This window comes from Phyllobates terribilis, unplaced genomic scaffold, assembly GCF_046119375.1.
Source record: "Phyllobates terribilis strain yellow unplaced genomic scaffold, ASM4611937v1 Scaffold_11__3_contigs__length_659146591, whole genome shotgun sequence".
Lineage (NCBI taxonomy): Eukaryota > Metazoa > Chordata > Amphibia > Anura > Dendrobatidae > Phyllobates > Phyllobates terribilis.
The window spans coordinates 460,447,173-460,591,351 of NW_027362771.1; positions in this window are offsets into that span (position 1 = coordinate 460,447,173).

Consider the following 144,179-nt stretch of genomic DNA (forward strand, 5'->3'; position numbering starts at 1 on the left):
CCTCGGTACTCGGTCCCCAGCTGACACTATTTTGCCCGGTGTGCCATCCCCGCACTACACAAGCACGTGTCCCAAAGCATCTGCCGTGCCCTCAACAGCGCAGTTACTGGGAGAGTCCACCTGACAACGGACACGTGGACAAGTGCTTGTGGCCAGGGACGGTACATCTCTCTGATGGCACACTGGGTAAACTTAGTGGAAGCCGGGACCCAGTCGGACCTTGGGACGGAGCACATCCTCCCCACACCGAGTATTGCGGGCCCTATGTCAGTTAGAGTTGCCCCCACAGTGTACAGCTCCTGCACATCCTCCTCCTCCTCCTCATGTTCAGCCTCCATCTCAGATATCAACACATCAGTTACAAGCTGGAAGCATTGCAGTACTGCCTCCGCCAAGCGGCAACAGACTGTGCTGAAACTCATAAGCTTAGGTGATAAACCTCACACTGCTTGTGAGTTGTGGACAGCTGTGAAAGAGCAGGCAGATCTGTGGCTGAGACCGCTGAACCTACATCCCGGCATGGTCGTGTGTGACAATGGCCGTAACCTGGTGGCGGCTCTGAGGCGAGGTGAGATCACACACGTACCATGCCTGGCTCATGTGCTTAACCTCGTGGTTCAGCGGTTTCTTAAATCGTACCCCGAGTTGCCAGATCTGCTCGTGAAAGTCAGCTAATTTTCGCAAGTCGGCTACAGCTTCCGCCGCCCTTGCTGTGTTGCAGCAGCGTTTGCAGCTTCCGGCACACCGACTGGTGTGTGATGTCCCCACACATTGGAACTCTACCCTCCACATGTTGCAAAGGATTTGTGAGCAGAAGAGAGCAGTTGTGGAGTACCAACTGCAACAAGGCCGTCGATATTCAGGTCAGACTCCACACATAAGACCTCAGGAGTGGACTTGGATCTCTGACATATGTACCATCCTGACAAACTTTGAGGAGGCCACCAAGATGGTGAGTGGCGATGACGCCATCATTAGTGTCAGCATCCCACTTGTCTGACTTTTGCAACGCTCTCTGCAGAGAGTTAAAGAGTAGTGTTGAGCCACCCCCGTAGTGTTCGAGTTCGGTTCGTCGAACACCCGTGTGTTCGCCGAACTGTTCGTCGAACTGTTCGTCGAACACCTTCGAACACCGTTAAAACCAATGGCGGGCAAACAAAAACACATAGAAACACATAGAAAACACCTTCAAAGGTGTCCAAAAGCTGACAAACTGCTCAGAAGACATAACTAACACATGGAAAAGTGACAAGTACATATAGTCATGCGAAAATAAAAGAGGTGGAGGAGTAAAAGGAGGGGGAGACACAGATATAGGCATGTCATGCCCTTCTATAATCCAAAAAGTGAGAAGCCGACACGGCCAGTCCGCTCCTGCCCGTGCCACCTCCGTGTCGCCGGGTTTGTGCCAGAGCCGCGGTGAACCCTGATGGCCAGCCCCCCTCTCCCAATACTGGTGCCTGTCCGCTGGTGGGTCGAGCAAGCCCCCCTGTGGTGGAGGCAGCTCTAAGCTTTTTAATTTAAATTGTCTCTCTAATTTGAATGAATACACTTTAAATCCATTTACAAGGATCTATTGGAGGGCAAGTCTCATGCCAGCAGCCGCGTAATTCCAGCTCCAGTAGCGTCCACTAAAGCTGCTGCAGTTAAAAAGCTTTTATAAGGATCGAGCTCGGCTGTCCACCGCAAGGCATCCTACTGCCAGTCCCAGCCCCTATGCCTTGGGGTGCCTCCTGATGCTCTTCACTGAGTATCCCGTGGTCCCGAAGCATTTCCGTTGAAAAAATGAAGTGTCCAAACTACAGGTGGTGTAGCTTGCTTAACAGCCGGGATAATCCGCTGACTAGCAGACCCTGCTACTAGGCACAAAGTATTTCCTGGGCTAGATGCAGTTAAAAATTTGTAATTAGATACTCTCGTTGGATGCTGAGAAAGCATTCCATAGAGTCTCCTGGCACGCCATATATGATTCTCTTAAAGAGCTTGGGGTAGGGGTCTAGGGGACCCTTTTATAGCCAAAATCACGGCCCTGTATCGCAATACGTCACCTAGGCTGAAGATAAATGGAACTGTAGCACCCTGAGGGCTCGGTTGCTACAGAGGTATTGCACCTCACCCAGAGGTGTGATATCTCACTCTCAGGTAAGGATGTAGTGTGGATCAGGACCCGACACCTGCATGCATTACACCACATTGCCGTGGGGCAGGGCGACCAATATGCCCCTGAGATGGGCACGACAGTCCCTGTCCCTGGCTGGAGTGGGGGGAGGGAACACTGAGGAAGGGGAACCCTGTAGTGCAGGAGCAGGGAAGAAGCAGTTCCTGGGTGCATTGAGAAGGGAGTATAAAAGGTGGGCACCATCTTAGTTCAGTGCAGAGAAGTCTGAGCAGAAGTGGCAGGGAGCAGGGGCTCTGCATGAGCTCTGCTCCGGAGGCGGGCCTAGTAACACAGGCCCAGGCCTGGAAGAGGGAGAAGGAAGGAAGAGGAGCGGAGAAGGCTCCAGGAACGAGGAACGAAGGGATCTCAGGGGTGCGGACGGGCGAGTCGCCACCGCACGCCAGAATCCACCTGCGTGGAGGGGTCAGGCCAAAGGGGGAGACCGGTCCCCGAAACTAGTGGAGGCAGGAAACGACCCTCAGCTAGAAACAGGAGGCTGTGACATTTTATGTGGCGCAGCCCCTCGCTACACCCGCTAGGAAGGCACCACATAGGGTCAGGGAAACTGGCGCCAAGTTTACCAAGAGGAGGCCCGAGGCAGCCGGACAGAAGGGTTGGTAAGAAAGGCCAGACAAAGGACACACAAAGGGGGTCCTGTGAAGCGCTCCAAAGTTATCTGGGAGTTGTCTGAGCCCCTCACCTGGTGAGCACAGTACGACGTGGGCAGCCGTTACCTGCAGACGTGGTCTGGATAATAAGAACTGTGAGTAAAGGCCCTGGACTGCATCACTGACTCCGTGTCATTACTGCTGCTGCCCTGCACCATCACCCCCATCCTCCACATACACTGCCCTGAGGCTATACTCCTCCCGTGGGGAGTTATACTACGCTCTGCTGCACCCACAACACCAGCCTCAGCGGTCTGCCCTGGAGCGGCGGTTCACTCTGACCGCAATCCACGGGTGGCGTAGTCGGACATTTAAACATCAAAACCACATAAATAGTTCCGCCACTGGTTTGACCGCCCTGAGCCACGGAACCGTGTTGCCGCCACGGAGACTACAACCACCAGCATCCACCAAAAAGGGTCCGGCTCCGGGTGTCCCAAGGCCCAGGGGGCGCGTCAGAACATTTTCATCACCTTTCACAATCACCAATGGGACAAGGCAGGGATGTTCTCTGTCCCCTCTCTTATACATCCTAGTGACGGAGCACCTGCTCTCATCAATTCGCCATAACCCCAATATTAGGTGGATTGAGGTGGGAGGCACCGAGTACAAGTGCTCTCTATTTGCTGATGATGTCCTAGTATATATCACTCAATCACATATATCCATCCATGCTGTTATGGCTGAAATAGATCACTTTGTTACATGGTCAAATTTTAAAATCAATGCAGCGAAGTCTGAGGCCCTCGATGTTTCCCTCCCCAAATCCATATAGGATTCCATCCAGTCCAACTTTCCCTTTGCCTGGCCCTCACAGGGTATCAAATACTTAGGAATTCCTATTCATAGAGACCTCTCCCATCTATGTTATCTTAATTTTGGGCCCTTTATTGAACAACTCATTACAGACCACGGTTGGCAAGTTAGAACTGTAAGATTCACTACGTGAACCACTGGTGTTTTGTGGAAAAGCACATGTACACTGTGTTCCAAATTATTATGCAAAAAGTGTTTAGGAGTGATAAGGGAAGAATTTGTTTGTTTGTCTGTTAAACTCATTGATGGTGATGTGTGTCAGGGCTCTTTATATCACTGTAAGCAATTGCAGACACCAGTGCTAATTAGTTTGTCAGGTGTGTCCAATGAAAGGCAAAACTACTTAAGAAGGCTCTCTCACATTATTCAGCAGCCTACATTTTCTGCCAAAATGGGAAAGAAAAAGGATGTGTCGGCTGCTGAGAAGCAACAAATTGTGGAGTGTTTAGGTCAAGGCATGACTACAATCAACATTGTGCGATGATCAGGATGAAGTGTCTTGGCAATCAAGAAATATGTAGCTGATTCACAGTACACACGTGTGCGTGCTGATAAGGGCAAATTGAGGACTCTTTCCTACAGGCAATTACGTCAGGTTGAAAGAGCAGCGGCAAAAAAGCCTTGTCATAGCAGCAGACAAGTTTTTGAAGCTGCTTGTGCCTCCAACGTCCCCCGAACAACAAGATGCAGGGTCCTTCAGAGGTTTGCAGCTGTGCATACGCCATCCTGTCGACCTCCTCTATCCACTTCACACAAGCAGAAACGGCTCCAGTGGGCCAAACATTACATGAAGACTGATTTCAAAACTGTTTTGTTCACGGATGAGTGCCGTGCAGCGCTCGATGGTCCAGATGGATGGAGTGGAGGATGGCTGGTTGATGGACACCCCACGCAAACACGGCTACAGCGCCAACAAGGAGGAGGTGGAGTAATGTTTTGGGCTGGAATCATGGGGAGAGAGATTGTCGGCCCCTTTAGGATCCCTGAAGGCGCTAAAGATGAACTCCATAATGTATGTGGATTTTCTCAAACAGCACTTCCTGCCATGGTTCAAGAAGAAGAACCGTGTATTTCACAGCAAGATCATTTTTCTGCATGATAATGCACCATCTCATGCTGCACATAAAACATCTGCATCTCTGGCTGATATGGGCATAAAAGGGGACAAACTTATGGTGTGACCCCCATGCTCCCCTGACCTCTACCCCATTCAGAACCTTTGGAGCATCATTAAAAGGAGTGTCTATGATGGCGGGAGGCAGTTCACATCTAAGCAACAGCTCTGGGAGGGTATTCTGTCCTCATGCAAAACAATTGAAGCAGAAACCATCCAAAACCTGACAAATTCAATGGACGAGAGAGTTCAGAAGCTCTTTTCGAACAAGGGGTCCTATGTGAAAATGTAACATCACCTAGAATAAAGTTTTGAGTTGAAAACTGTTTGATTTCAGTTTCTAACAACCTGCTAATGCTTATAATTTCAAAAATGACCATTTTTTTGGTCTTTATTAAAATGAAAAGGTTGATCGAAAAGTTTGGGGGATCTAAGAGTGTGGCAACCCAGTAGTCATGATTACTTCGAATTCTGACAATATGAGGGTCATGCTGCAGGTAGTGCAGCAAGAAGGCACTTATGTGTCTTGCGAATCTCGGAGCCCCAAAATTATTTTCCGGGCTAGAGGCAGCTAAAAATTATTTTTAATTTTAAATCTGGTGGAGCTTATTATAGATGGCCTAATAGGATCAGTGCTGCACACTGCTACAAAGCCCAAATTATTTTCCAGTCAAGATACAGATAAACATGATTAGTAATTTGAAAGCTTAAAACGGTTGGTAGGGTGATTTTAAACAATCATCAAGCTTTTACTCTCCCCAGGATGACACAGGGGTAGAAAAGTCGTTTCGGATCCATGATTTGTTCATCTTTATGAACGTGAGTCTGTCTACAATATCAGTGGAGAGCCGCGTGCGCTTATCTGTCAGCACACCACCAGCAGCGCTGAACACACGTTCAGACAGAACGCTGGCTGCGGGGCATGACAAGATCTCCAAGGCGTAAGTGGCTAGCTCCGGCCATTTATCCAGATTGGAAGCCCAAAAAGAGCAAGGGTCCAGTGACACAGTCGTGGCTTCAATGTTTACTTGGAGATACTCCTGTACCATCGTCTCTAGGCGTTGACTATGTGTCAGACTTCTTGTCTCCTGTGGCCTTGCAAAGGATGAGCTAAAAAAGTGGTGAAATGATTCCGCAAAATTGATGTTACCACCAGATACTGTGGTTCTGTTACGGTTTGAGTGCTGAACACTTGACGGTCCCACGGTTGGCAAGTTGGAACTGTGAGATTCACTACGTGCACCACTGGTATTTTGTGGAAAAGCACATGTAAGATTCTGCAACAGTCTCTGCTGATACTCCTGCATGCGTGCATCCCTTTCTATGGCAGGAATAATTTCTGCAAATTTACTTTTGTACCGGGGATCTAACAGTGTGGCAACCCAGTAGTCAGGATTATTTCTAATTCTCACAATTCGAGGGTCATGTTGCAGGTAGTGCAGCAAGAAGGCACTCATGTGTGTTGCGCATCCAGGAGCACCAAGTCCCTGTTGTGTTGGTGGCGAGGTAACAATCATGCTTCCTTCCTCTGTCCTCTCCCCCCAACCTCGCACAACAGAAATGTGATCAAGGTCTCCCTCATCTGATGAGTCTTCCATCAGTTCGTCCTCCACTTCTTCCTGGGCTCCTGCACCTTCCTCACTAGTTTGGCTGCTACCATGCGCCCTGGTAAAACCATCTCCCCCACCCTCACATGCCTGCCGCCTTGGTGCTGCCGACCGTCTGGACCTTGCAGATGTTAGCCCTTCCGCATACAACTCCTCCTCCTCTACTTCCTCCACCTCCTCTTGTGCCACCACCTGACTCCGAATTCTGTTTAACATGTGCTCCAGCATGTAAATCACCGGAATAGTCATGCTGATAATGGCATCGTCAGCACTAAACATCTTCGTCGCCATTTCAAAACTGTGCAGAAGGATGCATAGGTCCCTGATCTGAGACCACTCCTCCAGCGTGATTTGCCCCACCTCTGAATCTCGTTGGCCCAGGCTATACATCAGAACGTATTGCACCAGGGCTTGTCGGTGCTGCCACAGTCGCTGCAACATGTGCAGAGTTGAATTCCACCGGGTAGGCACATCGCATTTTAGCCGGTGAAGTGGCAGGCCCAACGACTTCTGTAGAGATGTAAGTCGCTGAGCTGCGGGATGCGAACGGCGGAAGTGAGCACACAGCGACCGAGCCCTCTGCAGAAGGCCATCTAGTCTGGGATAGTGGGCTAAAAATTGCTGGACAACCAGGTTCAACACGTGAGCCATACAAGGCACGTGTGTGACATTACCCCGGCGAGGGGCCGCACCCAGGTTTGCAGCATTGTCGCACACGGCCTTCCCTGGTTTCAGGTCCAGTGGAGACAACCATTCATGAAATTGGTTCTCCAGAGCTGACCACAACTCCTCAGCTGTGTGACTCACATTTCCCAGACATTTCAATGTAAAAACCGCCTGATGACGTTGAGCCCTACTGCCAGCATAGTAAGGAGGTGTGCAGGATCCCTTCTGCGCAGTTAGAAAGCTTGTGGCATGACCAGACAGGCTTTGGGTGCAGGTGGAAGACCGAGAGGAGGTTGAGGAGGCAGAAGCAGTGGAGGAACTTTGACATAAAGAGGATTGACGCACAACTCGTGGGGACGGCAAGACTTGGACAGCAGCCCCTTGTCCTGCTGTCACCATAGTTACCCAGTGCCCAGTCAGCGACATGTAACGCCCCTGTCCATGCCTACTCGTCCAAGTGTCTGTGGTGAAATGCACCCTGTCACGCACAGAGTTTCTCAAAGAAGCGGTGATGTTGTGTGCGACATGCTGGTGGAGCGCAGGCACACCTTTCTTTGAGAAGTAGTGCCGACTGGGCATCTGGTACTGGGGCACTGCGACGGACATAAGGTCTCGAAAATCCTCTGTGTCCACCAGGCGGAAAGGCAGCATTTCTGTAGCCAAGAGCTTGCAGATGGTGAAATTCAACCTCTTAGCTTTCTCATGGCTAGGAGGAAATGGTCTTTTACTTGTCCACATCTGAGGGACCGAGGGCTGGCTATTGTGCTTAGACGGGGTTGATAAGGGTGTCCCCGGCAAACTGCCGGTCTGTGAGGAAGATGCAGGCGGACATGTTAGGTTGCCTTGATCCAAAGGTGGTGCTATCGATGTCGGACAGCGCTCAACACCAGCTGCTGTTACCACCTCCAAAGAAAATGATGACCTGCCAATCACGCTGGCTGTTGCGGGTAAAGAGGTGGCAGGTCTGCGCCCCAAAACAGGTGTGACTGCTGTCCCCCCAGTCACAGAGGATGAAGAGGCCGCGGATGCACAAGATATGGCAGACGGTGGTTGGCCCGGCCGGCTAGGCCGCATTGTAGCACACTGAGCTTCCCACTGCAACTTATGCTTCATGTCCATGTGCCGGTTCATGCATGAAGTACTCAAACTATGTATTTTTTGGCCTCTACTTAGCTTTTGCTGACAAATGTTACAGATAACACGAGTTGGGTCATCTTTATCGATCTGAAAAAATGCCCAGGCTATGCAAGGCTTAGCACCCATGCGACCTGAAGAGCCACCACGACTTGTGGTGAGAGGCAGAGTTGTGTTTGAGGATGCAGTTGTTGACGTGCTTCCAGTACTACGTCTCTGTCCAGAAAGGCGCAACCTGACCTCGTCGTCACTAGCATCTTCCTCCACCTCCTCTGCTGACCTCATCTCTTGGCTGACTGTGGGTTGACAGTAAGTGGGATCTCCAACCTCATCATCATCACCCTGTGTGTTATCACACCCGTCGTCCTCAGAGCCAACCTGTTCCTGCCCTGACAAAAAACTAAAGTTGTCGCTCCAATCAGGTATTTGAGTCTTATCATCGTCTTCCTCATTGTCTCCACCAACAGGAGTTACTGTTTGGGAATGAGGGTCTACATTATGGTCAGAACCTTCTGCGTCTGGTCCTGGATCCGACTCATAAAGATTCTGGACATCAGTGCAGATCATTTCCTCGTCTGGATTCACAGAAGCGCTGGAGTCGACCTCTGATTCCCAGGCTATAGTATGAGTAAACAGCTCTGCAGACTCAACCATCTGTTCTACCTCATACTCACACGGGCAGCTGGAGATTTGGGAGCTGTGAGGAAGCAAGTGCGATTTGGGTGACACCTTTGAGGACTGGAGTATTTGTGATATTGAAGTTGATGTGGAGGAGAGCCCACTTAAAGGAGCACTTGATATCCGTTAAAGCACCTGCTGTTTTTGTGCCTCATCTGGAATTTGTAGCGATTGGCGTGGCCGTAAGAAAGGGATCTTATCACATTGTCCGCTAAAAGAAGTAGACATTTTAGTTTAGCTGGAAGATGGTCTTTCTTCTGCAGATGTTACTGTTGCTTTAACACCTACCCCACGGACACAACCTTTTTTCCCCTTCCCAACACGCCTATTCCCCTTTCCAACAGCAGCAGGCCTTTTTCCACTCATTTTGGTGGTTAACTAATTCACAACTCTGGAGTTGTTTGCACAAAAAAACAATGGATGGTAACCGAGCAGAGCTGAGTGGCCAAACTGTGGTATTAGGCCAAAACTATTGGCTGGGTTAGATGCAGAAAAAAATATATTCAGTTTGCAACCTGATGGAGGTCAGTATAGATGGACTAATACAACAAGTCCCACACACAGCTAGAAGCCCAAATATTTTTTTAGAGGTACTGTAGATGCAGATACAAATTATTTTTAATTTGCAACCTGATGGAGGTCATTATAGATGGACTAATACAACAAGTCCCACACACAGCTAGAAGCCCAAATATTTTTTCAGAGGTACTGTAGATGCAGATAAAAATTATTTTTAATTTGCAACCTGATGGAGGTCAGTATAGATGGACTAATAGAGAAAGTCCGACACACTGCTAGAAGGCCAAATATTTTTTCAGAGCTAGATGCAGAAAAAAATTATATTCAGTTTGCAACCTGATGGAGGTCAGTATAGATGGATTAATAGAACAAGACCCACACACAGCTAGAAGCCCAAATATTTTTTCAGAGGTAGATGCAGAAAAAAATATATTCAGTTTGCAACCTGATGGAGGTCAGTATAGATGGACTAATACAACAAGTCCCACACACAGCTAGAAGCCCAAATATTTTTTCAGAGGTACTGTAGATGCAGATAAAAATTAGTTTTAATTTTCAACCTGATGGAGGTCAGTATAGATGGACTAATAGAATGATGCTATGCCCAAAAGATTTTACTTCACTAGGTGCAGTAAAAAAATTGGTATTCTATACACAGGTGGTATATCTTGCAGCACAGATAGGCTACTCCACTGACTAACACACTCTGCAATAGGCCAAAAAGGATTAGCTTTGCTAGATTCAGCCAAATGCTGTGAAAAAAACTTGCACAGCACTGGCACAGACCTGCCTGGCAAAAACTGATAGGAACTGATGTAACCTAGTCCTGAAAAGGACTCCAATTACAATTAGTCTTTACTCCCACAACCTATCTATTTAAGAGCACAGACCTCCCTGATAAAAGTCGTAGGAAATGCTGTAACCTAGTCCTTAAAAGGACTGCAATCACAACTATTCCCTACTCCCAAGCTATCTGTATATTTGTGCGAAAATTGGCTTGAAATTAACAAGGTATAGCGCACACAGCAACAGCGGTGCCGTCTAACACGCAGCTGCAGCAGTGAGAAAATGGTGGCAACGGGGAAAATGGCTTGGTCTTATAGGGCAAGGACATGTGACATACACTGCCAATGACACATGCCCTTGCTTGTGTGAAAAAAAGCACTTCGCTCCGTGTGTGCGCTGCTGATAGGCTGACAGATTGCACCTCCCCACTGCAAATGCGGGAAAGAGAAAAAAAAATGGAGATCTTCATTGTTCCTGCAGAGATCCATCCCCTGCCCCTCCCCCCACCCCACTGTACACTGAAACTGCGTATTAACATTAATTTTCATCATTACTGAGAAAAAATCCAGTTATGATTTTGGTGCACGAACAGTTATCGAACATAACCTCAAACAGCCGAATTTTTATCAAATTGTTCACGTTCGCCGAACGGCTCGAACACCGCCCAAAACAGCTCGAATTTGAGATTGGCGAACAGTTCGAGTAGAACAACGCTCATCTCTATTAAAGAGGAGGCATTGCAGCCAGAGTATGATGAGCTGGATCAAGAAGCCGTAGAGGGCGATTACACACAGCCCAGCCTCATCTCATCCCAACGTGCATTGGGGGACAATGAGGGAGAGGAGGAGGAGGAGGAGGAGGAAGAACAGGAGCTGCTATCATGTGTTGTAGACGGTAGTACCTGTACAAGTGTCATACCGTCAGTTCAGCGTGGGTGGCCTGAGGACAGGGGGGAGGAGGAAGAGGAGGAGGAGGAGAGCATGGTCAGTCGTCATCTTGGTGAGGACACGGAAATCTTGCCCATCACCAGTCTTGTACGCATGGCTGACTTTATGTTACGCGGCCTTAACCGTGACCCTCGCATTGTCAAAATGTTGGGTGACAGTCATTACTGGTTGGTAACACTTGTAGACCCGCTACAAGGAGAACTTTCACTCTCTTATTCCTGAGGTGGAGAGGTCTACAAAAATGGGGCAGTACCAGAAGGCCCTTGCTGCAGTACTCTTAAAAAAATTCCCATCTGAACATGCTAGCGGCAGAGGTCACAGTTCGATGCCCAACCAAGGCGCACAGGCGAGAGAGATGCAACTTCAATCCAGCAGAGGCAGGGGAACACTGTCAACATTCTGGGACAGTTTTCTGACACCCGCCCAGCTTACAGGCCCAGAGGCGTGGGGTACTCTCACAAGGAGTGGAAAGTTTCAAAAGATGGTGAGGGAGTACCTTGCCGACCGCACCAGCGTCCTCCGTGATTCCTCTGTGCCTTTTAATTATTGGGTATCCAAGCTGGACACTTGGAATGAACTCGCTCTGTACGCCTTGGAGGTCCTGGCCTGCAATGCCGCTAGCGTGTTATCGGAGCGTGTTTTTAGTGCCGCTGGGGGAATTATAACTGATAAGCGCACTCGCTTGTCAACTGACAATGCTGACAAGCTGACCCTTATCAAAATGAACAAGGGCTGGATTGGTCCAGACTTCTCATCACCACCAAATGACAGCAGAGTAACATAAAGTCAAATCCACTGTGTTATTTCGGGAGGTGTATTCACATGCACCGCTTCACACCCACACATGGGTATACGCTTACTCGTTTCAACTGTTTTATCTTCTTCTCCTTATCCTCAGCCTCCACCACCACTATACCACCAGGGTGCCAGCATTGCAAGTTCCTCCGTCCTTATTTTTGGCAGCTTTTGCTTGCAAGGCATAAGAAAATACTATGGGACACCCACTCCCCAATAATGGGACTTATGTTTGTAATATGCTGTACTGCATGGCTCTTGTAAGGGGCATTGCAAGTTGCTCCGTCCTAATTTTTGGCAGTTTTTGCTTGCAAGGCATAAGCAAATACTATGGGACACCCACTCCCCAATAATGGGACTTATGTTTGTAATATGCTGTACTGCATGGCTCTTGTAAGGGGCATTGCAAGTTGCTCTGTCCTAATTTTTTGCAGCTATTGCTTGGAAAGCATAAGCAAATACTATGGGACACCCACTCCCCAATAATGGGACTTATGTTTGTAATATGCTGTACTGCATGGCTCTTGTAAGGGGCATTGCAAGTTGCTCCGCCCTAATTTTTGGCAGCTTTTGCTTGGAAATCATAAGCAAATACCATGGGACACCCACTCCCCAATAATGGGACTTTTGTTTGTAATATGCTGTACTGCATGGCTCTTGTAAGGGGCATTGCAAGTTGATCCGTCCTAATTTTTGGCAGCTTTTGCTTGGAAAGCATAAACAAATGCTATGGGAGACCCACTCCCCAATAATGGGACTTATGTTTGTAATATGCTGTACTGCATGGCTCTTGTAAGGGGCATTGCAAGTTGCTCCGTCCTAATTTTTGGCAGCTTTTGCTTGCAAGGCATAAGCAAATACTATGGGACACCCACTCCCCAATAATGGGACTTATGTTTGTAATATGCTGTACTGCATGGCTCTTGTAAGGGGCATTGCAAGTTGCTCCGTCCTAATTTTTGGCAGGTTTTGCTTGCAAGGTATAAGCAAATACTATGGGACACCCACTCCCCAATAATGGGACTTATGCTTGTAATATGCTGTACTGCATGGCTCTTGTAAGGGGCATTGCAAGTTGCTCCGTCCTAATTTTTGGCAGCTTTTGCTTAGAAAGCATAAGCAAATACTATGGGAGACCCACTCCCCAATAATGGGCTTTATGTTTGTAATATGCTGTACTGCATGGCTCTTGTAAGGGGCATTGCAAGTTGCTCCGTCCTAATTTTTGGCAGCTTTTGCTTGGAAAGGATAAGCAAATACTATGGGACACCCACTCCCCAATAATGGGACTTATGTTTGTAATATGCTGTACTGCATGGCTCTTGTAAGGGGCATTGCAAGTTGCTCCGTCCTTATTTTTGGCAGCTTTTGCTTGGAAAGCATAAGCAAATACTATGGGAGACCCACACCCCAATAATGGGACTTATGTTTGTAATATGCTGTACTGCATGGCTCTTGTAAGGGGCATTGCAAGTTGCTCCGTCCTAATTTTTGGCAGCTTTTTCTTGGAAAGCATAAGCAAATACTATAGGACACCCACTCCCCAATAATGGGACTTATGTTTGTAATATGCTGTACTGCATGGCTCTTGTAAGGGGCATTGCAAGTTGCTCCATCCTAATTTTTGGCAGCTTTTGCTTGCAAGGCATAAGCAAATACTATGGGACACCCACTCCCCAATAATGGGACTTATGTTTGTAATATGCTGTACTGCATGGCTCTTGTAAGGGGCATTGCAAGTTGCTCCGTTCTAATTTTTGGCAGCTTTTGCTTGCAAGGCATAAGCAAATACTATGGGACACCCACTCCCAAATAATGGTACTTATGTTTGTAATATGCTGTACTGCATGTGACGCGCCCCCTGGGCCGTGTGTACACGTGTGTGGGATACCCGGTGCCGGGTCTCTGGGGTCTGTAGTCTCCGTGGCGGTGACCCGGTCCCGTGGCTCAGGCTGGTTAAACCAGTGGCAGTCTTTCCTAGGTTTTGAGGTTAATTGTCCGACTGCGCCACCCGTGGATTGCGGTCAGGGAGTACCACCGCTGCGAGGCAGACCGCTGAGGCTGGTGTTGTGTGCGCAGCAGAGAATGGGATAACTCCCCACGGGAGGAGTATAGCCTCAGGGCAGTGAGTGTGGATGATGGGGGTGATGGTGCACGAGCGCAGCAGGAACGACTCAGAGTCTTTGCAGTGCAGTTCAGGGTCTTTACTGATGATTATAAGGTAGACCCTCCCGGGAGTACTGGCTAGCATAAGAGGCCTGGTCAGTCTGTGAGCAAGCAGGAGTTCCCCTGGCCAGGTGGAGTTGTAGGCCTCCCCGTCTGTCTGCACTCTTCCTGGCTACCTTGCTGTAAGCGGGTAGAAGTAGCCCACGTCCCTGAGTGTACCGTGTAGTGCTCACCCGTATGGCTGGTGACTTGGGGCCTTCTGTTAGCCTCCGCTCCACGACTGCGGTGCTGGTCCCTTGCTTGTGACTGAGCCTCCGGGCTTCTATGGCCAGAGGACCTGAAATCCCCTGCCGGCTGGTTTCTGCTGCTGGATATATAAGTCCTCACAGCCTCGGACTCCTGTGTCCGGTTCCTATTGTCTTCTGCCAGGGCGGGTTCTGCTCAGCTTCCAGCCCCTGGTCTTTAGCTCCTAGCTCCTACAGAGCTCCTTGCTGTTACTTTCCCTTGCTCTCACTCTGACTCTGACTGTTCTCTGTTCTCTGACTCACTCAACCCCGCCCCAGATCCAATTTATAAGGGCAGAATTCTCCCCTCCCAGGACTGGGGCAGGAGGATGTTGCATGTTTAAGGGATCCTGACCAGGAAACCTCCCACTTGCTCTCCGACGTAACATCTCTATTACTGTGGTGACTAGACCCCTGGGGTGCCACACATGGCTCTTGTCAGGGGCATTGCAGTTCCTCATAATTTTTGGAAAGCCTTCCATTCACTGCTTAGGCCAACAGTGCACAGGAGACCCAGTTGCTATAAATGGAAAAAAAGGTTTAGTCAACGCCCTCTGACCTCCATGTCATTTCCAAGGGGCATTAGAGTGCCTCGAAATTTTTGGTAGGCATTGCACTCACTGTATGCCCTATAACTGTGTAGCCGAACCGCTCCTTTTGTTACAGAAACATATCCTACAAGACATATCTGGTTGACTGGCCTGATATTGATGTGAATGGTCCCTGTTCCTCCTGCTCTTTCTCCTTTGCCACTACCTCATCCATCATTTATCACCTGAAGCTTTGTTTTAACGGGAGTCATAGAACTTGGATAGTAGCAGGAAAACATCCAGCAATCCTCGGAGGAGGTAGGATATGCGCCAAAACGTTGACCACCTCAGGCCTAGCCGCTACTACATACATGCGCTTGCATTACAACAAAACAAAGCAGATGCTAACTTCTATCATCCTCATCATGCTCCTCACCTTGGCACTCTCAACTCCCCTGATGGAGAAGCCAGGGCCCACCGGAGGAGTCTGATAGTCCGGTGGGCTCGGCCAATGCTGCCCTAATGCAGGCCAGGCTAAGAAAAGTGTGGGAAAGGTTACCGGGACAAATAGGGGTGGCTGGGGACCGAGTAAGGACACCCGGCCACCCCCTGGAGGCTGGGGAGCAAACGGGGACACCCGGCCACCAGGCGGCTGGGGACTGAGTATGGATACCAGGCCGCCGACACAGCCATGGCGTGGTGGCCAGATTCCGCCTCCACATGCCTAAAAGGCCCAATTTAAAGTGCAAGCAAGCAGTATTGTATTGCAGGGGTGGGTGGGTGGCAGGATGCATACTTGCACTTGCATTGCAAGGAATGGGAGAGGTACGATTGAACACTGCCCTGGGACAAGGACTTGAAAGGGGATAGTTGCAAGTCTGCAACGACAGGTGCAAGGTGGGAGGCATCTTCGCATGTACCATGAACAGGGGTTTGGCATGCACACACTACAGCAGAATAGGCTCTCCTTCCCACTAAATGCAGTGGGGAGGGCACAGGTAATGTTTTGGTATACGCGATTAATCTTATGTATAAGGCACACCAGGACAAATAGGGGCGGCTGGGGACTGAGTATGGATACCTTGCTGCTGAAGCAGCCATGAGGTAGTGGCCAGCTTCGGCCTCCTCCAAACTAAAAGGCCCCATTTCAAGTGCAAGCTAGCAGTATGGAATTGCAGTCTGGGGGTGGGTGGGTGGCAGGCTGCACACTTACACTTGCATTAAAAGAAAACATAGCAGATGCTAACTTCTGTCATCATCATCATGCTCCTCACCTTGGCACTCTCAACTCCACCGATGGAGAAGTCAGGGCCCACCGGAGGAGTCTGGTTCTCTGGTGGGCTCGTCCAATGCTGCCTAAAGCAGGCCGGGCTAAGAAAAGTGTGTGGGGGGATGTTCCAAGGAGAAATAGGGGCGGCTGGGGACTGTTTATGGACACCCGGCTGCCCCCAGGCGGCTGGGGACCGAGTGTGGACACCCGGCCGCTGGGCGGCTGGGGACTGAGTATGGACACCCGGCCGCCGGGCAGCTGGGGACTGAGTATGGATTCCAGGCCGCCAACACAGCCATGACGTGGTGGCCAGATTCCGCCTCCACATGCCTAAAAGGCCCAATTTCAAGTTCAAGCAAGCAGCATGGTATTGCAGCCTGGGGGCGGGTGGGTGGCAGGCTGCATACTTGCGCTTGCATTGCAAGGAATGGGAGAGGTACAATTGAACACTGCCCTGGGACTAGAACTTGCATGGGGATAGTTGCAAGTCTGCATCTTCTGATGCGGCAAGGATCACTTATGATGGGCACACTTTTAGACAGTGACCTGGGAGTCAGAGATGCTTCCAGGGGTCTTCCTCATGCTGTTCCCATGTCTTTTCAGCACTTTATGCATGTGTCACACAGCACATGGCCAGATAAGGTTGTAAAATGTTAAAATGACATTTCCCGGTGAATGCATTGGTCATAGTTGAAAGCAATACAAAAGTGCAAAAAAGCATAAAAAATGCTACTTGTGAACATAGCCGAAGGTGTGGAGGAGTATTTTTGTTCTTGGTCATTTATTTTAACTTATACACAAGTCTTTTCCCTGGAAAGGATGTTCCTTAACATATTTCACAGGAAAAAAGTTTCACTTTCGTTTTTGAACGTTTTATTGTGAGCCCGTAAAAGTGGCATAATACCTCTGAGCACGTTGTTGACAGCAGTGACCTGGGGGTCAGAAATGCTTCCTGGGGCGATCCCCATGCTGTCCCCATGTCATTTGAGCACTGTCACTATTGTTTTGGGCACTTGTTAGGCTTTTAAAAGACTGCTGGGGGTGCCACCGCAAAAATGCTCGAGTCTCCCATAGACTAACATTGGGCTCGTTGCACGGGTCGAGCACCCGAGTATCATGGCGAGCTCGGCCCGAGCTTCGAGCACCCGAGCATTTTGGTGCTCGCTCAACACTAGTAAGGATGATGTTGGTTTATTATTTTACTTTTATTGCAGAAGACATTGGCTTCAGCTGGAATGGGCGTGATGGTAAGTATGGTTTAATTTAGAACATTAAAAAATTGTGTGTTTATTTCAATTAAAGGACTTTATTCTGGGTGTTGTGTTTTTTTAAATACTTTACTAGAAATTCATGGCGGTCATGTCTAATATTGGCGTGACCCCATGAATTTCGGGCTTTGGGCCAGCTGATAATGCCAAGCTGGCCTTAACCCCTTTATTACCCAGTGAGCCACCGCACCAAGGCCCTGGATGAGTTGGGTACAGCGCTAGAAGATGGCGCTTCTATGAGCGCGCCATTTTCTGGGGTGGCTACGGACTGCAATTTGCAGCGGGGGGGGCCCAGAAAGCTTGGGCCTCCCTACGCTGCGGATTCCAGCCCCCAGCTGCCTAGTTGTACCTGGCTGGACACAAAAATAGGGCGAAACCCACGTATTCTATTATTTAAATTATTTCAATAATTAAAAAAAAAGGGCTTCCCTATATTGTTGTGTCCGGCCAGGTACAAATAGACATCTGGGGGTTGGGGGCAGCCCGTTCCTGCCTGCTGTACCTGGCTGGACACAAAAATATGGCGAAGGCCACATCAAATTTTTGGTGAAAAATTCAATACATTTTTTTAAAAAAATACACATTTAGGGACTGCATCTTTATTAACCCCTCCACGTAAGGGGTTAATAAAGATGCAGTCCTTAAATTATTATTTTTTTTTATTATTTTTTAATTAATTTTTCCCAAAAATTTTGACGTGGACTTCGCCATATTTTTGTATGCCAGCCAGGTACAGCATCCAGGAGCGGGCTGCCCCCAACCACCAGATGCCTATTTGTACCTGGCCGGACACAACAATATAGGGAAGCCCTTTTTTTTTTAATTATTTCATGAATTTCATGAAATAATTAAAAAAAAAATACGTGGGGCTTCGCCCGATTTTTGTGTCCAGCCAGGTACAGCAGGCAGGAACGGGCTTCCCCCAACCACCAGCTGCCTATTTGTTCCTGGCCGGACACAACAATATAGGGAAGCCCTTTTTTTTTTAATTATTTCATGAATTTCATGAAATAATTAAAAAAAAAATACGTGGGGCTTCGCCCTATTTTTGTGTCCAGCCAGGTACAGCAGGCAGGAACGGGCTGCCCCCAACCACCATCTGCCTATTTGTACCTGGCCGGACACAACAATGTAGGGAAGCCCTTTTTTTTTTTAATTATTTCATGAATTTCATGAAATAATTAAAAAAAAAAATACGTGGGTCTTCGCCCTATTTTTGTGTCCAGCAAAATCCACAGCGCAGGGAGGCCCAAGCTTTCTGCCCCCCCTCCCTGCTGCAAATTGCAGTCCGCAGCCACCCCAGAAAATGGTGCGTTCATAGAAACGCCATCTTCTGGTGCTGTAACCAACTCATCCAGGGCCCTGGTGCGATGGCTCACTGGGTAATAAAGGGGTTAGGGCCAGCTTGGTATTATCAGCTGGCCCTAAGCCCGAAATTCATGGGGTCACGCCAATATTAGCCATGACCACCATGAATTTCTAGTAAAGTATTTTAAAAAAAACACATCACCCGGAATAAAGTCCTTTAATTGAAATAAACACACAATTTTTTAATGTTCTAATTTAAACCATACTTACCATCACGCCCATTCCAGCAGAAGTCATTGTCTTCTGCAATAAAAGTAAAATAATAAACCAACATCATCCTTACCTTTCCATGGTTCCCAGGACTGCTCCAGCTCTGCTACATTCACATGACAGGCTGGATGGCAGCCGAAAGCTGCCATCCAGCTTGCCATGCCGCTGACACTGAGAAGCGCAGGCATGCTTGCGCTCCTCAGTGTCTGGCTGTGACGGCATCCAGATGAGCCGAGGTCATGTCCAATGAACTCGGCTCACCTCATTCACGTCACTGACAGTGTGGGAAAATTCTCCTGCGCTTGCAGTGAGCTTGAGAGAATTCTCCTGCGCTCACGGCAAGCACAGGAGAATTTTCCCACGCTGTCAGTGACGTGCATGAGGTGAGCCGAGTTCATTGGACATGACCTCGGCTCATCTTTATGCCATCACAGCCAGACACTGAGGAGCGCAAGCATGCCTGCGCTTCTCAGTGTCTGCGGCATGGCAAGCTGGATGGCAGCTTTCGGCTGCGATCCAGCCTGTAATGTGAATGTAGCAGAGCTGGAGCCATCCTGGGAACCATGGAAAGGTAAGGATGATGTTGGTTTATTATTTTACTTTTATTGCAGGAGATCGTTGGCTTCAGCGGGAATGGGCATGATGGTAAGTATGGTTTAATTTAGAACATTAAAAAATTGTGTGTTTATTTCAATTAAAGGACTTTATTCTGGGTGTTTGTGTTTTTTTTTAACTTTGACTATGGGGTTAGTAATGGGGGTGTCTTATAGATGCCTCTCCATTACTAACCTGGGCTTCATGTCAGCTGGCATTATAAGCTGACATCAACCCCAGCCGTATTACCCCACTGCCACCGCTACAGGGCAGTGGGAAGAGCGAGGCTAAGCGCCAGAATTGGCGCATCCTATGGATGCGCCATTTCTGGGGCGGCTGACGGCTGGTGTTTCTAGCCTGGGAGGGGACCAATATTCATGGCACCCTTCCTGGGCTATTAATATCAGCCCCCAGCTGTCTGCCTAGCCTTTGCTAGCTATTAATATAGGGGGGACCCCACTTCATTTTTTGGGGGGTCCCCCATTTTAATAGCTAGCAAAGGCTAGGTATTCAGCTGGGGGCTGATATTAGTAGCCTGGGAATCTCCGTGGGTATTACCCCCTTCCCAGGCTTCAAACATCTGCCCCAGCCGTCTGCATAACCTCCGCTAGAGACTAAAATTACGGGGAACACCACGCCAATTTTTTTTTTAATAAATCTTTTATTTTAACACTAAATGACAAGTACAGTAATCAACACTATCACTGTACTTCTTATATATGTGACTGACATGTTTCTATGTATCTAATCTATGTGTGATGCTCTATTCTTTCAATTCTAAATTGTCGGGTACCGACGCTGAATTGCCGGCTGGCTTTTTTAAAGAGACTGTGCATGAAAACACTATTATTTTTTTTAATAAATCCTTTAACACTAAATGACAAGTACAGTAAGCAACACTGTCACTGTACTTCTTATATATGTGACGGACATGTTTCTATCTATCTAATCTATGTGTGATGCTCTATTCTTTCTGTTCTAAATTGTCGGGTACCGGTGTATGCCGCTGCTGAATTGCCGGCTTTTCATGTAATACATTCTACATTATTCTTAGTTGTTTTCCTTCATGTAGAATTAACCTACAAGGAAAGAAAGGGTTTATTTTCATTCCGATATTTGTGTCCCATTGACTTGCATTGGTTTCCGGTATCGGAATCGGCGATATCCGATATTTTTTGGGTATCGATCCGATCCAATCCGATCCGATATTTCCCGATATCGGAATGTATCGCTCAACACTAGTTACTATACAGTTATATGAAAAAGTTTGGGCACCCCTATTAATCTTAAGCTTAATGTTTTTTAAAAATTGGTGTTTTTGCAACAGCTATTTCAGTTTGATATATGTAATAACTGTTGGACACAGTAATGTTTCTGCCTTGAAATGAGGTTTATTGTACTAACAGAAAATGTGCAATCTGCATTCAAACAAAATTTGACAGGTGCATAAGTATGGGCACCTCACCAGAAAAGTGACATTAATATTTAGTAGATCCTCCTTTTGCGAAAATAACAGCCTCTAGTCACTTCCTGTAGCTTTTAATGATTTCCTGGATCCTGGATGAAGGTATTTTTGACCATTCCTCTTTACAAAACAATTGCAGTTCAGTTAAGTTTGATGGTCGCCGAGCATGGACAGCCCTCTTCAAATGATCTCACAGATGTTCAATGATATTCAGGTCTGGGGACTGGGATGGCCATTCCAGAACATTGTAATTGTTCCTCTGCATGAATGCCTGAGTAGATTTGGATTGGTGTTTTGGATCATTGTCTTGCTGAAAGATCCATCCCCTGCGTAACTTCAACTTTGTCACTGATTCTTGAACATTATTGTCAAGAATCTGCTGATACTGAGTGGAATCCATGCGTCCCTCAACTTTAACAAGATTCCTGGTGCCGGCATTGGCCACACAGCCCCAAAGCATGATGGAACCTCCACCAAATTTTACTGTGGGTAGCAAGTGTTTTTCTTGGAATGCTGTGTTTTTTTGCCGCCATGCATAACGCCTTTTTGTATGACCAAACAACTCAATCTTGGTTTCATCAGTGCACAGGACCTTCTTCCAAAAGGAAATTGGCTTCTCCAAATGTGCTTTTGCATACCTCAGCCGACTCTGTTTGTGGCGTGCTTGCAGAAACGGCTTCTTTCGCATCACTCTCCCATACAGCTTCTCCTTGTGCAAAGTGCGTTGTATAGTTGACCGATGCACAGTGACACCATCTGCAGCAAGTTGATGCTGCAGCTCTCTGGAGGTGGTCTGAGGATTGTCCTTGACTGATCTCACCATTCTTCTTCTCTGCCTTTCTGATGTTTTTCTTGGCCTGCCTCTTCTGGCCTTAACAAGAACTGTCCCTGTGTTCTTCCATTTCCTTACTATGTTCCTCACAGTGGAAACTGACAGGTTAAATCTCTGAGACAGCTTTTTGTATCCTTCCCCTGAACAACTATGTTGAATAATCCTTGTTTTCAGATCATTTGACAGTTGTTTTAAGGAGCCCATGATGCCACTCTTCAGAGGAGATTCAAACAGGAGAACAACTTGCAAGTGGCTACTTTAAGTAGCTTTTCTCATGATTGCATACACCTGGCTATGAAGTTCAAAGCTCAATGAGGTTACAAAACCAAAAAAAGGGCTTTAGTAAGTCAGTAAAAAGTAAGTAGGAGTATTTAAAACAAGAAAATGATAAGGGTGCCCATACTTATGCACCTGTCAAATTTTGTTTGAATGCAGATTGCACATTTTCTGTTAGTACAATAAACCTCATTTCAAGGCAGAAACATTACTGTGTCCAACAGTTATTACATATATCAAACTGAAATAGCTGTTGCAAACACACCAATTTTTATAAAACATTAAGCTTAAGATTAATAGGGGTGCACAAACTTTTTCATATAACTGTAACTTGCCGATCCCTTGGTCTTGAGATGCCATGACAACCATCAGCATCTTGCAGTCGGGTTGTGGTGGTGCCTATAGGGTAAAAGTGTCAGTCCCCTCTGTTAACCATATACTGTAAATACCGCTATCAGTATTGATACTGGCCACTATTGATCATAGCCAATGCACCAGCAGTGCTATATACAGTCATGGCCAAAAGTGTTGACACTCTTGAAATTGTTCCAGAAAATTAAGTATTTCTCCCAGAAAATTATTGCAATTATACATGTTTTGTTATACACATGTTTATTTCTTTTGTATGTATTGTAACAACACAAACAACAGAGAAAAAATGGCAATTTGGACATAATATCACACAACACCCCAAAAATAGGTCAGACAAAATTGTTGCCACCCTCAACGTAATGTTTGGTTGCCACTGTTTGGAATAAATAACTGCAATCAATCACTTCCTATAACAATCAACAAGCTTCTTAAAGCTCCCAACTGGAATTTTGAACCACTCTTGCAACATCTCTCATATTTGAAGGTGCCTTCTCCCAACAGCAATTTTAAGATCTCTCCACAGGTGTTCAATGGGATTTAGATCTGGACTCATCGCTGGCCACTTCACAACTCTCCTTTATTTCCATCCATTTTCGGGTGCTTCTTGAAGTATGTTTGGGGTCAGTGCCCTGCTGGAAGACCCATGACCTAGGATGCAAACTCAGTTTTCACCTCCACAACCAAAATTGACTAGTTAAATACATTTTAAATTGTGTTTCTGTAACATACCTGGCGGCGTGCTTGCATAGTGCACCATCTCCCACTATGCAAGATCGCATCTTAACCTTCAGTCCAGTTTGTAAGCCGTGCTCCTGTTCATACTGTGTGCATGCTCTGGTCTGACTGCTTAGGGTGGCGGTCAGGTTACTTGCTGTTTCTTATAGCTGCTGTGGGCACACTCCTAATGCGTCCCCAGCCTATTGCTGTGAGTCACTGGATATTTAAACCCACTCCACCCTGTAGGAGATGCCTGAGCAACTCTAACATTCAGTGTGCTCCTTGACTCTGAATGTGCCAGGTCCCATTCTGTTTCTTGCCTGTCCGCCAACCTGGGAGCTGTATTCCCAGGCCTGTTTGAACAATCTCTTAGCCTGTTTGTCCGCCTCTCTGGGGGCCGTATACCCAGACTCGCTCCTGTATCTTGTTGCAGTGTCAGTTCCTGCCTGAACACTCTCCTAGCCTGTTTGTCCGCCTCTCTGGGGGCCATATACCCAGACTCGCTCCTGCATCTTGTTGCAGTGTCAGTTCCTGTCTGAACACTCTCCTAGCCTGTTTGTCTCTGTGTCCGTACCTTCCCTTTTCCTGCAGTCTCAGAACCTGCACCTAACTCCTACTCGTTGTCTCTGTACTTCTGTTGTGAGTTTAGAGTCCACTCGCTACTTCATTGCAAGTACCTTGTGTGTATCTGGTTCTGCTTGTCCCTTCCAGTCTGTTCAGTGTGATCCGAGCCCTGTCCTCTCTGCTCTGCCTTGTTCACTGCTCCGGCGGTTTCACTCTGCTCTGCCTTTCTCACCGCTCCGGCGGTTCCTCTCTGCTCTGCCTTGCTCAGCGCTCTGGCGGTTCCTCTCTGCTATGCCTTGCTCACCGCTCCAGCGGTTCATCTCTGCTCTGCCTTGCTCACCACTCTGGCGGTTCATCTCTTCTCTGCCTTTCTCACCGCTCCGGCGGTTCCTTCCTGCTCTGCCTTGCTCACCACTCCGGCGGTTCCTCTCTGCTCTGCCTTGCTCACCACTCCGGCGGTTCCTCTCTGCTCTGCCTTGTTCACCGCTCCGGCGGTTTCGCTCTGCTCTGCCTTGCTCACAGCTCTGGCGGTTCCTTCCTGCTCTGCCTTGCTCACCACTCTGGCGGTTCCTCTCTGTTCTGCCTTGCTCACTTCTCCGGCAGTTTCGCTCTGCTCTGCCTTGCTCACCGCTCTGGCGATTCCTCTCTGCTCTGCCTTGCTCACCGCTCTAGCGGTTCCTCTCTGCTCTGCCTTGTCCATCGCTCCGGCGGTTTCGCCCTGCTCTGCCTTGCTCACCACTCCGGCGGTTCCTCTTGCTCTGCCTTGCCCACCGCTCCAGCGGTTCCTCTCTGCTCTGCTTGTCTACTGCATCTGCGGTTCTGTTCCTGAATCCCAGTCTGTACTGGACCCTATCCAGCCTGCGCTCCAACCTGCTAGTGCCTCCCTGTCTGCACTCCAGCCGTGCTTGCCAGTACCCCCCCTGTCTGCATACCAGCCGTGCTTGCCAGTATCCTCCTGTCTGCAATCCAGCTGAGCCTGCCAATACCCACCTGTCTGTGTGCCAGCCTAACCTGCCTGTTCCTGTATTCCCCAGTGTGGGTCAACAGCCGTGTCCGGGATCTGACCTGGAGTCACACCTGGTCCCTCTGCTCGGTTCCTCCTTGGTCCACGGAGTCGACTAAGCCGCCGTGCGACCTTGGTCGGATCGGGTTGATACTTAGTTACGCCCCTCCAGGCACTCCTCGGTTCATGGTACAGTGGGATCACTAATCACGCACACGCCCGCCAGTTCGGGCGTGTGCATAACAGTTTCCCTTTCTGTAGCAATAATTTTTAGGTATTAGACAAGTTATTTCTTTTTTTTTTTTGGCAGTCAGAGCTAAAAACCACATTTTGGACTGGCAGCGGCATTCTTTTCTTACTTTTATTTTTTCAGATTTTTATTTATTTACTTTTCATATATTTCACACATTGCACCCCTCATATGGTCATGAAAGACCTTTGCAGGTGCATTTCAACATCTAACTATAATATTATTATTGCTGATTTTCCCTGTAACTGGGGATGGCACCTTAGTTCCAGTTATGTTCAGCCTCCTAATTGCACAACTGTGTTGATCTGGGCCTGTTAGAACCACTGTTAGCACCTTGTTAACAGGCGTATACAGCAATGAGGAAGACAGAGATGGTAATAAATAATTTCAGCCTTTTCTATGGGCAATCCGTGTGGCTCCCTGCTCCTGCAGATGCATGATCTCTATGCAGCTGACGTTCTAAAATGTCATTGTGGAATTACAGTGTATGCAGACCAACCTGATGTTTTAATTTGTTGAATGATCCACAAGCAATTAATAATAAGTACATTTCAAAGTTGCTTGTTTTTAAAATCAGTTTTCACTTTTACTCTTCGACAGGGAATGTGTCTGCAAGATCAACTCACATAATCCATCTATGTAGGCACAGAGGTCAGTGAAAGATAAAAGCATTGATACCTTTATATTTGGTATGGTTTTCCTAAATTCAGAGAAAATCCACAATTTTCACAGTATGCTAATGAGGTGTTAAGTGCTTTGTCACGTCCAGAGCACTTTAATGAATCACTGCCTCCTGATGTTATTTGCATCTTTAGCACCTCCCTCTCTATGAGTGATAAAATCAATGTGTCTGCAAAATCAGAAAACCTAGTGCCTGCATAGACCACCACTTTCCTATCTTTTGCATGATATGGTGCTCTGCTAAGGGCACTGGCTTCAGCATTCTAGTGCCCATGTGCCGCCCAGCCACATTTTACACTCGGACAAGCTAAGCATCGTCATTGCTCTCCCGGCTGATTTGCACATGTTCAGTGGAATGCTGAGGTTAGTGCTCTTAGTAGGGGTATTAAGGTACTAAAGCATTTATTTTTCACTTACCTACATGCCATCTTGCTGACCGATTCCCTTTAAATTGCTACACTATAATTTATCTACAGTGTGTAGCTCTTGTGACCACGCCTTAATGAGAAATTACTACTAACTATCTATAATATGTTTATGGGGTAATGCCGATAACAGCTATTCTAGTTATTCTGTTCTATAAAAAAAATATAACAAAGTTCTGCCATTGATTTTTGAGTTGTGATATAAATATGTCAATTATTTTGGGAGTGAGGGGCACATTATAATTATGGCAGAACAAAATTTATAGAATTTAATTCACGTTTATGCATTTCAACATCTAAATGATTTTATTTTCAGCTGAAGGAGTTGCTTGAGGGTTTATATTAGTAAGACAATGGAACAATGAACAACATTAAGTATTTATTGGTACCATTTAGGAGTATTGAAGACTTTTTGATCATATCACTTTTTATTCCAGCTTTCAGATGGCAGGATAGATGAAAAAGATATTCTTTTCGGTCATTCACCATGCTGTATAAATAGCACATTAAATTTATAGTATAGGTTTATAAAGATGTGACAATATTTGTTATGTGTATTTGTATTTATTTATTTTTATAGTAAAGTACTATGTAGTGCTTACATGTCAAACTCTGGCCCGTGGGCTAAATCTGTCCTGCAGGGTGGTTCTATTTGGCCTGCAACACCAGAACAGCAAGCCCTATGTGCCATTATTCTGTATGGAGGACTATGTGGGGCTCATTATTCTGTATTTGAGGAATATGTGGGGCTCATTATTCTGTATGGAGGACTATGTGGGGCGCATTATACTGTATGGAGGACTATGTGGGGCCATTATTCTGTATGGAGGACTATGTGGGTGTAGCGCCGGCGTCCCTGCCCTCTGCTAGGCAGGGACGCTGTTCCCCCCACCCCTCTGCTCCGAGCCCGGCGTCCTCCTCCCGCTCTGCTGGCAGCGCGCGCTCCTTCCCGGCCACTGTGCTTAGGGCGCGCGCGCGCTCCCTCCCTCTTAAAGGGGCCGCGCGCGCCGTCCTAAGGAGTCCCCGGCCAATGGCCGGAGGACTTCACCATATATAAGGCACCTCCTCCAAAATGGAGGTGCCCGAGCAATGTTGTTGCACTGTTCACTACTCTGCTTCAGCCCTCAGGTCCCGTTGCCAATTACCTGCCAGATTCCTGCCAGTTTGCTGTCTGATTCCTGCCTGATATTCTGCTTACCTGCCTGCTAGCCTGAGGTCCGACGGTCTGCCTACCGACTCCTGTCAGTCTGTCTAAGGACCAGCTTGCCCGCTCACCTGGGAGCGCTCCTCTGCTACCTGCCTGCTAGCCTGAGGTCCGACGGTCTGCCCTCCAACTCCTGTCAGTCTGTCTATGGACCAGCTTGCCCGCTCACCTGGGAGCGCACATCCGCTACCTGCCTGCTAGCCTACCTGGAGGCTCCGCCGTCACGTGCTGTGACCACCTGCCATTCCAGAGACTCCAGCCCGCTCACCTGGGAGCGCACACCTGCTACCTGCCTGCTAGCCTACCTGGAGGCTCCGCCGTCACGTGCTGTGACCACCTGCCATTCCAGAGACTCTCGCTTGCTCACCTGGGAGCACACATCTACCATCTGCCTGCTAGCCTACCTGGAGGCTCTGCCATCACAGGTCGTACCTACCCTTTACCCAGAGACTGCCCCGGTCACTTGCCGTGACCTCCTGCCCGTTCATCCAGAGACTGCCCCGGTCACTTGCCGTGACCTCCTGCCCGTTCATCCAGAGACTGCCCCGGTCACTTGCCGTGACCTCCTGCCCGTTCATCCAGAGACTGCCCCGGTCACTTGCCGTGACCTCCAGCCCGTTCACTCAGAGACTGTCCCGGTCACCTGCTGTGACTGCCTGCCCGTCTTCCCTGGTCGCCACCCGCTCCCTTACAAGGACCGCCCCCTTGTATAGTAGCTCAGAGGTTCCGCCTCCTAGACCCGTTACAGTGGGGCTCATTATTCTGTATGGAGAACTATGTGGGGCCATTATTCTGTATGGAGGACTATGTGGGGCTGATTATTCTGTATGGAGAACTATGTGGGGCCATTATTCTGTATGGAGGACTATGTGGGCCATTATTCTGTATGGAGGACTATGTGGGGCCATTATTCTGTATGGAGGACTATGTGGGGCCCATTATTCTCTATGGAAGACTATGTGGGGCCCATTATACTGTATACTGGTTGGTCAGCGACTTTGACCAAGATTTTCATTTTGGTCCTCTGTGTGTTTCAGTTTGACATTCCTGATGTAGTGAATAAAGTGTTATGTATTTTTTATTTATTTATTTTTATAGTAAAGTACTATGTAGTGGATAAAGTGTTTTCTTTTCCGTTTTTTTTATATTTTTTCACAATTTTTTTAGTTCCACTGTGATTATTTCAATGATACATTGCAATACTTAGGTGTTGTGGGGTTTTGTAGGGATTAATTAATGCTCATGTTGGAACTGGAAGCACTGGCTGCCATGACAACCCATCCGGGCCATGTAGTCACTTTAAATATATGGCAAAATGGAACTAATATCTCTAAAAATGTACTAAATATTCAGGTTATTACTATATCTTTAAGGGGAACCTGTCATTTGACTAATGCTCCCAAAATTGCAAGCAGCATGTATAAGAGCCTGGCAGTACAATTGCAACCAGATATATTCTTCTCTGAAATGGTCTGGGGTTTCTGATATAACATAGTTAGAAGATCCCAGCGCTGTTCCAGGTGATTGACAGGTCTCTCCCTCACGTGTACATAGCAGGGGACCTGTCAATCCTCTACAGTAATGTTGGGATGAGCCTGTTGCACCTTCTAACTATGGTTAGCCCTTCTGGCTATGGCCACCAGCTTGGCTTTCTAACTATATTTTTTTCTGAAATGCTGGAGCATTTCAGATAGACGATATATTCTTACGCGGCCGGGCTCTACTTCATCCTGCCTGTGGTTTGGACAACATGAATCAGTTGACAGGTTAATTTTGACAAAAAACAAGTTAAAATTTTTGCCACGCAGCCATACATTCATAATGGCTGCAACAATAGGATAATTATTTGAATAGTTTGCTCTGTAGCCACTTTAACCACTTCGCGCCAGAGCCTGTTTTTGCCTTCGTGACCGGGCCAATTTTTTCAATTCTGACCACTGTCACTTTATGAGGTAATTACTCTGGAACGCTTCAACGGATCCCCCTGATTCTGAGATCGTTTTTTTGTGACATATTGTACTTCATGATAGTGGTAAAATTTCTTTGATATTACTTGCGTTTGATTGTGAAAAAATTGGAAATTTGGCGAAAATTTTAAAAATTTTGCAATTTTCAAACTTTGAATTTTCATGCCCTTAAATTAGAGAGATATATCACACAAAATAGTTAATAAATAACATTGCCCACATGTCTACTTCACATCAGCACAATTTTGGAACCAAAATTTTTTTTTGTTAGGAAGCTATAAGGGTTAAAAGTTGACCAGCGATTTCTCATTTTTACAACAAAATTTACAAAAACATTTTTTTTAGGGACCACATCTTATTTGAAGTGACTTTGAGGAGCCTTTATGACAGAAAATACCCAAAAGTGATACCATTCTAAAAACTGCACCCCTCAAGGTGCTCAAAACCACATTCAAGAAGTTTATTAACCCTTCAGGTGCTTCACAGGAATTTTTGGAATGTGGAAGAAAACAATGAACATTTAACTTTTTTTCACAAAACTGCTACTTTAACCTCAAATTTTTAAATTTCACAAGGGCAGCCAGAAAAAATGGACCCCAAAATGTATTGTGTAATTTCTCCTGAGCACGCTGATACCCCATATGTGGTGCAAAGCCACTGTTTGGGTGCACGGCATGGCTTGGAAGGTAAGGAGCGCCATTTGACTTTTGGAATGGAAATTTGACTGGAATGGATAGCGGATGCCATGTTGCATTTGGAGAGCCCCAGAGGTGTCTAAACAGAGGAAACCCCCAACAAGTGACCCCATTTTGGAAACTAGACCCCTCAAGGAACTTATCTAGATGTGTGGTGAGCACCTTGAACCCCCAGGGGCTTCACAGAATTTTATAATGTTGAAGTGTGAAAATAAAAAAACACATTTTTAACACAAAACTGCTACTTTAGCCTCAAATTTTTAATTTTCACAAGGGCAGCCAGAAAAAATGGACCCCAAAATGTGTTGTGCAATTTCTCCTGAGCACGCTGATACCCCATATGTGGTGCAAAGCCACTGTTTGGGCGCACGGCATGGCTTGGAAGGTAAGGAGCGCCATTTGACTTTTGGAATGGAAATTTGACTGGAATGGATAGCGGACGCCATGTTGCATTTGGAGAGCCCCTGAGGTGCCTAAACAGAGGAAACCCCCAACAAGTGACCCCATTTTGGAAACTAGACCCCTCAAGGAACTTATCTAGATGTGTGGTGAGCACCTTGAACCCCCAGGGGCTTCACAGAATTTTATAATGTTGAAGTGTGAAAATAAAAAAACACATTTTTAACACAAAACTGCTACTTTAGCCTCAAATTTTTAATTTTCACAAGGGCAGCCAGAAAAAATGGACCCCAAAATGTGTTGTGCAATTTCTCCTGAGCACGCTGATACCCCATATGTGGTGCAAAGCCACTGTTTGGGCGCACGGCATGGCTTGGAAGGTAAGGAGCGCCATTTGACTTTTGGATTGGAAATTTGACTGGAATGGATAGCGGACGCCATGTTGCATTTGGAGAGCCCCTGAGGTGCCTAAACAGAGGAAACCCCCAACAAGTGACCCCATTTTGGAAACTAGACCCCTCAAGGAACTTATCTAGATGTGTGGTGAGCACCTTGAACCCCCAGGGGCTTCACAGAATTTTATAATGTTGAAGTGTGAAAATAAAAAAACACATTTTTAACACAAAACTGCTACTTTAGCCTCAAATTTTTAATTTTCACAAGGGCAACCAGAAAAAATGGACTGCAAAATGTGTTGTGCAATTTCTCCTGAGCACGGTGATACCCCATATGTGGTGCAAAGCCACTGTTTGGGCGCACGGCATGGCTTGGAAGGTAAGGAGCGCCATTTGACTTTTGGAATGGAAATTTGACTGGAATGGATAGCGGACGCCATGTTGCATTTGGAGAGCCCCTGAGGTGCCTAAACAGAGGAAACCCCCAACAAGTGACCCCATTTTGGAAACTAGACCCCTCAAGGAACTTATCTAGATGTGTGGTGAGCACCTTGAACCCCCAGGGGCTTCACAGAATTTTATAATGTTGAAGTGTGAAAATAAAAAAACACATTTTTAACACAAAACTGCTACTTTAGCCTCAAATTTTTAATTTTCACAAGGGCAGCCAGAAAAAATGGACCCCAAAATGTGTTGTGCAATTTCTCCTGAGCACGCTGATACCCCATATGTGGTGCAAAGCCACTGTTTGGGCGCACGGCATGGCTTGGAAGGTAAGGAGCGCCATTTGACTTTTGGAATGGAAATTTGACTGGAATGGATAGCGGACGCCATGTTGAATTTGGAGAGCCCCTGAGGTGCCTAAACAGAGGAAACCCACAACAAGTGACCGAATTTTACAATCTACTCCTCTGTATAAATTAATCTAGTGGTGGGAAAATAAGTAGATAGGTAAATGGTCACTAAACCCATAGATGAATTCCCACAGAGGTGTCATTTCTATAATGGGGTCACTTCAGGGGGGATTATGCTGTTCTGGCACTTTTCAGAGTACCAGAGCTAAAGAATCCCTGCTGAAGTGACCCCATTTTGGAAATGAAACCCCTCTGGGAATTCATCTATGGGTTTAGTGACCATTTTAACTCAATGGATGATTTCCAGAAACAAGCACGCAATGGAAGGTTTAGATTCTGGAGAACCCCCCCTGGAAATTAAGTGAGCTCTACTCGAATGTGTCATTCACTAAATGAACCAAATGTTTGAATGACAAATTGGGATACATTTTTACAGTTTAAAAACGTGGTTCTGTGTGGAAGATTTTAAAGCAGTCAGTGATGCATAAGGCTGGCAATGATGGGCATTGTGGGCAATAGTAGCGGGTATCACGCCTCATTCCTCTCTTAGTACATACACGACATCTTTTCTGGGGGTTCCTTCTTGTTTCCGTTGCTGGAATAAGTGCAATAAAATGTCGCTCAGTGAGTCTTTTCACATCCTCAGATTCTAATGGATGAGCGGGGCTAACACTTTGAAAGACAAGATTTTCAATTACCTTTTCTTGATAATCAAGAAAAGGATCTGAATTTCCTGCTTTTTTGTACAACACAAAAGAATTGTATGTGGCCACCTGAAACAAATAAATAACCAACTTTTTATACCAGGTATAGGACTTTCTTGATACCTGGTATGGCTGTAGAACCTGGTCTGCAAGGTCCACACCCCCCATGTGTTTGTTATAGTCAATGACTGACACAGGTTTTTGCTTCGGAGTGGTGGATCCTAGTTCTACAGTGGCCCTTGTGGCATCTGTGTGGATCGAGCTGAGGACAAAAATATCCCTCTTATCCCTATATTTCAGGGCAAGCAGCTCTCCGTTGCGTACAGCCCCTGACTGCCCCTTTTGAAACTTTTGGTTGACCAATGGTTGTGGAAACCCCTGACGGTTTTTACGGATGGTCCCACAAGCCCCGATGTTGTGTTCAACCAGACTTTTAAATAGGGGTATGCTGGTGTAATAATTGTCCACATATAGATTGTAGCCTTTTTGAAAAAATGGACTTATCAGCTCCCAAACAATTTTTCCAGATGTCCCCAGATAAGTAGGGCATCCTGGTGGGTTTAGTTGGCTATCTTTCCCCTAATATATGCGAAAAGCGGATGTGTATCCGGTTGAACTTTCGCACATTTTATAGAGCTTTATTCCAAACCTTGCCCTTTTAGATGGGATAAATTGCTTGAGGTGCAGTCTTCCTTTGAATTTTACAAGGGACTCGTCTATAGAAATATTTTGTGTTGGGGTGTAGAGGCTTAAGAATTTTTCTGACAAATTTTCAATGATGGGTCTAATTTTATATAACCTGTCATATTCTGGGGCATTTCTGGGCAGGCATTGACTATTGTCGTTAAAATGCCAAAACCGCATGAGCATTTCATAACGGGTCCTAGGCAGAATGACTGAAAACATAGGGGTGGCTTGAACAGGGTGGTTGGACCAGTAGGATCGAATGCTCGGTTTTTTAACAAGCCCCATGGCAAATGTAAGTCCTAAAAATTTTTTTATTTCCGGGACATTAGTTGGTGTCCATAAATTTGCCCTAGCATAGTAAGATCGGGGATTCTGGCTTATGAATTGGGACGCGTATAAATTTGTTTGCACGACAATATGCTCTAGCAAGCTGTCTGTAAAAAACAAATTAAAAAAATGAATTGGTCCAAAATCTTCCACCTCCACATTTATACCAGGAATGGCGTTGAAATCAGGGCTGAATGGAGCAGCCGAATCTGAAGCCTCCCATCTGGGAAATGCTAGATCATGTGGCAACGCCCCTTGTACACTGGCGTGCGCCAATTCACTAGTAGCAGGGACAGCGCTTGTACTGGGCAGTGTTCCCTGATTTGGAGACGTTTCTCCAGTAGCGCTATTTGCCCCTATTGCTGTACTGGTCCTTGGGCTTGAGGATGGAACAGAATCACTGCTCATTTCTGGGCTCTCAGTGTCGCCGCTACTAAAGCCCTCAAAATCCATATCTCCATCTGAGATTGCGCTGTCATCAGTGTTAGAACACAGCAGGGCATACACCTCCTCTGCGGTATAAGTCTGATGGGCCATTTTATTTTTATATTTTTTGACTGGACTGAACGGACCGGACTGAAAGGACGGGACCGGACTGGACTGACCGGACTGATCTGACAGGACTGACTGACTGATCTGACAGGACTGACTTACTGACAGATCTGACAGGACTGACTGACTGACAGATCTGACTGACTTACAGATCTGACAGGACTGACTGACTGACAGATCTGACAGGACTGACAGATCTGACAGGACTGACTGACTGACAGATCTGACAGGACTGACTGACTGACAGATCTGACAGGACTGACTGACTGACAGATCTGACAGGACTGACTGACTGACAGATCTGACAGGACTGACTGACAGATCTGACAGGACTGACTGACAGATCTGACAGGACTGACTGACTGACAGATCTGACAGGACTGACAGATCTGACTGACAGATCTGACAGGACTGACAGATCTGACTGGACTGATCTGACAGGACTGACTGATCTGACAGACTCACTAACCCTAACTCTTACTTTCTTTTTTATTTTTTATTTTTTTTACTTTCACAGACGCAAGGCTGACAGCTCTTGTCACACTGTTTCTCCTCTGCTCTCTCACTGAGATCGGAGGAGAAACTGCATTTATCAGGCAGATCGCCCGGGAAAGTTTGTTGCTAAAACAAACTTCCCTGGTGATCTCTCTGATTGGCTGGTGTGACGCTGACATCATCGAGACCTGAGCCAATCAGGTCTCGATGATGTCAGAGGTCACAGCACCGGGATCCCCGCCGCTGACAGGTATGTGGGGGGTCCCGATCGCCGACCACCGGCTGTCCCTATCTTTTAAATGCCGCGATTGCTATGGATCGCGGCATCTAGAAGATAGGAACAGGTTAACATCATGGGGACCTGATCCAATCAGGTCCCCATGATGCCACATGTCAGAGCTATCGCTCTGAACCGGTACCGCAGTGCTAGCAGGACCCTGGGGGTCCTGAGCGCTGCGGGACCACCCACCGTTTTTAAACGTCGGCGCTGCACAGAGCCCAGGCAGCGCCGACGTTTATGTACAGTGGGCGGTCCTGAACCGGTTAATCTCTATAACTCTCTGATTTTTTTTGCTCTTTGAAAGGGTTTCGCTACTCCTTATTTTTACCATGCTAGTGTAAGCAAACTTATTTACAGTAGGATAATTTTAAGCAAGTCTGCTCTTAGGCCTTTTTTCTGTATGGAGCACTGTCAATAAGGATTTGATTGACCTTGGTATATTTGAGTGCCCAAGGCATTTCCTTCCTGTACAGATTAGACTGGCTTGTGCTCACATCCTCTCTTGCAATCATACGCTGTGTCAGTGTAATGTTTCAAGGCAAATCATAACCTCAATAAAACGTAATTTTAGCACTCAAGTACAGATATTTGTATCCACAGCTTGATTGTGCCTAGGATAAGTAATTTTCCCTTGCATCCATCCCTTCCTAACTATGAGCCGGCTGTAAAACATAGGAAGAAGTAAAAATCTTAATGTAGAGACACTAATTAGCCTAACATTTACCCATATTAGAGCACACACATACACTAATCTATCTATCTACCTGGTGACTGGATCAAGCAACTTTATAAGAAAACACCTATTTATTATAATAGCTGGACCTAAAATTACAAGCACTTTTCACCTATTGCGTCCCCCTATTTCCTTGTAGATTATAAGTTTGTGAGCAGGACCCTCACTACTCCTTTAAGTCTTCAACTGTCTCACCTTGTATTGAATTTATTGTTTGTACATTTAACTATTTAATTGTAAAGTGCTGCGGAACATGTAGGCGCTATATAAATAAAACTATTATTATCTATCATCAATCCATCTATCTTCCATCTCTGTAAGGAATACTATTGAAAAAGACTTTGCTTTTGTATCCTGGACTTTCATACACTTTGTTGGCTGGGATGTGTGATGGAGAAATCACATAGTTGACTCATTGCCTGCAATTGTCATAGTAAGTCATTGTCTGAACACTCTTAATGCTTTGTGATGTCATGTTACACTTTCCTAATTGTGCTGCATACCACCAGAAAAATGTTGTTACTAGGTAGAGTTGCCACCTGTCCTTCCGACACCGTTCCATCTATGTAAAACACAAATATTTTGTCAAGACCTTTGGATCATGTGAAATTCTCAGGTCACGTGGCTAGGCAGCGGCGAAGAGGAGTAAGATACAACCAAGGTGTGTGTGTGTTATATATTATATACTGTTGTATATACTGGTGTATTAAATACAGATATGTGTATGTTCTATTCTGGTGCATATTATATACTAATATGTACATTATATACTGATGTATGTTATATATTAATACAATGGCATGTAAAAGTTTGGGCACCCCTGATCAAAATTACTGTTATTGTTAACAGTTAAGGAAGTTGAAGATGAAATTATCTCTAAAAGACCTAAAGTTAAAGATGACACATTTCCTTTGTACTTTAGGCAAAAATATATATATATATATTGTCATTTTTTACATTTTAAAAATTACAAAAAAGAAAATAGGCTGATGCAAAAGTTTGAGCACCCTTGGAGATTTGTGGGCTCAGATAGCTTTGGCCAAGATTTCACACCTTAATTAGCCTGTTAGGGTTATGGCTTGTTCACTGTTATCATTAGGAAAGGCCAGGTGATGCAAATTTCCCACTTTTATAAAAACCCAGCCTCCTCTAGCCCTGTGCCCAAACAACTGCAGCCATGGGTTCTTCTAAGCAGCTGCCTAGCACTCTGAAAATGAAAATGGCGCAGGCCCACAGACAGGAGAAGGCTATAAGAAGATAGCAATGCATTTTCAAATTGCCCTTTCCTCACTTCGAAATGTAATTAAGAAATGACTGTTAACAGGAACAAAAGAGTGGAGGTCAAGATAAGATCTGGAAGGCCAAGCAAAATTTCAGTGAGAACTGCTCGTTGGATTGCTAGAGGGGCAAATCATAACCCCCGCTTGATTGTAAAAGACCTTCAGAAACATTTAGCAGACCCTGGAGTTGTGGTACATTGTTCTACTGTTCAGAGACAACTGCACAAATATGGCCTTTATGGAACTGGAAGAAAACCTCTCCTACGTCCATAAAATCCAGCATCAGAACTATGCAAAAGAGCATCTAAACAAGCCTGATACATTTTAAAACAAGTCTTGTGGACCAATGAGGTTAACCTCTTTGGCTACAATGATCAAAGGTATGTGTGGTGAAAAAATGGGTACAGCATTTCAGGAAAAGAACATCTCGCCAACCATTAAGAATGGTGGATCAATCATGCTTTGGAGTTGTGTTCCAGCCAATGGCACGAGGAACATTTCTCAGTTAGGAGGAAGAATGGGTTCAATGAAATTTCAACAAATTGTTGATGCAAAAATGTTGCTTGTTGATATTTTGCCTGTCCTGGTTATTTGTAAGATTGAATATTTTTAACTAGCATTTAATAAACATGTATATTTTATACACACTCCCTTTGCTCGTCCTCTTTTCAAGTATTCATTTAGGAGTGTTCTAGATTTCTTTACATGCATGAATGATCTATGATGATCTAATTATTTGTATTTCATTATGCCTATGGGACTTGTATTTATAATGATTGAAAATGTGTAGCAAGACATCAAAATAGCAGTGCATGCAAGACAAACCAGGAATCTCACAGAACTGGAAGAATTTTCCAAGGAAGAATGGATAAAAATCCCTCAAACAAGAATTGGAAGACTCTTGTCTGGCTACAAAAAGCATTTAAAAGCTGTGATACTTTCAAAAGGGGGTACTACTAGGTATTAACTAATCAGGGTGCCCAAACTTTTGCATCGGCCGATTTTCCTTTTTGTCATTTTTAAAATGTAGAAGATGAAAATATTTATATATTTTTTGTCTAAAATACAAAAGAAATGTGTCATCTTTAACTTTAGGACTTTTAGAGATCATTTAATCTTCAACTTGCTTAGCTGCTCACAATAACAGTAATTTTGCTAAGGGGTGCACAAACTTTTACATGCCTCTGTATACTGATGTTAGTATCAGCGTGTTTGTGTGTTATATACTGAAATGTGTGTTCAATATACTGAGATGTGTGTTTTACACTGATGTGTGATACAGTGGCTTGTGAAAGTATTCACCCTTTGGCTTTTTACCTATTTTGTTACATTATAACCTTTATTTAAATATTTTATTAATATGATTTGCGTCTGATGCATCAGAATTAAATAGTCTAAATTGTTGAAGATATAGGCAAAAATTACAATTATGGGATAAAATAAATAAAACTTGGCATGTGCATATTTATTTACCCCTTTTGCTATGAAGCCCCTAAAATTTCTGGTGCAAGTGTAATGAGAGTGATGCAGTACTCTGCCATAAGTCACACACCATGTAGTGTGTGGATGTTAGCACTTTACTAAAGCAGGAACAAAATAAAAGATAATAATAATAGTATGATAATAATAATAATCTTTATTTATATAGCGCCAACATATTCCGCAGCGCTTTAAAATTCAAAGGTTCATATACAACAGTCATAAGTAACAGTTAAAGATAATACAATAATTAAAGCAAAAATAATGAAGACCCTGCTCGTAAGAGCTTACAATCTACAATTAGATGGGGGTGACACAAAATAGAGTGGTTTATTTACATTGATTGTCCAGCCATCTTGAGGGGATGAGGGATCAATAAAGGCTGCATGAGCTCATCACCAGCCAGTATCTGTAGTGCTTTTGGGTTCGGTGGAGACTTATGTTTGGAGAAGTAAAGGGATGGGCTATAAGAATATAAAAGGACTTCGATTTAGGCCACCCTAAACAGGTGTGTTTTTAGGGAGCGCCTAAAACTGTGTAAGTTGTGGTTCATCTTTATTTATTAGGGTAGAGCATTCCAAAGAATAGGTGCAAATTCAGAGAAGTCTTGAAGCCGGGAGTGGGAGGTACGGATTAGTGCAGATGTTAGTCAAAATTCACTTGTGGAGCGTAAAGAACAGGTAGGCCGATAAACAGAAATGAGGGAAGAGATGTAGGGGGGGGGGCCACACTGTGGAGAGCTTTGTGGGTGAAAACAAGCAATTTAAATTGGATCCTATAATTCTTGGGCAGCCAATGCAATGACTTGCACAGAGCGGAGGAGTCTGAGTAATGGTTAGCCAAATAGATGACCCTGGCTTCAGCATAAAGGATGGACTGGAGAGGGGAAAGTCGAGTGAGGGCGAGAATTACAGTAGTCAAGGCGAGAGTGGAGCAGGGCAACAGTGAGGGTTTTTGTTGTTTCCAAGGTGAGAAAGGGGCGGATTCTAGAGATGTTCTTCAGGTGCGAGCCACAAGAGCGGGCAAGAGATTGTATATGGAAGGTGAAGGAAAGATCGGTGTCAAACACAATGCCCAGACAACGCTCCTGCTCAGCGTTATTGTGGTGCCACACACAGAGAGGGAGATGTCAGATTTAGGGAGTTCAGTTTTGGAAAGGTTGAGTTTCAGATAGAGAGCAGACATGATTTTAGAAACTGCGGTTAGACAGTCACTGGTGTTCTGTAGTACAGTGGGGGTAAAGTCAGGGGATGAGGTGTATAGTTGTGTGTCATCAGCATAAAGACCGTACTGAAAACCAAATTTGCTGATGGTCTGTCCAATTGGGGCTGTATAGAGAGAGAAGAGAAGAGGGCCAAGGACGGAACCCTGAGGAACCCCAATAGTGAGAGGAAGGGGGGAAGAAGTGGAGCCAGCGAATGATACACTGAAAGAGCGGTCAGATAGGTAGGAGGAGAACCAAGAGAGAGCAGTGTCGTTAATGCCGATTGAGTGGAGCATAGAGAGTAGGAGGTTGTGGTCAACGGTGTCAAAAGCTGCAGAGAGGTCAAGAAGAATGAGCAGAGATTAGTCACCATTACGTTTTGCTGTCAGAAGGTCATTGGTTACTTTGATGAGTGCAGTTTCTGTAGAATGTAGGGGGTGGAAGCCGGACTGTGATGGGTCTAGAAGAGAGTGGGTGGAGAGGTAACTGGTAAGGAGGGAGTAGACCAGGAATTCCAAGAGTTTAGAGATGAAGGGAAGATTGGAGACTTTTCTGTTGTTGTTTGTGCAGGAAGGGTCAAGGAAGGGTTTTTTTAATAATGGAGTAATGATGGAGTGTTTGAAGGAAGAGGGGAAGATACCAGAAGAGAGTGAAAGCTTGAAGATTTTAGTTAGGTGAGTAGTGACGACTGAAGAATGAGACTGGAGTAGATGTGAGGGGATGGGGTCAGTGGTGCATGTAGTGGGATGAGAAGAAGAGAGGAGCCTAGAGACTTCTTCTTCTGTGACTGGGTCAAATGTGGAGAGTGATCCAGAGGGGATGTGGGGAGGGATGGGAGTTATGGCACTTGGTGGCTGGGAGCTAATTTCCTGATGGATGGTGTCTATTTTCTCTGTGAAGTAGGAAGCCAAGTCCTCAGCACAAATGTGCGTGATGGGGGCCTGGGCTTTAGGACTGAGGAGGGAGTGAAAGGTGTCGAAGAGTTTTTTGGGGTTGTTGGATAGTGAGGAGATCAGGGTGGTGAAGTAGGTCTGTTTGGCGAGGTGAACGGCAGAGTTATATGTTTTTAACATAAATTTATAGTGGATAAAGTTTTCTAGTGTGCGAGTTTTCCTCCATAGGCGTTCGGCACTCCTAGAGCATTGCTGGAGAAATCGGGTTTGCGGTGTGAGCCAGGGCTCCTTTACTCTGTGTTTAGAGTTTCTGAGGGTGAGGGGCGCCACTTGGTCCAGCGTGCTTCTGAGGGTGTCATTGTAGCGGATTACAGCCAGATCAGGACAGGACATAGAGGAGATTGGAGACAGTGATAAGTGAAGGGAGACTGTAAGTGTATGAGGGTTAATGGCTTGTAGATTTCTGAATGTGTGATAGGTAGGAGTGTGCTGGGGCGGACAAGGATTTATGAGCATGAAGGAGAGAATGTTATGATTAAAGAGGGGAAGAGGGGAGTTATTTAGGTGGGGGGTTGAACAAAGCCGGACAAAGACCAGATCAAGAGTGTTTCCCTCTTTGTGTGTCTCAAGGTTAAAAGCTGTGAGAGGCCAAGAGAAGTGGTTAAAGATAGAAGCTGGGATGCGGATGAGGAGGTGGTGCTGTTTATGGGGATGTGAAGTCTCCCAGGATAAGGGTTGGTAAATCTGAGGACATGAAGTGTGTTAGCCAGGCAGAAAAATGGTCAAGGAACTGGGTTGGTGAGCCTGGGGGCCGGTATACGACCGATACTCGAGGGAGAGGGGAGGGAGGTGCCTGATGGTGTGGACCTTAAAAGAAGGGAATGAGAGTGATGGAACTGAGGGGATGACCTGGAAGGTGCATTGTAGGGACAGGAGTATGCCGACTCCACCACCAAGTCTGTTCGCAGGTCTCAGGGAGTGGGAAAAATGCAAGCCACCATGAGAAATGGTGGCAGGGGAGACAGTGTCAGAATCATGGATCCAAGTTTCAGTGAGGGCCAGCAAATTGAGAGAATTGGTCAGAAAGTAGTTGTGCAGGAAAGGAAGCTTGTTGCATACAGACCATGGATTCCACAGTGCACAATTGAAGGAGTGAGATGAAGGAGTGCAACTGATATTAATAAGGTTAGCAGATGTGTGTTTTGATGTGAGGTGGGGGAGATCTTGAGGTTGGCTGAGGGTGGACCGGGGTTAGGAGAGATATCCCCTGAAATGAGTAGTAGCAGTAAAAAGAGAAAGAGCATATAGTTTTTTGATTTGTGACGTGGTTTCTTGTGCAATACCTTTGGATAAGATAGAGTGATATTTTTCAGGAAGTTCAGAAGAGCATGGGAGCTGTACATGGGAGAGGGCAGGAAAGAGGGGCAGATATGGATGAGTGGTGATGGAGGGGGGATGGGGAAATGAATGTGGATGAAAAAGCACTCAGGAATATGGATGCAGGAATAAAGTACATAGTTAGAAGAGAGTACAAAGTGTGGGTTACCTGACTCCTGCCCTGAATGACTGCCATTGAAATGACTGTCAGACACTTGTCGAATAGGACACTTTGCTGAAGAGGACACGTGCGTGCACTCCTTATGATGCATCTAGATTTATAGGAACGACTATAGCATCAGGTGAGAGGGACTGTGGGAGTTGCTTGTGACCAGATTGGCAGCTGCTCAGCTCACCAGGGGGTGGAGAGCTGATCAAAGACACAGACCTAACACCTTATGCCTGACACAGTATATTACCTCCCATCAGATAGAGTTTACAACGATGGAAGGACAGACATTTCAGTAAATATTGAATACAATGCATCAGATAGCAGAGTATGATGTAATATGGTACACTACAATAGTCCAGAAAAACAGTGAGGCCAAAAAGACTATTGATAAACTTTACTTGTTGCATGAATACACAGGTACATCCAGACAAACAATGATTCAACAGAGATTCAATTCCAATGCAGCAAGCACAGTTACTTCCCAGTTTAGTAATGCAGATAAATAAATGGTGCAGCGATTCCTGAGTATCTGCTTCTGCTTATCTGCACAGTCTTTATCACACAGCTGTCTACAGCAGAGACTGTGGTTTCTCATTCATAGGAGCTCTGACTCTCCTACCTGTTCCTTCAGTTTCCATAGGCAAAGTCCTCCCAAAATGTCTCCTTCTCTCTGGTGCTAAGCTCAGGACCTGGTCATGTGGTCTAATCATGTGACCTTATTGCCAAATATGGAAAGCAGGGTTGGTTTCTTAACTCTTAACAACTAGTGTTGAGCCACCCCCGTAGTGTTCGAGTTCGGTTCGGTTCGTCGAACACCCGTGTGTTCGCCGAACTGTTCGTCGAACTGTTCGACGAACACCTTCGAACACCGTTAAAACCAATGGCAGGCAAACAAAAACACATAGAAACACATAGAAAACACCTTCAAAGGTGTCCAAAAGCTGACAAACTGCTCAGAAGACATAACTAACACATGGAAAAGTGACAAGTACATATAGTCATGCGAAAATAAAAGAGGTGGAGGAGTAAAAGGAGGGGGAGACACAGATATAGGCATGTCATGCCCTTCTATAATCCAAAAAGTGAGAAGCTGACACGGCCAGTCCGCTCCTGCCCGTGCCACCTCCGTGTCGCCGGGTTTGTGCCAGAGCCGCGGTGAACCCTGATGGCCAGCCCCCCTCTCCCAATACTGGTGCCTGTCCGCTGGTGGGTCGAGCGAGCCCCCCTGTGGTGGAGGCAGCTCTAAGCTTTTTAATTTAAATTGTCTCTCTAATTTGAATGAATACACTTTAAATCCATTTACAAGGATCTATTGGAGGGCAAGTCTCATGCCAGCAGCCGCGTAATTCCAGCTCCAGTAGCGTCCACTAAAGCTGCTGCAGTTAAAAAGCTTTTATAAGGATCGAGCTCGGCTGTCCACCGCAAGGCATCCTACTGCCAGTCCCAGCCCCTATGCCTTGGGGTGCCTCCTGATGCTCTTCACTGAGTATCCCGTGGTCCCGAAGCATTTCCTTTGAAAAAATGAAGTGTCCAAACTACAGGTGGTGTAGCTTGCTTAACAGCCGGGATAATCCGCTGACTAGCAGACCCTGCTACTAGGCACAAAGTATTTCCTGGGCTAGATGCAGTTAAAAATTTGTAATTAGATACTCTCGTTGGATGCTGAGAAAGCATTCCATAGAGTCTCCTGGCACGCCATATATGATTCTCTTAAAAAGCTTGGGGTAGGGGTCTAGGGGACCCTTTTATAGCCAAAATCACGGCCCTGTATCGCAATACGTCACCTAGGCTGAAGATAAATGGAACTGTAGCACCCTGAGGGCTCGGTTGCTACAGAGGTATTGCACCTCACCCAGAGGTGTGATATCTCACTCTCAGGTAAGGATGTAGTGTGGATCAGGACCCGACACCTGCATGCATTACACCACATTGCCGTGGGGCAGGGCGACCAATATGCCCCTGAGATGGGCACGACAGTCCCTGTCCCTGGCTGGAGTGGGGGGAGGGAACACTGAGGAAGGGGAACCCTGTAGTGCAGGAGCAGGGAGGAAGCAGTTCCTGGGTGCATTGAGAAGGGAGTATAAAAGGTGGGCACCATCTTAGTTCAGTGCAGAGAAGTCTGAGCAGAAGTGGCAGGGAGCAGGGACTCTGCATGAGCTCTGCTCCGGAGGCGGGCCTAGTAACAGAGGCCCAGGCCTGGAAGAGGGAGAAGGAAGGAAGAGGAGCGGAAAAGGCTCCAGGAACGAGGAACGAAGGGATCTCAGGGGTGCGGACGGGCGAGTCGCCACCGCACACCAGAATCCACCTGCGTGGAGGGGTCAGGCCAAAGGGGGAGACCGGTCCCCGAAACTAGTGGAGGCAGGAAACGACCCTCAGCTAGAAACAGGAGGCTGTGACATTTTATGTGGCGCAGCCCCTCGCTACACCCGCTAGGAAGGCACCACATAGGGTCAGGGAAACTGGCGCCAAGTTTACCAAGAGGAGGCCCGAGGCAGCCGGACAGAAGGGTTGGTAAGAAAGGCCAGACAAAGGACACACAAAGGGGGTCCTGTGAAGCGCTCCAAAGTTATCTGGGAGTTGTCTGAGCCCCTCACCTGGTGAGCACAGTACGACGTGGGCAGCCGTTACCTGCAGACGTGGTCTGGATAATAAGAACTGTGAGTAAAGGCCCTGGACTGCATCACTGACTCCCTGTCATTACTGCTGCTGCCCTGCACCATCACCCCCATCCTCCGCATACACTGCCCTGAGGCTATACTCCTCCCGTGGGGAGTTATGCTACGCTCTGCTGCACCCACAACACCAGCCTCAGCGGTCTGCCCTGGAGCGGCGGTTCACTCTGACCGCAATCCACGGGTGGCGTAGTCGGACATTTAAACATCAAAACCACATAAATAGTTCTGCCACTGGTTTGACCGCCCTGAGCCACGGAACCGGGTTGCCGCCACGGAGACTACAACCACCAGCATCCACCAAAAAGGGTCCGGCTCCGGGTGTCCCAAGGCCCAGGGGGCGCGTCAGAACATTTTCATCACCTTTCACAATCACCAATGGGACAAGTCAGGGATGTTCTCTGTCCCCTCTCTTATACATCCTAGTGACGGAGCACCTGCTCTCATCAATTCGCCATAACCCCAATATTAGGTGGATTGAGGTGGGAGGCACCGAGTACAAGTGCTCTCTATTTGCTGATGATGTCCTAGTATATATCACTCAATCACATATATCCATCCATGCTGTTATGGCTGAAATAGATCACTTTGTTACATGGTCAAATTTTAAAATCAATGCAGCGAAGTCTGAGGCCCTCGATGTCTCCCTCCCCAAATCCATATAGGATTCCATCCAGTCCAACTTTCCCTTTGCCTGGCCCTCACAGGGTATCAAATACTTAGGAATTCCTATTCATAGAGACCTCTCCCATCTATGTTATCTTAATTTTGGGCCCTTTATTGAACAACTCCATACAGACCACGGTTGGCAAGTTAGAACTGTAAGATTCACTACGTGAACCACTGGTGTTTTGTGGAAAAACACATGTACACTGTGTTCCAAATTATTATGCAAAAAGTATTTAGGAGTGATAAGGGAAGAATTTGTTTGTTTGTCAGTTAAACTCATTGATGGTGATGTGTGTCAGGGCTCTTTATTTCACTGTAAGCAATTGCAGACACCAGTGCTAATTAGTTTGTCAGGTGTGTCCAATGAAAGGCAAGACTACTTAAGAAGGCTCTCTCACATTATTCAGCAGCCTACATTTTCTGCCAAAATGGGAAAGAAAAAGGATGTGTCGGCTGCTGAGAAGCAACAAATTGTGGAGTGTTTAGGTCAAGGCATGACTACAATCAACATTGTGCGATGATCAGGATGAAGTGTCTTGGCAATCAAGAAGTATGTAGCTGATTCACAGTACACACGTGTGCGTGCTGATAAGGGCAAATTGAGGACTCTTTCCTACAGGCAATTACGTCAGGTTGAAAGAGCAGCGGCAAAAAAGCCTTGTCATAGCAGCAGACAAGTTTTTGAAGCTGCTTGTGCCTCCAACGTCCCCCGAACAACAAGATGCAGGGTCCTTCAGAGGTTTGCAGCTGTGCATACGCCATCCTGTCGACCTCCTCTATCCACTTCACACAAGCAGAAAAGGCTCCAGTGGGCCAAACATTACATGAAGACTGATTTCAAAACTGTTTTGTTCACGGATGAGTGCCGTACAGCGCTCGATGGTCCAGATGGATGGAGTGGAGGATGGCTGGTTGATGGACACTCCACGCAAACACGGTTACAGCGCCAACAAGGAGGAGGTGGAGTAATGTTTTGGGCTGGAATCATGTGGAGAGAGATTGTCGGCCTCTTTAGGATCCCTGAAGGCGCTAAAGATGAACTCCATAATGTATGTGGATTTTCTCAAACAGCACTTCCTGCCATGGTTCAAGAAGAAGAACCGTGTATTTCACAGCAAGATCATTTTTCTGCATGATAATGCACCATCTCATGCTGCACATAAAACATCTGCATCTCTGGCTGATATGGGCATAAAAGGGGACAAACTTATGGTGTGACCCCCATGCTCCCCTGACCTCTACCCCATTCAGAACCTTTGGAGCATCATTAAAAGGAGTGTCTATGATGGCGGGAGGCAGTTCACATCTAAGCAACAGCTCTGGGAGGGTATTCTGTCCTCATGCAAAACAATTGAAGCAGAAACCATCCAAAACCTGACAAATTCAATGGACGAGAGAGTTCAGAAGCTCCTTTCGAACAAGGGGTCCTATGTGAAAATGTAACATCACCTAGAATAAAGTTTTGAGTTGAAAACTGTTTGATTTCAGTTTCTAACAACCTGCTAATGCTTATAATTTCAAAAATGACCATTTTTTTGGTCTTTATTAAAATGAAAAGGTTGATCGAAAAGTTTGGGGGATCTAAGAGTGTGGCAACCCAGTAGTCATGATTACTTCGAAATTCTGACAATATGAGGGTCATGCTGCAGGTAGTGCAGCAAGAAGCCACTTATGTGTCTTGCGCATCTCGGAGCCCCAAAATTATTTTCCGGGCTAGATGCAGCTAAAAATTATTTTTAATTTTAAATCTGGTGGAGCTTATTATAGATGGCCTAATAGGATCAGTGCTGCACACTGCTACAAAGCCCAAATTATTTTCCAGTCAAGATACAGATAAACATGATTAGTAATTTGAAAGCTTAAAACGGTTGGTAGGGTGATTTTAAACAATCATCAAGCTTTTACTCTCCCCAGGATGACACAGGGGTAGAAAAGTCGTTTCGGATCCATGATTTGTTCATCTTTATGAACGTGAGTCTGTCTACATTATCAGTGGAGAGCCGCGTGCGCTTATCTGTCAGCACACCACCAGCAGCTCTGAACACACGTTCAGACAGAACGCTGGCTGCGGGGCATGACAAGATCTCCAAGGCGTAAGTGGCTAGCTCCGGCCATTTATCCAGATTGGAAGCCCAAAAAGAGCAAGGGTCCAGTGACACAGTCGTGGCTTCAATGTTTACTTGGAGATAGTCCTGTACCATCGTCTCTAGGCGTTGACTATGTGTCAGACTTCTTGTCTCCTGTGTCCTTGCAAAGGATGGGCTAAAAAAGTGGTGAAATGATTCCGCAAAATTGATGTTACCAGCAGATACTGTGTTTCTGTTACGGTTTGAGTGCTGAACACTTGACGGTCCCACGGTTGGCAAGTTGGAACTGTGAGATTCACTACGTGCACCACTGGTATTTTGTGGAAAAGCACATGTAAGATTCTGCAACAGTCTCTGATGATACTCCTGCATGCGTGCATCCCTTTCTATGGCAGGAATAATTTCTGCAAATTTACTTTTGTACCGGGGATCTAACAGTGTGGCAACCCAGTAGTCAGGATTATTTCTAATTCTCACAATTCGAGGGTCATGTTGCAGGTAGTGCAGCAAGAAGGCACTCATGTGTGTTGCGCATCCAGGAGCACCAAGTCCCTGTTGTGTTGGTGGCGAGGTAACAATCATGCTTCCTTCCTCTGTCCTCTCCCCCCAACCTCGCACAACAGAAATGTGATCAAGGTCTCCCTCATCTGATGAGTCTTCCATCAGTTCGTCCTCCACTTCTTCCTGGGCTCCTGCACCTTCCTCACTAGTTTGGCTGCTACCATGCGCCCTGGTAAAACCATCTCCCCCACCCTCACATGCCTGCCACCTTGGTGCTGCCGACCGTCTGGACCTTGCAGATGTTAGCCCTTCCGCATACAACTCCTCCTCCTCTACTTCCTCCACCTCCTCTTGTGCCACCACCTGACTCCGAATTCTGTTTAACATGTGCTCCAGCATGTAAATCACCGGAATAGTCATGCTGATAATGGCATCGTCAGCACTAAACATCTTCGTCGCCATTTCAAAACTGTGCAGAAGGGTGCATAGGTCCCTGATCTGAGACCACTCCTCCAGCGTGATTTGCCCCACCTCTGAATCTCGTTGGCCCAGGCTATACGTCAGAACGTATTGCACCAGGGCTTGTCGGTGCTGCCACAGTCGCTGCAACATGTGCAGAGTTGAATTCCACCGGGTAGGCACATCGCATTTTAGCCGGTGAAGTGGCAGGCCCAACGACTTCTGTAGAGATGTAAGTCGCTGAGCTGCGGGATGCGAACGGCGGAAGTGAGCACACAGCGACCGTGCCCTCTGCAGAAGGCCATCTAGTCTGGGATAGTGGGCTAAAAATTGCTGGACAACCAGGTTCAACACGTGAGCCATACAAGGCACGTGTGTGACATTGCCCCGGCGAAGGGCCGCACCCAGGTTTGCAGCATTGTCGCACACGGCCTTCCCTGGTTTCAGGTCCAGTGGAGACAACCATTCATGAAATTGGTTCTCCAGAGCTGACCACAACTCCTCAGCTGTGTGACTCACATTTCCCAGACATTTCAATGTAAAAACCGCCTGATGACGTTGAGCCCTACTGCCAGCATAGTAAGGAGGTGTGCAGGATCCCTAGAAAGCTTGTGGCATGACCAGACAGGCTTTGGGTGCAGGTGGAAGACCGAGAGGAGCTTGAGGAGGCAGAAGTAGTGGAGGAACTTTGACATAAAGAGGATTGGCGCACAACTCGTGGGAACGGCAAGACTTGGACAGCAGCCCCTTGTCCTGCTGTCACCATAGTTACCCAGTGCCCAGTCAGCGACATGTAACGCCCCTGTCCATGCCTACTCGTCCAAGTGTCTGTGGTGAAATGCACCCTGTCACACACAGAGTTTCTCAAAGAAGCGGTGATGTTGTGTGCGACATGCTGGTGGAGCGCAGACACACCTTTCTTTGAGAAGTAGTGCCGACTGGGCATCTGGTACTGGGGCACTGCGACGGACATAAGGTCTCGAAAATCCTCTGTGTCCACCAGGCGGAAAGGCAGCATTTCTGTAGCCAAGAGCTTGCAGATGGTGAAATTCAACCTCTTAGCTTTCTCATGGCTAGGAGGAAATGGTCTTTTACTTGTCCACATCTGAGGGACCGAGGGCTGGCTATTGTGCTTAGACGGGGTTGATAAGGGTGTCCCCGGCAAACTGCCGGTCTGTGAGGAAGATGCAGGCGGACATGTTAGGTTGCCTTCATCCAAAGGTGGTGCTATCGATGTCGGACAGCGCTCAACACTAGCTGGTGTTACCACCTCCAAAGGAAATGATGATCTGCCAATCACGCTGGCTGTTGCGGGTAAAGAGGTGGCAGGTCTGCGCCCCAAAACAGGTGTGACTGCTGTCCCCCCAGTCACAGAGGATGAAGAGGCCGCGGATGCACAAGATATGGCAGACGGTGGTTGGCCCGGCCGGCTAGGCCGCATTGTAGCACACTGAGCTTCCCACTGCAACTTATGCTTCATGTCCATGTGCCGGTTCATGCATGAAGTACTCAAACTATGTATTTTTTGGCCTCTACTTAGCTTTTGCTGACAAATGTTACAGATAACACGAGTTGGGTCATCTTTATCGATCTGAAAAAATGCCCAGGCTATGCAAGGCTTAGCACCCATGCGACCTGAAGAGCCACCACGACTTGTGGTGAGAGGCAGAGTTGTGTTTGAGGATGCAGTTGTTGACGTGCTTCCAGTACTACGTCTCTGTCCAGGAAGGCGCAACCTGACCTCGTCATCACTAGCATCTTCCTCCACCTCCTCTGCTGACCTCATCTCTTGGCTGACTGTGGGTTGACAGTAAGTGGGATCTCCGACCTCATCATCATCACCCTGTGCGTTATCACACCCGTCGTCCTCAGAGCCAACCTGTTCCTGCCCTGACAAAAAACTAAAGTTGTCGCTCCAATCAGGTATTTGAGTCTTATCATCGTCTTCCTCATTGTCTCCACCAACAGGAGTTACAGTTTGGGAATGAGGGTCTACATTATGGTCAGAACCTTCTGCGTCTGGTCCTGGATCCGACTCATAAAGATTCTGGGCATCAGTGCAGATCATTTCCTCGTCTGGATTCACAGAAGCGCTGGAGTCGACCTCTGATTCCCAGGCTATAGTATGAGTAAACAGCTCTGCAGACTCAACCATCTGTTCTACCTCATACTCAGACGGGCAGCTGGAGATTTGGGAGCTGTGAGGAAGCAAGTGCGATTTGGGTGACACCTTTGAGGACTGGAGTATTTGTGATGTTGAAGTTGATGTGGAGGAGAGCCCACTTAAAGGAGCACTTGATATCCGTTGAAGCACCTGCTGTTTTTGTGCCTCATCTGGAATTTGTAGCGATTGGCGTGGCCGTAAGAAAGGGATCTTATCACATTGTCCGCTAAAAGAAGTAGACATTTTAGTTTGGCTGGAAGATGGTCTTTCTTCTGCAGATGTTACTGTTGCTTTAACACCTACCCCACGGACACAACCTTTTTTCCCCTTCCCAACACGCCTATTCCCCTTTTCACCAGCAGCAGGCCTTTTTCCACTCATTTTGGTGGTTAACTAATTCACAACTCTGGAGTTGTTTGCACAAAAAAACAATGGATGGTAACCGAGCAGAGCTGAGTGGCCAAACTGTGGTATTAGGCCAAAACTATTGGCTGGGTTAGATGCAGAAAAAAATTATTTTGAATTTGCAACCTGATGGAGGTCAGTATAGATGGACTAATAGAGAAAGTCCGACACACTACTAGAAGGCCAAATATTTTTTCAGAGGTAGATGCAGAAAAAAATATATTCAGTTTGCAACCTGATGGAGGTCAGTATAAATGGACTAATACAACAAGTCCCACACACAGCTAGAAGCCCAAATATTTTTTCAGAGGTACTGTAGATGCAGATAAAAATTAGTTTTAATTTGCAACCTGATGGAGGTCAGTATAGATGGACTAATAGAGAAAGTCCGACACACTACTAGAAGGCCAAATATTTTTTCAGAGGTAGATGCAGAAAAAAATATATTCAGTTTGCAACCTGATGGAGGTCAGTATAGATGGACTAATACAACAAGTCCCGCACACAGCTAGAAGCCCAAATATTTTTTCAGAGGTACTGTATATGCAGATAAAAATTATTTTTAATTTGCAACCTGATGGAGGTCAGTATAGATGGACTAATAGAGAAAGTCCGACACACTACTAGAAGGCCAAATATTTTTTCAGAGGTAGATGCAGAAAAAAATATATTCAGTTTGCAACCTGATGGAGGTCAGTATAGATGGACTAATACAACAAGTCCCACACACAGCTAGAAGCCCAAATATTTTTTCAGAGGTACTGTAGATGCAGATAAAAATTAGTTTTAATTTGCAACCTGATGGAGGTCAGTATAGATGGACTAATAGAGAAAGTCCGACACTCTACTAGAAGGCCAAATATTTTTTCAGAGCTAGATGCAGAAAAAAATTATATTCAGTTTGCAACCTGATGGAGGTCAGTATAGATGGATTAATAGAACAAGACCCACACACAGCTAGAAGCCCAATATTTTTTTCAGAGGTAGATGCAGAAAAAAATATATTCAGTTTGCAACCTGATGGAGGTCAGTATAGATGGACTAATAGAACAAGTCCCACACACTGCTAGAAGCCCAAATATTTTTTCAGAGGTACTGTAGATGCAGATAAAAATTAGTTTTAATTTGCAACCTGATGGAGGTCAGTATAGATGGACTAATAGAGAAAGTCCGACACACTACTAGAAGGCCAAATATTTTTTCAGAGCTAGATGCAGAAAAAAATTATATTCAGTTTGCAACCTGATGGAGGTCAGTATAGATGGACTAATAGAGAAAGTCCGACACACTACTAGAAGGCCAAATATTTTTTCAGAGGTAGATGCAGAAAAAAATATATTCAGTTTGCAACCTGATGGAGGTCAGTATAGATGGATTAATAGAACAAGACCCACACACAGCTAGAAGCCCAATATTTTTTCAGAGGTAGATGCAGAAAAAACTATATTCAGTTTGCAACCCGATGGAGGTCAGTATAGATGGACTAATAGAACAAGTCCCACACACTGCTAGAAGCCCAAATATTTTTTCAGAGGTACTGTAGATGCAGATAAAAATTCGTTTTAATTTGCAACCTGATGGAGGTCAGTATAGATGGACTAATAGAGAAAGTCCGACACACTACTAGAAGGCCAAATATTTTTTCAGAGGTAGATGCAGAAAAAAATATATTCAGTTTGCAACCTGATGGAGGTCAGTATAGATGGATTAATAGAACAAGACCCACACACAGCTAGAAGCCCAATATTTTTTCAGAGGTAGATGCAGAAAAAAATATATTCAGTTTGCAACCTGATGGAGGTCAGTATAGATGGACTAATAGAACAAGTCCCACACACTGCTAGAAGCCCAAATATTTTTTCAGAGGTACTGTAGATGCAGATAAAAATTAGTTTTAATTTGCAACCTGATGGAGGTCAGTATAGATGGACTAATAGAGAAAGTCCGACACACTACTAGAAGGCCAAATATTTTTTCAGAGGTAGATGCAGAAAAAAATATATTCAGTTTGCAACCTGATGGAGGTCAGTATAGATGGATTAATAGAACAAGACCCACACACAGCTAGAAGCCCAATATTTTTTCAGAGGTAGATGCAGAAAAAAATATATTCAGTTTGCAACCTGATGGAGGTCAGTATAGATGGACTAATAGAACAAGTCCCACACACTGCTAGAAGCCCAAATATTTTTTCAGAGGTACTGTAGATGCAGATAAAAATTAGTTTTAATTTGCAACCTGATGGAGGTCAGTATAGATGGATTAATAGAATGATGCTATGCCCAAAAGATTTTACTTCACTAGGTGCAGTAAAAAAAATGGTATTCTATACACAGGTGGTATATCTTGCAACACAGATAGGCTACTCCACTGACTAACACACTCTGCAATAGGCCAAAAAGGATTAGCTTTGCTAGATTCAGCCAAATGCTGTGAAAAAAACTTGCACAGCACTGGCACAGACCTGCCTGGCAAAAACTGATAGGAACTCATTTAACCTAGTCCTGAAAAGGACTGCAATTACAATTAGTCTTTACTCCCACAACCGATCTATTTAAGAGCACAGACCTCCCTGATAAAAGTCGTAGGAAATGCTGTAACCTAGTCCTTAAAAGGACTGCAATCACAACTATTCCCTACTCCCAAGCTATCTGTATATTTGTGCCAAAATTGGCTTGAAATTAACAAGGTATAGCGCACACAGCAACAGCGGTGCCGTCTGACACGCAGCTGCAGCAGTGAGAAAATGGTGGCGACGGGGAAAATGGCTTGGTCTTATAGGGCAAGGACATGTGACATACACTGCCAATGACACATGCCCTTGCTTGTGTGAAAAAAAGCACTTCGCTCCGTGTGTGCGCTGCTGATAGGCTGACAGATTGCACCTCCCCACTGTAAATGCGGGAAAGAGAAAAAAAAATGGAGATCTTCATTGTTCCTGCAGAGATCCATCCCCTGCCCCTCCCCCCACCCCGCTGTACACTCAAACTGCGTATTAACATTAATTTTCATCATTACTGAGAAAAAATCCAGTTATGATTTTGGTGCACGAACAGTTATCGAACATAACCTCGAACAGCCGAATTTTTCTCAAATTGTTCGTGTTCGCTAAACGGCTCGAACACCGCCCAAAACAGCTCGAATTTGAGATTGGCGAACAGTTCGAGTAGAACAACGCTCATCTCTAGTTAGGTTGCCTTGATCCAAAGATGGTGCTATCGATGTCGGACAGCGCTCAACACCAGCTGCTGTTACCACCTCCAAAGAAAATGATGACCTGCCAATCACCCTGGCTGTTGCGGGTAAAGAGGTGGCAGGTCTGCGCCCCAAAACAGGTGTGACTGCTGTCCCCCCAGTCACAGAGGATGAAGAGGCCGCGGATGCACAAGATATGGCAGACGGTGGTTGGCCCGGCCGGCTAGGCCGCATTGTAGCACACTGAGCTTCCCACTGCAACTTATGCTTCATGTCCATGTGCCGGTTCATGCATGAAGTACTCAAACTATGTATTTTTTGGCCTCTACTTAGCTTTTGCTGACAAATGTTACAGATAACACGAGTTGGGTCATCTTTATCGATCTGAAAAAATGCCCAGGCTATGCAAGGCTTAGCACCCATGCGACCTGAAGAGCCACCACGACTTGTGGTGAGAGGCAGAGTTGTGTTTGAGGATGCAGTTGTTGACGTGCTTCCAGTACTACGTCTCTGTCCAGAAAGGCGCAACCTGACCTCGTCGTCACTAGCATCTTCCTCCACCTCCTCTGCTGACCTCATCTCTTGGCTGACTGTGGGTTGACAGTAAGTGGGATCTCCAACCTCATCATCATCACCCTGTGTGTTATCACACCCGTCGTCCTCAGAGCCAACCTGTTCCTGCCCTGACAAAAAACTAAAGTTGTCTCTCCAATCAGGTATTTGAGTCTTATCATCGTCTTCCTCATTGTCTCCACCAACAGGAGTTACAGTTTGGGAATGAGGGTCTACATTATGGTCAGAACCTTCTGCGTCTGGTCCTGGATCCGACTCATAAAGATTCTGGGCATCAGTGCAGATGATTTCCTCGTCTGGATTCACAGAAGCGCTGGAGTCGACCTCTGATTCCCAGGCTATAGTATGAGTAAACAGCTCTGCAGACTCAACCATCTGTTCTACCTCATACTCAGACGGGCAGCTGGAGATTTGGGAGCTGTGAGGAAGCAAGTGCGATTTGGGTGACACCTTTGAGGACTGGAGTATTTGTGATGTTGAAGTTGATGTGGAGGAGAGCCCACTTAAAGGAGCACTTGATATCCGTTGAAGCACCTGCTGTTTTTGTGCCTCATCTGGAATTTATAGCGATTGGCGTGGCCGTAAGAAAGGGACCTTATCACATTGTCCGCTAAAAGAAGTAGACATTTTAGTTTGGCTGGAAGATGGTCTTTCTTCTGCAGATGTTACTGTTGCTTTAACACCTACCCCACGGACACAACCTTTTTTTCCCCTTCCCAACACGCCTATTCCCCTTTCCACCAGCAGCAGGCCTTTTTCCACTCATTTTGGTGGTTAACTAATTCACAACTCTGGAGTTGTTTGCACAAAAAAACAATGGATGGTAACCGAGCAGAGCTGAGTGGCCAAACTGTGGTATTAGGCCAAAACTATTGGCTGGGTTAGATGCAGAAAAAAATATATTCAGTTTGCAACCTGATGGAGGTCAGTATAGATGGACTAATAGAGAAAGTCCGACACACTGCTACAAGGCCAAATATTTTTTCAGAGGTAGATGCAGAAAAAAATTATATTCAGTTTGCAACCTGATGGAGATCTGTATAGATGGATTAATAGAACAAGACCCACACACAGCTAGAAGCCCAATATTTTTTCAGAGGTAGATGCAGAAAAAAATATATTCAGTTTGCAACCTGATGGAGGTCAGTATAGATGGACTAATACAACAAGTCCCACACACAGCTAGAAGCCCAAATATTTTTTCAGAGGTACTGTAGATGCAGATAAAAATTATTTTTAATTTGCAACCTGATGGAGGTCAGTATAGATGGACTAATAGAGAAAGTCCGACACACTGTTAGAAGGCCAAATATTTTTTCAGAGCTAGATGCAGAAAAAAATTATATTCAGTTTGCAACCTGATGGAGGTCAGTATAGATGGATTAATAGAACAAGACCCACACACAGCTAGAAGCCCAATATTTTTTCAGAGGTAGATGCAGAAAAAAATATATTCAGTTTGCAACCTGATGGAGGTCAGTATAGATGGACTAATACAACAAGTCCCACACACAGCTAGAAGCCCAAATATTTTTTCAGAGGTACTGTAGATGCAGATAAAAATTATTTTTAATTTGCAACCTGATGGAGATCAGTATAGATGGACTAATACAACAAGTCCCACACACAGCTAAAAGCCCAAATATTTTTTCAGAGGTACTGTAGATGCAGATACAAATTATTTTTAATTTGCAACCTGATGGAGGTCAGTATAGATGGACTAATACAACAAGTCCCACACACAGCTAGAAGCCTAAATATTTTTTCAGAGGTAAATGCAGAAAAAAATATATTCAGTTTGCAACCTGATGGAGGTCAGTATAGATGGACTAATACAACAAGTCCCACACACAGCTAGAAGCCCAAATATTTTTTCAGAGGTACTGTAGATGCAGATACAAATTATTTTTAATTTGCAACCTGATGGAGGTCAGTATAGATGGACTAATACAACAAGTCCCACACACAGCTAGAAGCCCAAATATTTTTTCAGAGGTACTGTAGATGCAGATAAAAATTATTTTTAATTTGCAACCTGATGGAGGTCAGTATAGATGGACTAATACAACAAGTCCCACACACAGCTAGAAGCCCAAATATTTTTTCAGAGGTACTGTAGATGCAGATACAAATTATTTTTAATTTGCAACCTGATGGAGGTCAGTATAGATGGACTAATACAACAAGTCCCACACACAGCTAGAAGCCCAAATATTTTTTCAGAGGTAGATGCAGAAAAAAATATATTCAGTTTGCAACCTGATGGAGGTCAGTATAGATGGACTAATACAACAAGTCCCACACACAGCTAGAAGCCCAAATATTTTTTCAGAGGTACTGTAGATGCAGATAAAAATTATTTTTAATTTGCAACCTGATGGAGGTCAGTATAGATGGACTAATACAACAAGTCCCACACACAGCTAGAAGCCCAAATATTTTTTCAGAGGTACTGTAGATGCAGATACAAATTATTTTTAATTTGCAACCTGATGGAGGTCAGTATAGATGGACTAATAGAGAAAGTCCGACACACTGCTAGAAGGCCAAATATTTTTTCAGAGCTAGATGCTGAAAAAAATTATATTCAGTTTGCAACCTGATGGAGGTCAGTATAGATGGATTAATAGAACAAGACCCACACACAGCTAGAAGCCCAAATATTTTTTCAGAGGTAGATGCAGAAAAAAATATATTCAGTTTGCAACCTGATGGAGGTCAGTATAGATGGACTAATACAACAAGTCCCACACACAGCTAGAAGCCCAAATATTTTTTCAGAGGTACTGTAGATGCAGATAAAAATTAGTTTTAATTTGCAACCTGATGGAGGTCAGTATAGATGGACTAATAGAATGATGCTATGCCCAAAAGATTTTACTTCACTAGGTGCAGTAAAAAAATTGGTATTCTATACACAGGTGGTATATCTTGCAGCACAGATAGGCTACTCCACTGACTAACACACTCTGCAATAGGCCAAAAAGGATTAGCTTTGCTAGATTCAGCCAAATGCTGTGAAAAAAACTTGCACAGCACTGGCACAGACCTGCCTGGCAAAAACTGATAGGAACTGATGTAACCTAGTCCTGAAAAGGACTGCAATTACAATTAGTCTTTACTCCCACAACCTATCTATTTAAGCGCACAGACCTCCCTGATAAAAGTCGTAGGAAATGCTGTAACCTAGTCCTTAAAAGGACTGCAATCACAACTATTCCCTACTCCCAAGCAATCTGTATATTTGTGCGAAAATTGGCTTGAAATTAACAAGGTATAGCGCACACAGCAACAGCGGTGCCGTCTAACACGCAGCTGCAGCAGTGAGAAAATGGTGGCGACGGGGAAAATGGCTTGGTCTTATAGGGCAAGGACATGTGACATACACTGCCAATGACACATGCCCTTGCTTGTGTGAAAAAAAGCACTTCGCTCCGTGTGTGCGCTGCTGATAGGCTGACAGATTGCACCTCCCCACTGCAAATGCGGGAAAGAGAAAAAAAAATGGAGATCTTCATTGTTCCTGCAGAGATCCATCCCCTGCCCCTCCCCCCACCCCGCTGTACACTCAAACTGCGTATTAACATTAATTTTCATCATTACTGAGAAAAAATCCAGTTATGATTTTGGTGCACGAACAGTTATCGAACATAACCTCGAACAGCCGAATTTTTCTCAAATTGTTCGTGTTCGCCGAACGGCTCGAACACCGCCCAAAACAGCTCGAATTTGAGATTGGCGAACAGTTCGAGTAGAACAACGCTCATCTCTATTAACAACCTCCTGATAGCAGAAAATAATAAGTACATCACTTTGTGCAAATATAAACCACTTCTTTGTACTGAATCATTGTGTACATTATCTGCAAAGGGAAATGTGAACATTGTGCAAACATAGTTAGGTAGCTGCGAGCTCTACTACATCTTAAAGGTACATACACAACAACTTTGGGGGATTACACAAGCAATTACCTTCATCAGTCTCATTCTTAGTGAAAGGAAGCCCACCTGTGTGCAATCTAAGTGTCACATTGTCTGTCAGTATATACACACCTTTTCTGAGAGGCCACAGAGGCTGCAACACCAGTAAGCAGCAACTAACCAAACAAAACCATGAAGACCAAGGAGATCTCCAAACAAGTCAGGGAAAAGTTGTTGAAAAGTACAAGTCAGGGTTGGGTTATAAAAACATATCCCGATCTCTGATGATCCCCCAGAGCACCCTAAAATCCATTATCATCAAATGGAAAGAACATAGTAACCCAACAAACCTGCCAAGAGAGGGCCGCCCACCAAAACTTTCAGCCTGAGCAAGGAGGGCATTAATCAAAGAGGTAGCACAGAGATCAAAGGTAACCCTGAAGGAGCTGCAGAATTCCCAAGCAGAGACTGCAGAATCTGTCCATACAACCACAATAAGCTGTACACAAAGAGGTGGCCTTTATGGAAGAGTGGCAGAAAAAAGCCTTTACTTACACACAAAAATTGTAAGGCTCATTTTGAGCTTATCAAAAGATACGTGGAAGACTCCTCAAATGTATGGAGGAAAGTGTTGTGGTCAGATGAGACCAAAATTGAACTTTTTGGCCACCAAGGTAAACCCTATGAATTGCGCCAAACCAATACAGCTCATCACTCCAAGAACACCATCCCCAGAGTGAAACATGGTGGTGGCAGCATCATGCTGTGGTTCTGTTTTTCGGCAGCAGGAACAGGGAAAATGGTCCAATTCGAGAAGAAGGTGGATGGTGCGAAATACAGGGATATTCTTGAGCAAAACCTGTTTCAGTCTGTCAGTGATTTGAGGCTGGTACGAAAGTTCATCTTCCAATAGGACAATGACCCAAAGCATACTGCTAAAGCAACACTCTAGTGGTTTAAGGGGAAATATGTAAATGTTTAGGAGTGGCCTATTCAAGGCCCAGACCTTAATCCAATTGAGAATCTGTGGTCAGACTTGAGTCTGCACTGGTCCTGTCTAGAGATGAGCAAACCTTTCAAGGTTCGATTTGGTTCCAATCGACTAATTTTTCAATGTTCGCCGAACAGTTCATCGAACAGTTCATTGAACATATCCAAATCGCACTGAATTCAGTGGGAGACAAAACCAAACGCATACACACCACCTTCAAAGGGGCCCAAAAGCTGCCAACACAGCTCAAACTAGAGGCAGACATCAGGAAAAGTGGCATCAATTGACCCACAGTGCAAATAGTATAATTATTATTTATTATTATAGCGCCATTTATTCCATTGCGCTTTACATGTGCAAAGGGGTATACATAGCAAACAACAAAAAAGAGTCACCGACTGATACAGGAGGAGAGAGGACCCTGGCCATGAGGGCTTACAAACAATCTACAAGGGATGGGTGAGGATACAGTAGGTGAGGGTAGAGCTGGTCATGCATCGGTATGTTGGAGCGAGGGTTACTGCAGGTTGAATGCTTGTCGGAAAAGGTAGGTAGGTTTCCATGGTAGGCAAGAGTCTGTTATTTGGAGTAGAGAGTTCCAGAGTAGGGAAGAGGCACAGGACAAATCTTGTATACGATTGTGAGAAGAGGAGATAAGAGGGGAGTAGAGAAGGAGATCTTGTAAGGATCGGAGGTTGCGTGCAGGTAAGTACTGGGAGACTAGGTCACAGATGTATGGAGGAGACAGGTTTTGGATGGCTTTGTATGCGAAAGTTAGGGTTTTGAATTGAAGTCTCTGGACAATGGGGAACCAGTGCTGGGTTTGACATAGGGTAGAGGCTGGGGAATAGCGGGGTGACAGATGGATTAATTGGCCAGCAGAGTTTTAGATAGATTGGAAGGTGCGAGAGTGTTAGAAGGGTAGGCCACAGTGCAGGAGGTTGCAGTTGTCATGGCAGGAGATGATGAGGAATGTGCAGATCCGGGAGATATTTTGCAGTTGGAGTCAGCAGGAAGTGAAATGGACATGGATCTCAAGTTTTAAGGAGAGATCAAAATCAAGCTTACAGGAGTGGGGAGAGTGGGCAGCCATTGACTTTGATGAATAGGTCAGTTGGAGGGGTTGAATGAGATGTTGGAAAGATGATAATTTCGGTTTTACACATGTTAAGTTTTAGAAATCTAGCAGAGAAGAAAGTGAAATAGCGGACAGAAATTGTGGGATTCTGGTTAGTAAGGAGGTGCTATCAGGTCGAGAGGTAGATCTGTGTATTATCAGCATAGAGGTGATACTGATGAGACTCAGATACCTGAGGCGCACAAGGACTGAACTGTTCTGTCAGGGTAGGAAGAAGAGGAGGGTGACTCCAAGGGTGAGGAGTGGGAGAACAGATAGGATGACGATGAGGTTGTAGATCAAACTTGGTGTGAACACAGAAGCATGCAGCTGAATAGCTCAGCAGAGGAGGTGGAGGAGGAGGAAGAGGAGAAGGTTACGTTGCGGCTTTCCGCATAGACACTGAGTGATGTAACTACGAAAAGCGCTACATCCACAGCCACAAATGTGGAGTTGGCCGGCAGAGGTCACGGGTCTGCAGTTTGCAAGAGCAGCAAGGGTTGCCTAGCATGGGTCTTTTTGGAGACCGTAAAGGATGACACAACTCAGGTTATCTGCCAATTTTGCTAAAAAGGACTGAGTAGAGGCAAAAATTACAATAATTTGACTACTACATGCATGAACTGGCACATGTGCGATCAACAACATGCGTTAGACTGGCAATTTCACAGTGCTAAAATGCAGACTAGAGGGCCTAGCCAACCATCGGCCACCCCATCAACCGCAACTGCTGCTTCTTCCTCCTCCATCACCGTGCCAAGTGTTCTCACACAGGTCTCAGGCCGGAGAACCTCCACTTCTTTACTTGCTCCAGTCAGGGTGATTGAGAGCCCTTCAGCTGTTATGGAAATGGACATGCCTGCTGTTTTTGTTTCACTGAGCACACCACATCTTTCTCAATCCATCGTAACATCTCCGCCTGCACCTCACTCATAGTCCAGAAGTTTGGCATGTTCATTCTACTCCACCCTCTCTCAGTACAGCAGCCAGCCCTCAGTCCTTCAGTTGTGGTCTCATAACAGATTGTTTCATCCTACACATGCCAAAGCTAAGTGGTTGAACTTTACCATCTCCAAGCTGATGGCCACGTAAATGCTGCCTTTCCGCCTGATGGATACAGATGTTTTCTGAAAGCTGATGGCCGTCGCAGTCCCCAAGTACCAGTTGCCCAGTCATTATTACTTCTCTAAGAAAGCAGTGCCTGCATTACACCAGCATGTCACAGACAACATCACCCGTTCCTTTAAAAAATCTATGTCTGCCAGGGTGCATTTCACCACAGACACGTGGACGAGCAAGCATGGCCAGGGACGTTATATCTTGCTGACTGGGCACTGGGTGATGCTGGTGACTGTAGGGGCAGGCAGGGAACGGGCTGCTCCATAATTCTTGAAATCCCCAAGGCTTGCAGGACAAACCTCTGTATCTAACACTTCTTTCACTGGTTCTGCCTCCTTCACCTCTTCTAGGGTCTCCACCTGCACCCTCAACCTGTGCTTTAATGAGACACACGTTCCAACAGTGCAGAGAGAATCTCCCCCTACCTCCATACTGCACAGCTATGGCTGACCGCAATCAGGCAATGTTAAAATTAATATGCCTTGGAGATCGCAGTCATACAGCTCAAGAATTATGGACAGTTATCCAGGCTGAGTTTGAGCAATGGCTGCCTCCACTGAACCTTAAGCCAGGGAAGGCTGTGTGCAAACTTGGTGGTGGCCTTACACTGGGGCAACCTCAAACATGTGCCTTGCATGGCTCACGTCCTCAACCTGGTGGTACAGCAATTTTTTAGCCACTATCCCGGCCTGGATGTGCTGCTGTAGAAAGCACGGTCGCTGTGTGTTCATTTCCGATGTTCACACCGTGCAGGTCATCGACTTGCATAGCTACAGAGGTCTTTGGCCCTACCGGTTAACCAGTTGATATGCAATCTGCATGGTGGAATTCCACTCTGCACCTGTTGCAGCAACTGTGGCAGCAGCAACGAGACCTGATGCAGCATCTCAGGTTGCATAGCCTGGGTCAATGCAGCCTGGAAGTGGGGCAAATCACATTTCCGGAGTGGGAACAGATGAAAGACCTCTGCACCCTTCTGCACTGTTTCGAAATGGTTACTAAGATGGCTAGCGCTGACGATGCCATCATCAGCATCACTAATCCGGTCATCTACAAGCTGGAGTACACTTTGAATAGTCTTCTGGAGGAGGTGGTGGTCCCAGAGGAAGTAGAGGAGGATGCGGAAGGGATAACAATATCTCTAAGTTCCACACTGTCTTTGCACAGGCAGGTGTCAAGGGAGGGTGGATTACAGCTATCAAGGGGTTCTGTGGTGGCAGACAAACTGTTAGTCAAGGTGCAGGAGCCGAGGAGCAAATGGAGGAGGATGAGGAGGAAGAGGTGATGGGCACATAACAGTCAGGAGATGGAGAGGAAAATGATTTCCTATCTGCTGTATGTGGTTGGTGAGAGGAGACAGATTAAGCAAGCTTCAGTGTTACCCTGCCACCAAGACACCATGGGCTTAGATCCCACGGAAGAGCCTGGCCCATGAGCATCTTCTTGCTGCACTATCTTCAACAAGATCTCTGTATTGTTAGGATTCAAAATAGTGCTGACTACTGGATTGCCACTCTGTTAGATCCACGGTACAAGAGTACATTATGCCAGTTGCTTCCCACCCTGGAAAGAGATGTGTGTATCCTGGAGTATCAAAACACGCTTTTAGACAACTTTAAGAGTGGTTTTCCCCAAGACAGCAGTGAGGCACACAGTGTGCATTGCAGTTGTAAACTTCCAACTCAGGTAACATCAATTTGCCAATGCAAAAGCATTAGTAGCATTGGCACAGTGGGATAAGCAATTTCTGTGAGTCATTTCACATTTCAGCACAACAGAGTACAAATCTGATAATGATCCCCTCTCTGTTGTCCGTGGTTGTCAGGGGATGGAGGAAGCAATCTTGAATATTACCCCGCCAACAACACACTATGGACTTGGACCTCATGAAAGAGACCGACCCATGATCGCCTTTTTGCAGTACTACCGGCAACATAATTGTTGCCTGTATTGTTAGGATTAGAAATAGTGCTGACTACTAGGTTGCCACTCTGTTCGATCCACGATACAAGAGTCAATTTTGCCAGATGCTTTCCACCCTGGAAAGGGACATTTAGATTCTGAAATGTGGACTCCTGGCTGGACAAAAATATTAGCACAAAATATTTATATGCTGAAATGTGGCATGGTTTCTGGACCATGCTTGTAGCACAAAGAATTTAGGTTGTGAAATGTGGACTCCTGCCTGGACAAAAATATTAGCACAAAAGATTTATATGCTGAAATGTGGTCTGGTTTCTGGCCCACACTATTAGCACAAAGAATTTAGATTCTGAAATGTGTACTCCTGGCTCTACAAAATGTTAGCACAAAGAATTGATATGCTGAAAGGTCTGTTTCACACAGGATCCTATCTATCTGAACTAGCTGACTGACAATCAACCACCTAGATAACTATCTGACTATCCTACAGCAGCAGCAGGAGCAGCCTCTCTGTGCTGTTACACTGACAAAATGGTGCTAAAACAACATGTCCGCTCTCTATATGGAGAGGGACATGTGACATCAGCAGCCAATGACACAGCCCATGATAATGCCCCGTCTCATGCTGCACATAACACATCTGCATCTCTGGCTGCTATGGGCATAAAAGGGGACAAACTTATGGTGTGGCCCCCATGCTCCCCTGACCTCAACCCCATTGAGAACCTCTGGAGCATCATCAAAAGGAGTGTCTATGATGGCAGGAGGCAGTTCACATCTAAGCAACAGCTCTGGGAGGGTATTCTGTCCTCATGCAAAGCAATTGAAGCAGAAACCATCCAAAACCTGACAAATTCAATGGACGAGAGAGTTCAGAGGCTCCTTTCGAACAAGGGGTCCTATGTGCAAATGTAACATCACCTAGAATAAAGTTTTGAGTTGAAAACTGTTTGATTTCAGTTTGTAATAACCTGCTAATGCTTATAATTTCAAAAATGACCATTTTTTTGTTCTTTATTAAAATGAAAAGGTTGAAAACTCTGCTGTGCATAATAATTTGGAACATGTATTTTGAGTGCAGTTTGAGTTTTTTATTTTTTTAAAAATATACTGTTATCATAGGCAGTGTGTACAAAAACCTTTCAATTGTACTCTAAAAGTTATTTGACTGGAAAATTACAATGACTGCAATTCATATAGGTAATTTGGGAAAATCTGAGAAAATATTATTTGCATAATAATTTGGAACACAGTGTAGTACGCACCAGGCCATCACCCCCGGTTCAGTGAGGGCTCCAGCGCTGAGCCTTCACTGAACCTGGCACATGTCAGCTGATTGATACAGCTGACATGTGCCCACAACAGCCGGGGTGGAACCGCGATCCTCCCGCGGCTGTTAAACCAGTTAAATGTTGCTGTCAATCTCTTACAGCAGCATTTAACAGCGCCGCGCCGGAAGCGCGTCACTTACCCCGCCCATCGGTGACTCCGTCATGTTATCGCGGGTCACTGAAGGGTGGGCATGACAACCCTGGGTCTGCAGCAGACCCCAGTGGTTGTCATGTACTGATCGCTATGAGCACCACCTAGTGGTCGGCGCTCATAGCACAGGAGCATTTCTGCTACATAGAGGTGATCTGCTCATCACCTCTATGTAGCAGAGGCGATCGGACAGTTGTTGCTTCTAGTCTCCTATGGAGAATATAGAAACAAGCAAAAAGTGTAAAAAAAATGTTTTTAAAAATATTAAAAAATATAAAAGTTTAAATCACCTCCCTTTCGCCCCATTCAAAATAAAATAATAATAAAAAAAAACCCACATACACATATTTGGTATCGCCGCATTCAGAATCACCCAATATATCAAATAAAAAAATAATTAATTTGAATGGTAAACAGCGTAAAATTTTAAACGCCAGAATTCTGTTTTTTGGTAGCCGCAACATTGCAATAAAATGCAATAACGGGTGATCAAAACATCGGATCTACCCCAAAATAGTATCAATAAAAACTTCAGCTTGGCGCGCAAAAAAAAATAAGTTCTCACAAGGCCCCATATCCTGAAAAATGGAGACGCTACAGGTCTTGGAATATTGCGCCATTTATTTTTTTTTTAGCAGACTTTGGATTTTTTTTCACAACTTAAATAAAAAGGAACCTATTCATGTTTGGTATCTACGAACTCATAATTACCTGGAGAATAAGAATGGAAGGTCAGTTTTAGCATTCAGTGAACATGGTAAAAAAAAAAAAAAAAGGTACTGCACTTTTTTTGCAATTTCACCGCACTTGGAATTTTTTTCCCGTTTTCCCGTACACGATATGGTAAAACCAGTAATGTCGTTCAAAAGTACAACTCGTCCCACAAAAAATAAGCCCTCACACAGCCATATTGACCAAAAAATAAAAACGCTATGGCTCTGGGAACAAGGGGAGCAAAAAACGAAAATGCAAAAACGGAAACCCCAGGGTCCTTAAGGGGTTAAAGACTGTTTAAATAACCCCAAAAAGGCCATTTGCACCACCTGCCAGGCCAGCATCAGCATCGGTAGCAAAACTAGCAGCCTGAGTACCACCAGCATGATCAGGCACAAAGTAGCAAAGCACCAGTCTAAGTGGGCCGAAATTCAGGGTCCAGAAACAGTGTCTGCGGGTGACACCATACTTACCATCACTCCCATTCCAGCTGAAGCCAATGTCTTCTGCAATAAAAGTAAAATAATAAACCAACATCATCCTTACCTTTCCATGGTTCCCAGGACAGCTCCCGCTCTGCTACATTCACATGACAGGCTGGATCGCAGCAAAAAGCTGCCATCCAGCTTGCCATGCCGCAGACCATGAGAAGCGCAGGCATGCTTGCGCTCCTCAGTGTCTGGCTGTGACGGCATCCAGATGAGCCGAGTTCATGTCCAATGAACTCAGCTCACCTCATGCATGTCACTGACAGCTTGGAAAAATTCTCCTGCGCTTGCGCTTGCCGTGAGCGCAGGAGAATTCTCCCACGCTGTCAGTGACGTCCTGGGAACCATTAAAAGGTGATGATGTTGGTTTATTATTTTATTTTTATTGCAGGAGATCGTTGGCTTCAGCTGGAATGGGCGTGATGGTAAGTATGGTTTAATTTAGAACATTAAAGAATTCTGTGTTTATTTCAATTAAGGGACTTTATTCTGGGTGTTTGTGGGTTTTTTTTAACTTTAACTATGGGGTTAGTAATGGGGGTGTCTTATAGACAGACGCCTCTCCATTACTAACCTGGGCTTGATGTCAGCTGGCATTATAAGCTGACATCAACCCCAGCCCTATTACCCCACTGTCACCACTACAGGGCAGTGGGAAGAGCGAGGCTAAGTGCCAGAATTGGCGCATCCTATGGATGCGCCTATTCTGGGGTGGCTGACGGCTGGTGTTTCTAGCCTGTTAGGAGGCCAATATTCATGGCACCCTTCCTGGGCTATTAATATCAGCCCCCAGCTGTCTGCCTAGTCTTTGCTAGCTCTTAAAATAGGGGGGACCCCACGTCATTTTTTTGGGGGGTCCCCCATTTTAATAGCTAGTAAAGTCTAGGTATTCAGCTGGGGGCTGATATTAGTAGCCTGGGGAAGCTCCGTGGGTATTACCTCCTTCCCAGGCTTCAAACATCTGCCCCAGCCATCTGCTTAACCTCCACTAGAGACTAAAATTACGGGGAACCCCATGCCAATTTTTGTTTTAATAAATCCTTTATTTTAACACTAAATGACAAGTACAGTAATCAACACTATCACTGTACTTATTATATATGTGACTGACATGTTTCTATCTATCTAATCGATGTGTGATGCTCTATTCTTTCTGTTCTAAATTGTCGGGTACTGCTGCCGAATTGCCGGCCGGCTTTTTTAAAGATAGTGTCTTCTGAGCAGTTTGTCAGCTTTTGGACACCTTTGAAGGTGTTTTCTATGTGTTTTTATTTGCCTGCCATTGGTTTTAACGGTGTTCGCCAGTGTTCTAAGGTGTTCGACGAACAGTTCCACGAACATCCCGGTGTTCGACAAACCGAACCAAACCCGAACACTACGGGGGTGGCTCAACACTAGTCCCCAGTCTCCACTATTTCTTCTGGTGTGCCTACCCCGCATTACACAAGCACATGTCCCACAACATTAGACATACCCTCAATAACGCAGTTACTGGGAAAGTCCACCTAACCACGGATACGTGGACAAGTGCTTGTGGGCAGGGATGGTACATCTCGCTAATGGCACACTGGATTAATATAGTGGAAGCCAGGACCCAGTCGGATCTTAGGACAAAACACGTCCTTCCGATGCCGAGGATTGCAGGCCCTTAATCACTCAGGGTTTCCCCCACATTCTACAGCTCCTGCACCTCCTCCTCCTCCACTTCAGCCTCCATCTCTGCAATGACCACATCAGTCACAAGCTGGAAGCACTGCAGCACTGCCTCGGCCAAGCGCCAACAGGCTGTGCTGAAGCTGATATGCTTAAGTGACAAACCGCACAACGCTGAAGAATTGTGGACAGTTTTGAAAGAGCAGGCAGATATGTGGCTAACACTGCTGAACCTACAGCCAGGCATGGTCGTGTGTGATAATGACTGGAACCTGGTGGCGGCTCTGAAGTGAGGTGAGCTCACACATGTACCATGCCTTGCCCATGTGCTTAACCTCGTGGTTCAGCGGTTTCTCAAAACCTACCCGGATCTTTCGGATCTGCTTGTCAAAGTATACCGCGTGTGTGCCCATTTTAGAAAGTCAGCCCAGCCTAATCTCGTCCCAACGTTGATTGGGTGACAATGAGGAAGATGAGAAGGAAGAACAGGAGATAGTTTCCTGCGATGTAGATGGTACTACCTGCACAACTGTCATACCATCGGTTCAGAGTGGATGGGCTGAGGTCAAGGAGGAGGATGAAAAGGAGAGCATGGTCAGTCATCCTCTTGGTGCTGACACGGAAGTCGTTATGCTGCCTATCCCGTGACCCTCGCGTTGTCCAAATTTTGGGTGACAGTCATTACTGGTTGGTTTTATAATTATTGGGTATCCAAGCTGGATACTTGGAATGAACTGGCTCTCTATGCCTTGGAGGTCCTGGCCTGCCCTGCCACCAGCATTTTATCAGAGCGGGTTTTTAGTGGCACTGGTGGAATTATAACTGATAAGCGCATCTGCCTATCAACTGAAAATGCTGACAGGCTGACTCTTATAAAAATGAACAAGGGCTGGATTGGACCAGACTTCTCAACACCATTGAATGATAGCAGCGTAACATAAACTCAAATACAGTGTCTTTTTTTTGGGAGGTCTAACTCTATTCCCATGCACCTCTGTCTTCAGACCAGACATTGCTATACGCTTCTATGATCTTGCCTATTTGCTCTTGTCCTCCTCCTTCTCTTCATCCTCATCCTCCACCACCATATAATCACCATATCTACCATAGCACCATATCTATATCTGTTGCAAGGGACATTGGAGTTCCTCCAAATTTTTGGCAGCCATTGCATTCACTGCTTAGGCAAACAGTATGGGCGACTCACGACTTAATAATGGGAACATTGCTTTCAGGAGGCTCTCCGACCTCAACATTTCTTGCAAAGGACATTGGAGTGCCTCCAAATATTTGACAGCCGTTGCATTCACTGCATAGGCAAACAGTATGGAAGACCCACTTCTTAATAATGGGAACATTGTTTTCAGAAGGCCCTCCGACCTCTACTTCTTTTGCAAGGGACATTGAGGTATCTCAAATTTTTTGGCAGCTGTTGCATTTACTGCATACCCTATAACTGTATAGCAGATCATCTCCTTTCTAATGGGAACATGTCATTACTGTGGCCCAGCTCTATTAGAAAATAGGAAGGGTACAAAGATAAAAATAATGTGAATAAAATTTAACTTTTAATGTTGAGACTAATAATATTAATAAAATAGATTATCATACATCCAAAGGGGATGTATATTGGGCCACTGCTGTAATGGATTGTGAACAGCTTTGACCCACTAGATCCTGGTTTCAATGTAGCAGCACCAATATAGATTATTCCACAACCAATGTCCCTACAATTAAATGGTTGGGTATTATCAAATCTCCTATCTAGGGACCCCATCCATCCCTCTCTTTGCCTATCAAAATTGATTACTATTAAATGTGCCGTATGATGGAAATCATCCTCAATATAAATGGTAGCTGATGTGAAGCCCACCATCCATTGACCTCATATTAAATTGTATGTCAGTTTTATAGGACTGATATACTCGTGTCTATAGTAGGTAAAAAGACAATAGATTGTTATACAAGATCGCTAATGTGACAGTACAATCCTATAGTGAGGAGATTTATTGCATGCCATAGAAGTGTCAGCAATAAAGACTCACACCCCACGATTGAGTGAATGAGCCACCAGCGCTTGTATAGATACCTCGCCGATATATGCGAGGTAGCAGCGCATGAGTCAGAGCAGTCTCCCACGCTAGACTTCAAGACTGATCGCGTGCAGGTGGTGCGCATGCGGTCAGTGCCTTTAAATGAACTCAGATAACAAGAGCACCGCAGCAAGCTGTCTGCTGCACGTTGCTCATTATATCATGAGACACTGGACAAACAAATCTGGCACAAGGCAGGACCGGGGATTGGCATTAGGGTCCCTAGTGTGCTGATACATGAAACATTAACAGGACATCGTCCCTGACGCGTGTTTCACCGGGGTTACCAGCTTTTTCTAAGGGCGAAATCGACCGCTTCCTCAGGATTCTTATACACCCTGTCAAGATTGACAGGTATGGCAGCCAATCAGATTTTAGATAAGCAAACATCCATGAAAAAATAAAATTAAATGATGTCAAATAATTGTGTAAAATAACAAGGATCACAAAATCCATAGATGGAACCCAAATATCATCTTAATCATATCGATACATAAATAATCTTAAGGTAATCAAACCCAAGGAGACATGTACATTAATAATTCTGGTTGCGACAGTCTTCTGATGTATATAGACCTATTGGTACTAGATAAATAAACCTCAATAATTCCAATTGATCAATATCCTAATACAGAAAAAAAATATATCCAATTGATCAGTGTTCTAATACAGAGGGAATATATCCCAAAGAGTAGGAGGTACATAATATGTACCACCCACAGCAATAAAAATAGACCAGAATTGATATTTAACCGTGGTGTTCTATTCCTGGCACCAATGGAACAAATGCCCACCTATGCTATAAAAAGTAAACCAAACCAAAAATAATGTTTACTATACAAGAGGATATAATTAAGATTCTTATCAGAATTGTTGTGGCTAGTGTACATGGGCCTGTTACTACTCTATGGACATTTCACATTAATTCCAGCTAATCGTTATTCTCATAAAGAGAAGAAATCTCTCAATAATTGGAGACATATAATATATAATCCCCACAAACTAAAAATAAGCCAGAATTAATATTTATCCATGGTATCCTGTTCAAGACATTGATGGGTTCAATGCCCGCATGCTTCACTATGAGAGACAAAATAGACCACATATTCATTTACTATAAGGAAAAGTATACTCAAGAAATTCTGATCAAGGTTTTTGGACCAAAAAGTTTGCACAAAAAACTACCAAAGAAAGATACGAGGTTTCAAAACTATGAAAGAAAATATACAGTTAGGTCCATATATATTTGGACATAACTGCATTGATGAGTTCACCAGTGCTTTCTTTCTTTCTCAGGATGTACCAAACTGTAGATTTTGCCACTCCTAATATTGTAGCAATTTCTCGGATGTTTTTTTTCAGTTTTTGCAGCTTAAGGATGGCTTGTTTCACCTGCATGGAGAGCTCCTTTGACCGCATGTTTACTGCACAGCAAAACCTTCCAAATGCAAGCACCACACTTCAAATCAACTCCAGGCCTTTTATCAACTTAATTGAGAATGACATAACGAAGGGATTGCCCACAACTGTCCATGAAATAGCCTTGGAGTCAATTGTCCAATTACTTTTGGTCCCTTTAAAAACAGAGTGGCACATGTTAAGGAGCTGAAACTCCTAAACCCCTTATCCAATTTTAATGTGGATACCCTCAAATGAAAGCTGAAAGTCTGAACTTTAACTGCATCTGAATTGTTTTGTTTAAAATTCATTGTGGTAATGTCTAGAACCAAAATTAGAAAAATGTTGTCTCTGTCCAAATATATATGGACCTAACTGTATTACAAAAAGCAACCAAAATTAAAATTCTCATCCAATCCATAAGGATTGACCGTGTTTAACCGCAATATCCATTGTATTTGGTTTGGTTTACTTTTTATAGCATCGGTGGGCATTTAATCCATTGGTCTGGAATAGAACACCACGGTTAAATATCAATTCTGGTCTATTTTTATTGCTGTGGGGGTACATATTATGTACCTCCTACTCTTTGGGATATATTCCCTCTGTATTAGAACACTGATCAATTGGATATATTTTTTCTGCATTAGGATATTGATCAATTGGAATTATTGTGGTATATCTATCTATTACCAATAGGTCTACAGTACAGACCAAAAGAGAATGCCAAGAGTGTGCAAAGCAGTCATCAAAGCAAAAGGTGGCTACTTTGAAGAACCTAGAATATAAGACATATTTTCAGTTGTTTCACACTTTTTTGTAAAGTATATAATTCCACATGTGTTAATTCATAGTATTGATGCCTTCAGTGTGAATGTACAATTTTCATAGTCATGAAAATACAGAAAAATCTTTAAATGAGAGGGTGAGTCCAAACTTTTGGTCTGTACTGTATATACATAAGAAGACTGTCGCAACCAGAATTATTAATGTACATGTCTCCTTGGGTTTGATTACCTTAAGATTACTTACGTATCGATATGATTGATGATATTTGGGTTCCATCTATTGATTTTGTGATCCTTGTTATTTTACACAATTATTTGACATCATTTAATTTTATTTTTTCATGGATGTTTGCTTATCTACAATCTGATTGGCTGCCATACCTGTCAATCTTGACAGGGTGTATAAGAATCCTGAGGAGGCGGTAGATTTCGCCCTTAGAAAAAGCCGGTAACCCCGGCGAAACGCGCATCAGGGACGATGTCCTGTTAATGTTTCATGGATCAGCACACTAGGGACCCTAATGCCAATCCCCGGTCCTGCCTTGTGCCAGCTTTATTTGTCCAGTGTCTCATGATATAATGAGCAACGTGCAGCAGACAGCTTGCTGCGGTGCTCTTGTTATCTGAGTTCATTTAAACTCACTGACCGCGTGCGCACCACCTGCACGCGATCAGTCTTGAAGTCTAGCATGGGAGACGGCTCTGACTCATGCGCTGCTACCTCGCATATATCGGCGAGGTATCTATACAAGCGCTGGTGGCTCATTCACTCAATCGTGGGGTATGAGTCTTTATTGCTGACACTTCTATGGCATGCAATAAATCTCCTCACTATAGAATTGTACTGTCACAATAGCGATCTTGGATAATGATCTATTGTCTTTTTACCTACTATAGACACGAGTATATCAGTCCTATAGAACTGACATACAATTTAATATGAGGTCAATGGATGGTGGGTTTCACATCAGCTACCATTTATATTGAGGATGATTTCCATCATATGGCACATTAAATAGTAATTAATTTTGATAGGCAAAGACAGGGATGGATGGGGTCCCTAGAAAGGACCATTTAATTGTAGGGACATTGGTTGTGGAATAATCTATATTGGTGCTGCTACATTGAAACCAGGATCTAGTGGGTCACAGCTGTTCACAATCCATTACAGCAGTGGCCCAATATACATCCCCTTTGGATGTATGATAATCTATTTCATTAACATTAATATTTTTAGTCTCAACATTAATAGTTACATTTTATTCACATTCTTTTCTTCTTTGTATCCTTCCTATTTTCTATTAGTTACTTATTTGGTGGTGACCACCTATGTGAATATTGTCCAGTTCTAATCGGACTTTATTTAACTGTGGCCCAGCTCTATGTGTCTTTAAATTGTTAGTAGGGTTTTTCCTAAATTGGTCAGCCGTTGGACTCACTGCATACCCTATAACTGTATAGCAGACCTTCTCCTTACTAATGGAACATGTAGTTACTGTGGCCCAGATCTATATGTCTTTAAATTGTTAGTAGGGTTTTTCTTAAATTTTGGCATCTGTTGGGCTCACTGCATACCCTATAACTGTAAACCAAGCAATGTGTACCATCTTAGACTTCAGTTCACACTGCTTGGTTTTTTGTCTTGTTTGCATTCTGTGCAAATTAGGGGTGTTGCATCCCCTTGTTGAGCTGGTCAGTATATATGTAGCTTACCACGGGCTTAGGTGGTCTGATTTTGGGACCCGGTTCTATTTGTCTACCCTTTTATATGCATTACTTCAACTTTGATATACAGTAAGGTTTTTAATATAGACAGTGTAGGACCGTCCCAAATAGGGTCGCCTTGTCGCTGGTGGTACGGCTTGTATACTTTTTTTTATCAAAAATAGTTCACTAAGTACCCTATATTTCATATGCAACTTTGCTTTACATTTATATTTAATGATGGTAGGGTATGTGATATATTTTTTGTCTTTTGTAGGTTTTGTATCTTTTTGCTAGTGTGAACATGCTCCTATTTCTTGCATGTGTACCATCTTAGACTTCAGTTCACATTGCTTGTTTTTTTGTCTTGTTTGCATTCTGTGCAAATTAGGGGTGTGGCATCCCCCTTGTTGAGCTGGTCAGTATATATGTAGCTTACCACGGGCTTAGGTGGTCTGATTTTGTGACCCGGTTCTATTTGTCTACCCTTTTATATGCATTACTTCAACTTTGATATACAGTAAGGTTTTTAATATAGACAGTGTAGGACCGTCCCAAATAGGGTCACCTTGTCGCTGGTGGGACGGCTTGTATACTTTTTTTGATCAAAAATAGTTCACTAAGTACCCTATATTTCATATGCAACTTTGCTTTATATTTATATTTAATGATGGTAGGGTATGTGATATATTTTTTGCCTTTTGTAGGTTTTATACCCTATTACTGTGTAGCAGACCCTCTCCCTTCTAATGGGAACATGTCATTACTGTGGCCCAGCTGTATGTGTCTTTAAATAGTTAATAGGGTTTCTCCTAAATTTTGGCAGCCGTTGGACTCACTGCATACCTTAGAACTGTATAGCAGACCATCTTCTTTCTAATGGGAACATGTCGTTACTGTGGCCCAGCTCTGTGTGTCTTTAAATTGTTAGTATGGTTTTTCCTAAATTTTGGCATCTGTTGGACTCACTGCATACCCTATAACTGTATAGCAGACCCTCTACTCTCAAATGGGAACATGTTGTTATTGTGGCCCAGCTCTATGTGTCTTTAAATTGTTAATAGGGTTTTTCCTAAATTTTGGCAACCGTTGGACTCACTGCATACCTTATAACTGTATAGCAGACCATCTCCTTTCTAATTTGAACATGTCATTACTGTGGCGCAGCTCTATGTGTTTTTAAATTGTTAGTAGGGTTTTTCCAAAATTTTGGCAGCCATTGGATTCACTGAATACCCTACAACTGTATAGCAGACCCTCTCCTTTCTAATGTAAACATGTCGTACTCATTACTGTGGCCCTGTGTCTTTAAATTGTTATTGGGGTTTTTCCTAAGTTTTGGCAGCCCTTGCAGTCACTGTATGGGCATTACCACTATAGGAGACCCACTCCTTTATAATGGGAACATTTTTCTTACTGAGACCCTCCTCTATGTCTCTTTAAAGGGGTATTGGGGTGCATCCAAATGTTTGGCAGCCATTGTAGTAACTGCATATGCAATAACAGTATAAGAGACCCACTCTTTAATAATGGGAACAACAAAGCATAGCCGACTGCTGGCCCTTTAAGAATAGTAAGGGCTGCCTGATGGCCCTATAAAAATAGTGTTTGTGACTTTCAGAGTCCCTCCTTCATAAATGAAGCAGGATGTGTCTGATGATGTCTCACACACCACATGATAAGGTTGTTAAATGTTAAAATTACATTTCCCGGTGAATGCATTTTTCACCGTTGAAAGCAATGCAAAAGTGCAAAAACGCATCAAAAACGCTATGTGTGAATATTGCCCAAGGTGTGGAGGAGCATTTTTGTTTTGAATATTTATTTTGTTTATTTTGCCTTATATACAAGTCATTACCCTGGAAATGATGTTCCTTAACATTTTTCCCAGGAAAATCCATTTTGGTTTAGTTTTTGTATGTTTTATTGTGAGTCGGTAAAAGTGGCGCAATACCTCTGACAACATTGTTGACAGAAGTGATCTGGGAGTCAGAGATGCTTTCAGGGGGTCTTCCCCATCCTGTTCCCACGTCATGTGAGCACTGTTCCCATCGATTTTGGCATTTTTTAGACTCTTTGCAGACCGCTGGTGGAAAGACCGCTGGAAAAAAGCTCAAGTTTCCCATAGACTTACATTGTGCTCGTTGCTCAGACTGATCACTCGAGCATTTCAATTTGCTTGACCCGAGCAACAAGTACCCGAGCATTTTAATGCTCGCTCGTCACTAACAGTCTTCATTCACTCACATTGTACTCAATGATTTGTTAAATTTTTCAATCAGTCCAGGAACATTGTTGCAATATGCTAGAGCACCTTCTTGTGAAAAGTATGTAAGAAGTTCCTTTTCTCTTCTTCTATACCAAGAAAAACAGGTACCCAAAGCTATTAGTTTCTTTTCCTTTAGTCTAGAGCCTAAAAGTTCTGCAGAATGTTTAGGAAAGTCCAAGTCCCTAACTAAATCATTTAATTTGAGCTGTGAAAAAAACTGTGGCTGATTGGGACTAGTATGAAAGTCTTCATCAGAATCTACTGAATCAGGAGAATCTTCAAGTTTCTCAGGAGGTGAAGGGACAGGTATTCCTGGACCGTGATGCACAGGGCGAATTGCTGATGGGAGGTCCAGGTATATAATTCCGTCTTATTTTTAAGGTTGAATCCCTCCATGTTGCACGTACAAAAGTAGCAGTCATTACTATGATTTTGCACTTCCCTCCAGATCATAGGCACGCCAAAACAAAAGCTCTCTTTCTTCAGAACAGAACACACTATATGTGGAGCTCAAGACTTGTCCTGATCAAAGTATGCATAATACATTTTTCTAACGAAGTCCGTAATGTTCCTTCATTGTTTCTTCTCTGCAAAATAACCACAAATGTAGCAAAAGTTGTCGAGTGAATTACGATCCCCCCTTGTAGCCATTTAGATCACTTTGTTAGAAACAGAAACTTAATCCACCACAGCCACTAAATACTGAAAGGAATCGTGGTAAGCACGCCACCACACTCTTATAAACTCTGTCTAAAATAATATTTGCCTTTGCTCCCCATAGCAACCAATCACAGTGCAGCTTTCAGTTCTTATACTGCTGAGTTAAAATGAAATCTGTGCTCTGATTGTTTGTGATGGACACCACCACACGGTTATGAACTATGACTAAAAAAATCTGTCTTTACTGCCCATCCACCAAAGATCTCGCAAAGGGGTCAAAGTATAGTGCATGAAAAAGCCTATGGAATCAGCGTTTGTGAAAAACCTGTACGTGATGGATTTTTGTTTTATATTTTTACTGAGTTCAGTGATCAAAAGTATATAAAAATCACCTCTTACTTTTAAACAATTTTATACTGGCAGACATTTGTAATTTATTTCTTTTAAAAGCCATGCATAAACTATGTTTTTTTGTGTTGAAAAACAGTGCAAACAAGAGTTTATTAAATAAATTTACAATCAATATACAGTATATTGATTATTAATAAATATAAGAGTGACATTAGCTGTACTTTATTGAGAAAGAGAAGAAAAAGTACATTTCCTCTACCTCCATCTCTTCTGGGCTCTGGATGAAAGCTACATCACATAAATGAAGTGCAATTGGCTTTTGTAACAGCGCTGGGAATAAAATGATACATTGTGTGAAGGAAGCAAAAAAATCACTTTTCAAGGCTACATTGTATTGAACCTGAGAGGCTATTACTTACAGATGTCTGCATCAGCGGCCACTTGGACCTGGTTACTATTATTTGACTACAAAGCATAATCACTAATAATTCTGTTGTGAAAACTGTTTACAGAAAACTTTAATTAGAAAATCACTTTCTACTATCTCCAATAATCGCAGAGTTCATCAAAAAATATACTTAATGTCAGAATTACTGACTTACCATTTCTCTTACAACAAGTAACCAGATATATCTACTAAAATGTTGAATGCCACATTGCAGGAAGAAGATTTCATGATGATTGTTAGTGATAAGCGAGCGTGCTCGCCACTGCTCATTACTCGCTTGAGCATCAGTGTGCTCGAGATGCTCATTACTGTTATGTTCTGCAACTTAAACCTAAGGAATAGGAGGAAAAAGCTGTCCCTGCACTGAGACTCAGCTTTACCCTACACTGGGGTGGGTGCCCTATTCCTTATGATTAGCCCCACCGAAACTCCTGCACTGAACTCAAACGAAGACCTGTAGGAAAGGGAAAAGTGTCCCTAAAAGATCTAAGGACTGGGAGCAAAAGCAGGAGACCTCCTAACAGAAAAGTTAGTTGCAGAAACGAAAATTAAAGGAAACAAATCTGGGGGAACAAGAAGTCCCAGGATAACAATAGTCCAAAGCAAGAAGAACTAAACCTGGCTACTTAGCCAGAGCATGAGCAATACAACACTGATGTCCAGCAGGGAATGGGGGCAAGGTGATGGGTAATAAAGAGTGCAGAGATCACATGACCAAGAAACCCAGCTTCAGAGGAAAAGACTAGAAGCCAGCAAACCACAACAAGATGGCCGATAGTAAAACAATATAGATTCTAACAGTACCTCCCCTTTCACTAGGATCCTCCGGATCCTCTAGACCGAGCTTTACCAGGAAATCTCCTGTGAAAAGCCTTAATTAGCCTTGAGGCCGAGACATTCTTGGCCTTCACCCAGAAATTATCCTCGGAGTTGAAACCTCTCCAGGACGCAAGATACTGTAATCTTCCTCTATGCCACCTGGAATCCAAAATGCGAGAAATCTCAAATTCACCGTCCTCATCAACAGGAGGAACAGTAGGCTTTGCCTGCGTATCAGGCGTGTGCGCCTTCTTAAGTAACGTCACATGAAACACAGAATTAATCCTCCAGGACCAGGGAATGCCCAACCTCACAGCTGCTGAGTTGACAATCTGAACCACTTTGAAAGAACCCAAAAATTTAGGCCACAGTTTTTTAGAAGGAATTTTCAAACGTAGATTCCTAGAGGACAACCAAACCATATGCCCAACAGCAAACAAGGACTCCTTTCTTTTTTTGTCAAGATACCTTTTTGATATTCTGTTAGCCTCTTTAATGTTCAAGCGTACACTGGTCCGAACCCTCTCCAAATCACCAGAAAAATTGTCCTCCTCAGGTACAGCAGACCCAAATTTGGAAAATGGACCAAAAGATGGATACCTGCCAAGGTGCGTCCATGGCGAACTAGGAACTTCCAAGGGGCATAGCAACCCTGCAGCCAGAGCGTGAGAGGCCTTCGACCTAGCGCACACAGAACACTGACGCACCCACTTGATGACTTCCCTTTGCCACTCTGGCCACCAGAAACTCCGACCAATAGACTTCGTAGTTTCTGAAATCCCTGGGTGACCCGCCAACTAGGACTCATGACATTCAACAAACAACTCTCTCCTCAAGGCTCTAGGCACAAACAATTTACCACATGGAGTTTTAGTTGGTGCCGCACTCTCGAGCTCCTAGGATGCTATTCTCCAACTCAGAATCCAATGCGGCCACCACCACCCCTCTCTGCAAAATACACTCCTCCCTCTCAGCATTCACCGCTGGAGAGAAACTACGAGACAAAACTAGTGTTGAGCCACCCCCGTAGTGTTCGAGTTCGGTTCGGTTCGTCGAACACCCGTGTGTTCGCCGAACTGTTCGTCGAACTGTTCGTCGAACACCTTCGAACACCGTTAAAACCAATGGCAGGCAAACAAAAACACATAGAAACACATAGAAAACACCTTCAAAGGTGTCCAAAAGCTGACAAACTGCTCAGAAGACATAACTAACACATGGAAAAGTGACAAGTACATATAGTCATGCGAAAATAAAAGAGGTGGAGGAGTAAAAGGAGGGGGAGACACAGATATAGGCATGTCATGCCCTTCTAAAATCCAAAAAGTGAGAAGCCGACACGGCCAGTCCGCTCCTGCCCGTGCCACCTCCGTGTCGCCGGGTTTGTGCCAGAGCCGCGGTGAACCCTGACGGCCAGCCCCCCTCTCCCAATACTGGTGTCTGTCCGCTGGTGGGTCGAGCGAGCCCCCCTGTGGTGGAGGCAGCTCTAAGCTTTTTAATTTAAATTGTCTCTCTAATTTGAATGAATACACTTTAAATCCATTTACAAGGATCTATTGGACGGCAAGTCTCATGCCAGCAGCCGCGGTAATTCCAGCTCCAGTAGCATCCACTAAAGCTGCTGCAGTTAAAAAGCTTTTATAAGGATCGAGCTCGGCTGTCCACCGCAAGGCATCCTACTGCCAGTCCCAGCCCCTATGCCTTGGGGTGCCTCCTGATGCTCTTCACTAAGTATCCCATGGTCCCGAAGCATTTTATTTGAAAAAATTAAGTGTCTAAACTACAGGTGGTGTAGCTTGCTTAACAGCCGGGATATCCGCTGACTAGCAGACACTGCTACTAGGCACAAAGTATTTCCTGGGCTAGATGCAGTTAAAAATTTGTAATTAGATACTCTCGTTGGATGCTGAGAAAGCATTCCATAGAGTCTCCTGGCACGCCATATATGATTCTCTTAAAGAGCTTAGGGTAGGGGTCTAGGGGACCCTTTTATAGCCAAAATCACGGCCCTGTATCGCAATACGTCACCTAGGCTGAAGATAAATGGAACTGTAGCACCCTGAGGGCTCGGTTGCTACAGACGTATTGCACCTCACCCAGAGGTGTGATATCTCACTCTCAGGTAAGGATGGAGTGTGGATCAGGACCCGACACCTGCATGCATTACACCACATTGCCGTGGGGCAGGGCGACCAATATGCCCCTGAGATGGGCACGACAGTCCCTGTCCCTGGCTGGAGTGGGGGGAGGGAACACTGAGGAAGGGGAACCCTGTAGTGCAGGAGCAGGGAGGAAGCAGTTCCTGGGTGCATTGAGAAGGGAGTATAAAAGGTGGGCACCATCTTAGTTCAGTGCAGAGAAGTCTGAGCAGAAGTGGCAGGGAGCAGGGGCTCTGCATGAGCTCTGCTCCGGAGGCGGGCCTAGTAACAGAGGCCCAGGCCTGCAAGAGGGAGAAGGAAGGAAGAGGAGCGGAGAAGGCTCCAGGAACGAGGAATGAAGGGATCCCAGGGGTGTGGACGGGCGAGTCGCCACCGCACGCCCGAATCCACCTGCGTGGAGGGGTCAGGCCAAAGGGGGAGACCGGTCCCCGAACTAGTGGAGGCAGGAAACGACCCTCAGCTAGAAACCGGAGGCTCTGACATTTTATGTGGCGCAGCCCCTTGCTCCACCCGCAAGGAAGGCACCACATAGGGTCAGGGAAACTGGCGCCAAGTTTACCAAGAGGAGGCCCGAGGCAGCCGGACAGAAGTGTTGGTAAGAAAGGCCAGACAAAGGACACACAAAGGGGGTCCTGTGAAGCGCTCCAAAGTTATCTGGGAGTTGTCTGAGCCCCTCACCTGGTGAGCACAGTACGACGTGGGCAGCCGTTACCTGCAGACGTGGTCTGGATAATAAGAACTGTGAGTAAAGGCCCTGAACTGCATCACTGACTCCGTGTCGTTACTGCTGCTGCCCTGCACCATCACCCCCATCCTCCGCATACACTGCCCTGAGGCTATACTCCTCCCGTGGGGAGTTATGCTACGCTCTGCTGCACCCACAACACCAGCCTTAGCGGTCTGCCCTGTAGCGGCGGTTCACTCTGACCGCAATCCACGGGTGGCGTAGTCGGACATTTAAACATCAAAACCACATAAATAGTTCCGCCACTGGTTTGACCGCCCTGAGCCACGGAACCGGATCGCCGCCACGAAGACTACAACCACCAGCATCCACCAAAAAGGGTCCGGCTCCGGGTGTCCCAAGGCCCAGGGGGTGCGTCAGAACATTTTCATCACCTTTCACAATCACCAATGGGACAAGGCAGGGATGTCCTCTGTCCCCTCTCTTATACATCCTAGTGACGGAGCACCTGCTCTCATCAATTCGCCATAACCCCAATATTAGGTGGATTGAGGTGGGAGGAACCGAGTACAAGTGCTCTCTATTTGCTGATGATGTCCTAGTATATATCACTCAATCACATATATCCATCCCTGCTGTTATGGCTGAAATAGATCACTTTGTTACATGGTAAAATTTTAAAATCAATGCAGCGAAGTCTGAGGCCCTCGATGTCTCCCTCCCTAAATCCATATAGGATTCCATCCAGTCCAACTTTCCCTTTGCCTGGCCCTCACAGGGTATCAAATACTTAGGAATTCCTATTCATAGAGACCTCTCCCATCTATGTTATCTTAATTTTGGGCCCTTTATTGAACAATTCCATACAGACCACGGTTGGCAAGTTAGAACTGTAAGATTCACTACGTGAACCACTGGTGTTTTGTGGAAAAGCACATGTACACCGCGTTCCAAATTATTATGCAAAAAGTGTTTAGGAGTGATAAGGGAAGAATTTGTTTGTTTGTCAGTTAAACTCATTGATGGTGATGTGTGTCAGGGCTCTTTATATCACTGTAAGCAATTGCAGACACCTGTGCTAATTAGTTTGGCAGGTGTGTCCAATGAAAGGCAAGACTACTTAAGAAGGCTCTCTCACATTATTAAGCAGCCTACATTTTCTGCCAAAATGGGAAAGAAAAAGGATGTGTCGGCTGCTGAGAATCAACAAATTGTGGAGTGTTTAGGTCAAGGCATGACTACAATCAACATTGTGCGATGATCAGGATGAAGTGTCTTGGCAATCAAGAAGTATGTAGCTGATTCACAGTACACACGTGTGCGTGCTGATAAGGGCAAATTGAGGACTCTTTCCTACAGGCAATTACGTCAGGTTGAAAGAGCAGCGGCAAAAAAGCCTTGTCATAGCAGCAGACAAGTTTTTGAAGCTGCTTGTGCCTCCAACGTCCCCCGAACAACAAGATGCAGGGTCCTTCAGAGGTTTGCAGCTGTGCATACGCCATCCTGTTGACCTCCTCTATCCACTTCACACAAGCAGAAAAGGCTCCAGTGGGCCAAACATTACATGAAGACTGATTTCAAAACTGTTTTGTTCACGGATGAGTGCCGTACAGCGCTCGATGGTCCAGATGGATGGAGTGGAGGATGGCTGGTTGATGGACACCCCACGCAAACACGGTTACAGCGCCAACAAGGAGGAGGTGGAGTAATGTTTTGGGCTGGAATCATGTGGAGAGAGATTGTCGGCCTCTTTAGGATCCCTGAAGGCGCTAAAGATGAACTCCATAATGTATGTGGATTTTCTCAAACAGCACTTCCTGCCATGGTTCAAGAAGAAGAACCGTGTATTTCACAGCAAGATCATTTTTCTGCATGATAATGCACCATCTCATGCTGCACATAAAACATCTGCATCTCTGGCTGATATGGGCATAAAAGGGGACAAACTTATGGTGTGACCCCCATGCTCCCCTGACCTCTACCCCATTCAGAACCTTTGGAGCATCATTAAAAGGAGTGTCTATGATGGCGGGAGGCAGTTCACATCTAAGCAACAGCTCTGGGAGGGTATTCTGTCCTCATGCAAAACAATTGAAGCAGAAACCATCCAAAACCTGACAAATTCAATGGACGAGAGAGTTCAGAAGCTCCTTTCGAACAAGGGGTCCTATGTGAAAATGTAACATCACCTAGAATAAAGTTTTGAGTTGAAAACTGTTTGATTTCAGTTTCTAACAACCTGCTAATGCTTATAATTTCAAAAATGACCATTTTTTTGGTCTTTATTAAAATGAAAAGGTTGATCGAAAAGTTTGGGGGATCTAAGAGTGTGGCAACCCAGTAGTCATGATTACTTCGAATTCTGACAATATGAGGGTCATGCTGCAGGTAGTGCAGCAAGAAGGCACTTATGTGTCTTGCGCATCTCGGAGCCCCAAAATTATTTTCCGGGCTAGATGCAGCTAAAAATTATTTTTAATTTTAAATCTGGTGAAGCTTATTATAGATGGCCTAATAGGATCAGTGCTGCACACTGCTACAAAGCCCAAATTATTTTCCAGTCAAGATACAGATAAACATGATTAGTAATTTGAAAGCTTAAAACGGTTGGTAGGGTGATTTTAACCAATCATCAAGCTTTTACTCTCCCCAGGATGACACAGGGGTAGAAAAGTCGTTTCGGATCCATGATTTGTTCATCTTTATGAACGTGAGTCTGTCTACATTATCAGTGGAGAGCCGCGTGCGCTTATCTGTCAGCACACCACCAGCAGCGCTGAACACACGTTCAGACAGAACGCTGGCTGCGGGGCATGACAAGATCTCCAAGGCGTAAGTGGCTAGCTCCGGCCATTTATCCAGATTGGAAGCCCAAAAAGAGCAAGGGTCCAGTGACACAGTCGTGGCTTCAATGTTTACTTGGAGATACTCCTGTACCATCGTCTCTAGGCGTTGACTATGTGTCAGACTTCTTGTCTCCTGTGGCCTTGCAAAGGATGGGCTAAAAAAGTGGTGAAATGATTCCGCAAAATTGATGTTACCAGCAGATACTGTGGTTCTGTTACGGTTTGAGTGCTGAACACTTGACGGTCCCACGGTTGGCAAGTTGGAACTGTGAGATTCACTACGTGCACCACTGGTATTTTGTGGAAAAGCACATGTAAGATTCTGCAACAGTCTCTGCTGATACTCCTGCATGCGTGCATCCCTTTCTATGGCAGGAATAATTTCTGCAAATTTACTTTTGTACCGGGGATCTAACAGTGTGGCAACCCAGTAGTCAGGATTATTTCTAATTCTCACAATTCGAGGGTCATGTTGCAGGTAGTGCAGCAAGAAGGCACTCATGTGTGTTGCGCATCCAGGAGCACCAAGTCCCTGTTGTGTTGGTGGCGAGGTAACAATCATGCTTCCTTCCTCTGTCCTCTCCCCCCAACCTCGCACAACAGAAATGTGATCAAGGTCTCCCTCATCTGATGAGTCTTCCATCAGTTCGTCCTCCACTTCTTCCTGGGCTCCTGCACCTTCCTCACTAGTTTGGCTGCTACCATGCGCCCTGGTAAAACCATCTCCCCCACCCTCACATGCCTGCCGCCTTGGTGCTGCCGACCGTCTGGACCTTGCAGATGTTAGCCCTTCCGCATACAACTCCTCCTCCTCTACTTCCTCCACCTCCTCTTGTGCCACCACCTGACTCCGAATTCTGTTTAACATGTGCTCCAGCATGTAAATCACCGGAATAGTCATGCTGATAATGGCATCGTCAGCACTAAACATCTTCGTCGCCATTTCAAAACTTTGCAGAAGGGTGCATAGGTCCCTGATCTGAGACCACTCCTCCAGCGTGATTTGCCCCACCTCTGAATCTCGTTGGCCCAGGCTATACGTCAGAACATATTGCACCAGGGCTTGTCGGTGCTGCTACAGTTGCTGCAACATGTGCAGAGTTGAATTCCACAGGGTAGGCACATCGCATTTTAGCCGGTGAAGTGGCAGGCCCAACGACTTCTGTAGAGATGTAAGTCGCTGAGCTGCGGGATGCGAACGGCGGAAGTGAGCACACAGCGACCGTGCCCTCTGCAGAAGGCCATCTAGTCTGGGATAGTGGGCTAAAAATTGCTGGACAACCAGGTTCAACACGTGAGCCATACAAGGCACGTGTGTGACATTGCCCCGGCGAAGGGCCGCACCCAGGTTTGCAGCATTGTCGCACACGGCCTTCCCTGGTTTCAGGTCCAGTGGAGACAACCATTCATGAAATTGGTTCTCCAGAGCTGACCACAACTCCTCAGCTGTGTGACTCACATTTCCCAGACATTTCAATGTAAAAACCGCCTGATGACGTTGAGCCCTACTGCCAGCATAGTAAGGAGGTGTGCAGGATCCCTTCTGCGCAGTTAGAAAGCTTGTGGCATGACCAGACAGGCTTTGGGTGCAGGTGGAAGACCGAGAGGAGGTTGAGGAGGCAGAAGCAGTGGAGGAACTTTGACATAAAGAGGATTGACGCACAACTCGTGGGGACGGCAAGACTTGGACAGCAGCCCCTTGACCTGCTGTCACCATAGTTACCCAGTGCCCAGTCAGCGACATGTAACGCCCCTGTCCATGCCTTCTCGTCCAAGTGTCTGTGGTGAAATGCACCCTGTCACACACAGAGTTTCTCAAAGAAGCGGTGATGTTGTGTGCGACATGCTGGTGGAGCGCAGGCACACCTTTCTTTGAGAAGTAGTGCCGACTGGGCATCTGGTACTGGGGCACTGCGACGGACATAAGGTCTCGAAAATCCTCTGTGTCCACCAGGCGGAAAGGCAGCATTTCTGTAGCCAAGAGCTTGCAGATGGTGAAATTCAACCTCTTAGCTTTCTCATGGCTAGGAGGAAATGGTCTTTTACTTGTCCACATCTGAGGGACCGAGGGCTGGCTATTGTGCTTAGACGGGGTTGATAAGGGTGTCCCCGGCAAACTGCCGGTCTGTGAGGAAGATGCAGGCGGACATGTTAGGTTGCCTTGATCCAAAGGTGGTGCTATCGATGTCGGACAGCGCTCAAGACCAGCTGGTGTTACCACCTCCAAAGAAAATGATGACCTGCCAATCACGCTGGCTGTTGCGGGTAAAAAGGTGGCAGGTCTGCGCCCCAAAACAGGTGTGACTGCTGTCCCCCCAGTCACAGAGGATGAAGAGGCCGCGGATGCACAAGATATGGCAGACGGTGGTTGGCCCGGCCGGCTAGGCCGCATTGTAGCACACTGAGCTTCCCACTGCAACTTATGCTTCATGTCCATGTGCCGGTTCATGCATGAAGTACTCAAACTATGTATTTTTTGGCCTCTACTTAGCTTTTGCTGACAAATGTTACAGATAACACGAGTTGGGTCATCTTTATCGATCTGAAAAAATGCCCAGGCTATGCAAGGCTTAGCACCCATGCGACCTGAAGAGCCACCACGACTTGTGGTGAGAGGCAGAGTTGTGTTTGAGGATGCAGTTGTTGACGTGCTTCCAGTACTACGTCTCTGTCCAGGAAGGCGCAACCTGACCTCGTCGTCACTAGCATCTTCCTCCACCTCCTCTGCTGACCTCATCTCTTGGCTGACTGTGGGTTGACAGTAAGTGGGATCTCCGACCTCATCATCATCACCCTGTGCGTTATCACACCCGTCGTCCTCAGAGCCAACCTGTTCCTGCCCTGACAAAAAACTAAAGTTGTCGCTCCAATCAGGTATTTGAGTCTTATCATCGTCTTCCTCATTGTCTCCACCAACAGGAGTTACAGTTTGGGAATGAGGGTCTACATTATGGTCAGAACCTTCTGCGTCTGGTCCTGGATCCGACTCATAAAGATTCTGGGCATCAGTGCAGATCATTTCCTCGTCTGGATTCACAGAAGCGCTGGAGTCGACCTCTGATTCCCAGGCTATAGTATGAGTAAACAGCTCTGCAGACTCAACCATCTGTTCTACCTCATACTCAGACGGGCAGCTGGAGATTTGGGAGCTGTGAGGAAGCAAGTGCGATTTGGGTGACACCTTTGAGGACTGGAGTATTTGTGATGTTGAAGTTGATGTGGAGGAGAGCCCACTTAAAGGAGCACTTGATATCCGTTGAAGCACCTGCTGTTTTTGTGCCTCATCTGGAATTTGTAGCGATTGGCGTGGCCGTAAGAAAGGGATCTTATCACATTGTCCGCTAAAAGAAGTAGACATTTTAGTTTGGCTGGAAGATGGTCTTTCTTCTGCACCTACCCCACGGACACAACCTTTTTTCCCCTTCCCAACACGCCTATTCCCCTTTCCACCAGCAGCAGGCCTTTTTCCACTCATTTTGGTGGTTAACTAATTCACAACTCTGGAGTTGTTTGCACAAAAAAACAATGGATGGTAACCGAGCAGAGCTGAGTGGCCAAACTGTGGTATTAGGCCAAAACTATTGGCTGGGTTAGATGCAGAAAAAAATTATTTTTAATTTGCAACCTGATGGAGGTCAGTATAGATGGACTAATAGACCAAGTCCCACACACCGCTAGAAGCCCAAATATTTTTTCAGAGCTAGATGCAGAAAAAAATTATTTTTAATTTGCAACCTGATGGAGGTCAGTATAGATGGACTAATAGACCAAGTCCCACACACTGCTAGAAGCCCAAATATTTTTTCAGAGCTAGATGCAGAAAAAAATTATTTTTAATTTGCAACCTGATGGAGGTCAGTATAGATGGACTAATAGACCAAGTCCCACACACCGCTAGAAGCCCAAATATTTTTTCAGAGCTAGATGCAGAAAAAAATTATATTCAATTTGCAACCTGCTGGAGGTCAGTATAGAAGGACTAATAGAACAAGTCCCACACACTGCTAGAAGCCCAAATATTTTTTCAGAGCTAAATGAAGAAAAAAAATATTTTTAATTTGCAACCTGATGGAGGTCAGTATAGATGGACTAATAGACCAAGTCCCACACACTGCTAGAAGCCCAAATATTTTTTCAGAGCTAGATGCAGAAAAAAATTATTTTTAATTTGCAACCTGATGGAGGTCAGTATAGATGGACTAATAGAACAAGTCCCACACGCTGCTAGAAGCCCAAATATTTTTTCAGAGATAAATGAAGAAAAAAATTATTTTTAATTTGCAACCTGATGGAGGTCAGTATAGATGGACTAATAGACCAAGTCCCACACACTGCTAGAAGCCCAAATATTTTTTCAGAGCTAGATGCAGAAAAAAATTATTTTTAATTTGCAACCTGATGGAGGTCAGTATAGATGGACTAATAGACCAAGTCCCACACACCGCTAGAAGCCCAAATATTTTTTCAGAGCTAGATGCAGAAAAAAATTATATTCAATTTGCAACCTGCTGGAGGTCAGTATAGAAGGACTAATAGAACAAGTCCCACACACTGCTAGAAGCCCAAATATTTTTTCAGAGCTAAATGAAGAAAAAAATTATTTTTAATTTGCAACCTGATGGAGGTCAGTATAGATGGACTAATAGACCAAGTCCCACACACTGCTAGAAGCCCAACTATTTTTTCAGAGCTAGATGCAGAAAAAAATTATATTCAGTTTGCAACCTGATGGAGGTCAGTATAGATGGACTAATAGAATGATGCTATGCCCAAAAGATTTTACTTCACTAGGTGCAGTAAAAAAATTGGTATTCTATACACAGGTGGTATATCTTGCAACACAGATAGGCTACTCCACTGACTAACACACTCTGCAATAGGCCAAAAAGGATTAGCTTTGCTAGATTCAGCCAAATGCTGTGAAAAAAACTTGCACAGCACTGGCACAGACCTGCCTGGCAAAAACTGATAGGAACTGATGTAACCTAGTCCTGAAAAGGACTCCAATTACAATTAGTCTTTACTCCCACAATCTATCTATTTAAGAGCACAGACCTGCTTGATAAAAGTCGTAGGAAATGCTGTAACCTAGTCCTTAAAAGGACTGCAATCACAACTATTCCCTACTCCCAAGCTATCTGTATATTTGTGCGAAAATTGGCTTGAAATTAACAAGGTATAGCGCACACAGCAACAGCGGTGCCGTCTAACATGCAGCTGCAGCAGTGAGAAAATGGTGGCGACGGGGAAAATGGCTTGGTCTTATAGGGTAAGGACATGTGACATACACTGCCAATCACACATGCCCTTGCTTGTGTGAAAAAAAGCACTTCGCTCCGTGTGTGCGCTGCTGATAGGCTGACAGATTGCACCTCCCCACTGCAAATGCGGGAAAGAGAAAAAAAAATGGAGATCTTCATTGTTCCTGCAGAGATCCATCCCCTGCCCCTCCCCCCGCCCCGCTGTACACTCAAACTGCGTATTAACATTAATTTTCATCATTACTGAGAAAAAATCCAGTTATGATTTTGGTGCACGAACAGTTATCGAACATAACCTCGAACAGCCGAATTTTTCTCAAATTGTTCGTGTTCGCCGACCGGCTCGAACACCGCCCAAAACAGCTCGAATTTGAAATTGGCGAACAGTTCGAGTAGAACAACGCTCATCTCTAGACAAAACGTCAGCCTTAACATTCTTTGTCCCCGGGACAAAGGTTACAGAAAAATTGAACCGGGCAAAAAACAGTGCCCACCTAGCCTGACGGGCATTCAAACGTTTAGCTGCTTCCAGATAAGTCAAATTCTTATGATCAGTGAAAACCTGTATAGGATGTCGAGTCCCCTCCAAAAATGTCATCAATGCTCGAATGCAAGTTCAATAGCCAACAACTCACAATTCCCAACATCATAGTTGAGCTCTGTCTCAGAATTTTTTTTTGAAAAGAAAGCACAGGGATGCACCCCATCCTCACCCTCCTGGGGCAGAAGTGCCCCTACACCTATAGATGAGGCATCCACCTCAACAAAAAATGGCTTGGTCTCATCCGTCTGAATAAGAACAGGAGCAGAGCTGAACCTCTCCTTGAGATACTCAAAAGCTTCAATAGCCTCAGTGGACCATTGGACTGTATTTACACCCTTCTTGGTGAGATCAGTAATGGGTTTAGCGATGACAGAGAAATTCTTTATGAATTTCCTGTAATAATTGGCAAACCCCAAAAACCTCTGTACGGACTTCAAACCCTCAGGCCTCGGCCACTCCAGCACAGCCTGAATGTTCACCGGGTCCATCTCAAAACCATCACAAGAGACAAAGTAATCCAAAAAGCTAATTTTCTGGACAGCAAACTGACACTTCTCCAATTTAGCAAAGAGTGTGTTATCTCTCAGTATCTGAAGAACTTTGCGGACTCTTTGCCAATGAGACTCAAGATCCGATGAATAAATCAAAATGTCATCCAGATAAACAATAACACTCCTACCGATCAAGGGTCTCAGAATGTCATTGATGAAATTTTGAAAAAATGCAGGGGCGTTAGTAAGCCCAAAAGACATCACAAAACACTCAAAATGTCCTTCCAGGGTGTTAAAAAGCTGTCTTCCATTCATCTCCGTCCTTCACCCGCAGCAAATTGTATGCCCCACGAAGGTCAATCTTAGAAAACCAACCATTTAGCTCCGGTCAATTGGTTAAACAAATCTGGAATAAGTGGTAACGGGTAAGGATTGCACACAGTGATCTTATTAATCTCCCGAAAATCCAGACATGGATTAAGACCCCCATCCTTCTTTTTGACAAAAAAGAACCCAACCACCACAGGAGACTTAGAGGGTCTTATGTGACCTGCAGCTAAACTAGTCTGAAGGTACTCCTTCAAAGCCTCCTTCTCGGGAATTGTCAGATTAAACAATCGGCTCTTAGGGAGCTTAGCATCAGGGATGAAGTCAATAGCGCAATCATAATCTCTATGAGGTGGTAAAGCTTTCGACTCCACCTCCAAAAAAACCCTCCAAAAATCCTGAATGGGTTCAGGTAACTCCCCCTTCACAACAGCTGCAATGTGAACATTACAACACTTACCATAACACCCCTGACCCCAGGATCTTATGGAACCAGATGACAAGTCCAGGAAAGGATTATGCACTTTTAACGAGGGCAACCATAGGACAACCGAGGAAGGCAACTTAGCAAGTACAAATAAGTCAATCTGCTCCTGATGTTCCATATTTATAGTAAGCGGAAACTCAGAGACCTTTCGAAGAATGTTCCCATGCTCCAGGGGAGTATTATCAATCGCCACCATAGGAAAAGGAGACGACAAAGGTTCAGAATGAAACTTATACTTTTCAAGAAATTGTTGATCAATCAAATTAAATGCCGAACCGCAATCCACCATAACCTGAAACTCAATCAAACTGCCCTGACAGGTGGCATTACCAGGAAAAAACACCCCAGCAGAATGTAGAAACGCAATGCGAATGGGAGTGTTATTTCTACTAACCACTTTTTTTTCTTTCCTTAAGCGGACCTCACATTGCTTTAAAAAATGATCAGCCTTACCGCAATACAAGCAAAGTCCCTCAGAGAACCTCCTGTCCCTCTCCCTGGAACGGGATGACATTGCCCCGACCTGCATAGGTTCCCCAGTGTCAGCAGGAATATCGTGAGAAACAGAATCCAACAATACAGGAAACTTCTCCTCATTCTGTCTAGCCCTCAACCTTCTATCCACACGGATAGCTAACTGCATGGCATCTTGCAGAGTATCAGGTGCAGGGAATGCAATGAGCAAATCTTTAATCCTTTCACACAAGCCTGCCAGAAACTGAAACTTGAGTGCAGAGTCATTCCACCTGACCTCTGCAGACCCTCATCTGAACAGGGTGCAATAACTCTCAGCATCAATAGAACCCTGTTTGAGATGTCTGAGCTCTGCCTCAGCTGATGCAACCCAAACAGGATCATCATATAGCAAACCCATGGCATCAAAAAATGCATCCACAGACCTCAGACAATGATCATCAGGAGACAAGGAAAACGCCCAGATTTGAGGTTCCTTACGCAATAGAGACATAATATTTCCCACATGCTGTAGTTCACTAACAGAAGATCTAGGTCTGAGCCGAAAATACAACAAACAAGCATTTTTAAATGAAAAAAAATCCTGCAGTTTCCCCGAGAAACAGTCAGGTAATCCTACCTTAGGTTCTTCATAGCGTTCTGCAGGGTATTTACTCACGTACTGCTGAAGATCGGCAACCTCCATAGTCAGCCCTTGCAAGCGTTGAGCAAGCTCCTGGATGGTACTCATACAGCAGAAAATCCAGGAAGAGGGGAGGAGAAGAGAGAAAAAAAAAAACGTTGTTTTTTTTTTTTAAACGTGTCTGGACATACTGTTATGTTCTGCAACTTAGAACTAAGGAATAGGAGGAAAAAACTGTCCCTGCACTGAGACTCAGCTTTACCTGGGGTGGGTGCCCTATTCCTTATGAATAGCCCCACTGAAACTCCTGCACTGAACTCAAGCGAAGACCTTTATGAAAGGGAAAAGTGTCCCTAAAAGATCTAAGGACTGGGAGCAAAAGCAGGAGACCTCCTAACAGAAAAGTTAGTTGCAGAAACAAAAATGAAAGGAAACAAAACTGGAGGAAAAAGAAGTCCCAGGATAACAATAGTCCAAAGCAAGAAGAACTAAACCAGGCTACTTAGCCAGAGCACAAGCGTTACAACACTGATGTCCAGCAGGGAATGGGGGCCAGGTGCTGGGTAATAAAGAGTCCAGAGATCATGTGACCAAGAAACCCAGCTCCAGAGAAAAAGACTAGAAGCCAGCAAACCACAACAAGATGGCCGATAGTAAAACAATATAGATTCTAACAATTACTCGGCGAGTATTTTTTGTATGCTTGGGCAGAAGCTCAAGTCCCCGCTACGTATGTTTGGTGATTTTTAGACAGTCAATAAACAGGTGGGGATTTCCTTCCAGTCACTGTAATGCTATAGCCATGTTGGTTGTGGCATTACTGTGATTGGCTGGCCATATAGCGTCATCGGGTCTATATAAGATCTGGGATCCTATGCTCGTCACACTGTACCTCGGAAACAGGCAGAGTAGGGAGAGCTGCTGCTGAATGAGGGAGAGAATTTTAGCTGCATATAGGCAGGGATTCGACTACATTTATATTTCTTTCAACTACAACAACAGGCCTTCTTAGGGCTAATTCTAATCAATATTAATTCTGTTGTTAGTAATAGTTAGGGAGAGATTGTGCTGGAGGCAGAATGTAGGACAGTATAGGGTTTATTGCACGTCCTTTCTGCAGGTGGAACTCGTATCAATAGCCCTTGTCAAGACTACTAATATTCTTTTTGCTCTTAATGCTGCAAATTGTTCTGAAAAGAGATATTATACGCCATTTTTACTGCTCAAGTTGTGCATTAAAAGCATACAGTCAGACTTGGTTGATTGGAATAGCATCGCTATATAGTACAAGAAGTGATAACGTCCATCTGAGGTGTGCTCAGTTTGCTGTGATACAAATACTGAAAATTATTCTCAGCCTCAAAATATTATATGCCATTCAAACTGTGCCAGTTGTTTTTTTCAAAAGCAAACAGGCAGACTTGTTTGGCTGCAATAGCATCGCTATATAGTGCAAGCAGTGAAAAAAGTTCATCTGAGGTGTACTAAATTTTCTGTGATACAAATCCTGCAAAGTGTTCTCTGCATCAAAATCTTCTACGCCATTTATACAGGTCCATTTGTGCGTTAAAAGCATACAGGCAGACTTTTTTGGTTGCAATAGCATCGCTATATAGTGCAAGCAGTGAAAAAAAGTACATCTGAGGTGTGCTAAATTCTCTGTGATACAAACCTTGCAAAGTTTTCTCAGCATCAAAATATTACAGGTGCATCTCACTAAATAAGAATATCATCGAAAAGTTAATTTATTTCAATTCTTCAATACAAAAAGTGAAACTCATATATTATATAGAGTCATTACAAACAGTGATCTATTTCAAGTGTTTATTTCTGTTAATATTGATGATTATGGCTTACAGCCAATGAAAACACAAAAGTCACTATCTCAGTAAATTAGAGTACTTTGTAACAACAGCTTGAAAAATGTTTTTAAAATCCGAAATGTTGGCCTACTGAAATGTATGTTCAGTAAATGCACTCAATGCTTGGTCGGGGCTCCTTTTGCATCAATTACTGCATCAATGTGGTGTGGCATGGAAGCGATCAGTCTGTGGCACTGCTGAGGTGTTATGGAAGCCCAGGTTGCTTTGATAGCAGCCTTCAGCTCATCTGCATTGTTGGGTCTGGTGTATTTCATATTCCTCTTGACAATACCCCATAGATTCTCTATGGGGATAAGGTCAGGCGAGTTTGCTGGCCAATCAATCACAGTGATACTGTTGTTTTTAAACCAGGTATTGGTACTTTTGGCAGTGTGGACACGTGCCAAGTCCTGCTGGAGAATGAAATTTCCATCTCCAAAAAGCTTGTCAGCAGAGGGAAACTTGAAGTGCTCTAAAATTTCCTTGTAGATGGCTTCGCTGACTTTGGTCTTGATAAAACACAGGACCAACACCAGCAAATGACATGGCTCCCCAAACCATCACTGATAGTAGAAACTTCACACTAGACCTCAAGTAGCTTGGATTGTGTGCCTCTCCATTCTTCCTCCAGACTCTGGGACCTTGATTTCCAAATGAAAATTGGAACTCTGAGACCTTGTGGAGTGTGTCAATGACTGCCTTCAGGACATCTGTCAAGTCAGCAGTCTTCCTCATGATTGTGGAGCCAACTGAAACAGACTAAGGGACCTTTTAAATGCCTAGGAAGCCTTTGTAGATGTTTTTTGTTAATTATTTTAATTTACTGAGATAATAACTTTTGTGTTTTCATTGGCTGTAAGCCATAATCATCAACATTAACAGATATAAACACTTAAAATAGATCCCTCTGTTTGTAATGGCTCTATATAATATATGAGTTTCATTTTTTTCACTTGGGCAAGGTGAAATTGTGCCTGCTGCGGGAGCACAGCAAACACACACATCATGTCGACCTAGCTTCTTGTCCCACTTTTTAGGGGGGCGCAGAACATGACTCTTGAAACCAGATCAGTGTGAAAAGGTTGTTGGTTGAATAGCAAATAGTGCTTCCAGTCAGTTTGCCAGCACCACCCTGTCATCCACACAGTCTAGTCTCAGTAGCCGTGAATCTGGATCACATAATCCTCACCCTGATCCTCCTTCCTCCCACCATGCCAAGTGCCCAGAGACAAGTGATCCCATACTTGGACACTTTGAGGAGCTGTTCACATTTCCATTAATAGATTCTGGGCTCTATCCCTGCCTGTTTCAAGTGGGACATGAGGAGATTGCAGGTAGCAATGCCCAAATATTTGAGCAGCCATGCTCACAAGAAGGCGACAGTGGGAAATTGCAATTACTGTCACAAGAGGTGGATGATGATGAGACATATTTGCCAACAAGTGATATTGTTAAGTCTTCCACTGAGGAGGAGGACCAGGGTGTGGAGGTGGAAGATGAGGTGATGGACCATGAAGTCACTAACCCAACCTGAGAAGGTGACATGCAGAGCAAGGACAGCATCACAGAGGGAAAGGTATCCACAGCACCACAACAGGCAGGAAGAGGCAGTGGGGTGACCAGAGACACATGGTGGGCAACTGTTCCCCAGAGCACCATCACGGGTTTAGTTGCCAGGCCAAGGGTTAGGTGTTCCCGAGTATAGCGCTTTTTTTAAGACAGTCCAGTAAATCAAAAGAAGGCCATTTTCAACATCTGCCATGCCAGCATCAGCAGGGGCAGCAAAACTACCAGCTTGATCACCATCAGCATGCTCAGGCACAGGACAGTAAAGCACCCGACTAGTTGGGCTGAACACCAAGGTCCAGAAATAGTGTATGCGGGTGACACCACTGCCTCTTCTCATGTTCTATGTGCACGCCAATCCCCTGTCCATGACGCAGGCTAAGATGTCTCCAACCCTGCACCTGTTGTTGCACACTTGCAACCACTGTCTGCAACCACATAGATGTCCTTGTCCCAGTGCAGTGTTCAGTTGTCCCTAACCCAGTCCTTGGAATGCAAGTCTAAATACGCAGCCACCAACCCACAGGCCACAATACTAAACAGCCATATTTCCAGACTGCTTGCCCTGGAAATGTTGCCATTTAGGCTTGTGGAGACAGAAGCTTTCCATAACCGCATGGCGGCATTCGTCCCTCGGTACTAGGTCCTCAGCCATCACTATTTCCTCCTGTGTGTCGTTCCCGCCTTACACAAGCACGTGTTCCATAACATCAGCCATGCCCTGACCAATGCTGTTACTGGGAAAGTCTACTTAACCATGGACACATGGACAAGTGCTTGTAGCCAGGGACCCTACATTTCCCTGACTGCAAACTGGGTGAATATTGTGGAAGCGTGAACCCAGTTGGACCCTGAGACATAACACGTACTACCAACACTGCGGGCCCTGGTTCAATCAGGGTTGCCCCCACCTCCTACAGCAGTTCCTGCAACACCTCCTTAGCCTCCATCTCCGAAATGTCAACACGAGTCGCAAGCTGAAAGCACTGCAGCACTACCTCGGACAACTGGCAACAGGCTCTGCTGAAGCTAATCTGCTTAGGTGACAAACTGCACACTGCCGCAGAGTTGATGAAAGGACTAACAGACCAGACTGATAAGCGGCTCTCGCCTCTGAACCTACAACCAGGCATGTTTATGTGTGACAATGGCCATAACCTGGTGGTGGCTCTGAAGCTTGAACCTCGCACATATAGAATGCCTGGCCCACAAATCAGTGGTTCATCGGTTTTTCAAAACATACCGAGATCTGCCTGAGCTACTTGGGAAAGTGTGCTGCTTGTATGTCCATTTCTGCAAGTCAGCTACATCTTCCGCCACCCTGGCAGTGCTGAAGCAGCGTTTGCAACTTCCAGCTCACCAACTGGTGTGCAATGTCACCTCGCTTTGGAACTCAACGTTACATATTTTGGCAAGGCTTTGTTAACAGCAGAAGGCAGTAGTTGAATACCAGCTCCAATATTCCCGTCGGTATTCCGGTCAGCCTCCGCTCATAAGAGCTGATGAGTGGGCATGGATGTCTGACATCTGTGTCGTCCTCCAAAACTTTGAGGACTCCACCAAGATGGTGAGCAGCGATGATGTCATAATCAGCATAACCATCCTGCTTCTCTGTGTACTGAAAGTTCACTGCTCACAATTAAAGAGGAGGCTTTGCAGGCGGAGCAAATTGAGATGGAGCAAGAGACTATACAGGGTGATGCTACACATCCCAGCTTCATATTATTTTATCAAAGCAGATTGGGTGATAATGAGGAGGAGGAGGAACAGGAGCTTGTTGCCTGCACTACAGACTGTATAACCAATACCACCTTCATCCCATCTGTTCTATGTGGGTGACTTGAAGAAGAGGAGGAAAGGGATGGTGAGGAGGGGGAAGACGAGAAGGAGAACATGTTTATGTTCCGCTGCCTTTCCCGTGACCCTCACGTTGTATGCATTTTGGCCAACACTAATTACTGGTTTGTCACCCTTCAAGACCCATGCCACAAGTAGAACTTTCCATCTCTCCTTCTCATGGTGGAGAGGCCTACTAAAATGTTTCAGTACCAATCCAGTTCCCATGCACCCTATCCCACCCAAACATGGGTATTATCTTCAGGATTTTGTCTTTTTTTATGCCATCCTCCTTCTTCTCCTCCTCACCACCATATCAACAGGGTGATCATCATGCAACACACCCATTAATTTTTTAGAGCAAGGAAAAGGAGAGCAGCAGGTATCCAGCGGATCTTCATTAAAATATAGCTTTTATTGAAAACATATAAAAGCAGCCATGTCACAACGACAACACACGGAGTACTAATCCACAGATCATGCTCTGTGGATTAGTACTCTGTGTGTTGTCGTTGTGACATGGCTGCTTTTATATGTTTTCAATAAAAGCTATATTTTAATGAAGATCCGCTGGATACCTGCTGCTCTCCTTTTCCTTGCTCTATATTCCAAGTGATTGCCTGGAACCCAGGCTATTCCGCTGTCGGATCACCTCTAACACAGAGCCTCCAGCTGTCTACTAACGGGTGAGCTGATATTTTTTCCCTCTCCCTCTTCCCTGCTATTTTGCCAAGACTACCATTAATTTTTTAAGGGTGTTTATGATGCGCGCATTAATAATTTGTAGAGGTCTACCTCTATGATTCTTTGATATATCTGTATACCCCCAGTGGTAAATGTTTTTCAGCCCATGCACTTAGTGCATGCGCATTACCAGTCTAGGATATCCACTCCTTCATAATTGGAAAAACAACATTTCTAAGGCCCTCCACTACGTCTCTTGAAAGGGGTATGGGAATACCTCCTTATAATATTTTGCATCCCTTGCACTTAGTGCATACGCTTTACTGGGCTAGGAAACCCACTCTTTAATAATGGGAAAATATGCTTTTTGGAGGCTAGACCTTCTAGTTGAGGGAACATTTTTGGAAACCAAAAGTGGGTTCTATATATGATCCAGTGCCTTTTTGTGGGCTGTCAGGTGGTCGTCACATAGGGAATTCTCACGCTGCAGACAGGATTTCACAGCTGGGACAGGAGACTATATACAGTAAGTGCAGAAAATCATGATCTCCTCCATATCAAGCTGAGTAGATGTCCAGTATGTCCATATCCGGTATATTCCCTAGCAGGGTTGATGAAATATCAGTCTTTGATGCTGCTACGTTAATCTAATAGCTTTTTTCAGGGCCTATTTGAATTCATTCTATAATCTATATTCTACAATGTTACTGCTCTTATCTGCAATTCATGTACGGTGAAATGTCGCACTAGGGATAGCATATTACACGCATCTAGTCAGGGATTATTGCCTTATAGTCCTTGCTGCTGCAACTGAAAATATATATGGTGACATACATTTCTTCCACTGTACATAACTTGGTTGCTTATTTCAAAACACTCATTGACAGATTCGTGATTTTTACGGTGATCTGTACTCATAATTTCATCAAAGCAGGCAGGGTTGCTTGCGTTCCTCCACAGTTTGGTCCTGCCACGTACAAAAAAAACCCTCATTTCAGGCTGAATCAAATCCATTCTATATTCTACAATATTACCAACTCTTATCTCCAATTTGTGTACAGGTGAGCTGTCACACTAGGTATAGTGTATTATATGCATCTAGTCAGGGATTATTGCCTTACAGTCCTTGCTGCTGCAACCGAAAAACAAACAAACATCTATTCTATTCCCTATGAATACCGCTGTTAGCTGCGTTTAGTAAAGGGATAGGTGCTAGGTATCATCTGCTGGAAATGAGTGTTTATTCTGGTGACATAAATCTCTTCCACTGTCCATAACTTGATTGCTTTTTTCCAAACACTCTATTGACATATTCGTGATTTTTACAGTGATCTATACTCATACATTCATCAAAGCATGCAGAGTTGCTTGCGCTCCTCCACGGTTTGGTGCTGCCACGTACAAAAAAAACCTCCTTTCAGGGCTGATTCAAATCCATTCTATATTCTACAATATTACCACTATTATCTGCAATTTGTGTACAGGTGAACTGTCACTGTAGGGATGGTGTATTACATACACACATCTACTCTGGAATTATTGCCTTATAGTCCATGCTGCTGCAACCGAAACAAAAACAAAGCGTCTATTCTATTCCCTATTAACACCGCTGTTAGCTGAGTTTAGTATAGGGATAGGTGGTAGGTATCATCTGCTGGAAATCAGTGTTTATTCTGGTGACATACATCTCTTTCACAGTCCATAGCTTGATTGCTTATTTTGAAAACACTCATTAACAGAATCATGTTTTTTACAGTGATATATACTCAGAAATGTATCAAAACAGGCAAAATTAACTGATTTAATGTGTTCATTCTCAGTTTCTCTGTAGCATCTGTATGTAAGAGTTAGTGATGGGAGGTTTTATGCTACTGGAGATGGACTTACCACTTCAGAACTCTCCAGTGCTTTGTTTCCATCCATTTCTGGATGCTTCTTGGAGTATGTTTGGGGTCATTGCCTGCTGTAAGACCCATGACCTAAGATGCAAACCCAGATTTCTGACATTGGGCACTATATTGCAACCCAAAATCCTTTGGGAATCTTCACATTTCATGATGCCTTGCACACAGTCAAGGCCCCCATTACCAAAGGCAGAAAAACAACCCCTAAATATCTTTGAACCTGCACCATATTTGACTGTAAGTACTGTGTTCTTTTATTTATGGCCCTCATTCCTTTTACAGTAAAAAGTTGAATGATGTGCTTTAACAAAAAGCTCTATCTTGGTCTCATCTGTCCACGAGATGCCTGCTGGCCTTCTAAAAATAGTGAGGGCTGCCTGCTGGCCCTCTAAGTTTCAAACTTTACAGTATTAATACTATTAATACCAAAAAGAAAATTTGACCACCTTAGATGGAAACATTATATTGCAGCAATATACATCTATGCTAAGCAAAGCTGGCTGCTGGCGTTCCAAAAATGCTTGGTGAGGGCTGGCTTTTAGCCCTCTAAAAATGTTGATTGAGGGTCAGCTGCTGGCCCTCTAAAATTAGAGTGAGGGCCATCTGATGGCCTGCTTATAATAGTGAGGGCCATCTGCTGGCCCTCTAACAATAGTGAGGGCCGATTGCTGGCCTTCTAACAATAGTAAGGGCCACCTGATGGCCCTCTACAAATAGTGAGTGCCGCCTGATGTCCCTGAAATTTTTTTTTTAACTTTCAGAGTCTCTCATTCATAAATTAAATAAGATGTGTCTGATCATGTCTCACACACCACATGGCCAGATAAGGTAGAAAAATGTTAAAATTACATTTCCTAGTGAATGTTTTTTCACCATTTAAAGCAATGCAAATGTGCAAAAACAGAGTAAAAATACTACGTGTGAACATAGTCCAAGGTGTGGAGGAGCATTTTTTTTCTCTTATTTATTTTGCCTTATATACAAGTAATTATCCTGCAAAGAATGTTTCTTAACAATTTTTCCAGGAAAATCTGTTTTAGCTTTGTTTTTGTATGTTTTATTGTCAGTCTGTGGCATAATATTCTGACAACATTGTTCACAGCAGCGACCAGGGATTCAGAGATGCTTCCAGAGGTCTTCCCATGCTGTTGCCATGCAATTCCATCACTATTTCCATCAATTTGATCAATTTTTAGACACCTTCCAGACCTTGGGTGGTGGGGGGAGATAGTAAAAATTCTTGAGTTACCCATTGACTTCCATTATACTCTTTACTCCGGTCAAGCACCAGAGCATTACAATTTGTTCTCCTTCATAAGGTAAAGTTTATTATACAGAGCCACCTACATTATATAGGAGATGCATCGTGCAGGTCTACAATTTTGTCCCTGGTGTCCTTAGACTGCTCTTTGGCTTTGGCCATGGTGGAGAGGTTGGAGTGTGATTAAGTGTGTGGACAGGTGTCTTTTATACAGGTAACAAGTTCAAACAGGTGCTATTAATAAAAGTAATGAGTGCAAAGTAGGAGGGCTTCTTAAAGAAAAACTAACAGGTCTTTGAGAGCCAGAATTCTTGCTGGTTGGTAGGTGATCAAATACTTATTACATGCGATATAATGCAATTTAATTATTTAAAACTCATACAATGCGATTTTCTGTTTTTTCTTTTTAGATTCTGTTTCTCACAGTTGAAGTGTACCTACGATAAAAATTACAGACCTCTCCATTCTTTGTAGTTGGGAAAACTTTCAAAATCGGCAGTGTATCAAATACTTATTTTCCCCAATGTATATTGCTGCTGTGAACAATGTTGTCAGAGTATCATGCCACGGACTTGAAGCGCCTTTTCTCATTCTAATGAATTATGTGGCATGTAACATCAAGTTAGATGCAGCATGCGGATCTCACATATTAAAGATATTTAGAAAAATGAAAGTTAAAAACAACAAAAAATTTGAATAATATATCAGAGTTTCTTTCCAGTAATAACTTTGGTGTTGAATATGAATAGCTATCACACCTACTCTAGCTCCCACCCTTTTATTACAATAAACTTGTTCGATTGCGTAAACTTCAAAGAAAGAATTGTTACATTTATGACATTTGATGACATTTGATGAAATGGCGTGATGCTTGTGACATATTTTTATTATTGTTTGTGCCTATGTCGCATAAATGCTCTCATGCTCCCATATTAGTGGTCCATGGTTTGTTAGTAGCGCAACCCATGTATTTAAGTTTACAGAGGGAGCATTCAATGAAGTGGACTACAAAAGTTGAGGCAGGATTTAAAAAGATTTTTATTGGGATTCTTTAGAATCAGAGAATGTTTTGCATTATTTAGCTTTTCACAGCTCAGATATTCAATTCTGAGGAACTGAAAGTATTTGCTCTGAGATCTGTATTTTGTTTGTTGCTTTTCCTGAGAATGGAGAATGGAGATGGAGAATGGCTTTTTGGTGGCCTTTCCCCACTTCGCCATCCATATACTTGAAAAGCAGCAAAATCTCCCAATTTTGATATTTTGCAATGAATATTTGGATAATGTTGTTTCTGTTTTTAATCCTGTTTTGCATGTTTCAATATTATGCTGTAATTCAGATTAGAGTTTATTTTCTTCATAATGAAGGATTAAAGTCATTAGTTTGAGAGAACAATTAGTCAGAATTGAATTTTATTTTTGAACAAAAGTTTGGCAATAAACAGGGCTTGGGATCTTTTTCAAACGTAAGCCATGTTGTTTCATATTCTAATTTCAAAGAGTAGTCAGGTCCCATCAAATGCAAGTTTTATTAGTCAACATTCTCTTCAAATTACGAAACGATGAATGAGAAGCTTGAAAATCTTTGAAGATCCACAGCACACTTGATGCTCCCGGGTCAAATAATAACGACTGTTATATGTAGAAAAGTAAATGCAGGTATGAGCACCCTACATGCAAATAGTAAAAATAACTTGATATTTACATGTTCAGTCTTCTGAGCTTAGTTTAACTTAACAGCTTCACTTTTGTAAATCCACTACACAGGTAATAGAAGCAACTTTACCTTTCTTCAGACAATTGGAAGCTGCTCATTATGTTGTACATAGAAGTAGAAAAAAACAAAAAAACACCTATGGTGGAGCCCCCTCAAAATGTTGACAGAAAAGATGTCAAAATAGAAGTTTCAGGGAAAATACCACTGGCAGTTTTCTAAAGTACCTCCTGCTTCTGCGGCCCCTTAAAAGGATTTTCAATTTTTTTCACCATATCTACCCTTCTGCAGATCTAGTACTGGCTCTCCACTACTCCTCTGTTCTTTACTGATAGAATGAAGCAGTCACGTCGGCTGCAGTTGTGATATTATCACTATAGTCTATTACTGATCTCAGCAGTAATGTTGAGATAGTCAGCCAAAAAAATCTGAGCCTAGTGGTTAGGTGCAGCACTGATGTGAGCTGTTATTATGACTAGAGATGAGCGAACATGTTCTGCAAACATTCTTTTTCTTTAAATTTGGCACGAATGTTGCACATTCAGAATCGTGTTTGGGTTCCCGAGCCTTTTGCGCAAAAAAATTGGAAAAAGTCGGCCTGAACTTGAACATCCTTGTTTTCCCACGCTGTCATCTGCATGACAGCGTGGGAAACAGGGGCTGTGATCGGCGGCAACAGTGCTAACACCGGTCACAGCGCTGCAGGATCATGCTGTCAGGTGTCAGTGTGATCCGGCAGCTGTGACAGTGAAAAAATGAAAAAGCTTACCACGGGTCACATGCACCGGCTGATGGGACTACTACCCCCATCATCAGGCGCCTTCTGTCACTGTAAACAAGCAACGCAAGTGCCGCTGATGGGAGGAGTAATGACTCATCAGCTGGCGCTTGCGCAGTGAAAGTAAAAAAAAGTAAAAAGAAATAAATAATTATTTAAATAAAATAATAAGCACATTATACTCTCCTACACCTAATCACCAATGTTCTCGTCCCCTGTAAAAAATAAAAAATAAAAAACACCATATACTCACCTTATACCTAATCCTCGATGCCCATGTCTCCTGAAATAAAGAAAAAATAATAAACTACCATAATCCTCACCTATCCGCCATAGTCCATATAATGTCAAAAGTTCCAAGACGAGCTCACTGATAGCACAGCCACATCCAGAGATGTGACCATGCTATCCGCCAGCCGGCGATACACTGACAGGAGCACGATTGCTCCCACAGTGTATCGCGATGAGCTGCCGGCACTGAGGTCTCTGGAGTTCAAACAGCTGAAGATCAGCTGAGAGCTCTGGTGCCCTCACTTACGGCACCGGTGCTACGTGAGAATTTTCCATGCAACACTGATGCAGTAAATTAGGTCACCAGGGCTCTCAGCTGAAATTCAGCTGTTTGAACTCAAGTGACCTCACTCCTGCAGCACAGCATTATACAATGACAGGAGTGATTACACTCCTCTCAGTGTATACAGTGCTGCCTTCTACAACAGTCACATCAGTGATTGCTGATGCGGCTGCTGTAGAAGTGACCCAGATCGTCGTTGGACACTATGGAATACGTCATGACAGCAGACAGGTGGGGGATATGGTTGTTTTTTATTTTTGGTTTCTTACAGGAGACGAGGGCTTCAGGGATTAGACATTAGGTGAGTATACGGTGTTTTCTATTTTTAAATTAATTATTAAAACCATGTGAAATTTTATTTATAATAAAAGACTTTATTCTGGCCGTATCTTTAGTTCACTACCTTTACTATGGGGTGAGTAATGGGGGCGTCTTATAGACACCTCTCAATTCATCACCGCTAGATGGCAGGGGGAAGAGCGGAGGCTAAGCGTCAGAATTTGTGCATCTGATGGATGAGCCATTTCTGGATCCACTCAGGGCTGATATTATTAGCTTCAGAGGAAGCCAGGATCCATGGCCCCTTCCCTGGCTGTTAATATCAGCTCACAGCTGTTTGTTTAGCCTTTGCTGGTTAGATTTTATAGGGGGACCCTATGTCAATTTTTTTCTGGGGTCCCCCCGTAATCTAGCCAGCTGTAAGCTGTTATTAATAGCCAGGGAACATCTTTGGCTAATGGCCCCTTCCCTGACTCGTCGTAATATCAGCCCGTAGAGGTCAGCTTTCCCTGTGCTGGTTATGAAAATGATGCGGAAGCTCACTTCATTTTTTTAATTTTATTCTTCATTTTATTTCATTTATAAGAAATCCCATGCCTACTGTGCTTGTTTTTGACACTATGTAAACCCACCCGCAGCATCTTAATTTTTGTATCCAAGACGCAAGTCTCCACGGCAGATTTTGACCAATTCAAATGTCATTACATGCAGTGGTTCCGCATGTACTGACAAAACAAGTGTGACATTAGAACGCAGCGTTTTGGACGCAGGTAAAATACTCAACCCAGGTCCAACTGTAATCCAAGGGTTAAAGCAATGTCCCACATTTCTTTTTTCAAATATCCTTATTTAGCTCCAAAAAGCATTCATTGCTGTACAAAAACACATCAAAAAACGCATGCAAAAAATGCATGCAAAAGCGCACCAAAAACTTGTTTTTCTGCAGCAAATAGAATGAAAAACGTGTCACACACATGTTGAATATTTTTTGACTTGCAGATTTGATGCAGAAAATAATTATCAGCATGTCAATTCTCTGTGCATTTTTGCCACGTTTTTTGCCTGCGTTTTGTAGTGCATTCAATGGTTGAAAAATGGAAGCAAAATGCACCAAAAGCAAAAATAGAAAATAATCTTCAGCAGGTCAAATCTCTGCATTTTTGCCTGTGTTTTTCACCCATTGAATGCACTAAAAAAACACAGGGAAAATCGCAAAAAAACCCGCTACAAAATCACAGAAAAAATGCAGGAAAAGAACGCATCAGATTTAGAGAAAACTTGCGGTAAAACCGCAGGCAATAAAATGCATCAAAATCACGGCCAAAATGCAGGCAATAAAATGCATCAAAATCGCAGGCAAAATCACTGCAAAAATGCATCAGAATTGCAGCAAAATTGCGGTTAAAACGCAGGAAATAAAGCGCATCAAATCGCGGCAAAAATGCAGGCAAGAAAACGCATCAAAATTGCGGCAAAAACGCAAGCAGTAAAACCCATCAAAATTGCAGAAAAATCATGGCAAAAACACAAGCAAGAAAATGCATCAAAATTGTGGCAAAATTGCAGGCAATAAAACGCAGACAAGAAAACGATTCAAAATTGCGAAAAAAATGCAGGCAATAAAACGCATAAAAGTCGCGGCAAAATCGTGGCAAAAACACAGACAATAAAATGGCGGCAAAAGCACAGGCGATAAAAATCATCAAAAATGCAGCAAAAATGCAGGCAATAAAAGGTATCAAAAACGCAGGCAAGAAAACGCATCAAAAATGCAGGCAAGAAAATGGATCAGAAATTAGACAAAATCGCGACAAAAAATGCAGGCAATAAAACACATCAAAATCACGACAAAAACGCAGGAAATCAAATGCATTATTGATGCATTTTCTTTCCTGAGTTTTAGCAGCGATTTTGCTGCCATTTTCCGTGAGTTTACTCAGCATTAAAAACAAGCACAGTGGGCATGGGATTTCTTCTAAATGAAATAAAATGAAGAATTAAATAAAAAAATGGCATGGGCCCCCGCATCATTTTCATAACCAGCAGAGAGAAAACCGACTGCTGGGGGCTGATATTACGAGCGTGGGAAAGGGCCAATAGCCAAAGATGTTCCCTGGCTGTTAATAACAGCTCACAGCTGTTTGCTCAGTCTTTACTGGCAAGCTTACGGGGGAACCCCAGAAAAAAAATTGATGCAGGGTCCCCCTATAAAATCTAACCAGCAAAGGCTAAACAAACAGCTGTGAGGTGATATTAATAGCCAGGGAAGGGGCCATGGATCCTGGCCCACTCCGAGGCTAATAATATCAGCCCTCAGTGGTCCCTGAAATGGCGCCACTGATGTGTAGCGGTGGCGAGTGGGGTAATAGGGTTGGGGTTCATGTCAGCCTTGTATTGGCGGCTGACATGAAGCCCAGGTTCGTAATGGAGAGTCTTCTATAAGATGCCCCCATTACTATCCCCATAGTCAAGGTTTTGAAATAAAGACACGGCCAACATTTATTGGTAAACACTAGACTTTACAAAAAAAAATCTAAAGAAGCCAGCCCAGTTCTGGAAAATAATTATTTGGACAGATGAAAATAAATCAACCTGTACCAGAATGATGGGAAGAAGAAAGTATGGAGAAGGCTTGGAACAGCTCATGATCTAAAGCACGTCACATCTTCTGTAAAACAGGGTGGAGGCAGTGTGATGGCATGAGCATGCATGGCTTCAATGAAACTGGGTCACTAGTGTTTATTGATGATGTGACTGAAGACAGAAGCAGCCAGATGAATTCAGAGGCATACAGGGCTATACTTTCTGCTCTAATGCTGTCAGTCAGTTCTGGGGACGCAGTTATAGCAGTCGCTCTCTATGCATACAGTGGTGACTGAAACTGTTTCTGAAAGAGCATGTGAACTAACTTACATTCCTTCTCTTAAGGAAGTAGGGACTATAGTTTTTCACTGAACATTGAAAGAGTCGAGAAAAGAAGCTAGCCAGCATATGACTGTAAGTAGGAGAGAGCAATAAACTGATTTTTTGCCCCAAATACAGGAAAAGTTAGATTTTCCTCTGTAAAAGTAGAGTTTATAAACCCCATCTAAATATAGCAGGAATAATCTACATGATATTCAGGGTATACTGTACACTTACAAAAGTCCATTTTGGTGCAGGAATTATGTGGATTTTAAATATCAGTGTTATACTTGGCAAGACAAAGGGTCAAATTTGTAACAAATTCTACATTTAGCTTTGCAGATTTTCTTTCAAAATGAAAAATTAACAGCTAGTTTGATTACTTGCTATAGGGCCTAAAGTAATGCTAACGCATAAAAGTACCAGAGTTTAATCCAGGATTCGAAGTGCAGTAAAGTATGAAATTATTTTAATCTTTGATCATACTCTTTTATCATGCTGAACAATCTTAAAGGCTAACTGTTGTTTTAACTTCTATTAACTAAATCAATAGGACACATGAAATTAAGCCACATTGTAATATATCTCATCAGATTCTCAATTCAGATGTAAAATTTGCATTCAGTGAAGACAGACTTTCTCATTACTGAATTAGGAGATTATAGTTGGTGCTTTTAAAATTCTATAGAGAGGGGATAGGGAGGAGGAGGAGGAGCTAGAGGCAGGCACAGATATTCTGCTGAAACTACAGTAACAGCTGTCATATCCTATCTAAGTAATAAAAAAAATCTGTACTGATTTAACCTTTAAATTTTACCTGTGAATTGAGAATTTTGAGAATGAATAAGAATCCCAAGAGGAAAAAGATGATTTCTCTATTAAAATATTTTACAAAGTTTCTTATTTTCACATGTAATATTGATTTATGAAAAGAAAACTAAAATGACATTTACTCTTTAACCCCTTTAAAGCCCAGGACGTACTAATACGTATCTGCGCCCTGGGACTTAAGCTAGGTACGTATTAGTACGCCCTGTTGATTTCGCCCGCACAAAGACTGTGAGGGCGCGATCGCCGCCGGGTGTCAGCTGATTCTCCCAGCATATTAACCCCCGCAATGCTGTGATCGAAGTTGAACGCAGCATTGCGGGGGCATGGGGAGGTTATCACGATACTCACCTATCCTGCCGGCGTCCAACGCTGTCTGCCGCTGCTTCCCCGATGTTGCCGTGGTAACCCAATGTCGTCATGACAATATCCATGTCATCAGACAGCAGGAAGATACTTTGGTCATGCACAGCTGTCAATCATAAAAACCCGATATGATTCTGGTATCGCTGTAATCGCACCGGCACAAAGAATAAAGTCGTCTTATCACTTATACCGCACAAGGAACGGCGTAAAAAATAAACTCTAGAGTTAAGGTTAGGGTTGTGCTAGGGTTAGGGTTGTGCTAGGGTTAAGGTTGTGTTAGGGTTAGGGTTGGGCTAGGGTTAGGGTAGGGCTAGGGTTAGGATTGGGGTTGGGCTAGGGTTGGACTTGGGGTTGGGCTAGGGTTGGACTTGGGGTTAGGGTTGGGCTTGGCATTAGGGTTGGGTTAGGGTTGTGCTATGGTTAGGGTTGTGTTAGGGTTGGGGTTGGGCTAGAGTTAGGGTTGGGCTAGGGTTAGGGTTGAGGTTGGGCTATGGTTGGACATGGGGTTAGGGTTGGGCTTGGGGTTGAGTTAGGGTTAGGGTTAGGGTTAGGGCTAGGGTTGGGCTAGGGTTAGGGTTGGGGTTGTATTAGGGTTGGGATTTTTTTCAAAAGTAAAAAAAAAAGAATATGATATGGCGACTAGTGTTGAGCACAAAAGCTTGCTACTTGAGTTTGCATCAGGTGCTCAGGTATGCACTGAGTATTGCGAGTGCTCGAGTGACATGTTCGAGTCTCCACCCCATATGCTTCGCGGCCAAAAAAAACTTACGAGGATTGCCTCCCATGCACGAGAGATCCCCACATGGTTTTTTTTGGGTGTCTAATAACCGTGAAACAAGCGGGTGGGGACTCGAGCATGTTACTCGAGCACGCGCAATACATGGTGCATACCTGAGTACCCAATGCAAACTCAAGTAACGAGCACTTGCGCTCAAGACTAATGACAACTTATTCAATATGATGACCTAATGTTATCAAATTTGGTCATACCTCTGGGTTAAATATGTTCACTATACCCCTTGATAAAATCCTTGAGGGGTGTAGTTTCCAAAAAGGGGTCACTTGTGGGGGGTTTCCACTATTTAGGCACATCAGGGGCTCTCTAAACGCGACATGGTGTCCGCTCTCGATTCCAGCCAATTTTGCATTCAAAAAGTCACACAGTGCTCTTTCCCTTCTGAACTCTGCCGTGTGCCCAAACACTGTAATTTCCCCACATATGGGGTATTGGCATACTCTGAAAACAATGCACAACAGTTTTTGGGGTCCATTTTCTCCTCATACCCTTTTGAAAAACATAATTTTTGTGGAAAAAGTTAGATTTTTTTATTTTCACGACTCCATGTTATAAACTTCTGTAAAGCACTTGGGAGTTCAGGGAGCTCACCAGACATCTAGATAAGTTCCCTGAGGGGTCTAGTTTCCAAAATGGTGTCACTTGTGGGGGGTTTCCACTGTTTAGGCACATCAGGGGCTCTCCAAACGCAACATGGCGTCCGCTAATTATTCAAGCAAATTTTACTTTCAAAAAGTCAAATGGTGCTCCTTCCCTTCCGAGCCCTGCTGTGCGCCCAAGCAGTGGTTTTCCCCCACATATGGGGTATCAGCGTGCTCAGGAGGAATTGCACAACAAATTGCATGGTGCAGTTTCTCCTTTTACCCTCATGAAAATGCAAAATTGGATCTGGAAAACATTTTTGTTGCAAAAATATGAAAATTTTATTTTTAAGGCTCAATGTTCTAAACTTCTGTGAAGCACCTGGGGGTTCAAGGTGCTCAACACACATCTAAATAAGTTCCCTGACGAGTTTAGTTTCCAAATTGGTGTCACTTGTGGGGGGTTTCCACTGTTTAGGCACATCAGGGGCTCTCCAAACGCAACATGGCATCCGCTAATTATTCAAGCAAATTTTGCATTCAAAAAGTCAAATGGCGCTCCTTCCCTACTGAGCCCTGCCATGCGCCCAAACAGTGGTTTTCCCCCACATATGGGGTATCTACTTACTCAGAAGAAATTGCACAACAAACTGCATGGTGTAATTTCTCCTGTTACTCTCATGAAAATGCAAAATTGAGGGCTGAAAAACATTTTTGTGGGAAAAATGTGAAAATTTTATTTTTACGGCTCAATGTTCTAAACTTCTGTGAAGCACCTGGGGGTTCAAGGTGCTCACCACACATCTAGATAAGTTCCCTGAGGGGTCTAGTTTCCAAATTGGTGTCACTAGTGGGGGGTTTCCACTGTTTAGGCACATCGGGGGCTCCCCAAACACAACATGGCGTCCGCTAATTATTCAAGCAAATTTTACATTCAAAAAGTCAAATCGCGCTCCTTCCCTACCGAACCCTGCCGTGTGCCCAAACAGTGATTTTTTCCCCACATATGGGGTATCTGCGTGCTCAGGGGAAATTGCAAAACACATTTTGGGGTCCATTTTTACCTTTTACCCATGCGAAAATAAAAAAAATGGGTCTAAAATAACATTTTAATGAAAAAAGTTAAATGTTAATTTTTTTCTTCCACATTCCAAAAATTCCTGTGAAGCACCTGAAGGGTTAATGAAGTTCTTGAATGTGGTTTTGAGCACCTTGAGGGGGCAGTTTTTAGAATGGTGTCACTTTTGGGTACTTTCTGTCATAAAGACCCCTCAAAGTGACTTCAAATGTGATGTGGTCACTAAAAAAATGGTTTTGTAAATTTTGTTGGAAAAATGAGAAATCGCTGGTCTTCTTTTAACTCTTATAGCTCCCTAATAAAAAAAAATTGGTTCCAAAATTGTGCTGATGTAAAGTAGACATTTGAAAAATGTTATTTTTTAACTATTTTGTGTGACATATCTCTCTGATTTAAGGGCATAAAAATGAAAATTTTGAAAATTGCAAAATTTTTTAAATTTTCACCAAATTTCCCTTTTTTTCACAAATAAATGCAAGTGATATCGACGAAGTTTTACCACTATCATGAAGTACAATATTTTATGAAAAAAGAATCTGAGAATCAGGGGGATCCATTGAAGCATTCCAGAGTAATTACCTCAAAAAGTGACAGTGGTCTGAATTGTAAAAATTGGCCTGGTCATTAACGTGCAAACCACCTTGGGAGGTAACGGGGTTAAGGCTCATTTGTAGTAGCTGATAAATGACATGCAAGCATTCCAAGGAACACTCTTTCTCCAATTATTGGCCAGTCTAATCATTCTGGCAATCACCCGATGTACGAGTATGGGCTCGCTCCCACTTGTGATTAAATCGGATGAATGTAAACTGATAAAAAATCGGACTGCATTCGGTCCAATGTTAATCTATGATGGTTTGCTCATATGAGGTTTTTTTCAGCTCCAATTGGATTGAGATCGGACTGAAAAAAAACCACAGCTTCATGCTATTGCATGCACAATTCGATTCGCACGCTCCAATATAAGTCTATGGGTGCTTGTGAAACATCACATTGCACTTGGATATCACCCGAGTGCAGTGCATTTCCCTCAGATGCCGGCAATGGAGGAGATGGAGAAATTAATTTTGCGATTCTCTCATGTGAGAGGATCAGAGCACAGAGCACTGACACTTGCAGCGGAGAAGGAGCCGAGTATCATTAGCATATCTCGCATTGGATGCCATATGCTAATGTGTATTTGGCCTAAAGCTCTCATTCGTCATGTGAGACAATTTTTAAGTTTCTGTAAAGATCATCTTTCTAGGTAGCACATTGTCCTATGCATCCAGAATGATCGTATTAGCAATCATTCTGTGTACACATAGAAGTGTGATCGGCCTATCTAAACAGGTCAATAAACAACCTCTGACCAGTTAGCATTTAATCATTTAGCAATAGTGATGAGAGAGCATACTCACAAGTACTCGGTACTCGAGATGCTCGGAGCTTGCCGAGTACTTGCGAGATGCTCGGGTTGGTGCTCGGGTCCCCCCCCTGCATGTTTGGCACTCTTTAGAGCGCCAATCAACATGCAGGGATTGCCTGCCACTCATTGTAATGCTGAAGCCATGGTGGCTGTGGCATTACAGTGATTGGCTGTCCACACAGCATCATCAGGTCTATATCAGACCAAGCGCCGCTGTGCTCGTCAGTCTACTCCGCAATCAGGCAGTGTAGGGAGAGGTGCTGCTGAGCTAGGGAGAGATTTGGTTGTAAATTAGGTAGTGTAGGGAGAAAACAAGTACATTACACATATCCATCTCAACAAACAGTCCCTCTGAGGACTAATCCATCTACAGAGATATCAGGCAGGCAGTGTATATAGGCAGGTAGGCAGTGTATATAGCAGACTGCAGTACATATAGAACAAGAGGCTCCATTCCAGTTCTGCATTCTGCTGATGTTAGATATTTCTAGACAAAGGCCCAGGTCTCAGGGGCTAGGAATATTTTTTTTGGGATCTTAATCATCATTATTTTCTTAAAAAGAAATCCAGAGAACACTGTTTTTCTGCGCCATTTGCTTGTTGGCACTGCAGAATACAGCCAGGTCCTTTCCATATTGCAGCGCTAAAAATCCAGCGATTTAAAACTGTGGTTTGTCCGTCACATGGATCACACATAATTGTGCTGAAAATGCTTCCATTTTTGACCTCTATTCAAATTGTTTTTCAGTGTGTCAGCGAAGTTTTTGACACCGGTTTGCTGTTCAAAATAGTTACCTACAGGCCAGGTATTTAAAACTGTGATTTCTCCGTCACACGGATCACATTCACATATAATTGCATTGAAAATACTGCCATTTTTGGCCTCCATTCAAATTTTTTTTCAGTGTGTCAGCAGTTTTTGGCACCAGTTTGCTGCTCAAAATAGTTACCTACAGGCCAGGTATTTAAAACTGTAGTTTCTCCATCACATAAATTACATATAACTTCGCTCCAAATTCAGCCATTTATAGTGAGCATGGAAGATATTGTCCTCCATTTAAAATCGGCAAAGTGCCTGGCAAGGGACGGGGAACTGGACATGATGGTGCTGGTGCATGCAGAGGCCAAGGCCGTGGGCAAGCTGAAATTGTGCCACAACAAACACCCACATCTTCTCGCCACACATTCCTGTCCCAATTCCTAGGGGACCGCAGCACACCACTATTGAACCCAGAGCAGTTCAATAGTTACATCAGTGACAAGATGGAAGCACTGCAGCACTGCCTTGGCCAAGCGGCAACAGGCTGTGCTGAAGCTAATATGCTTAGGTGACAAACCGTACAATGCTGAAGAGTTGTGGACAGCTCTGAAAGAGCAGGCAGATCTGTGGCTCACACCGCTGAACCTACAGCCAGGCATGGTCATGTGTGACAATGGCCGGAACCTGGTGGCGGCTCTGAGGCAAGGCGAGGCGAGCTCACACACTTACCATTACTGGCCCATGTGCTTAACCTCTTGGTTCAGCAGTTTCTCAAATCCTACCCAGAGCTGCCAGATCTTCTTGTTATAGTACGCCGCCTGTGTGCCCATTTTAGAAAGTCACCTACAGCTTCCGCCGCCCTGTTTCAGCAGCTTTTGCAGCTTCCGGCTCACAGACTGGTGTGTGATGTCCCCACACATTGGAACGCATGTTGGGAAGGATTTGTGAGCAGAACAGGGCAGTTGTTGAGTACCAGCATCAACAAGGCCGTTTGTATTCAGTTCAGACTCCACACATAAAACCTCAGGAGTGGACATGAATGTCAGACATATGTACCATCCTCCAAAACTTTCAGGACTCCACCAAGATGGTGAGCGGTGATGACGTCATAATTAGCGTCACCATGCTGCTTCTCTGTCTTCTGAAATGCTCTTTGCTCACAATCAAAGAGGATGCATTGCAGGTGGAGCACGATGAGATGGGGCAAGGAGCCATACAGGGTGATTACACACAGCCCAGCCTCATCTCATCCCAACGCGGATTGGGTGACAATGAGGAAGAGGAGGAGGAAGAACAGGAGCTAGTTTCATGCACTATAGACGGTACTACCTGCACAGCTGTCATACCGTCTGTTCAGCGTGGATGGCCAGAGGACAGAGAGGAGGAAGAGGAGGAAAGCATGGTCAGTCATCCTCTTGGTGAGTACACAGAAGTCTTGCCTGTTAGTAGTCTGGCACGCATGACTGAGTTTATGTTACTCTACCTTTCCCATGACCCTCGCGTTCTCAAAATTTTGGGTGACAGTCATTACTGGTTGGTGACACTTCTAGACCCACGCTTCAAGGATAACTTTATATTTCTTATTCCTGAGGCAAACGGGTCTACCAAAATGGGGCTGTACCAGAAGGCTCTTGTTGCGGAACTATTAAAAAAATTCCCATCAGAAATCCAAGGAGTACAGGCGAGAGAGATACAACTTCAATCCAGCAGAGGCAGGGGAACACTGTCAAAGTTCTGGGAGAATTTTCTAAGTCCCTCCCATCACCAAGCCCTGAGGCACGGGGTACTCTCACAAGGAGTGCAAAGTTTGGGAAGATGCTGAGGGAATACCTTGCCAACCGTACCAACGTCCTCCGTGATTCCTCTGTGCTTTATAATTATTGGGTATCCAAGCTGGATACTTGGAATGAACTGGCTCTCTATGCCTTGGATGTCCTGGCCTGCCCTACCACCAGCATTTTATCAGAGCGGGTTTTTAGTGGCACTGGTGGAATTATAACTGATAAGCGCATCTGCCTGTCAACTGAAAATGCTGACAGGCTGACTTTTATAAAAATGAACAAGGGCTGGATTGGGCCAGATTTCTCCACATCACCGAATGATAGCAGCGTAACATAAACTCAAATCCAGTGTCTTTTTTTGGGAGGTGTATTCCCATGCACCTCTTCACACCCACACATGGGCATACGCTTCCTGATTTTGTCTATTTGCTCTTGTCCTCCTCCTTCTCCTCATCCTCCATCACCATATCACCAGGGTGACAGTGGTCCGTGATGCAACACCCACATAATTTTTTAAAGGGTTTTATGATGCCCGTATAAAAAATGTTTATTCAGTATGTTCATATATACTCCCCAGGGGTAAATGTTTGTCAGCCCATGCACTTAGGGCATGGGCATTACAAATATAGGAGACCCGCTCCTTTCTAATGGGAACATTTTTTTATGAGGCCCTCCTCCACATCTATTCCAAGGGGCATTGGAGTTCCTTCCAATTTTTGGCAGCCCTTGCACTCACTGCATGGGCAAACACAATGGGAGACCCACTTCCTAATAATGGAAACATTGTTTTAAGGAGGCCCTCTGACCTCCATGTCTCTTTCAAGGGGCATTGGAGTGCCTCCAAATTTTTAGCAACCCTTGCATTCACTGCATAGGCAAACACAATGGGAGACCTACTTCCTAATAATGGGAACATTGTTTTAAGGAGGCCCTCTGACCTCCATGTCTCTTCCAAGGGGCATTGGAGTGCCTCCAAATTTTTTGCAACCCTTGCATTCACTGCATTGGTAAACACAATGGGAGGCCTACTTCCTAATAATGGGAACATTGTTTTCAGGAGGTCCTCCTCTAAATCTCTTCAAAGGGGTATTGGGGTGCATCCAAATTTTCAAAGTGGTATTGGGGTGCATCCAAATTTTGGGCAGCCCTGCCACTCACTGCATACACAATAACAGTATAGGAGACCCACTCTTTAGTAATGGGAACAATAAAACATAGCCGGCTGATGGCTCTCTAAGAATAGTGAGGGCCGACTGCTGGCCCTTTAAGAATAGTAAAGGTCGTCTGATGGCCCTATAAAAATAGGCTTTGTGACTTTCAGAGTCCCTCCTTCATAAATGAAACACGATGTGTCTGATGATATCTCACACACTACATGGCCAGATAAGGTTGTAAAATGTTAAAATGACATTTCCTGCTGAATGCATTTGTCACGGTTGAAAGCAATGCAAAAACGCTATGTGTGAACATTGCCCAAGGTGTGGAGTAGCATTTTTGTTTTGGGCTATTTATTTTACTTTATATACAAGTCATTACCCTGGAAAGGATGTTCCTTAACATATTTCCCAGGAAAATCCATTTTGATTTTGTTTTTGTATGTTTTATTGTCAGTCCGTAAAAATGGCGTAATACCTGTGACAACGTTGTTGACAGAAGTGACCTGGGAGTCAGAAATGCTTCCAGGGGACTTCCCCGTGCTCTCCCCATGTCATTTGAGCACTGTTCCCATCGATTTTGGCAATTTTCAGGCCCTCTGCAGACCGCCGGGGGAGCTGCCTGAAAAATGCTTGAGTTTCCATAGACTTACATTGGGCTCGTTTCTCGAGTACCCAAGCATTTTACTGCTCGCTCATCACTATTTAGCAATCATTGAATAGTTGACCTGTTTAAATGGGCCCTTAAATTCTGAATCTTTCGAGTTCATGTCTTCCTTGAATGTGATATATTCATTGTATAGCAATCACTTGAAAGTCTATTGAAATCTCTATGTACCTGCTGCTCATCGTATTTCTATAAGATGCAAATGTCACAATAAAATCTGTGTGTTAAATTGTAGCCTGTAGTTATCATTGTGTGTCTGGTAGGCTATAAATAACACGTGTCCTGACACTTCAATAGACAAATATTTTTTCTTAAAGGGAACCTGTCACGTCCTAGTTGCTATGTACACTGCCCCCATTGCTTTTTTAGTGATGCAATGTGCATCACTAACAAGCTTTTTTCATTAAAATCGGTGGTAGTATAATGATTTTATAACATTATATACACTTTCTCCTACCTGCTCGTATTCAGTCACTGCTGCCCATGTATTTGAATACTGCTCCCGGCAAGGTTGCGTCTAGATCGGAGGTGATTTTTTGTGCTCCTCACTTTAGCCACTCTTCACTGCTGAGAAGACTAGATCGGAGTTGCTGGAGTGGGGACCTCAAAAAATCCCCTCCGATGTAGGCAGTTCAGCACTGACACCACTAGATCAGAGTAGATTTCAGGATCCTCATACTCACTGCTGTCTAGTCGACTCTACTGGCTTTTTATTGTTTTTCTTATGCTTTTTTATGCAATTGCTCATGTTTTTAATGGAGCAAACATCACAAGTCAAAAATGATTTTTTTATACTGTTATCAAATTTATGTATTTTTACACTGTTATATATTTTATGGATTTGGGCAAAATTCCTTTTTTCCTGATTAATGAAACTTACATTTTTATTGTTGCTTTATGTAATATAAAAAATTCTCCTTATCGCTGATTGTTCAGTTTTGCCAGAATGTGACTCTTTCCATTTGAAGACAGTCCTGTCCGCGGCACCGACATTGTAAAGAGTGGGCGGAGCTCCGCGGGGAGAGGCGTAAAAGAGCGTCCCTGACAGTCACCATAATGTACAACACAGAAGTGACAAATTATTACAGGAATGTCTAAGGTCACTGGAGAACACTGCTGTTATTAGTTACGCCACTTTTGTGCTGTATATTTTGATGATTCTGTCAGCTGTTCCGTTACTATCACCACCCTCCCCGCAAATCTCCACCCAATCTTAGTTTGAAGTTGATTTTTTGAAAACTTCACTCCAGCATCTCTATTCTAGTCACCTTGGTACTGAACCGACTAGAGTGGAGGCTATGGCTAGGTTCTCAAAAACTCATCTCCACTTTACTCACCTCACTAGTAGGCCGCCTACAGTGGAGGCTAAAATGAGGTCCTCAAATAATCATCTCCAATCTAGACGGCTCCTTATAGAAGTGGCTAGAATGCAGTTACTGCAGTGCGAGAATGTAACAAGGTCCTGGAATAAATGGAATTACTGGTGGTTTGTTTTATTGAATAGTAATTACGTTATATATGTATATAAACTTACTGTGTATGTATGTATATATTCAGCTCTGACAAAAATTAAGAGACCACTGCACAGTTTTCTAAAAATCACCATTTCTACATGTCTGACAGCCATTCCATTCCAGTGTCAGTTGAATTCCAACCAAAGTACACCTCATTCTACTTAATGTGTTTCTGATTAGGTGATCACTTGCACTAAATCTTATGTAACGAGGGAAAGTATAAAAAACAATGCTGTGGTCTTCACAATCCTCTTGCAATAGGACAAGCTGGATGTCAAAACAAGTGCTAGGAATAGCCCAAAAGTAATTTGAATGAAAAAATAACTTTTAATCATGCCAAAGGAGTTGAAAAGAAAAGTCTTGAATGAGGAAAAGAAAGGCTCAATTCTGGCTTTACTAGCAGAGGGATACAGTGAGCTTCATGTTGTCTCCAGCCTTACAATTTCGAAGACGGCAGTCCATTACAACAAGGTCAAGCAGCAGACATTAGGAGCAACAATGCTACAGATCGGCAGAGGGTGAAAGCGACTCTCCACTGACCAGGATGACCGTCATCTTATTCGAATGTCACTCAGCAACTGCAGGATGACATCAACTGACCTACAAAAGGAATGGCAAATGGCAGCTGGGGTGAAGTGCACGGCAAGAACAGTTCGTAACAGGCTCCTAGAGGCAGGCCTCAAGTCATGTAAAGATAGAAAAAAGCTTTTCATCAATGAGAAGCAAAGGAGAGCCAGGCTGAAGTTTGCCAAATACCATAATGATTGGGCCATAGAGGACTGGAGTAAGGTAATCTTCTCTGATGAGTCTAATTTTCAGCTTTGCCCAACACCTGGTCGTTTAATGGTTAGACGGAGACCTGGAGAGGCATACAAGCCACAGTGTCTTGCACCCACTGTGAAATTTTCGTGGAGGATCGGTGATGATCTGGGGATGCTTCAGCAAGGCTCTAATTGGGCAGGTTAATCTTTGCGAAGGACATATGAATCAAGCCGCATACAAGGTTATCCTTGAAAAACACTTGCTTCCTTCTGGTCAGGCAATGTTCCCCAACACTGAGGACTGCTTTTTCCAGCAGGACAATGCCCCATGCCACACAGCTAGGTGAATCAATGTGTGGATGAAGGAGCACAACATCAAGACCCTGTCATAAACAACACCAATCTCCAGACCTGAACCTCATTGAAAACCTCTGGAATATAATCAAGAGGAAGATGGATAGTCACAAGCCATCAAACAAAGAAGAACTGTTTACATTTTGTGCCAGAAGTGGCATAAAGTCACCCAAAAGCAGTGTGAAAGACTGGTGGAAAGCATGCCAAGACGCATGAAAGCTGTGATTAAAAATCATGGTGATTCCACCAAATATTGATTTCTGAACTTTTCCTGAGTTAAAACATGAGTGTTGTTGTTTCTAAATGAATAAGAACTTGTTTTCTTTGCATTCTTTGAGGTCTGAAAGCACTGTTTCTTTTTCATTATTTTGACGATTTCTCATTTGCTGCAAAGAAATACAAAATTTTAAGCTTTGAATTTCGGAGACATGTTGTCAGTAGTTTATAGAATAAAACAACAATGTACATTTTACTCAAAATATTCCTATAAAGAGTAAAATCAGATAAAATGAAAATTTTGCAGTGGTGTCTTTATTTTTGCTGGAGCTGTATGTACACATATATACACTGCTCAAAAAAATAAAGGGAACACTTAAACAACAGAATATAACTCCAAGTGAATCAAACTTCTGTGAAATCAAACTGTCCACTTAGGAAGCAACACTGATTGACAATCAATTTCACATGCTGTTGTGCAAATAGAATAGACAATAGATGGAAATTATTGGAAATTATCAAGGCACACTCAATAAAGGAGTGGTTCTGCAGGTGGGGACCACAGACCTCATCTCAGTACCAATGCTTTCTGGCTGATGTTTTGGTCACTTTTGAATGTTGGTTGTGCTTTCACAATCGTGGTAGCATTAGACAGACTCTACAACAAACATAAGGTGCTCAGGTAGTGTAGCTCATTGAGGATGGCACGTCAATGAGAGCTGTGGCAAGAAGGTTTGCTGTGTCTGTCAGTGTAGTGTCCAGAGGCTGGAGGCGCTACCAGGAGACAGGCCAGTACACCAGGAGACGTGGAGGGGGCCGTAGGAGGGCAACAACGCAGCAGCAGGACCGCTACCTTCACCTTTGAGCAAGGAGGAACAGGAGGAGCACTGCCAGAGCCCAGAAAAATGACCTCCAGCAGGCCACAAATGTGCATGTGTCTGCAGAAACGGTTAGAAACTGACTCCATGAGAGTGGTATGAGGGCCCGACATGCACAGATGGGGGTTGTGCTCATGACTAGCCCAGGAGATGGGGATGATTCGGTACCTGGGCCTTTGCCTGGCCTTGGGGATGTCGCGGTGGTTGGCTCCCGCGCCCGTACCCTGGGGTCGCTCTTTAAAAAGGGGATAATAGATTTCTTAGTTTTATGAAAGTTCGTGACGCCACCTGTGGCTTCTGGTGAGAATCACCAGCGCTGCTCAGTCCACTGAGGCCGATGATAAGGCAGCTCGATGGTATAGCTCCCCACAGGTGGAGCTAGGCCTCAGGGCAGCGTACGAAAAGGGGGCTACAGGACAGGCGAGACCCAGCCGGGTCAGAGCAAGAACAGGGACAGACACGGTAGTCACTTCAGTACTTTTACTGGTGGAAATTCAGGCACATCCCGGAGCACTGTAGGGTGAAGGGTGCATATCAGGATCCTCCCCAATGAGCGAGTATAGGGCCTCCTGTTTCTTGCCTCTGCGTAGTAAGTTTCTGACCTGCCTGGAGCTAGGCCTAACTTTGTCTCTGTCCTGCGCTGGCTGACCTTGTGGTAGAGCCTTTTCTTGGAATACACGCTCCTCAGCTTGCGGGGCCTATGTGTCTCCCGGCTCTGTTACGTATCAGCACTTTTGCGATCCTGGGACTTGTAGTTCTCCAGGGATTCCGGTTATGCCTTACTTGGTCATAGAGATCCCGGTAAGCTTGGACCCGGTGTCCGGTAAAAGCTTCGGGGTGAGCTGGTTAAGCTCCTCTACCCCCTATGTACTAACTCTCCACTCACCTTTGGCCTACTCGGGCCCTCACTAGGCTATACACACTAACGGCAGCTTGCCGCGCTTCACCAATCTTATGGCGCCGGCACACCTAAAGCTCCCTATTCTGAGCTTCAACTGAGTCTGGACTGTGCTCCACTGCAGGCTGACCTCTCTCAGGCTCCTCTACTGCAGGAACTCTCTCAACAGACTTCACTACTTGGCTCCACCTTCCCTATTTATATCCTTAACAGTCTCCCTCTGCTGGTCTAAGGTGGAAGGTGGAGATGTGTGAATGTTTATGGGGGCCTCTTGTGGAGGAATCCATCAATGCACGCTTCTAGGATCTGTGACACCAAGCGCAGCTGGGAGTCACATTCCCCCCTAGCAAAGCTCAGCACTCCCGGGCTGAAGTACATTTTAAAACAACAATAAGAAACATGAACAATCTTCCCTTTATGGGAGGCACCAAGCTTAAACGTTACATAACAATATTAACAAGTACAAAGCTTCCTCAGAATTCAAGTCTCTTATGGTGAGGTTCCCAGACAGGATGTCCATCTCACAGGGTAGAGTACTTGGTGGTTTTGAGGGACCTGCCCCAAACCCTCAACATAGGCCCTGGGGTAGCTGCAGGGCATGAAGATCCCGAGTTGGACCTCCAAGAGAGCCACTCCAGACAGGTTTTCCTTCTGAGGTCACCTAAAAGGGGCACTCCAAGGAGTGCAATTATATACAAAAAGAAGTTTTTGGGCTGCACATAGTCCTCAGCAACAAAGTTCTTAGGTAAACAATAAAGGAATTAATAAGGTAAAGTGTCCATGTCACTTGAATTGTCTATTTGCAAGGCAAAGCACAAATTAATAAAGACATACATATAAGAAAGTACACAATATAATACAATATATTACAATTTAATACCCCAGGGGTAACTATCAACATTCCAGAAATTTGACTATTTTACTGAGTGTACCTGACAGGGGTTTTACCTCGCGTGCTACGTGTTGATCTGCGTAGTACCGGGATGCGTGAAGTGCTAGTAGGTACTAGTGTTGAGCCACCCCCGTAGTGTTCGGGTTCGGTTCGGTTCGTCGAACACCGGGATGTTCGAGGAACTGTTCGTCGAACTGTTCGTCGAACACCTTAGAACACCGTCGAACACCGTTAAAACCAATGGCAGGCAAACAAAAACACATAGAAACACATAGAAAACACCTGCAAAGGTGTCCAAAAGCTGACAAACTGCTCAGAAGACACTCTCTTTAAAAAAGCCGGCCGGCAAATTCAGCAGCGGCATACACCGGTACCCGACAATTTAGACAAGAAGGAATAGAGCATCACACATAGATTAGATAGATAGAAACATGTCAGTCACACATATAAGAAGCACAGTGACAGTGTTGCTTACTGTACTTGTCATTTAGTGTAAAGGATTTATCAAAAAAAATAATAGTGTTTTCATGCACCGTCTCTTTAAAAAAGCCGGCCGGCAATTCAGCATCTGTACCCGACAATTTAGAACAGAAAGAATAGAGCTTCACACATAGATTAGATAGATAGAAACATGTCAGTCACATATATAATAAGTACAGTGATAGTGTTGCTTACTGTACTTGTCATTTAGTGTAAAGGATTTATTTAAAAAAATAATAGTGTTTTCATGCACTGTCTCTTTAAAAAAGCCGGCCGGCAATTCAGCAGCGGTACCCGACAATTTAGAACAGAAAGATAGAGCATCACACATAGATTAGATAGATAGAAACATGTCAGTCACATATATATGAAGTACAGTGATAGTGTTGGTTACTGTACTTGTCATTTAGTATTAAAATAAAGGATTTATTATTAAAAAAATTGGCGTGGGGTTCCCCTTAATTTTAGGCTCTAGCGGAGGTTAAGCAGACGGCTGGGGCAGATGTTTGAAGCCTGGGAAGGGGGTAATACCCACGGAGCTTCCCAGGCTACTAATATCAGCCCCCAGCTGAATACATAGCCTTTACTAGCTATTAAAATGGGGGACCCCCCAAAAAAAATGACGTGGGGTCCCCCCTAATTTAATAGCTAGCAAAGGCTAGGCAGACAGCTGGGGGCTGATATTAATAGCCCAGGAAGGGAGCCATGAATATTGGCCCCCTCCCAGGCTAGAAACACCAGCCGTCAGCCGCCCCAGAAATGGCGCATTCATAGGATGCGCCAATTCTGGCACTTAGCCTCGCTCTTCCACGCTGCCCTGGTGCGGTGGCAGGGGGTAATAGGGTTGGGGTTGATGTCAGCTTATAATGCCAGCTGACATCAAGCCCAGGTTAGTAATGGAGAGGCGTCTATAAGACACCCCCATTACTAACCCCATAGTCAAAGTTAAAAAAAACACAAACACCCAGAATAAAGTCCTTTAATTGAAATAAAGACACAATCCTTTATTGTTCTAAATTAAACCATACTTACCATCACGCCCATTCCAGCTGAAGCCAACGATCTCCTGCAATAAAAGAAAAATAATAAAGCAACCTCATCCTTACCTTTCCATGGTTCCCACGACAGCTTCAGCTCTGCTACATCGAGATGACAGGCTGGACCGCAGCAGAACGCTGCCATCCAGCCTGTCATCCCGCAGACACTGAGAAGCGCAGGCTTGCTTGCGCTGCTCAGCGTCTCTCTGTGACGACATCCAGATGAGCCGAGTTCATGTCCAATGAACTCGGCTCACCTCATGCACGTCACTGACAGCGTGGGAAAATTCTCACGCTGAAGCGCTGATTGCAGGAGAATTTTCCCACGCTGTCAGTGACGTGCAGGAGGTGAGCTGAGTTCATACATGAGCTCACCTCATGCACATCACTGACAGCGTGGGAGAATTCTCCTGCACTCAGCACTTCAGCGTGAGAATTTTCCCACGCTGTCAGTGACGTGCATGAGGTGAGCCGAGTTCATTGGACATGACCTCGGCTCATCTGGATGCCGTCACAGCGAGACAGTGAGGAGCGCAAGCATGCCTGCGCTTCTCAGTGTCTGCGGGATGACAGACTGGATGGCAGCGTTCTGCTGCGGTCCAGCCAGTCATCTCGATGTAGCAGAGCTGAAGCTGTCGTGGGAACCATGGAAAGGTAAGGATGAGGTTGGTTTATTATTTTACTTTTATTGCAGGAGATCGTTGGCTTCAGCTGGAATGGGTGTGATGGTAAGTATGGTTTAATTTAGAACAATAAAGAATTGTGTCTTTATTTCAATTAAAGGACTTTATTCTGGGTGTTGTGTTTTTTTTAAATACTTTACTAGAAATTCATGGCGGTCATGTCTAATACTGGTGTGACCCCATGAATTTTGGGCTTGGGGCCAGCTGATAATACCAAGCTGGCCCTAACCCCTTTATTACCCAGTGAGCCACCGCACCAGGGCCCTGGATGAGTTGGGTACAGCGCCAGAAGATGGCGCTTCTATGAACGCGCCATTTTCCGGGGTGGCTGCGGACTGCAATTTGTAGCGGGGGGGGGCCCAGAAAGCTTGGGCCTCCCTGCGCTGCAGATTCCAGCCCCCAGCTGCCTAGTTGTACCTGGCTGGACACAAAAATAGGGCGAAGCCCCACGTACTTTTTTTTTAATTATTTCATGAAATTCATGAAATAATTAAGAAAAAAAGGCCTTCCCTATATTGTTGTGTCCGGCCAGGTACAAATAGGCAGCTGGTGGTTGGGGGCAGCCCGTTCCTGCCTGCTGTACCTGGCTGGACACAAATATAGTGCGAAGCCCCACTTCAATTTTTTTTAATTATTTCATGAAATTCATGAAATAATTAAGAAAAAAAGGGCTTCCCTATATTGTTGTGTCCGGCCAGGTACAAATAGGCAGCTGGTGGATGGGGGCAGCCCGTTCCTGCCTGCTGTACCTGGCTGGACACAAATATAGTGCGAAGCCCCACTTCAATTTTTTTTAATTATTTCATGAAATTCATGAAATAATTAAGAAAAAAAGGGCTTCCCTATATTGTTGTGTCCGGCCAGGTACAAATAGGCAGCTGGTGGATGGGGGCAGCCCGTTCCTGCCTGCTGTACCTGGCTGGACACAAATATAGTGCGAAGCCCCACTTCAATTTTTTTAAATTATTTCAGGAAATTCATGAAATAATTTAAAAAAAATTGACGTGGGGCTTCGCACTATATTTGTGTCCAGCCAGGTACAGCAGGCAGGAACGGGCTGCCCCCAACCACCAGCTGCCTATTTGTACCTGGCCGGACACAACAATATAGGGAAGCCCTTTTTTTCTTAATTATTTCATGAAATAATTTAAAGAAAATTGACGTGGGGCTTCGCCCTGTTTTTGTGTCCAGCCAGGTACAACTAGGCAGCTGGGGGCTGGAATCCGCAGCGCAGGGAGGCCCAAGCTTTCTGGGCCACCCCCGCTGCAAATTGCAGTCCGCAGCCACCCCGGAAAATGGCGTGTTCATAGAAGCGCCATCTTCTGGCGCTGTACCCAACTCATCCAGGGCCCTGATGCGGTGGCTCACTGGGTAATAAAGGGGTTAAGGCCAGCTTGGCATTATCAGCTGGCCCTAAGCCCGAAATTCATGGGGTCACGCCAATATTAGACATGACCACCATGAATTTCTAGTAAAGTATTTAAAAAAAACACAACACCCAGAAAAAAGTCCTTTAATTGAAATAAACACACAATTCTTTATTGTTCTAAATTAAACCATACTTACCATCACGCCCATTCCAGCTGAAGCCAACGATCTCCTGAAATAAAAGAAAAATAATAAATCAACATCATCCTTACCTTTCCATGGTTCCCATGACAGCTTCAGCTCTGCTACATCGAGATGACAGGCTGGACCGCAGCAGAACGCTGCCATCCAGCCTGTCATCCCGCAGACACTGAGAAGCGCAGGCTTGCTTGCGCTCCACAGTGTCTCTCTGTGAGGGCATCCAGATGAGCCGAGTTAATGTCCAATGAACTCGGCTCACCTCATGCACGTCACTGACAGCGTGGGAAAATTCTCCTGCACTCAGCGCTTCAGCGTGGGAGAATTCTCACACTGAAGCGCTGAGTGCAGGAGAATTCTCCCACGCTGTCAGTGACGTGCAGGAGGTGAGCAGAGTTCATTTGACATGAGCTCACCTTATGCACGTCACTGACAGCGTGGGACAATTCTCCTGCACTCAGCGCTTCAGCGGGAGAATTCTCACGCTGAAGCGCTGAGTGCAGGAGAATTCTCCCACGCTGTCAGTGACGTGCAGGAGGTGAGCTGAGTTCATTGGACATGAGCTCACCTTATGCACGTCACTGACAGCGTGGGAGAATTCTCCTGCACTCACCGCTTCAGCTTGAGAATTTTCCCACGCTGTCAGTGACGTGCATGAGGTGAGATGAGTTCATTGGACATGAACTCGGCTCATCTGGATGTCGTCACAGAGAGACGCTGAGCAGCGCAAGCAAGCCTGCGCTTCTCAGTGTCTGCGGGATGAGAGGCTGGATGGCAGCGTTCTGCTGCGGTACAGCCTGTCATCTCGATGTAGCAGAGCTGAAGCTGTCGTGGGAACCATGGAAAGGTAAGGATGAGGTTGCTTTATTATTTTTCTTTTATTGCAGGAGATCGTTGGCTTCAGCTGGAATGGGCGTGACGGTAAGTATGGTTTAATTTAGAACAATAAAGGATTGTGTCTTTATTTCAATTAAAGGACTTTATTCTGGGTGTTTGTGTTTTTTTTAACTTTGACTATGGGGTTAGTAATGGGGGTGTCTTATAGACGCCTCTCCATTACTAACCTGGGCTTGATGTCAGCTGGCATTATAAGCTGACATCAACCCCAACCCTATTACCCCCTGCCACCGCACCAGGGCAGCGTGGAAGAGCGAGGCTAAGTGCCAGAATTGGCGTATCCTATGAATGTGCCATTTCTGGGGCGGCTGACGGCTGGTGTTTCTAGCCTGGGAGGGGGCCAATATTCATGGCTCCCTTCCTGGGCTATTAATATCAGCCCCCAGCTGTCTGCCTAGCCTTTGCTAGCTATTAAATTAGGGGGGACCCCACGTCATTTTTTTTGGGTGGTCCCCCATTTTAATAGCTAGTAAAGGCTATGTATTCAGCTGGGGGCTGATATTAGTAGCCTGGGAAGCTCCGTGGGTATTACCCCCTTCCCAGGCTTCAAACATCTGCCCCAGCCGTCTGCTTAACCTCCGCTAGAGCCTAAAATTAAGGGGAACCCCACGCCAATTTTTTTAATAATAAATCCTTTATTTTAATACTAAATGACAAGTACAGTATCCAACACTATCACTGTACTTCATATATATGTGACTGACATGTTTCTATCTATCTAATCTATGTGTGAAGCTCTATTCTGTCTGTTATAAATTGTCGGGTACCGCTGCTGAATTGCCGGCCGGCTTTTTTAAAGAGACAGTGCATGAAAACACTATTATTTTTTTAAATAAATCCTTTACACTAAATGACAAGTACAGTAATCAACACTGTCACTGCACTTCTTATATATGTGACTGACATGTTTCTATCTATCTAATCTATGTGTGATTCTCTATTCCTTCTATTCTAAATTGTCGGGTACCGCTGCTGAATTGCCGGCCGGCTTTTTTAAAGAGACGGTGCCTGAAAACACTATTATTTTTTTTGATAAATCCTTTACGCTAAATGACAAGTACAGTAAGCAGCACTTTCACTGTACTTCGTATATATGTGTGACTGACATGTTTATATCTATCTAATCTATGTGTGAAGCTCTATTCTTTCGGTTCTAAATTGTCGGGTACAGGTGTATGCCGCTGCTGAATTGCCGGCTTTTCATGTTTCACTGTTGGCACTGTTCCCATCGATTTGGGCAATCACTGTAATGCCACAACCACCATGGCTGTGGCATTACAGTGAGTGGCAGGCAATCCCTGCATGATTGGTGCTCTAAATAGCGCCAGACATGCAGGACACGCTTTTGGTGCACGAACAGTTATCGAACATAACCTCGAACAGCCGAATTTTTTGCAAATCGTTCGGGTTCGTCGAACAACTCGAACACCGCACAAAACAGCTCGAATTTGAGATTGGCGAACAGTTCTAGTCGAACACCGCTCATCTCTAGTAGGTACACTACCTCCCAATGTGTCAGGACTAGGTGTGGAGGGGCTACATAACTGTATTGACCTCTCTACTAGACTAGCAAGCATACCATAGGCTGGGCCTTCTTGCTCTGTTCCAACCGGGGATCCTTCTTCGGGGGATTCTGCTTGAGCAGGCTCTTCTGCAGCACTTATAGGTTCTTCTTGCTGTGGGTAGAAGGTGATTACAGGGATGACTACTGCTCCTCCTAGTTGAGGCCAATCTGCTGGGAAATCTCCTAAGTCAGTGTGGATCACTGCTTCTTTAGGCTCCTCCAGTACAGTGAGAGGCGCTTCTTCTTGGGGTTTTAGTAAGTCTGGACACAACTTTAGGTGGTCCCTGGACACTGTTGCAGACGTTCTTCCTCCATCTCGACTGATTAAGCAGGTCTTCTTATTGTCGAATCTTGAATTCAATACAGTGTAGGGTTCTTTTTCCCACTGGTCGTCAAGTTTGTGATTCCGTCTTTTCCATTTCATTATTACTTCACCGGGTGTGAAGGGTTCTGCGGGCGCGTTTTTGTTGTAGTGCGCCTCCTGCTTTTCTCTCACCCGAGTGAGACTGTCCTCGACACAGGCTTGCACCCTCCTGTACTGCTCCTGTCTGGTCGTGTCCCAGTCCTCAGTGATCATATCAGCTTCAGGCTCAAAAGCACCAAGCTTCAGGTCCATGGCCAGCTTTCCTGGCCTTGCCCGTGACTTGCCCCCTGGGCCGTGGGGTACTCGGATCCGGGCAATAAGGAAATGGTGGGAGTAGCAGTGGCAACCCAGTTCCGTGGCTCAGGGTGGTCAGACCAGTGGTAGTCCGTTATGTGCTGTTGATTATGTCCGACTACGCCACCCGTGGATTGCGGTTATTAGGAACCGGCGCTGCATGCAGACCGCTGGGGCTGATGATGTGTGCAGCTGGGGTAGTGTGACTCCCCACGGGAAGAGTGCGGCCCCAGGGCAGTATAATGGATGGTGGGAGTGATGGTAGTGGGAGTCCCAGTACCGGTAGCGCTGGAGGCGCGAAGGAGCACACAGACAAGGGGTCTTTACTGAAACAAGTAAACTGACCCATAAACAAACCCAGCTAGGAGGGGACCTGGATGTCTGAGAGCAACGGGGAAATTGGCCCTGGTCAGGGTGAGGGTGTAGGCCTACCGTGCTTTCTGCGCTCCTTCTGGCTATCTCCTCGTTATAGGGTAACAGCCCACGTTTCCGAGCTTTCCGTGTATTCTCGCCTGTATGGCCTGCGACGTGGGTTCCTTTCTGCTCCCAGCCTTGTACGGCTTTACTGGTCCCTTCAGTTGTGGCAGGGCCTCCAGGCTTCTTAGGCCAAGGAATATACAGTCCCTTGCGGACTGGTTCTCTGCTGGGGGATGTAGAATCCTCCCAGCCTCAGACACCAAAGTCTGGTAAAGTAAGTCTTTTATCTGCCAAGACAGGCTCTCTTCGCCTCTTGTCTCTGGCTTGTGGCTCTCCTCCTGCCACACTTCCTCTTAGGTGCAATACAACTTTCTGTCCCTGCTCTGCTCTGGGACAAGTCTCAGTCCTGAGACAGGCCATCCAGTTCTCTCTAACCCTGCCCCCAGCACCAGCTTTTATAGGGGCAGCCAGCTCCCCCTACTGGCCTGAGACAGGAGGCATTGCATGCTAATGTTCCCCTGACTAGAGAACCTCCCCCTTGCTCTCAGACACAGCTTTATTACATTTTGTGGCATCCAGGCCAGGGTGACACATTCCCCCCTAGTAAAATTTAGTACTCCGGGACTAAACAGTAAACAAAGACAATATGCATAACCATAAAACATTAACAGACAGACGACGCACAGCTTGAGTTCTTAAAGTCACAGTGTGGTCTGTGACCGGGTGTCCATATCACCAATACAACGGGGAGCCTTAACCAGGTGGGGGTCTGTCTTACCCCTAGTCCTTCACAGTCTTAGTTCATTCCTGGGTTAGGTTCCGAACAGAGTCCATACAAGGTCCCGGTTATAAAAGCCCATAACCTTTGAGTCCTTATGGTAGCTGCAAAAACTGAAACACAGAATTACCAAACATGCATATAACTTGGCAAACATTTCAACATTTGGCAACAGGGTTATTTACAATTTTAGTACACTCTATATTTTCCAGCGAGCGGGTATCTGCCCCTTTGTGCTCCTGGTTGATCTACGTAGCCCACTGTCTGGTGGTGGACCAACCTGGCTTTCCCCACTAGCGTTAGGGGTACAGCTACCAGCTGGGTGTACAGGTAGGGCAGGCAGCTGTCTGCGGGTTCTTTGGCTTACCGCAGGCATGGCAGGCTCACTGTCAGCAGAGGGTTGACTCTCCTGGGCTGCTGGTACAGGCTCTTCTGCCTCTGGAACCGCTTGCTCCTCTTCACCTTCTGGCTCTGGTGTTGGTTGTTGCTGTGCCGGTTGCAGGAAATGCAGGACGGGTACCACTATGGCATCATTTATGCGAGTCCAGGACTGAGGGAACTCTCCGAGAACGGTGCTGATCATTTCTTCCTTGTCCTCTGCGGGTCCAAGGTCACTCTGATCCTCTTCTGCACTACGGAGTTGCTCGGGGCATCTTTTGAGGTGGTCTCTGGAGACGGTGCTAGTGGTTTCTCCTCCGTCCTTGGTGATCACGCACACCTTCGGGTTGTCGTGATCAGACTGCAGTACTGTGTAGGGTTCCCTTTCCCACTGGTCGTCCAACTTATATAGCCTTCTCTTCCACTTCAGGACTTGCTCACCAGGTTCTAGGGGACCAGCAGGGGCGTGTTGGTTGAAGAGCTTTTCTTGCCTCTCTCTCACCTGGGCCAGGCTCCTCTCCACACTCTCCTGTACCTTCTTGTATTGCAGTTGCCTTTCCGTATCCCAGTCCGCATCCGGGGAGGTGCCCTCAGGTGTTAGGACTCCCATCTCCAGGTCTAGGGGCAGCTTACCTGGTCTGGCTCGCATCAGGTAAGCCGGGGTGCAGTTGGTAGCATTCACCGGGATATGATTGTATAAGTCTATCAGGTCCGGCAGTTTTTCTGGCCACAGGCTGCGTTCCTCCAGGGGCAACGTCTTCAGGAGATCAATGACTATATTGTTCATCTTCTCACACATCCCGTTGGTTTGGGGGTGGTAAGGCGTTGTACGAATCTTCTTACAGCCATAGAGGTTGCAGAACTCCTGGAAGATTTCAGCCTCGAACGCTGGACCCTGGTCTGTCAGGACCTGTTCCGGATACCCGTGTGGATGGCAGAAGTATTGCTGGAAGGCTCTGGCTGCTGTTTGGGCTGTCAAGTCCTTTACCGGGACCACCACTAGAAAACAGGAATAGTGGTCCACGATTGTCAGGGCATAGATGTATCCTGACCGGCTGGGAGCCAATTTGACATGGTCCAGAGCTACCAGCTCAAGGGGCTGCGTGGTGACGATGGGCCTCAAGGGTGTCTTCTGGCTGGCACGGTCCTTCCTCCTTAGGTGACAAGGGCTACAGTCTCTGCACCATTTTTCTACAGCTCCTCTCATGCCGACCCAAAAGAACCTTCCTCTTAGCAGGAACTCCAGTTTCTTTCAACCGAAGTGCCCCGCTCTGTCATGGTAAGCCCCCAGGACCATAGCTGCATCCCGCCTTGGGACCACGACTTGCCAGGTCAGCTCGTGCGTCCGGTGGTTGACAATCCTTCTGCACAACTTGCCTTCGTAGAGGAACAGCTTGCTCTTCTCTTTCCATAGCTGCTTGGCTTCCTCTGGGGCGTCCGGATCCATGCGGGCGTCTTCCTGGGTCAACAGATCTTTCACCAGGCGGTTGGCAGGGTCACTATCTTGGGTCTCGGCCCAGCTGTGGTGAGGTAGGGGATTGATCATCACGGTTGTTAGATCCTCCTCCTTCACGCGGTGGGAGTATTGAGCGGCTCCATACCGGTGAAACGCGGGGAGTTCTACCTCCTCCAGCTATTCTGGGTCTTCGTCACCTTCAGGTAAGTTAGGCATTCTTGATAGGGCGTCAGCGTTGGCATTGGTTTTGCCGGCCCGGTACTTGATCACGAAGTCATAGTTGGGGAGACGGGCCATCCACCGCTGTTCTAAGGCACCCAGTCTTGCATTGTCCAGGTGTGTAAACGGGTTGTTGTCCGTGTACACGGTGAACTTTGCGGAGGCCAGGTAATGCTTGAAGCGTTCCGTCACGGCCCACACCACCGCCAAGAATTCTAGCTTTAAGGAGCTGTAATTCTCCGGGTTCCTCTCGGTGGGCCTCAGCTTCCGGCTGGCGTATGCGATCACCCGTTCTCTGCCCTGTTGGTTTTGGGACAGTACGGCTCCCAGTCCCACATTACTGGCGTCCGTGTGGAGAATAAAAGGCTGGCCATAATCAGGGTAGGCCAGGATCTCATCCCCCGTGAGGGCCATCTTCAACTGGCGGAAGGAATCCTCTTCCGGTTTATCCCACTTGAAGGGTGGCTTTTGACTGCTGGACTTAGACTGTCCGATCAGGAGGTCCTGCATAGGAGCTGCCATCTTAGTGAACCCGGGGATGAACCTTCGGTAGTAGCCTACCAACCCGAGAAACTATCTCACCTCTTTGATGTTCGAGGGGCTTGGCCAGCTCTTGATTGCCGTGACCTTGTCAGGGTCGGGGGCTACTCCTTCCGCGCTTACCACGTGCCCTAGGTACTGGACCTTTGGTTTCAGCAGGTGACACTTCGATGGTTTCACCTTCAGGCCATAGCCTGCCAGGGCTTCGAACACCTCGGCCAGGTGCTTGAGGTGGTCCTCGTAGGTCTTCGAATAGACGATCACATCATCCAGGTAAAGGAGGACCGTCTCGAAGTTTCGGTGCCCTAGACAGCATTCCATCAGCCTCTGGAAGGTCCCTGGTGCGTTGCAGAGCCCGAAGGGCATACAGTTGAACTCACTCAGTCCCATCGGGGTGGTGAAGGCGGTCTTCTCCTTGTCAGCCTCTGCCACAGGAACCTGCCAGTACCCGCTAGTAAGGTCCAAAGTAGAAAAGAAGTTAGCTGATTTTAGTGCGGCTAAAGACTCTTATATTCTAGGCAGCGGATATGCGTCTTTGTGGGTGATACGGTTGATTTGTCTATAGTCTACGCACATTCTCATGGTGCCGTCTTTCTTTTTCACCAGAACCAAGGGGGCTGCCCAGGGGCTACAGCTATCTCTAATGACCCCAGCTTCTTTCATTTCTCTTAGCATGCCCTTTGCGTTCTGATAGTGTACAGGGGGTACAGGTCTGTGTCTCTCTTTTATTGGTGGGTGGCTCCCTGTGGGGATGTGGTGTTCTATCCCTTTTACTCTGCCGAAGTCTAGCGGGTGCTTACTAAAGACTCTCTCATACTCCTGTACCACCCGGTAGACTCCTTGTTTTTGGTGCAGGGGAGTGGAGTCAGCACCAGTCTCCTTTTGTTTCTGGGAGCCATTACCCTCCGCCTGTGGAGATGGAGGCAAGGGTTCCACGGCCCTGATAGCTTTGTGTTCGACAACAAACAGTTTGGCGAGTGTAGCGTACCTGGGTAAGTGTACCTCCCTCTCCCCAATGTTGAGGATGCGGACGGGCACCCTCCCATGATGGACATCAACCACCCCCCGGGCTGTCAAAATGGTGGGCCTGCTGTCTGAGTACACGGGTTCTACCATGGCTTGGTAGTCTCTACCTCTCAACCCGATTGCAGTCCGACACCAGATCATCATTTCACTTTTGGGAGGCATGGAAATGGGGAATGGGTCACTCAGTCTTACGCTACCGATCTCACCACCAGACAGTTCTACCTGCTGCCATCTCATCAGGGCTTTTATCTCTTTGTTGAGGACTCTCTGTTGGCTGGAACTAGCATTCACCGCCACCTGTTGCAGAATTACAATTACTTCTGAAAGACAATTTTCGATCACGTTAGTACCCACAGTTATTTTAGGGTGACTTTCACGACGGTCAATGTCCACAATAATCACTCCCTGTGCCGGTAGTTCAACTTTACCAATTTTAATGGTCATCTCCTTGAACCCCATCTACAGCACGGGCAAACCATTACTGGCGATGATTCTCAAGTTACTGTCTGGATACCGTGTGATATGAGCATCAGTCCAGTACTGCTTAAAAAGTACATAAGGGATAGTGGTTACTTGTGACCCAGTATCCAGCAAGGCGCTCATGTGGGTACTGTCCAGCACCACGGGTAAAACCGGGCGCCCCCCAACGTCCTTATTACGCCAATTGTAAGGGCCTGGTGATCTTATGCCTGGGGGTTGGCCCTCTGCCCCAGGTTGGACCCGTTTAAATTACAGTACCTGGAAATGTGTCCGGGCTGGTTGCATCGACGGCAAATGGGCTGTCCATCCTCTGTGTAGCGGTCTGTGGGCCTCCCTCGGAATGACGGGATCCTCCTCTGTCGACGCCACGGGACATCCTCCGGACTTGAAGCCAGCTCGATGGGTCTTGACGGGTCCACTTGCAACGCCTGGACGCTCCTGGTCAGCTCCTGGACTTGCTGGTGCAGGTCTTTCGACGGGGCTTGGTTCAGGGCCTGTGCATCAGCCCCCACGGGGTCCATAGAGGAGGGCGCCGCCTCCTGGTGGTAGGTGAGAGCAGGGCGCTGGGGGTTTATAGCACCACTTGTTGCGGATTCACGGAGCACCCTTTTGGCCCTGTCCTTGAATTGGGCAAAGGTCAGATCAGGGTTCTGAAAGAACATGAGGCGCAGCTGGGTCCTGTGTGTGCTAGACAGCAGACCTTCTATAAACTGTTCTGTTAGTAGCTTATCCGTTTCCTGCACGCTGCCAGGGTCAGCTTGTTGGATGGCCCTCAAGGCTTCCTGCAAATTTAGGGCATAATCTCTGATGCTGTCCTGTGCCCGCTGCTTACATCCATAGAACCTCATTTTCATTTCAGAGGAGGTACGTGTGTCAAAGGTACCCCGCAGCCGGGCCAGAATACCCTTCACAGTCCTTTTCTCCTCAGTGTCCATGATTTTGCCTCCCTTTGGGCTGCGCCAGTTAACTGCCCTGTCAGTATGCTGACCTTCTGTTCCTCTGTCAGGGGGTAAACCTGGAACAAACTGTACAGCCTTTCCTTAAAGTCAGTTAGGGCATGGGGCTCCCCTGAGTACTTGGGCAGCCAGGCCGCTCCAGGGATGTAGGGCAGGGAAAAGGGCATCACCGCTGTTGCAGCGGCGCTGGTGGTAGTGGGCGCCTCTGTGCCCGACATCTTCCTCCCCCCTAGTTAAGCGTGGCCTACCTTCCGACGATGCTCTTCTGTAGGCCGCGGCTCCGCTGCTGCTGCTCTGGACGAGGACCTTGCGTCGCGTCCTGATGAGGTCAGCGTCGCTCTCTCTCCCTTCCAGGACCTTGCGCAGCGTCGGTGCGTGGGGCGGAGCTTCGGGTCTCGCGCGCTTTCGGCATCCACGCCCCTCTTCTTCCCGCGCGGCGTCCTGAAGATGGCGTCCGACGGCGGGAAAGCGACTTCGGATGGCGGGAAAACAGCTGAAGATGGCGGGAACCGACTGAAGATGGCGGGAAACGGCTCCGGATGGCGGGAACCTTCACCACGGCAGGTATAACAGTCTTTTGAAGGCACGCAGTACCCGGTGGTTGCGGGCACGAAATCCTGCCGACTACGCCAAAGCTGACTCGCCCCCTGGGCCGTGGGTCACTCGGATTCGGGCAATAAGGAAATGGTGGGAGTAGCAGTGGCAACCCGGTTCCGTGGCTCAGGGTGGTCAGACCAGTGGTAGTCCGTTATGTGCTGTTGATTATGTCCGTCTACGCCACCAGTGGATTGCGGTTATTAGGAACCGGCGCTGCATGCAGACCGCTGGGGCTGATGATGTGTGCAGCTGGGGTAGTGTGACTCCCCATGGGAAGAGTGCGGCCCCAGGGCAGTATAATGGATGGTGGGATTGATGGTAGTGGGAGTCCCAGGTGCGAAGGAGCACACAGACAATAGGTTGCTGTCCAGGGTCTTTACTGAAACAGGTAAATTGACCCATAAACAGTCCCAGCTAGGAGGGGACCTGGATGTCTGAGAGCAACGGGGAAATTGGCCCTGGTCAGGGTGAGGGTGTAGGCCTACCGTGCTTTCTGCGCTCCTTCTGGCTATCTCCTCGTTATAGGGTAACAGCCCACGTTTCCGATCTTTCCGTGTATTCTCGCCTGTATGGCCTGCGACGTGGGTTCCTTTCTGCTCCCAGCCTTGTACGGCTTTACTGGTCCCTTCGGTTGTGGCAGGGCCTCCAGGCTTCTTAGGCCAAGGAATATACAGTCCCTTGCGGACTGGTTCTCTGCTGGGGGATGTAGAATCCTCCCAGCCTCAGACACCAAAGTCTGGTAAAGTAAGTCTTTTATCTGCCAAGACAGGCTCTCTTCGCCTCTTGTCTCTGGCTTGTGGCTCCCCTCCTGCCACACTTCCTCTTAGGTGCAATACAACTTTCTGTCCGTGCTCTGCTCTGGGACAAGTCTCAATCCTGAGACAGGCCATCCAGTTCTCTCTAACCCTGCCCCCAGCACCAGCTTTTATAGGGGCAGCCAGCTCCCCCTACTGGCCTGAGACAGGAGGCATTGCATGCTAATGTTCCCCTGACTAGAGTACCTCCCCCTTGCTCTCAGACACAGCTTTATTACATTTTGTGGCATCCAGGCCAGGGTGACACACCCGCATGAGATATGCCAGAGTGCAATTGGTGGAACTAACTGGTATATGATTATACAGATCTACTAGGTCAGGTAGTAGGTCTGGCCACTGATTTCTCTCCTCAAGTTGTATGGTCTTTAGCAGGTCGATGATGATGTTGTTCATCTTTTCGCAGAGACCGTTGGTTTGTGGGTGGTACGGTGTAGTTCTTATCTTCTTACACCCGTAGAGATGGCAGAACTCCTTGAACAACTCAGCCTCAAAGGCCGGGCCTTGGTCCATCATCACCTGCTCAGGATAACCATGGGGTCTACAGAAATACGCTTGGAACGTCTCTGCCGTCAGGTCATTGACGGGGGCGACCACCAGGAAACGTGAGTAGTGATTAGAGTTGAGCCACCCCCGTAGTGTTCGATTCGGTTCGTCGAACACCGGTATGTTCGTCGAACTGTTCGTCGAACTGTTCGTCAAACACCTTCGAACACCGTTGAAACCAATGGCAGGCAAACAAAAACACATAGAAACACATAGAAAACACCTTCAACGGTGTCCAAAACCTGACAAACTGCTCAGAAGACACAACTAACACATGGAAAAGTGACAAGTACATATAGTCATGCGAAAAGAAAAGAGGTGGAGGAGTAAAAGGAGGGGGAGACACAGATATAGGCATGTCATGTCCTTCTAAAACCAAAAAAGTGAGAAGCTGACACGGCCAGTCCGTTCCTGCCCATGCGAAATCCGTGTCGCCGGGTTTGTGCCAGAGCAGCGGTGGACCCTGACGGCCAGCCCCCCTCTCCCAATACTGGTGCCTGTCCGCTGGTGGGTCGAGGGAGCCCCCCTGCGGTGGAAGCAGGTCTAAGCTTTTTAATTTAAATTGTTTCTGTAATTTGAATGAGTACACTTTAAATCCTTTTACAAGGATCTATTGGAGGGCAAGTCAGATGCCAGCAGCCGCGGGAATTCCAGCTCCAGTAGCGTCCACTAAAGTTGCTGCGGTTAAGAAGCTTTTATAAGGATCGAGCTTGGCGGTCCACCGCAAGGCGTCCTACCGCCAGTCCCAGCCCCTGTGCCTTGGGGTGCCTCCCCTATGCTCTTCACTGAGTGTCCCAGGGGCCCGAAGCATTTCCTTTGAAAAAATTAAGTGTCCAAACTACAGGTGGTGTAGCTTGCTTAACAGCTGGGATAATCCGCTGACTAGCAGACACTGCTACTAGGTCCAAATTATTTCCTGGGCTAGATGCAGTTAAAAATTTGTAATTAGATCTACAGGCGGTGGCTACTCCGCTGACTAGCAGACACTGCTACTAGGCTCAAAGTATTGCCTGGGCTAGATGCAGTTAAAAATTTGTAATTAGATACTCTCGTTGGATGCTGAGAAAGCATTCCATAGAGTCTCCAGGCACGCCATATATTATTCTCTTAAAAAGCTTGGGGTAGGGGTCTAGTGGACCCTTTTATAGCCAAAATCATGGCCCTGTATCGCAATCCGTCAGCTAGGCTGAAGATAAATGGAACATTTTCATCACCTTTCATAATCACCAATGGGACAAGGCAGGGATGTCCTCTTTCCCCTCTCTTATACATCCAAGTGATGGAGCACCTGCTCTCATCAATTCGCGATAGCCCCAATATTAGGTGGATTGAGGTGGGAGTCACCGAGTACAAGTGCTCTGCATTTGCTGATGATGTCGTAGTATATATCACTCAATCACATATATCCATCCCTGCTGTTATGACTGAAATAGATCACTTTGTTACATGGTCAAATTTTAAAATCAATGCAGCGAAGTCTGAGGCCCTCGATGTCTCCCTCCCCAAATCCATACAGGATTCCATCCAGTCCAACTTTCCCTTTGCCTGGCACTCACAGGGTATCAAATACTTAGGAATTCGTATTCATAGAGTCCTCTCCCATCTATTTTATCTTAATTTTGGGCCCTTTATTGAACAACTCCATAAAGATCTTACTTCTTGGACGGTGAAGGATTTTTCCTGGTTCGGCAGAATAAGTATACTAAAAGTGAACGTCCTACCTAAACTCTTATACCTTTTCCAAACCATTCCCTTGGTAATTCCCTCAAATTTTTGGAAAAGACTACGCAGTAGCTTTTAGTCTCCCCAGGTGGGGCAGATGGTGGTTGTCCCGGCCCGCTAGGCCGCATTGTAGCACAGTGAGCTTCGCACTGCAACTTATGCTTCATATCCATGTGACGGTTCATGCATGAAATACTCAAACTATGTATTTTTGGCCTCTACTTAGCTTTGGTGACAAATGTTACAGATAACACGAGTTGGGTCATCCTTAGCGATCTGAAAAAATGCCCAGGCTATGCAAGGTTTAGAGCCCATGCGACTCTGCTACTAGCAATACTATCAAATGATTGGCTGGGTTAGATGCAGAGCGTCTGGGTTTGGTTGGGGGTCCCCACAGTCTGCCTAGGCTAGATGCAGTTAAAAATTCTCATTAGATACACAGGCGGTGCAGCTTGCTTCGCAGCTGGGCTAATACGCCCAAAGTATTGGTAGACTCTATACTAAATAAGGAAGGATTCACTGACTGTGGTGGCCCCTCCGTGGGCCGTGGCGATTGGTGGAGATTTGGTGGATGATTATAGGAGAAAGATCCTTAATAGAGAAAGTTGGTGGATTTATACTTTAAATACACGTGTACCAGCGGGTTTAAACATCAGACATGATTTGATGTATCATTATGAGTGATCATTTATAGATTAGTATTATATATATGTTCCTTTTTTCTTCTTTTCTTTTTCTTTTTGATTATTTACATTTATATGCATTGTTTCTATGCTATATGATTTTAACATGGTATGTGTGTTTAAATTTCTGATTAACTCAGCCTTGAACAGGTGCATAGCAGGACATGACATATCAATACCTCTTCCTTGCTGTTTTTTTGCTATGCAATGATTAAGAACTCGTATATATATTGTGCAGAAAGAAGGGTGAAAGTCCGCCCAGGCGGGAGGAAATTGGAGTTTCATAACACATATTTGAACTAGAGAGGTATTAGAGGCCTGCAATGGCCACAGGTACTAATGGAGATAATCAAGGCAGGGAGAGAGGCAAGAGGTCCGGTCATTTTAGTTATACAATCCGGGGGAAACGACATAGCTTATCACAAGAGCGCATAACTAATGGCAATAATGAAACTAGACACTGAGCGCTTCAGAGAATTTTTCACAAAACTAACTATAGTATGGTCAGAGATTGTGACGAGAACGGTATGGCAAGGTGCTTGAGACATCACGGCCATCGAACGGACAAGACAGGTAATAAATATTCGGATGGCAAAATTTATAAGAGACAGAGGCTGTGTAGTGATACGACACCGACAACTGGAAGGAGATAAAGCAGGCCTCATGCGGCCCAACGGTGTTCACTTAATGGATATTGGACTGGACATATTACTGTCAGGACTCCAGGACGGAGTGGAACAAGCATTAAGAGTGATGGATGGGGGTCGGAGTCCTGCATACGAGTAAGCAGGATCCTCCGTGGCCTGGAAATAGAATGGACATGTTGGAGAGTTACACTTGTTGGCCAACTTGCCGTTGTGGAGACTGGAGACACAGGGCATGCTGCAACAAGCTGAATTATTTTAGAAATAAAATGCATTTCTAATAGAATGATTATAAACAGTTAATAAAGCTGTGACCGATCCTCACCCATCCAGTTGTAAGATTTACATGATTGTATTGTCAATGAAAGGGGGGCGTTAGGGGGCTGAGCGTCTGGGTTTGGTTAGGGGTCCCCACAGTCTGCAAAGGCTAGATGCATTTAAAAACCATTATTAGATACACAGACGGTGCAGCTTGCTTTGCAGCTGGGTTACTACGCTGACTAGCAGACAGTGAAGCTTTGGAGTAGACCTCTGAGTAAACAGCTCTTCAGACTCAACCATCTGTGTTACCCCAAGCCATAGTGTATGTATTTTCTTACGGTTAAAAGCGGGGGGGAGATCCAACCCACCTCTAATTGACGATGGCAACGTTTACTTTTGTACCAGGGATCTAAGATCTAAGAGTGTGGCAACCCAGTAGTCAGGATTATTTCGAATTCTGACAATTCGAGGGTCATGTTGCAGGTAGTGCAGCAAGAAGGCACTCATGTGTCTTGCGCATCCAGGAGCACCAAGTCCCTGTTATGTTGGTGGCGAGGTAACAATCATGCTTCCTTCCTCTGCCCTCTCCCCCCAAACTTGCACAACAGAAATGTGATCAAAGTTGTCACACACAGAGTTTCTCAAAGAAGCGGTGATGTTGTGTGCGACATGCTGGTGGAGCGCAGGCACACCTTTCTTTGAGAAGTAGTGCCGACTGGGCATCTTGTACTGGGGCACTGCGACGGACATAAGGTCTCAAAAATCCTCTGTGTCCACCAGGCAGAAAGGCAGCATTTCTGTAGCCAAGATCTTGCAGATGGTGAAATTCAACCTCTTAGCTTTCTCATGGCTAGGAGGAAATGGTCTTTTACTTGTCCACATCTGAGGGACCGAGGGCCGGCTGTTGTGCTTAGACGGGGTTGAGAAGGGTATCCCCGGCAAACTGCAGGTCTGTGAGGAAGATGCAGGCGGACATGTTAGGTTGCCTTGATCCCAAGGTGGTGCACTCGATGTCGGAGAGCGCTCAACACCAGCTGGTGTTTCCACCTCCAAAGAAAATGATGACCTGCCAATCACGCTGGCTGTTGCGAGTAAAGAGGTGGCAGGTCAGTGTCCCAAAACAGGTGTGACTGCTGTCCCCCCAGTCACAGAGGATGAAGAGTCCACAGATGCACAAGATGGGGCAGACGGTGGTTGGCCCGGCCCGCTAGGCCGCATTGTAGCACAGTGAGCTTCCCACTGCAACTTATTCTTCAAATCCATGTGACGGTTCATGCATGAAGTACTCAAACAATGTATTTTTTGGCCTTTACTTAGCTTTTGGTGACAAATGTTACAGATAACATGAGTTGGGTCATCCTTATCGATCTGAAAAAAATGCCCAGGTTATGCAAGGCTTAGCACCCATGCGACCTGTAGAGCCCCCAGGACTTGTGGTCAGAGGCAGAGTTGTGTTTGAGGATGCAGTTGTTGACGTGCTTCCAGTACTACGTATCTGTCCAGGAAGGCGCAACCTGACCTCGTCATCACTAGCATCCTCCTCCACCTCCTCTGCTGACCTCATCGACTGGCTGACTGTGAGTTGACAGTAAGTGGGATCTGCAACCTCGTCATCATCACCCTGTGTGTTCTCACACCCATCGTCCTCAGAGCCAACCTCTTCCTGCCCTGACAAAAAACTCAAGTTGTCGCTCCAATCAGGTATTTGAGTCTCATCATCGTCTTCCTCATTGTCTCCACCAACAGGAGTTACAGTTTGGGAACGAGGGTCTACATTATGGTCAGAACCTTCTGCGTCTGGTCCTGGATCCGACTCATAAAGATTCTGGGCATCAGTGCAGATCATTTCCTCGTCTGGATTCACAGAAGCTCTGGAGCCGACCTCTGATTCCCCGGCTATAGTATGAGTAAACAGCTCTGCAGACTCAACCATCTGTTCTACCCCATACTCTGACGGGCAGCTGGAGACTTGGGAGCTCTGAGGAAGCAAGTGCGATTGGGGTGACACCTCTGAGGACTGGAGTATTTGTGATGTTGAAGTTGAGGTGGAGGAGAGCCCACTTAAAGGAGCACTTGATATCCGTTGAAACACCTGCTGTTTTTGTGCCTCATCTGGAATTTGTAGCGATTGGTGTGGCCGTAAGAAAGTGATCGTATCACATTGTCCGCTAAAAGAAGTAGACTTCTTAGTTTGGCTGGAAGATGGTCTTTCTTCTGCCGATGTTACTGTTGCTTTAACACCTACCCCACGGACACAACCTTTTTTTCCCTTCCCAACACCCCTATTCCCCTTTCCACCAGCAGCAGGCCTTTTTCCACTCATTTTGGTGGTTAACTAATTGACAACTCTGGAGTTGTTTGCACAAAAAACGATGGATGGGAACCGAGCAGAGCTGAGTGGCCAAACTGTGGTATTAGCCCAAAAGGATTGGCTGGGTTAGATGCAGTAAAACAATTTTATTACATACACAGGTGGTGGAGCTTAGTATAGATTTACTAATAGAATGAGTCCCACACACTGCTACAAGCCCAAAATTATTTTCCGAGCTAGATGCAGCTAAAAATTATTTGTAATTTGCAAGCTGGTGGAGCTTAGTATAGATGGACTAAGAATAAGTCCCACACACTGCTCCAAGCCCAAAATTATTTTCCGAGCTAGATGCAGATAAAAATTATTTGAAATTTGCAAGCTGGCGGAGCTTAGTATAGATGCACTAAGAATAAGTCCCACACACTGCTACAAGCCCAAAATTATTTTCCGAGCTAGATGCAGATAAAAATTATTTGTAATTTGCAAGCTGGAGGAGCTTAGTATAGATGGACTAAGAATAAGTCCCACACACTGCTACAAGCCCAAAATTATTTTCCGAGCTAGATGTAGATAAAAATTATATGTAATTTGCAAGCTGGTGGAGCTTAGTATAGATGGACTAAGAATAAGTCCCACACACTGCTACAAGCCCAAAATTATTTTCCGAGCTAGATGCAGATAAAAATTATTACTAATTTGCAAGCTGGTGGAGCTTAGTATAGATGGCCTAATAGAATGATGCTATGCCCAAAAGGTT